Raw genomic sequence first — 120,839 nt, forward strand, 5'->3', positions numbered from 1 at the left:
CTACCGCTGCTGCTTCCCCTAGCCTTCCGCTGCGCAGCCTTTTGCCCAATCGGGCGACGACGCCGGCGGGAGTCTGATTGAGGTAGCGGGGACACTTCCTCGGCTTCCGGGAGCTCGTGCGAACCAGCACTGCTGCTGTATTCACCGGAAGCGTTGATCTTCGTCCGCTTCTGCCAGCCCGACTCGACACCCCCACAAAACTTTTGGAAATCCTTCACCACGAGATAGGCCTCCCACTGGTCGAAAGCTTTGAACTTCAAGGATCTGTCGGGGTACTGCGCCAAGGCACGGTTCTTCACATCCTCCTCGGACATACCGCTGGTTGCCTGGCGGAGATTGTTTTGGTAGAGGCCGGCAAATCGACTAAGCTTAGGCCTCAACCGCTCCCACTGTTTCCGCCATTGTTCGGGCACGCGACACTTCGCCCCAGCCGGTTTGTGTGTGAGGTAGGCTTCAGCGACGCGATGCCACGGTCTGTCAATATGCTGGTTAGCACCGACATAGGGATCCTCGACTATTGAAACCCCCCAAGCCTTCGAAAGCGCGACGTTTTCCCACACGCTCCAGACCGTCCTCTTTCCCGTATCCTCATCATCCTCCTCCTCAGCCACCGTTCGCGAGGAAGAGCCCGTGGCTTTCCCCTTGCCCTTGCCCCTGCCACGGCCCTTGCCGCTGTCCCCATATCATCGGGAGTCTCCCTGACTGCAGATAGCCCCAATTCCTCAAAAGAGAAAGTATCCACACCGGTGAACTGAGTCTCCGGAACAAAACTGGAGGGGGTATCAGTAGACAACATATCGATAACCGGCCGATAGACATCGTCCGCTAGTGGTTCAGGGCCCCTGCCACCCCCTCCCCCAGGCATGGTCTGCATCATCCCACCCATCCCCATCATATTTGGGGTCATGCACCCCATCCCCATCCCCATCATATTTGGGGTCATGCCCCCCATCCCCGCTGCTCTGGGCATCATACCACTCATACCACCCATCCAATTGTACATATTGCAGTAAGGGGACATCATACCACCCATCCCACCCATACCACCCATACCACCCATTCCACCCATCCCCGACATTGCCGGAACCGTTGTCGCATTTCCGCTAGAGTTTCCCTCCAGTTCGGCGGGAAACGTCGGAGTCTGCGACTCGCTCGTGGCGGGGGAGTTTCTGTCGTTCTCCTTTAAGTAGAAATGAAATTTGTAGTAAAAGAAGAGAGAAACTTGTTAACACAAGTGGTGCGAATGAAATGAAGTTCAACGAGCCGTATATATAGAGTTTAAAAAAAAAATACCGGACGTCCGACCCACGCCATAATGGCGGACGTCCGCCCGCCCGTCGCCCGCACGTCCGAGGACATCCGACGTCCTTACGGGACGTCCGTATCCGAGTTGAAACGCCACAATGGCGGACGTCCTGGTCGCCCGTCGCGGATGTCCGACCGGACGTCCGCCATTGGAGATGCTCTTAAAGCTTTCAGAACGTGAATTATTTTATTCAAGAAAAACACAACACAAATTTACAGATTGATTATGGCCCAAAAGTCACAACAAATAATGGTGATTAAGTTGGTAAAATCATTATATTGTGAAAATGGAATCGGGTAAGAATTTAATTTTGTACACACGACAATATATTGCATAGAAACTCCAACTTTCGATTGGATTTCATTAAGACTCCCATTGTTCTTTTAATTACATAGAAATCGAAGAAAAAAGATTGATATGGATAAAAAAAAATAAAAATAAAAATAAAAAATCGAAGAATGAAAATTGAAAATGAGACAATAATGTGAGGGAGTGATCAGGGTGTTGTTTATAACAGACAATAGTCACAATATTATAATTTTAATACTATAATTTCAATCTATCTTAGTAATAATATTACCTACACTTTTATTATAACCTTTTATCTTATCTAGATATGTCACATGAAAATGACTGACGAGAATATTAGTTTTGATGCGTTTTATCTTTCTAACTAGACCAGTTAAGTACAGCACAACACAACACAACACAACACTTTTTAACTTTTTACTAGTTTAAGATATGGACAAGAGATGACCACATCAATAATTAAGAACCAATGAACCATATATGAATGTTAATAGTATTAAATTGAAATTTTATATCACGTATATATTTTCACTTTATATTTCATATCTATGATACAATTATTCTTAATTGTATGCCACCGCCATTGTGGACCGCAGCGCAAAATTTTAATCATGAATTACATTAGGTTTTCTGGTCTCTCTCTCTGCATATGTACAAGCTTAAACAAATTTTATTTTTAATATTTTACTAAGTTTCTGCTGTCTGATTGGATTGGAAAAAGGAAGCAAAATTCTGCCTTACCACTTTATTTGGATCCCAACTCGCTCCACTTCCTCACAAGATAGAAAATCTGAAAAGTAAATAAAAGAGAGTATGATCAAGAAAAGTTAAAGGCAAATCATGTTATACAATCTAAACTATTAATTCAAAGCGAGAGTGTGATACACACCGCTTCTCCAACATCTTTAATATAGTTTTAAATTATCCAGTATATGATATTTATGTTTTATGCACAAATGATCTAACTCTTTTTTAAATTACTGATACTTGAACCTATAACCAAATAATTAAAGAGTAAACTAATATGAGTTTGAATATAACATATTTATATTGAGAACAAAATACGATATTAATATTTGAAATAATAACTGATGTGATGACGTACAAATGGGTTCACTTCATAGTAATCAAGAGCTACATATTCAACAAGTCATTTTCATAAAGGAAACTATAGAAATAATATTACTCCCTTCGTCCTGGCTAATGTAACACATTTCTTAGTCAACACGAAATTTTATGAGTTGTTAGTTAATGTGGTTAATTGAAAAAAAACAAGTGATTGTAAGTATTAAATAGAGAACGAAAAAAAGAATTGAATATTTAATTATTGGGGAAAAAAGTGGTTGGATGTATTAATTGAAGAGAGGAAGTTATCAAAAATAGAAATGTTTCATTATGATTGGCACAAACTAAAAAGAAAATATATCATCTTAGTTGGGGCGAAGAAGTAATTGAAATTTTTGGTCAAATTCTTATGTCTCACAATTTCGAAAATCGGCAGAATAACCGTGAAGTTTCGCACGGTTTCAAGTTGTCTTACATTGAAATATTTTGATTTCCTATATGAGTGAAATTATTGATGTGGTATTTATATGGAGTATGTCTTAAATTGATAATGTGTTTGACTAGTGACACGTACATGTTTCAATGATGAATGATGACATAAATGACAATAAAATGTCATTTTTGATTTTATAAATATTAAAGTTAGTGAAAAATACTAAAATTCAGCCAAAATTTATAATTCTAAGGATAAATATCCTGGAAATTTTATGAATTTAGGTACCAATGATCCTAAAATTTATGATTTTTTGGTAATTTTCCTTTTGAAAATGAGGCCAAAACCCCTCTCTTTTTACCACTGCAACTATTATTCCCTCTAAAGCTACTTTAGAAAATGAGGGGTCGTCACTACTTTCGTCTTTTAGTTAAGGAATATTAAATATTGCCATATTTGTTAGTTTTCCACAAGACTTGGGACCGTACCCATTAATTTAAATATATTAGTACACTAATGTGAAACACACATGTGCTTCGTCTACTTGTAAAGTCTCGTAAATTTTAAATAACAATTGGTCCTCTAAACAAATAAATATTTGAATAAATAATATATGTAGTTTCGTAACAATATTGAAAACAATTGTACAAGTAACACATGACATGTATAGTTCATTTCAAAACCTTGGATGATAGTATATTAGTATTAGATGCAAATTAGCTAAACTCGAGATAATGAAATGGTCAAAAATCTTGCCAAAATGGGTGCCACAAGAGGCCCATTGCTCATCCCTTTTCTGCTCAAGATATTCACCTTTATCTTCTCAATCTTCACCATCACTCATTTGTAGCAAAACCCAAACACACATTAAATAATACTCCACACACATCCCTCATTGCATTTGGAGACAGAGATGGATCAAAACCCTATTTCTTCAAGGATAGTCATAGACAGAAAAACTATAGAGAAAAACCGGAGAAATGAGATGAAGGCCCTCTACACCACGCTCAACTCTCTAATCCCTCCTCAATCTAAACCTAGGGTTAATCATGATTACTCCTTAATTCATTTATTCTTGCTCGGTTTCCAATTTAGAATCTTAACTATATTTGAGTTTTTGTGTGTTAGGATATGGTTTCGCTGCCGGATCAGCTACAAGGAGCGGCGAACTACATAAAGATGCAAGAGGCCAAATTGGAGAAGATGAAACAGAAGAAAAATTGCCTTGTTTGGAGCAAAGGAGGGCCTAACAATTTACCAAACATCGATGTTCGAGTAATGGGTTCAGACCTACAAGTGGTGCTCGTAACTGGACTCAATTCTCATTTCATGTTCACCCAGATCATACGGCTGCTGCATGAACTAGGAGCTCAAGTTGTCGATGCTAGTTTTTCTGTACACAACGACGCCGTTTTCCACACTATTCATTCCCAGGTAGTATAATAGTAGGACTATATATATAGCTTTGTTATCTATATTTCTCATTGTCTACTTTTTTGTTTTATTTGTCAAGATTGGAGATCAGTTTGAACAGAATCATGCAGCCGCGAGGATTTCGGAGAGATTGCAGAAATTTGCCTATGATTGTATTTAAATGTTTATTCAAGCATTTGAGGTGTTGAACGAGCTGTTCATTATTGTGTGATTTTGGGAAGAATTTGGTGTAAGGCTCTAGTCTCTTCTTCAATTAAGCTCATTGATTTGATTTTATTCTTGCCATCTGAATTTATTGTGGTTCCAAAAAATTAGTACTAATGTGAATGTCTAGTACCTGCATAATACATGTTTAATAACCCTATGGTGTCATGGGAATTCATTTTTTGATCACCATCCATCAACATATATATAAGGGAAAATGTTTCATGGTTGGCATGAGACCTAGAAGATGTGTTATCATATGAAATGATGTAACTAATTTTTTTCATCATCCGATTCTTGCTAGTAAAGTCATATGAGGTCCAGACCTAATTATTTATCCCACTAATTCTCCAGGTCATAGTATAACTATAGAAAATATGAAAAATATAGATATCACTTGTTGTACCACATGAATTGCATGTCAACATGTTGGAGTATGAATTGCTATATTGTACTAGCCAATTACCAACAATATAAATAGTGGATAGAAAAATTTCATGTGATGAAATCAGCATATATTTATGTGATGTAATTAACCTGTGAGGTAAAAGTTTAGAAATCCTTTTTTTGTTTACCATAATTCTGTAGAGCATGCGTGTGAGCAGAACTTCTGCGAGTAATTCAGATTGATTATACCTTTACATTGTTCCAATAGATGTTTCCACATACGTGCATATTTCAAACTAAATATATACGCCATATACAATTCAGAAAGTTTGATGCCACTCCTTACACTTTCGATATCTGACTCTGCAATTATATATAGTCCAACATCAGATCGAATAGGACGAGGATGGCTTTATTTTTTTTAAGTAGATGCATTGCCAATTATGTAATGCAACATCAATGTTTGTGTGAATTAGATAGAGTAGCTGATTAATTTTATTATAGCAGTATAGTGGGAGATATTTTTACATAGACATTGGTGACAGCACAGACATTAAAGGAAGGGAAAACGACCACTGTTGATAAAGAGCTGATCCTCTTGTCCAAAAATGAAATTGATTAATTAGTAGAAATATTGTGAAATGACAAAACCATGTATATAGGGCACTCCAATTATTAGAATCGAAAAAATAACGAAACAAATGAGGATAATTGTACATCAAATATATAGCTTTTATCAACTCTTATTCTAAAGTGCATGTGCAGAACAGCACATGCATGCCTCTTACACACACACTCTCACGGCAATGGAGTATTTACTTTTAGTGAGGAAAAAACAAAAAAGTTTAATCACTTTGATGCCCCCACTTGGGTCACAAGCCCCCGTTACAACGCACGGCGGTATTGTAGTGTAAGTTTTGCCAATATATAGGCAAGATAATATTGTATTCTAACCGATGTGGCATACATCACTTGTCTTCAATTCGTTCTGTTTACTTTTGGTAGAGCATATTGCATAACCTTAATTTTGCTGTAAAACAGTATTTAAAAGTTAACTTGAATGAGTACAATCTCGATCATTCACCTTTGAAAATTACCACTGCAAATAAAATCACAAAATAAAATAAAATAAAAATAATTAGGTTAAAAATCAGATTCTCCAAGTGTCTTTTGCATAGTTTTTTGACTTGCAAGTTGCAACACTACTCGTGTACATCCCGCCGCTTCATCTTTAGCAAGAAACTTGTACATCCGAGCACATCATGATTTCACGTTATAATTATAAATAATAATTATAATGTTCATTTATCAAAAAATTATTAAAAAAATGAAATTAGATATTTAACGTTAAACATTCCAAAACACAAGCAACTAATTTAAAAATAAAATTCCAATGTACCAAAAAATATAGTGTTAAATAAATTCAAAAATAAAAATTACTAGAAAAAATTTGACCTTGTGAAATAATGGAGGACTCTTATTTATTTGAGGCCGTATCTAGACAGGCTTTGTAGCAATTGTCATTTATCAATAAATGTGTATATATATATCCCCTTTAAGCCACCGTATTCAGGATTCTGCCGCCCTATTACGTATACTACACTACTATACATAATTCAGCACATAGAAATTATGGTTTTTATTGAAATTTCAATAATGAATCTCATATAAGTTTTCACTATTTCACAATATCATCACTTCAAGGATAACAATAAAGAAAATTCCTTGGAAACTTGTACTAACAGGTTGATAAATGCTCCTATGTATATCCTATGCATGTGAAGTGGGATGCCATCTGTCTTCTGCACAATTACACTAGCTAAAGCTCTTCTAATTAACACCAAACAACATTAATTCACCAAACTCTTTTACTACAAATAAATTGGTCCCCTGCAACTGTGCTCCTCAGCTCACTTAACATCATGCCTTCTGTTTCTTTGTTCAATTCCTTTGTCCTTTCTCTCCTCCTCACCGCCAACGCCACCCTAGCAACCCACCCTCATCCGTCTCCTTCACCACACCAGCATCACCCCCCTGCCCCGGCCCCGTCTCACCCTCCCGTGAGGAAGATGGTGGCTATTCAAGGCGTCGTCTACTGCAAGTCCTGCAAGTATAGAGGAGTCGACACTCTCACGGGAGCCACTCCTCTTGCCGGTACCTATCGCTACAACAAATTTATCTTATGACACAAAATTAGATACGTTGAAAATTTTGAAAATTAACCAAAATTGAGGGTGCATAGAAAGGTCCTTAAGTTGAGGGCATAATTGTCCACTAAATCTTAATTTTTTTTGCTTTATTTGTATCTCTTAATTTATTTATAAATACAAATTAGCGTCCTTAACTGTATATTTTCAAAACGCAAGAAAAGGCAAAACTCCACCTTGATTTAAGTTTATGGTTCAGGTGCTGTGGTGAAGCTGCAATGCAACAACTCGAAGACGGGCATGGTGGAGACGAAGACGAGCGACAAGAACGGCTACTTCTTCTTCATGCCGCAGAAGCTGACCACCTCTGGGTCCCACAAGTGCAAGGTCTTCCTCGTCTCGTCTCCCTCCGCGGCCTGTAACGTCCCCACCAACCTCCACGGTGGCGCCCTCGGCGCAATCCTTCTCCGCAAGCCGGTTGATGCCCCGCCCAAGCCGTTGCCGTTTGAGCTCTTTACGGTTGGACCCTTCGCCTTTGAAGCCGCCAAGAAACTGCCATGTCACTACTAGTCAATCAAGCTATCTTATTTTTATAGAGGATTTTCAATTGGTTTGTGTCTGTGTTTATGTTCTGTTAGTACGTCGGCGTTTCGTGCTTTAGTATGCTTGTTCTTGTAGTTGTATAATGCTAGTACTAATGAAGCGTTTGGATTTGCATGGCTACGTTAAGTCGTTAATAAAATGTAGTAGTAGTAATTAGTTTTAGAACCTTTATAGTGGGTTTAGTTATGAAATCAAAAATGGAATGGCTGTGCTTGTGTAATTGTGTTGGTTTACGAAAGCAGACATAGGTGCATGATTTAATATTGATTGGGTTCAAGGGTTTCATTCTTATGTTTTAACTAGTAGTTTTAAATATGTAAAATTCCAAGTATTACAAAAATAAAGAACTTATCTTTATAATATTATTAATAATCATCATAGTAAATCAATATAATTAATTATCAAGTTTAAAGAATTACTACAATTAAATGTAAGTGAAACGAAGAAAATGCCATAATTATAATTTATATTCTATATAATTGAAAATTTGGAATGACACTTGGTAGAAAAAAAAATGCCATAATTATAATTTATATTCTATATAATTGAAAATTTGGAATGACCCTTGGTAGAAAAAATGCCATAATTATAATTTATATTCTATATATATAAAGCACTTATTCAAAAATGAAGAGAGTATGTGTAAATTGTACTCCCTCCGTCCATTAAATATTGTCCAAGTTCGACTCGGCACGAGATTTAAGAAATATGATGAAAAGTGAGTTGAAAAAGTTAGTGGAGTGAAGGTCCCACATTTATATATTAGTTTTATAATAGAATGTGAGTATACAAAATTAGTGGAAAGTGAGGTCCATTTACCAAAAGTAGAATAAAAGCAAAGTTGACAACTTTTCACGGACGGATTAAAATGGAAAAACTGGACAACATTTCACGAACGTAGGGAATAATTATGGTACTTTCAAGTTTTTTCTTTGGAATTCACGCAGGCGACAAGGTGTAATAACAATCTATCTACTGTATTATTTTATTTTGTTTTATTATCAATTATTTTTCATTTAATGTGAAGTGAGAAATGAGACTCTTTAATTTCAATGAGACGGGTGGGTAATTAATTCTCATTTTCTATATAATGATGATAGCAGAAAGCCAGAAACAGTAATGACTCTTGTTGTTGAACATTTTGTTACACTAGTAACTATAGTAGCTATAATTAACTGTCATACGTGGATACTGAAATATATGCATTGTGTTTCAATAATACTACTAATTACAATAGATAGTCATTCCACCTAATTAATTAGTGACGAAGCTAAAATTTTGAAGCTTGGAGCCCAAATCACTCTTAAAAGTTGTTGAGTATTTTCTGGGTTAATTTCGTCAAAAATAGTTATCCTATGAGTTGTAGGAAAATGCATGAGATAGCAGAAAGAAGCGAAAGAGAAATAATAAAATAATGAGTGATGAAATTAGATATGAATATGATGATTATCATTAAAATTGCACATTTAAAAGATTTTTTCAAGGTGTGTACAAAAAGTGTGTGTGAAACAAAAATCAAAAAGTTAGTGTAAGTAAATCAGAAAATAAATTTGAGAATAAATTAGAAAATAAGAGTAAAAATCATGTATGTAAAATAAAAAAAGGAAGTAAAATTAAAATAGAAATGAAATAGTAAAAATAAGAGAAAAATAAAATCTTGTCAAAGTAAATTGATAAAAAAAACTATAAGCAAATAAATATAACAAAAATTGGATATGTAAAGAAAAAGCGTGTAAAAAAAAACGAGTGTAAGTAAAGATAAATTGAGAGTAAATTATATAATAAGAGTAAAAACTAGTAGTATATATTTGAACAGAAAAAATAAAAGTGAAAATCGTGTATTTAAATAAAATTAAAGTAGATGTAAAATAGAAAAATAAAAATTGCAAGGACGTATCACGTATGTCAAGAATTTAAGTCACACGGGATTGATAGGAATCATTATTGATCCTTTCAAATAAAAAGAAAATAAATAATAATAATCATAAAAGTAGAAATATGGAATATTAAACCAAAATATCCTTTATTATGTATTTTACCATTAACATAAAGTGTAAAATTTAAATTTATAAATAACTGAAATGAGCAATATCACAGGCAAGTCGTCACATCACATGCATTGCGGCTGCCGACTACTAAAATGAAGACTTCTAATTAGAATTGTATTCTCAAAAAATTAAATATACTTTTCTTGTCCGTGTAGAAAATGAAGACTTCTAATTTTTTTAAATCTTGTGACTAATTTCTCAATTGTATATTTGTACTTATTCTCCCTGTAAGGATCTGTGAATGGTGAAGAGCAATTGAGAAACCAAGAAAACTCTTATTGAAATTTGAGAGATACAATTTTAGCTAAGTCACAAACTCAATTAGCTAAACTAACTACTTATACAAGTATTTGAATATAACGGCTAGTTGAGATCAATGGCTCAGATTTGATCCCATCTAACTAACTCTAATCCTACGGCTACTGAACATCCTCACGATTATGAGCTTGATTAAGCTCCTGGGCCGTAGCTGAGCTTCTCATGACCTTTCCCACAGCTGATCCATCAACACCTCACAAACTCCACCTTGATGGTTCAACTGTCAAGTAATCTGTCCTCTCTGCAGATTCACCATCTTCATGCAAAAGTCTAATTTCGATCTTGGCAAAGGTTTTGTTAACATATCTGCTGGATTCTCAGCAGTAGCAACCTTGAAGACTTTCACTTCTTCATCCTCAATCTTCTCCCTTATGAAGTGTAGCCGCACATCAATGTGCTTGCTTCTTTCATGGTAGACTTGATGCTTTGCCAAACATAATGCACTGTTGTTGTCACAACCAATGCTTATAGTTTTCTGGTCTATACTGAAATCCTTGAGAATTCCCTTGAGCCAACATCCCTCCTTCACAGCTGTTGTCAATGACATGAACTCAGCTTCTGTGGTTGACAAGGCAACCACTCCTTGAAGACTGCTCTTCTAGCTTATCACAAAGCCGAATAGAGTGAACAAGTATCCTGATTGAAATCTCCTAGTATCCAAGTTCCCTGCAAAATCAGAGTCACTCCAGCCTACTAGAGCATCATTATCAGTTACCCTTTCTCCATCAAACAAAATTCCAACATTAGCAGCCCCTTTCAGATACCTGATCAGCCATTTCAGAGCAGACCAATGCTCTTTCCCATAATTTGACATGTATCTGCTGGTTAAGGAGATTGCTTGTGCTATATCTGGCCGAGTACTTATCATTGCATACATAGCACTTCCAATAATATTAGCATAAGGGATATTATGCATTTCTTTCTTCTCTTCTTCAGATTTTGCAAAACCTTTAGGTTGTGCCATGCATATGGTTTCCTTCAAATCACCATGTAGAAAAGCTGTCTTGACATCAAGTTGTTCAAGCTCCCAATCCTTCTTAGCTACAATGGCCAATAATATCCTTATTGATGTATGCTTCACCACCGGGGAAAACACTTCATCATAGTCAATGTCATGCTCTTGTGTGAAGCCTCTAGCGACAAGTCTGGCCTTGTATCTGACCTTATCACCATCAACAGCTTCTATCTTCTTCTTGAAGATCCATTTACAGCTTATTACTCTCCTTCCATCTGGTTTCTCCACCAGCACCCAAGTGCCATTTTTAAGTAGTGAATCTATTTCATCCACCATTGCTTGCATCCAATTCTCCCAATCCTTGCTCTGTACAGCCTCTTCATACGTACCAGGCTCAGAATACTCTATGTCTTCTGCCACCATCAGACAAAAGAACAAATACTCAGCATCAGAATATCTTGTTGAAGGCTTATAATTTCTCTTGACTCTATCTCTGGCTAGTCTCCAACTATCTGGTGCAACTGGACTGGAAGTTTGTGCCTGCTGTGGAGATTGTACAGCATCAGCAATCTCAGGCTCTTTACACTGTTGAGCTCCCTCATGTTCCACTTCAACCTCAGAAACCTTTTCATGCTCAATCTCTGAAACTACAGTTTTTTTCTTGAAAGGCAACTCATGCTCCCAGAAAATGACATCTCTACTCACAATAATTTTGCCATTTCTAGGCTCAACACACCATAGCCGATACCCCTTCACTCCTGGCTGATATCCAACCATAATGCACTTGAGAGCCCGAGCATCTAGCTTGCCTTGCTTTACATGTGCAAAAGCCAAGCAACCAAAAGTTTTCAGATTTTCATAGCTCCCAAATCTCCCAAACCATCTATTATCTGGAATATCTCCACCTATGCTAGATGAAGGACACTTATTGATGAGTTTCACTGCTGTAGAAGCTGCCTCAGCCCAGAATCTCTTCTCCAATCCGGCTGCAAGCAACATACACCTAACCCTTTCAAGAATGGTTCGGTTAAATCTCTCAGCCACCCCATTTTGTTGGGGGTTCATGGGGACTGTCCTATGCCTCTTGATGCCCCTAGCTTTACAGAAATCATCAAACTCTCTTGATAGGTATTCCAAGCCATTATCAGTCCTTAGACATCCAAGCTTCAGCCCTTTCTCAGCCTCTACTTCAATACACCAATCTTTGAACTTGGAGAAGGCCTCTGATTTCCCTTTCAATATGTAGACCCAGGCTTTCTTGGAGAAATCATCAATGATACTCATATAATACTTGCCGCTGTAGTTTCTCTGGATATTTCCCTCAGAACTTTATCTCCGAGACATAACACAATCGTGCTGAATGCTTTCGCTTCAATCTCCGCATCTTTCGAATCAGATTTTCCATCCGAGGCCTCTGCCTCCTTTCCATCCGTCGTCTCCTTCGCTCCTTTCGTCAGAGCCGAAGATAGACCCTGCTGCGTAAGCATAGCACGCACCTTCATCCTCCACAAGGCAAAATCGTTCTTGCCTGTGAACTTTTCGGCTTCAAATCTTGATGCCATCTCTTCGTCGCGGATTCGATTCCAACCGGAAAATGTATCGGAGAAAATTTCAGCTTACTTTCTTCCCACCGGACGGCGCCAATTGTAAGGATCTTTGTGAATGGTGAAGAGCAATTGAGAAACCAAGAAAACTCTTATTGAAATTTGAGAGATACAATTTTAGCTAAGTCACAAACTCAATCAGCTAAACTAACTACTTATACAAGTATTTGAACATAACGGCTAGTTGAGATCAATGGCTCAGATTTGATCCCATCTAACTAACTCTAATCCTACGGCTACTGAACATCCTCGCGATTATGAGCTTGATTAAGCTCCTGGGCCGTAGCTGAGCTTCTCATGACCTTTCCCACACCTGATCCATCAACACCTCACACTCCCTAATAAATTTCAGTTTATCCCATCTCCGTTCACGGCTTCACACTACTAAGAAGACCATATAGGCCTACACCAAACAAATCCCTCTATTCTTTAGCCCATTACAAATTCATAGTTTTGGGGCATATAATGGGCCTCGATTCATAATACTACCTCCGTCCCTGAAAATTTGTCTTATTTTTCCATTTTCGTTCGTCCCCCAAAATTTGTTCCATTTCAATTTTTTCTATTTTTGGTACTGCACCTCATATTCCACTAACTCATTCCTACTCACATTTTATTATAAAACTAATATATAAAAGTATGACCCACAATCCACTAACTTTTTCAACTCACTTTCCATTACATTTTTTAAAATCCGTGTCGGGTCAAAGTGGGATAAATTTTTGGGGACGGAGGTAGTAATAAGCAATTTCCCAACCACCTCATCTCCAACAACATTAAAATTGTTTTAAAAACAGATGATTGGTTTGGCCGTTGGGTTAGTAAAATTAGGGGATGCAATCCATTCCTTATAAGGATGTGTTTTTAATTATAAATCATGAAAGAGTATCTCATTCTTGAGGCAAAAACTTAGCTACAAATAAACAAGGAGTGCTAATTTATATTAAAAGAAAGAATTAATATTACATAATTGAAAAAAAAAATTACATAATTAAAAACTAACATAACTTCGGTATGGCATCATGTTGAGTTTGGTGGTATTACTCGACCACATGGAAGTCATTGAAATTTAAGTATGACAACAATTGTGTATTGGCTTTAGTGGTTTCATATCTAAATTGATCGAAAAATTTCACTCAACACAGGGAGAGTATTCCAAAAGTAGAAAAAATTAAACTCGATATCTATACATATATAAAAGTTGAGTTTTGGGACGTTTTGAATAATAATTTTGTGCAAGGAAGATAAATGCAAATAAGAAAAGCTGAGGCATTACATATGCATATAGGAAGAAGTAGAGGGGCAAGCTTCATTTGTATCACTAAGCAATTTTTTTACAGCAGGCTAATCACACAAATAATGATATTATTAGGAGAGCCAATTAATTAAGAGCATTAAGTTGTGCGTTTTATAATAATTATGCCATTGATAATTGCCATTGATTATTTAAAAACGGCCATCATATTAAACTGTGCTTATTATAATGATTATTGCCATTGATTATTTATAAGCCTAACAGACAATGAACGGACTCATAAGAATTTACATAGAAATAAGAATGATTAATTGAAATGAAGAGACTCTTATGTAAATCCCTATAAATTTTCATTGCCTATTAGCAACATCAAAGCTTTGCATTGATATATGTATTTCATCTCGAATTTTGTTTTTGCAGTGTAATTACAGAGTGAAATTTGATATGCTTTCCCTTCGACCTTCGTAGCTTTCGTGTGCATAATGATTCTCTGAATTGTAAAAATTTCTTCTCTCTCTCTTAAATTTCGGTTTGCGTTATTAGAGATCGCATGCCAAATGTGAATGGGTTCGTGCAATTTTTTCTTGTTCTTCCTAAATTTGTTGTTGAAAAAATTTATGAGATTTTACTATATTCAGGTAGAAATTTAGATAATGGATAGAAAGCCAGAAAGAGAGTGACATACCTGATTTGAATGGACGAGGAACAGAGGAGGACTCTGATGAGGACAACGAGCATCTTATATTAGATTAACTTTGTATTTAAATTGACTTTATTTCTATAATGGACATTCAAAATTTTATTTTATTAAATTCTCAAATATGTGCAATGGTATTAACTTTTGCAATCGAGAATAGTTAGTGATATAAACTTTTCTACAACTAATTGTGAATTAATTTGTGACACAAACTCCTAAAATAATTAAAAATCGGACATGCGAAAGTGGATCAGTTGTAGGATATAACTTTTTTATCTTTTTAATTAGGGATAATATCAGTTTGATATAGAATTTTTTTTATCGTTGAAAGCATATTAAAACTGGAATTCCGATAAATAAGACATAATCAAGAAAACTTTTGTTATAACTCTAAAATAGTTACGCACTTTTAGCCATTTATTCTATCTACCCTAAAGTTATAAAATCAAATAAAATTGGAGGTGAAATTAGCTTCCTAAGGTTTTAAGAATCATTAAATCTGACTTTGTATTAAAATGATATCGATTACTTATGTATTTAAATAAATTTTCCCTTTACATTATGTATTCCAGAATTTATATAAACTATTATACATGTTTATTAATACTAAATATAATTATAATTTTAAACCCATATAGTACGTACCCTAAAACTCGTCTTTTATATGAATAAGTTAGCTAAATTAGATTATTCGGCCATTTAAAAAAAAAAGCTTGGAATATTGATATCTAACCATATCATTTAATTAGGAGTATTTGAATTATCGTTAATTTATTTCGAAATAATAACTATGGCCCTTTTATGTGCAAATCATCCCAAAAGTCAAATAAAAAATTTGTGGTTGCCACATTAATTCTCGCAATTATATATTATGCGTTTAAATGAACAATACTCATCCCTATAAATCTTTTCTCTTGAATTCTCAACACTCACAATGTCTTATGTTTGTTTTTTAATAAATACACACTATAATCAAGATATGAAAAAAGAAAAGAACAAAAACAATGCACTTTTATAACTTTTGTCCATAATTGCATCGAGAGAAGACTTCTTTCCACAAGACAAATTATGTTGTTGTAGGCACCGACAAAGTTGATGGAGCTCCGAGAATCAAGCAATATAGTGGTCCTAAAATACACAAAAAAATGTCAAGAGTTTGAGAGATGAGGGAGAATGCTTTTATTGGTGTGTAATCCATACACAACTTGATACTTTTTTATAGGCACAAAATAAGAATATAAAAAGACATGAAATTAAATCTCTATAAATAATAAAATTAAGGTAATGAATGTTATAAGAAGTGAAAGCCAAAGCGCTCCCCATGATCACATTCCATTACTCACGCCATTTGATGGAGTGTGATGACAATAGGAGTAAAACTAAAATTGAGGAATATGGATTGTTAATGAGCTTACTATTTAGGGTATTAGGTACTGGTATTTTAGTTTTAAACATTTATGTAAATGAGTTATAATTATTTGACCATTCAAATAATAAAAATAATTTTAATTTATATATAAATTTTTAATTAAAATGACATTATTTTAAATTTGTTTAAAACTCTCCTTTTATATATAGAGTTATAATTATTTGACCTTTCAAATAATAAAAATAATTTCAATTGATAGATAATTTTTAATTAAAACAATATTATTTTAAATTTTTCCAAAACTACCATTTTATATATGTATATATAGATATATTTTAAATATCCAACAATAATAATTATTTTATAAAATTATTTCAAAAATAAGAACATTTTTTTGAAAATTATTAAAATATACCAAAAGACTGAAAATCCCCAACTGTGTAGCATATGAAATGTAAAATTAATTTAAGATATTGTTTATCAAAAGCTATAATTTAAGATTGCACTGGTGAGACACTTCCTATTAGAGCTTCATTTCATTGCAATAGAGTGACCCTAAAACCTAAACCCTTAACCCTAAAACCTAAACCCTCGACGTGACAGGCTGTGGTGGGGGTGTGGTTCGTGGTTCAGATAGCTCTCTCTTGAGGGCCTTTTTGCACGCCCCTTGTAGATGCGTCGGCCTTCGAGGCGGAGCTTTTGGCTCTTCTTCATGGGTTGACGATGGCTATGGAGTTCTCTTCACAGGTTTGGACCATGAATTTTACACAGGTTTTAAGTATGTTAATAAGGTCAGAAAACTGAATATTAAATTTAAAAATTGATTAGCATTCAAAGCTATAATGACAGATTTTTTTTCTTATAATGTAGGTAGGGTAATATTAATTGTGGAATTTAAATGTTGAATCACAAAAGACATTTAAATGTTTTTATGATAATAGAAAATAATAAATTATTATGTATATTTCAATAAAATTAGAAGTTGGAAATATTTTTTTTATTTTTATGATAATTAGGCGAAGAGTTAGTGAGAAAGTTTATGAAAATTAATACTAATACATATCTTCATATAATTGAGATGAAGGTAACGGTTTAGATCCAGGGTTCAACGTTTAGCTTTTAGGGTTTATGATTAATGGTTTAGGGTTCAAGTGTATCGAGCCATTCTAATTGATCTCAAATCTAGAAGCTAAGAAGGTTTAGGGTTTAGTATTTATGGTTTAGAGTTCAGAGTTTAGTGTTTATGGTTTATGATTCAAATGTATCGATTGAGCGACTCTTATTGATCCAAAACTCTCTTTTATATGTGTATAGATTTGCACAAATTAAAAAAAAACAGAATGTCATCATGTTTTTTTAATTAAAATTGCACTTTCTTGATATGTGCATATAATCGGATTTACACCCAAGATTCAGGTAAAAAAACCTCTACTATCAGTAAGGATTATCAAGTATGCCAACCTAGTGTAAGATATCGAATACAAATCTAAAACCCCCAAAATAGAATAAGTGATCAACAAAGTAAAATTGAACTGGGGCGGAGGGAGAATTTTATTGATATTTGACTCATTTGTTGGTCATGATGAGTATATCTTAAAGTTAAGGGTTTAGAATTTAGGTTTCAAGGTTTGGGTTTTTAGTGTATAGGGTCACTATATTGCAATGAAATGAAGCTCGACTAGGAAGTGTCTCACCAGTGCAATCTTAAATTATTGCAACGTAAACTTACTCCTACAATTATAATTCAACGGTTAATTCATATTTTCACAGGATTAAAATGCTTTTTAATTTTAAGTCTGATATTTAAATGTCAAGATAGTTTATTAAAATGTCAACACAAATATTTGTTAAAATTTTAATATGATCGTATTGACATTTTAAAAAAAATTAGCATTTAAACGCACTCTTGTGGCCATGTGAGGTTAACGTGATTGAAAAAGTATAATCCAAAGTAAAAGGATGTCGAATATTCTTTTGTTTATCATTTCACAAATTTTATTCCGTATAATGAAATAAATATGAAGAAATTAAAATGACCCGTGCATCCCACGGGCGTGATACTAGTTATCGCGATAAAAAGAGAGAAGTAGAATGTGAGAGTGTGCATGAATTAAGTGAGGATTAAGTGTAGTTATAGATGTAAAAAATCAAAACTAATTAAACATTTAATTTAAGTTAGATTGTTTATCACAATTGAATATGTGTGTGACAAATTATTTATCACTAAGTTTAATTGCGCAAACAAAATAGTATTTGATTAAGTTAAATTGTTTTATCAATCATGTGTTATTACTTAAACCGAACGTCCACGTAATTTACAACACATTCGTAATTAAAATAATAATGCGATCTTGATCCGTCGGACAATCCAATATATGCAACAATCGACATAATATTGATTGATTTTTTACTCTTCAATAACACTGATTGCCATTGTGATTAATTAATTTAATCACACCCTAAATTATTAGAGTAGTCCGTGCTTTAAAAAAGTTAATTTACCTAGCAGCTATTCCCAAATTACTATTAGTCCGTGCTTAAAGAAAAGTCAATGTTTACCTATTCCCAAATTAATATTAGTGCGTGCCTAAAAGAGTCAATGTTTACATTCCCAAATTAGACCCCCAAATTAAAAATCGTGTTTTAAAAAGTCAATATTTATTATTTATATATTCCCAAATTAAAAATCGTGTTTTAAAAAGTCAATATTTATTATTTATATATTCCCAAATTAAAAATCGTGTTTTAAAAAGTCAATATTTATTATTTATATATTCCCAAATTAGAATCTTATTCCAATCCTCTGTGTGCATTATTAGTAGACGAAAAATATTAAAATGCAGTGCATTCATTTGGATGCCACTCATAATATTAATCTATCCTTCGTATTGTTTTTTTTAAATAAATTACTCCCTCCCCCATATAAGTATAACATAACACATCACACGAGATTTTACAAATTATGATAGGTGTATTTAAGTAGAAATAGAAAATGTTATTAAATGAACTAAAAATAAACTTGCATAAAAAATATTTGGATGTTTTAAATGGAAACAGAAAAAAATTTAGGTTGCTCTATTATTTTCAAATATACATAGACACTATACTATTATTTAGAGCATCCCCAACGGTGCTCGTTAGGGAGGACGTTGTCCGTGCCGATGGCGCGGCACGCTGCTGTCCGCCGCTGCACTCTTGCCGACGGCGCGCCATCGAGCACGTCCGTGCCGCTGAGCAGGGCGACGTGGCGCCCTCTCATTCGTCAACGGCTTAGCCGTTGCAATTTCTATTTTTTTTAAATCGAAAATAATATTAAAAATTAAAAAAAAATTGGATTCCCAAAAATATAGCCGTTTTATTACTGTTTTTTGTGAATTTTTTTTATTTTTAAAAAAATTTTAATTCCTAACATCATCTATAAATACACACATTCATCATCTATTTTCACATCAAATTATCTCTCATTCATATTTTTTCATGCAACTCATCTACATCTTTCTCTCTCACTCATACCCTCTCTAAATTCAAAAATGAATTTCAGCGATATCATGGCGGAAACGGAGCGCGAAGAACAAGAATACTATGAACAATATCATGCCGCCTATGAAGCCTATGTCGCCGCCGCTACCCCCGCCCCTACTCCTCGATACCCTAGATCAAATCGCCGCTACATCCCCCGTGACCGGGAAGGGAGCCCACTAAAGGCTCGTTACCGACTATTTTTCTGGCGAGCCGCGGTTTCCGGAAGATTATTTACGGCACCGTTTTCGCATGTCAAAACGGTTGTTTATGCGTATTGTCAACACATTGTCCGCCCGTGTTGAATACTTTCAATCACGTAGAGACGCAACCGGTCGGCAAAGTCTCTCGGCGTTGCAGAAGTGTACTTGTGCCATCCGACAACTTGCTACTGGGCAAACGACTGACCTCTTCGATGAGTATTTGCATGTGGGTGAGTCAACTGGAATCGAATGCCTCAAAAATTTTTGCGACAACGTTCGTTCTGCTTTCGATGATGAATTCCTTCGGGCACGTACCACCGAAGATTGTCAACGGTAGCTTCATCTTCACGAAACAGTCCATGGATTTCCCAGTATGCTTGGCAGCATTGACTGCATGCATTGGTAGTGGAAGAATTGTCCGAATACTTGGAGGGGGCAACACTTAAGCGGCCACAAAGGCGGCAACCCAACGCTTATCCTTGAAGTGGTCGTCTATGGATTTGACATGCATATATCGGTGTGGCCGGATCCAACAACGACTTGAACGTGCTCTATTCTTCAGCACTCTTCAATGATATTTTGAATGGTGTAGCACCGGCGATCGACTTCACCGTCAACGGAAATCCATACCACATGGGTTACTATCTCGCCGATGGTATCTACCCAAGGTGGTCAACTTTTGTGAAGACGCTCAACAATCCGCAAGACCCGAGATGAGTTCTTTATGTGCAGCGTCAAGAGGCTGCTCGGAAAGAGGTCGAAAGAGCTTTTGGGGTCCTTCAAGGCCGATTCAACATTGTGAGGGGCCCGTCTCGGCTGTGGTACGTCAAGAATATTGCCGACATCATGTACACGTGTGTTATCTTGCACAACATGATTATAGCTAACTTTAACGACGAGGATGAAGCCGGAAGCTCAACCACAAGGTCTACCCCACGCCAAGATATGCATACGACGATGCGCGAGAGGATCCAAACAAACATACAATACGCGATACCAAGACCCACACTGAGCTACAAGATGACATAATCAAACACATTTGGGCGAAATTCGGCAACGAGTGTGGGTTTTTTTATTTTTGGGATTTAAATTATGTAATTTTTATTTTTTAGACTTTAATTATAAAATTTTTAATTTTTTAGTAATTAGTAATAGAGTATTTTGGATATTTTTAATGCATTTTAATATTGTGGAAATGTTTTTGTTTAAATTGAATAATAAAATGATGAGACCCTTGAGCATGTCCTTGCGAAAGAGCATGAATGAGGGTGTTGTGCTCTTGGGGAAGAACAAGGAGTAAAAAATTAATAAATGTGGGGTCGGGCTCACAACCATGCTCTTTGACAAGAGCATGGTTCGGGAGCCGGTTTCCGCCGGTTCCGGCCACTTTTCAGAGGCTAGGTCGTAGGGTCAGTGATTAGGCCTGCAAAACCGGTCGTAAACCGCCGGTTTTCGGTCAGAAACCGGCGGTTTTCTGACGCAACCCGTGACCAACCCGCCGGTTTAGGGTTGAACCGCCGGTTTCGGCGGTAAACCGGCGGTTTACGGCAGATTTCAAAATTTCAAATTTTTTTTTTCATCCAATTTTACTCCAATTTTACTCCTATAAATACCCCCACTTCTCCTTCATTATTCCTTGCCTCATTCCTTGAATTTTCGGAATTTCATTCTCAATCTCCATTTCTCTATTCTCTCCTCATTCTCTCTAATTGCGCAAGTTTAAATCTACACTTTCTACTCACTAGTCACTACTATATTTGTTGTGCTCATAATTTACCACTTCTTTTATACGTCTTAATACATATTTCATTCCAAGTCCATATTACTTTTCATTTATCAATATATTCAATATGTCTTCTTCTCGTGGTGGATCCGGACGTGGTGATCGGGGCAAAGGAATAGCCCAAGATCAAAGCACTACGCGTCCCTCAAAATCTCGACGACCTAGTCGTCGAGATGTTATGGAAGAGGTTTCCCGATTGGCAGCCGAACGCATGCAAGTAAGTAATGAAAAATTTGTTTTCCAATTCACATGCACAAAATTTCATTAATTTTTTTTTGCGTTCATACTTTTAACTTCTACGTACATAATATTTGTAGATGGAAGAAGATCAAAGGACCGCCATGCTACTTGCTGAAATGCAACAAGGTGGGGGTAGGGGAGGTCGTTCCCAACAAGATGAGGAGTTCGACGTTACTATATCGTCGGACTCGGACAACAACGAGGATAGATCGCATTCTCGTATACCTTCTAGCACCGGAGGAAATGAGGAGATGCATGGTGCCCCTGCACCCGCTAACCCGACAAAAGCTTTGAAATCGGACATTTTTGTCAAACACTACAAGAGGGTCCGGGTGGTGATTCCAAGTCCTCACGATCCGAACTCTCAAGAAGAGACTTCGGACTTTCATGTTTACTGCAACTATTGCGATAAAGTGTACAAATGGACCGCCGGTGGTGGATATGGCACCCTCCGTCGCCATTTAGTGGCAAAGCATCCGGTAGAATGCGGCACTGCCTCTACCCAAAGCCAACTAAACTTCCAACCCGCCGGCTCGGGTTCGTCAGGTGCGCCTCTATTTAAATATGAAAAAAAGAATTTTGATGATTCAATGACTAGATGGGCGGCTATGAAGCATATGCCCTTTAATGTTTTTGATGACAAAAGTTTTGAGGTTACTATGCAAAGTGGGTTGAATGTAGCAATCAAAAGAATAGGTAGAATGACCGTGCAACGATCTACCGTTCGGCAGTGCTTGGAGAAAAAGGTAGAATTATCACGTTATTTAGTTAACATGGGCCACAGGGTGAACATTTGCTCAGATGTTTGGACGGATTGTTTTAACCGTCATTCATACATGGGTATTACGGTTCACTTTGTGGACAACAGTTGGACTTTGAACAAGCGTTTAATTGGTTTTAGAGAATTTGAAAGTCCACACACTGCACCCGAAATTGCTTCTTTGATTATACAAGTGTTGAATGAGTTTCAGTTATGCAACAAGATATTTTCTATTGGTTTTGATAATGCAACTGCCAACACCGCAAGTATTGCCGATTTGATTGCGGCTTGTACACCGGTAATTGGAGGTAAGTATTTTCATCAAAGATGCATTTGCCATATTTTAAACTTATGTGTACAGGATGCGCTTGAATTATGGCAAAAGCATGTTTCTCCTATTAGAAATGCAGTTAGATTAATCCATCAAAAGCCAGCTATTGGCAAAGCATGGAAGAAATATTGCCATCAAAAGAATGTCAGGTACACGAATTTTACTATGGATGTGTCTCATAGATGGAATTCGACATATGATTGTCTGAATTCTACTTTGACACATAAAGATGCTTTATGTGATTTTTATAGAACTAACCCCTACCGTGATTTATATCTTTCGCATAGTTGTTGGGATAACTGTTTGGCTTTATTTAAATTGTTCAAATATTTCAAAAATGCTACTGTTGAATTGTCGGGTGTTTATTATTGCACTGCTGTTCGTGTTTTGGAGCATTGCATGTACATATCCCTTGGTTTTAAAACTGCAATGAAAAACGCTTCCTCTTCTCCCGAGTTAATATACGTTTTGTATTATATGATTGAAAAATGGCTCAAGTATTTCAGTGAGATTCCTAACGTGTTTTTGATTGCAAAGGTATTGGATCCAAAATGGAAATTAGCAGGTACCACGAGAATTTTAGATTTTTATTATAACAATTTGAGTTCAATTGATCTTGGTCCCCTTCAAGCAATCCAATCGGATACCAGTGACGAATTTGGAGTCGACCTCTCAGAAACCTTTCAAATAAACCTCCCGGACCGGTCAGTTGTGCAACAAAACCTCGAGTATAACTTGCGCACTCTCTACACCGAATATGAAACCAAGTATAACACCACTCACCAAGTCAGAAGACCCCCTCATCCACAACATAACTATGGCTTTGCATTTCAAGCCGATTATGATGACCCCGATGCGCAATCCCAACTAGCCAACCTATACAACTACAGCACCGGCGGAAGGTCCTCAGGTATGGTCAGTGAATTAGATTTATATTTTGAATCACTCTTTTCCTTTGGTGATGAAGGGCATACTCCTCCCGCCCAAATCGACGTCCTCGATTGGTGGGGAACCCACGAGAAAGATTTTCCCATCCTTGCTTCAATGGCCAAGGAGATTTTTTCTGTTCCGGCTTCCACCGTCGCCGTCGAGTCCGCTTTTAGTGTTGGCTCGCGCGTTTTGGATGAATCAAGAAGTAAGCTCTCGGCGAAAAATATGGAACCCGTGATGTTACTTGATGATTGGGCCAAGCTGACGTCCGAGAACAAGAAAATGATTGGAATGATGGTCAAGAGGGATCACAAGATGAATTCACCGGGGATGAAGATTAGGCCAACCGTCAACCGCCGCCGGCCAAGCCAAATAGGTAAGTAAGGTAAGAGAACTACGTGGACTTTGATTCCCTAATGCAAATGAGCAATTGGGATACGTATGCACCTCAACTTAAATTTTTAATTTAAGTTGAGCTCAAGTCATTTTTCTTTTATTTCTTTTTTTTCCCATTAATTCCTACTTTAAAAATATGCAAATACAATTACATAATTGTATTTGTATATACTCTAGTTGATGAAGTATATTTCTCTATACGGCTAAATGAGGGAAACTTTTGACAATTCTACTATAATTGTTGATTGTTAGACGAAACTCAACATTTAAAGTTGAATTGCTAAAGGTGTCCTTAATTTAGTTATGTAGAAAGATCTTCTTCGCCGGTTAAGAGTATATATATAATACACTTATACGTTTAAGAACTTCAACGTCGTTTCTTGTCATTTGTAATTAGTTCTTCACTAGTAGTCTCATTTGTATTTAAATTTTGTTTAACACTTCAAGACCGCCATATGTTTTCAATTTGTAATTGTTGTAACTTGTAACGTGTAATTTGTAAACATGCAATTTCAATAAAATTGCAACTTTAGCCGTATTTTTTTCAATTTTATTTACTCACATTGCATACAAAAACAAACTTGAAAAGTGTAATGTAATTTGATTAAAATTGAAAAGTTGAAAAATGCAAAAAAAAAATCGTGGAACCGGCTAACCGGCCCGGAACCGGCGGTTTTGAACCGCCGGGTAACCCGCCGGTTTTTTGAACCTGAACCGGAACCCTCCGAAGCTAGGCGGGCCGGTTCAGGTTCGTGAATATCTCGACCCTTGAACCGCCGGTTCGGGCCCGGAACCGGCGGTTTACGACCCTTGTGCATGCCTAATTGCAACCAACATAAATTGGGGATGTTTGATAGATTGATTCCAAGATTATAAATTATCAAAAATAAAAGTAATTAAAAAAGGAGCATAAGAGCATCCGCAGCGGTGCGTCTGTCCGTGCTAGCTGCGCGGCATCTCCTGCTCGCAGCTGTTCTCTTGCCGCTGGCGCGGCGCTGCTCGATGCATCGAGCACGTCCGTGCCAGCGAGCCACTGGCGTGGCGCGTTCTGATTGTCCAACGGCATTTACGTTGGAAATTCATTTTTTTTAAAAATCGAAAATAATACCAAAAAAAAAATATTTTCAGATTCCAAAAAATATGGCCGTTTTTTTTATCATTTTTCTTGAATTTTTTTGATTTTTTATATTTTTTATTCCCAAAATCATCTATAAATACACACATTTATCATCCATTTTTCACATCAAATCATCTCTCATTCATCTTTTTTCATACAATTTATCCATATCTTCATCTCTCACTCAAACCCTTCAAATGGATTTCACCAATCTCATTGCAGAAGCGGAGCGCGAAGAACAAAAATACTATGAACAATATCGTGCCGCCTATGAAGCCTATGTTACCGCGAATACCCCCGCCCCTCCTCCTCGACCAACTAGATCAACTCGCCGCTACATCCATCATGACCGAGAGGGAGCCAACGAAAGGCTCGTTTCGACTATTTTTTTGATCAGTCGCGGTTTTTGGAAGATTACTTTCGGCGTCGTTTTCGCATGTGAAAACACTTGTTTATGCGTATTGTCAACACATTATCCTCCCGTGTTGAATACTTTCAAACAAGTACAGACACAACCGGTCGGCAAAGTCTCTCGGCGTTGCAGAAGTGTACGTGTGCCATCCGACAACTTGCTACTCGGCAAAAGGCTGACCTCTTCGACGAGTATTTGCATGTCGGTGAGTCAACTGGAATCCTTTGCCTTAAAAATTTTTGCGTCGGTCAGCTTTCGGTGAGGAATTCATTCGGGCACCCACCACCGATGATTGCCAATGGTTGCTTCGTCTTCACGAAACAGTCCATGGTTTTCCGGGTATGCTTGGCAGCATTGACTGCATGCATTGGAGGTGGAAGAATTGCTCGATTGCTTGGAGGGGGCAACACTTAAGCTGCCACAAAGGCGGCGGCCCAACACTTATCCTTGAAGTGGTCGCCGACTACCGCCTATGGATTTGGCATGCATATTTTGGTATTGTCGGATGCAACAACAACTTGAACGTGCTCTATTCTTCACCACTCTTCAATGATGTTTTGAATGGTGTAGCACCGGCGATCGACTTCACCATCAATGGAAATGCATACCACATGAGTTACTATCTCGCCGATGGTATCTACCCAAGGTGGTCGACTTTCGTGAAGACGCTCAGCAACCCGCAAGACCCGAGACAGGTTCTTTTTGCGCAGCGTCAAGAGTCCGCTCGGAAAGACGTCGAAAGAGCTTTTGGGGTCCTTCAAGCCCGATTCAACATTGTGAAGGCCCCGTCTCGGCTGTGGTACGTGAAAAATATCACCGACATCTTGTACACGTGTATTATCTTACACAACATGATTATAGCTGACGAAGGACCGATGGCGGCTAGCTTTTATGACGAGGATGAAGCCGGAAGCTCAACTGCGAGGTCTCCCCCACGCCGATGTGTGCATACGACGATGGGCGAGAGGATCGAAACAAGGAACACAATGCGCGATACCCGAGCCCACATTGAGCTACAAGAAGACCTAATCAAACACATTTGGGCGAAATTCGGCCACGAGTGGTGGGTTTTTTTAATTTTATGAATTTAATTATGTAATTTTTAATTTTTAGGATTTTAATTATGTACTTTTTAATTTTTAGGATTTTAATTATGTAATTTTTAATTTTTTTTGTAATTTGTAATAGTATTTCGGATATTTTTAATGCATTTTAATTTTGTGGAAATGTTTTTATTTAAATTGAATAATGAATGGTGGGACCCTTGAGCTTGTCCTTGCGGAAGGAACAGATGTGGGTGTTGTGCTCTTGCCTAAGAGCAGAGAGTAAAAGTGGGTCCGAGCCCACATCTGTGCTCGTTGGCAAGAGCACGGATGGGGATGCTCTATGAGATGTGATCCATATAGATAGAAGAGATAAACTGGATATGCGACAGAGTTGTGGGTGGATTAGTAGGAAAAATGGGAAAAACAATGCAAGTCGGCTAAGTTACAACTAATTTAGAGCATCCTTAATGCTAAGGGGCCGGGCCGCACCTGGGTCTCAGCCCACGTCACCAGCGATGGAGGAGAGGAAGTTCCGGCCCAGGCCAGTCCCGGGGCCGCAGTTGCAGCCTGAGGACGCGCCCGGGTCCGGCCTGGCCAGCATTGGAGGTGCTCTTTTTCTGATCCCGGGCCCCAATTTCAGGTTTCTTTTGCATTTGGAAGAGGAAGGAGGGAGAGGGGGAGAGGAAGAAGAGGGAGGAAGAGGAAGAAGAGGGCGACGATTTCTAGTTTCTTTTGCATTTGCACCCCTAATTTTCTCTTTTTTTTTTGCATTTTGAAGATGGATGAAGAGGGGCGAGAGTAGAGATGCCCACCGGTTCCAGTTCCGGCAGTTAACCGGCGAACCGAAATCGTGGCAATTTCCTTGAATCGGAACCGTCGCAATTCGAAACGCGGTTAATCGGCGGAACCGTCAGTTCAGGCATGGAAACCAAGGCGTCAGGGAGGGGGCAGCTTTTCATGCGTTAAAACCGGCCGATTCCGGCAGTTTTTGGATCGAAAACCGGCGGTTAACAGAGAAAACCGGCGATTAACCGCCGGTTCGATGGCTTTCGGTGATGGCGCGGGACACGAGGCGACATGGCGCAGCTTTTGGCAGACAGTTTGTTGACCGAACCGGCGGTTTTGTTGTTGAAACCGGCGGTTCCGACGGTTTTCCGCCAAAACTGCCGGTTTTCCGACAAATTCAATTTTCTTCCATTCCCCCCCCCCTTTTATCTATAAATACCCCCCTCTATCCTCATTTAAATTCACCTCTCTCTTGTGTTAATAAGAGTTTCTCTCTTCAATTTCTCAATTCTCTCTGTTTGTCTCCAATTTCTCATTTGTGCTATTGTGCTTCCATTTAATTACTCAAGTGCTATTTGTATATGTATTGTATCGTTGTCCGTTACAACTCAAATTCAATAAAATTGATATAATTTTCACCTTATTTGTCTTATTTCAATTTAAAATATCTATTGTCTTGTTCCAGTTTATTGTATAAGTCCAAATTTCAAATTAAAAAAAATCGCACCGCGAAACCGCCGGTTTTTGAACCGGAACCGTGTAAACCGCCGGAAAACCGGCGGTTCCGAACCGGAACCGGAACCGGAACAGTGAAATAGACTCACGGTCCGGTTCCGGTTCCGACTTCGACCAAACCGGAACCGCCGGTTTTCGAACCGTGGGCAACACTAGGCGAGAGGAAGGGGAAGAAGAGTAATTTTTTTTGTATTTTTTTATGTTCTAATTTAACATTTTAGTTTATAATTTATTATTTTTGAATTAAAAATAAATTTCTCGTGTTATAATTGTTCAACGTTTTTTTACGCGTAAAATAGATGGTAAATTGTTAATAGTGCATTTTAATAGTTGTGGCCCGAGATGAGACCTGCAGAGTTAGAACAGTTGTGGCTTGAGGCTCAAATTTAAAAAAATGATGACATGAAAGGAAGTTGGGGCTTGAATTGAGGACGAGGCTATCTTAGGAACACCTATAGGAAAATTGGTGACCCGTGACCGGTCCATGGAAGTTTACACTCGAAGTAGATATTTGTAAAGACATTTTTTTCACTTTAGAAAAACTAAATTTTAAATTTGAAAATTTTCACAAAAGTTTCTGATTTTTGAAATAAAGTACTACCACTTTAGAAAAACTAAATTTTAAATATGAAAATTTTCACAAAAGTTTCTGATTTTCGAAATAAAGTACTACTCCTTTATAAGTTGTTTTCGACAAGATGAAAGGGATTCTTTTTTCTTGCTTTTCTTCTTTGTTATCTGGAACAATGCTTCTTTTTTTTTCTTCTGGAAAAGATATTTTTAATATTGATATACATGCATTTCATTATATACACCTGTATATCATGTGTAATGACAGTATATTTATGCACATCACAAGTGGAGTATAAAATTGACTAAAGATTATTCAGAGATACAATTGTACTGAAACTACTCGAGATAAATTTTTATCACAAGGAGAATGTCAAATCTCAAAAAAGTCTTATGCGACATTATTCCAATATTAAATACGAGGTCATCCAAATACAATTCATGAAAGTCAATTATAAATCTTATTCCCGAAACAGTAAACTCATGTAGTAATATATGCTATACTGTATTACTGGAAGATAATTTAATTTTATAATTATTAATATCCCTGAAAAGAATTGGACCCAGTATCATAGATAACCACATATAACCAGTAGACACATAGTTGAGAGTTGGATTATTTAAAATTATTAGTATATGTGAGTGACTGAGTGGTAAAGTAGGTCTTACTATTAAAATTATGACTGAGTAATAGAGAAGATAAATTGTTGAAGAGGTAGAAGTGAAAGGGACAGCAATTAATTAGTGCAGCATTGTATACAAAGTCTTAAACAGTAGTAATCTCGACGGTCTGCATTGAAAGCGCCATTTAGAGTCAATGACAAATTTTTGAAACTTGTTTTGACATTTTCCTCCGCTTCCTCTTTTTTAATTATTGTTTTTAATGTCCTACTATTATTTCCCCACTACCATCAATCTGAAATTCCATTTACCGCAAATAATACTCTGGTTCCAGTTGGATTTCTATCTTTTTTTATTTATCAATTTAATCATATGCTTAAAGTTTTAAACATTTTATCAATAAATCTAAGAAAGTTCAATTTTCGATATTAAAACATCTACGCTTTTGAAAATAGTACTATGTCAAAATTAACAATATCCAACTATCCTAAACGTTGTAACTTATTTCCCTTCTCCAATTTGTTCGTGAAGTAACATTTCCCCCTTCAATTACTTTTATAAAAATATTGTTTGTGAATTGTGCCCGTATGATTTTGTGCCCACCATTTAGTAGTCCTAACTGAATTTAGGATAGATTACTGTAAAGGATCGATCATTGTCAAATTGTAGTTAATTCCGCAACCGTAAAAATTATTATAAAAACCACGAAATTTTAATTTATTCTCAAATATTTCAACACGAAAAAAGTTGTTCGCTTACATATAATTAATTATTGATATTTTTCAATCAAATAACATCGTTTTCTTTATGAATAGACGACATCGTTTAACTCAGCAGCAAAGATTTTCACAGATAATTTATGGACTTTCATATAATATACAATTCCACCAAACATTTTCGCAGTGAAATAATTGAAAATCAATCCAAAATATATATTTCTCCTAAACTAATTTTTAAAATTATGGAACATACCGAATTTAACCATGAATTTTTTATCCACTTTTCAAAAATAGAAAAATACAAATCTTAAAGTTGACGCTGTAAGTACGGTTAGGGTTTGTTTGAAACGAGCGCAAAAAGGTTTCTTACCAACCAGAAAAAGTTACAGTCCAGTGATGCAATAACACACAACCTAATCTTCAATGAAATCCTTCTCTCTCCCACTCTCTCTGTTAAATATCTTCTCACCCATAACAGAGTAACAGCAACCTCTCTCTCCGTAACCTAGGAAAATACAAATACAAACCCACTAGCTTAGCTAAAATGGACAAGTCTTCTTCCCTAATTCAAGAATCCCAAATCCCCTCCCCCAAAATCCACAGCCCCACCGCCAATCCCCTCCGCCACCGCCCCTCGCCGCCCTCCTCCTCCATCCCCATCACAAGATCCGACCCCAACAACCCCTACCCGACCACCTTCGTCCAGGCCGACACCTCCTCCTTCAAGCAGGTCGTCCAAATGCTCACGGGGTCCACCGAGCCAACCCGCGAGCCCGTCCGCAGCCCGATTCCCCCGATGAAGACCGGCCCGAGAAAGGACAAATCCTCCTCCAAGCTCTACGAGCGCAGGAACAGCCTCAAGAACTTCAAGATCAGCCCGCTCGCCCCGGGCTTCCTAGCGGGCTACTCGGGCTCGCCCCGACCCGGCACGCCCGAGTCCCTCTCCCCGAGCATCCTCGATTTCCCCTCGCTCGCGCTCAGCCCCGTCACGCCTCTCATACCCGACCCGTTCAACCGCGGGGCGAGCAACTTGAACACCGTGGCCGAGGACAAGGCGATTAAAGAAAAAGGGTTTTATCTCCACCCCTCGCCCGCCAACACCCCCAGGGATTCAGAGCCCCGCCTTTTGCCATTGTTTCCGGTCACTTCACCTAGACTTGCCGATTCTTCTTGAGTGAGTTCTTGTTTTTTTTCAATCAATTTTCATTAAATTGGTAGTTGTGTTTTGATATGTCGCGTACCATTCATTCTCATGTTGTATAATCAGTCACAAAGATTTGATTTTGGGATGAATCCATGGAAAAATTTGGAGGAAGAGTAAATTAAATTAAGCAACTCCATTGAGTCTCATGTATGATGTGTAATTAATTAATTAATGGATTTTTCTCTCTTTCTATCTTTCTATTTTTTTTCCTAATTAATTGCTTACCCGCCTTTTTCAAACTTCTTTTATTCTCTCGAGATATTAATTACGCTTATTTTTCTACGCATGTTCAAGAAAGTCGTCGAGGCGACTGACATTGTTGCTGATACGAAACTTTATTAGGGAATAGAAAATTAAAAAAAAAATAGGGCACATGATTAGAGGAAAAAGAAAGGGTATTTGTTGAGTGGGGTTTAACCAAAATGGATTAGCTGTCAGCGAAAGAGTGAAAGGAGGGGGAAAGGAATCTTGACTCATTTGTTGCATCTCCTATGTGGGGTGGGACGAAGATGCCCATTTTGACATCGAGGTTTTACTATGAGCTTATCATCAAAATGTTACTACTCCTTTGTCCTCTATCTCTCTATAATTAATGAGACAATGATGCCAAGCTTCTTGACTTATACTCATTTTTGGCCTACATTTTAAAGTAGAAAATAAATTGGACAAATTAAAGTAAGTTGACGATGATATCAACATAAAACGGTCTTTTGTTGAGGCATTCAATTTGAATTAATTACTTCCGGCTTGGCCATCCAATTGAATTCTTTCAGGGTTTCTTGGCCGTTGATGGAGAAATGCATGACTTTGGTTAAGGCTTTTACATGTTGGAATTAATGGTGGTTTTTTTAGTAAAACATGCAAATTAAAGGGGTGATGGATGGTCCCAAAAATGTAGTTGATCGTTTAAATTGGGTAGGATACTTCAATACAACTTTTGAAAAAAAATGGAGTGGGGGAGAAGATGATGATGTTTCTTTATTTTTGTGTGCCCGAAACGCACTCAAGGATCTTTTTTGACTCTAAGGTGATTGAATAGTGGGAGGGAGAAAAGTGTGACTTGTTGTGATGATTCAAGCCAAGAAAGAGATCATCAAATAATTAAAAGGGACAGCCAGTTTGAAAGTAGGAAGAAAAGCAAGAAAACAAGGCGGTCTTTCTGTGTTTTTTATTTCCTTGGTTTGTTGTGCTTGTGGGTCCACTTTTCTTTCTTGCTTCTTCAACGATATTACTGATTCAATGTGAGTGGATCTAAGAGCATTCGCAACGCGTCTCCTTACCATGACTATCTCGTCTCAGCGAGATGAGACGGCATCGAGACCGCGTTGCAGCACCGCGTCTCGTCCCGGTCTTGGCGAGCGTCTCGTCCCAGCGAGACGGATGGCGCGCGCTGGCGCTAGGCGTGACGCCCACTCGACGGCCCGCGAGTGGGCGTCGTCACTACTGATGCAATAAATCATTTTTAAACTGCCGACGCAATAAATTATTTTTTAAAAAAAATTGATTTAATAAAAAATAATAAATAATAAATAACAGTCATTTTTAAATTTTTTATTTTTTAATTTTTTTACTCTATAAATACTCAGTTTTCATCCTCATTATACACACAAACACACGTCTATTTTTCTCAAATCATCTTCATTTCCTCTCAAATTTTCATCTTACCTCTCCATATTTCATCTAAAAAATGTCCGGCGACGGAAACGAGGGAGGCTTCCGGCGGATATGACTTGAACGAGTTTTGCGATTGGGGGGGCATGTACAATGTCTTGGGTGGTTCCGGTTCGTCGACGTCGGGCACCCAAGGCTCGTCGACGCCGACGGCGTACTAACCACCCTATTTTGATGTAGATGCATACTCTCGTCCCTCCGCCCCAAGGTATTCGCAGAGTTTATCCCAAATTAGGGAGGATTATCCGGATGAACCCAATCTGGAAGGAGGACGAGGCTGTGGAAGCTCCAGGGGTCGCGCATTCGACGCCGTGGAGGAAGAGGAGGAGGCGGCCGAGGAGGAGGATATAGGCCGTCATCCATACAGCCGGGCGGACACGATGACTCTGTTCAAAGCTTGAGTCAGCGTCTCGTACGATCCCATCGTCGGGAATCAACAAACCCGCAAGTGTTTTTGGGAAAAGGTCACCGCCGCCTACAACGAGAACAAGCCGGCTCGGTCCCACCGCCGCACCCTGAAGATGCTCTGCAGTCATTTTGACCGCGTCGACAGAGATGTCAAAAATTTTGCGGCATCTACAAGAATGAAGCAGCTCAATACCAAAGCGGAGCTAGTGGAGCCGACATTATGAGAGCGGCTTTGCGAGTCTTTTCTAACGACAACGATAAAGAATTCAAACATGTCGATGTTAGGGAGGCCGTCAAAGACGTTGAAAGGTGGGCCGGCGGTGTCCAGTCCAGCCAGGGCTCGAGCTCGAAGCGCACAAACACATGGCGGGTGACCAATACTCGTCTAATGAGGGCGGGTCAGGCAGCACCTCACAAGAGGTTGCCTCACAAGAGGTTGAGGGCACGACCACCGATGCAGGGGCTCCTCCCGTGGGCGCCGTCGGCCGCAAGGGACCAAGGCGGCGAAGGCGGCTAGAGGGAGGAGGGGCCGAGGTGAATCAAGCCAGGCGGGCTCGGGCTCGGTCTCGGGCTCGAACACCCTATTGTCCATGTACTTGACCGTCATGATGGCGGACACTTCCTGCATGACGCCTCCACAATATCAAGCCCATCTTGTCGGAATTGAGTATATGGCAAGACAAATTGGTATTCCGCCTCCAGGTAGCTTGAGTGCACCGCCACCGCCTTCGGGGGATGATTCGCCGGCGGAGTAATTTTTTTAATTTCTATAAAATTGTATTTTAAATTATGTCTTTTTTTATTTATGTTGCCACGAATTTAATTATATATTTTTTTAGGATTTTAAGTTGTAATTTTATTTTATTTAATGAAGTGTGTTTTTATTAATTGAATTTGTTGGAAATTAAAAAAAATGAAATTGAATAAATAGTTAAGGGATGAGATGATTAAGAGACGGATAAAAGATGGAGGGTTGTAGGTGATGTTTCTTAGTTAAAAGATGAAGTGAAAAGTACAGTGGGGCCCATGAATAGTTAAGAGATGAGACGAATAAGAGACAGAGTTGCGGATGACCTAATTCTCCTAACGATATTACTAATCCAAATAGTAGTAGTAGTAATAATTTTCTACTATTGATCGAGTTTGGAAAGTCATTTCCTATGAGATTGGTTGAAAATTTCTAACATGAATAGTTAACTTTCTAGTCTATATGTATAATATGTACTCCCTCCGTCTCACCTTAAGTGGATTGATTTCTTTTCGGCCGTTATTTTGCAAATATGATAATAAATAGTTAAAGTAGAGAGAAAGTAAAGTAAGAGAGAGAATAATATAGAAGAGAGTCGTATCTACATTATTCTATTACTTATTTTACTTTCTCTCCACTTTAACTATTTATTATCATTTTCCCCAAACACATGCTGAAATACAGTCAATCACTTGAGATGGAACGAAGGGATTATATATATACGCATTAATTTTTATTAATATAACGAAATAATAAATAAACAAATTGGAAAGTTTAAGTTCAATATAAGAGTTATTCTTAATTCCAAATATGTTTTGAAATTTATCAAAATATTTTTATATTTTTCATTTTAGTTTTACAAATTTTAAATAATAATCACATATCTTTTAAAAATAATAATTTTTGAAACGATATGAATTTTAATGTACGATTGTTAAGTAAGAGAGAGATTGAAAATAAATGATTGAAGTAGTTAGTGGAGAAATGGTGTCTTACCTTATTAGGAAAAAAACAGTTTTCTTAAATAGAAAATGCATAATTTTAATGGATAATAACAATTTTTAAAGAACGGAAAGAGTATTTTTAACATGTCAATATTCATTATAATTCATATATATTAAATCATTTGATTACTCAATATATCTAACATTTTTTTGATCTAATGTCCTATTTTTAATTTTTATAATAGTAATACTTAAATGTGTTTAAGTTTATGTTTGTTATATGATTAGTGTATTTAATTTTTGTTATATATTATATTCCACGTCTCATTAAATATGCAACATTTAGGAATTGACACGATATTTTATGTAGTATTGTTTTGTGTGTTAATGAAGAGAGAGTAAAGTAAGAGAGATAAAAAAATAGAGATAGAGTTGTTTCTATTTTAGGAAATATTTCATTTTTAATGGGACAATCTAAATGAAAATGTTTCATATTTAATAGGACAGAGAGAGTACTATATTCATATTGGACTAGCCTAAAATTCATAAGTTGAAAGTTAGGATTGTAAATATAATAAAATTTCAACCTAATTGGTCTACACCTAATTAATTTACTAATTGGTTTAAACTTAATTAATTTACAATCTGAATAGCACTGACCCAAAATCTGATAAGATGTCTTGATTGATATGCCTAGATGGAGTAAAGTTTTATTAATACGACGGGATAAAAACCAATTTACTTGATAAATTCTTCCTTACTAATTACTACTGCTAATTTGGAATTTTGAATCACTCATTGAAGTTAAAACGCAATATCAATAGCCATATTCTTTTAAAAAAAATTAATACTCCTATTACTAAATATCAAAAGAAAAATATTCCTATGCGATAGTTCGCGGACAACATTTGAGAAGCAAACTACTAAAGTGAAAGTAACAATATATACATTATCTGAATTAGAAGTTTTTAGGGTCCGTTGCAATATGACTAAGATTATTGATTGGCAAGAGGCATGTCATTTATTTTAGGGCATCCACAATGAGACCGGGTCCCAAGTCCCTTCTGTGTCATCATTTTTCTTATTTTTTTTTACGTTGGGCCACAACTCCATAACTCTTTCAGGTCCCAATTCAGGACACAAACATTAAATTACACTATTCACAGCTGCTAACTATTTAGTGTAAAATTAAATACGTATAGCAATTATAACACAGAAAAATAGTTGTGCAAATATATATATCAATTTTTGAAAAATTGAATTTGTAATGTGAGCGTTTTTGCATCCAATTGAAAGGAAATTTTGTGAATATAGGTCGAACATGACACGACCCCAAAACTCATCTCAATATTTCTTATAACCTCGCTTGCACTGCTGGGTTGGGGATGGGGCAGAAGCACGGACACTGAGGGGTCGACGGCTGATAGAAGATATTTTCCGGTGAATCTGGGAGGTCGACGATGGGGTTATACGGATTTAGAGCATCCACAACGGTGGTGGCCCAACCCGCGTCCGTCCGCGCCGCTGGCACGGACGTGTCTCACCGCCGCTGCGCTCGCGCCGTGCCAGCGAGCAGGACACGTGGCGCGCTATGCCATTGCCTTTAATTTTTTTAATTAAAAATCGATTTTTAATTAAACAAATCAATTAAAAATAAAATAAAAAATTTCACTTTCCAAAAAAAATATATCCGTTTATTACCGTTTTTTACCACTTTTAATTTTTTTTTTATTTTTTTCCCCCAAAAATATACACTTTCATCTATAAATACCCCCACTTTCACACCCAAAAATTCACATCAAACTACACAATTCTCATCTTTATTCTCCCATATCCATTCTCATATTCATTCTCCCATATCCATTTTCATCTTCATTCTCTCATATCCTACAACATAACAATGTCCGGCCAAGGCGATGACCACCCGCCCTCTCACAGTTGGAACCCCGAATGGTTCGGTTCACAACCGTTTCCTAGTCCGGAAACGGAATATTCGGCCCCTCCTCAAAACCAAGATTCGGGCGTTCCGGGTGGCTACCGGCCATATCCAATCGACGACCAAGGTGCCTCCGAAGGGCGATAAGGGTGGACACCGAAGCCTAGGCCGACCGCCCCTCCCAAACTCCTCCTCCTCCTACTTGCGGTGTCCGCACACCGTACACTCCGGCGGAGATGGATAAATTGTTCAAGGCGTACTTGGAAATCTCCGAAGATGCGGTGGTTGGCACGAACCAATCCGGCGATCCCTTTTGGTGGCGCGTCTCTCGCCGGTACAATGAAAACCGGCCGCCGGGAACGATCGAGCTCAACGAGAGTATGGTGCGCAACTCCATCGGCCGAGCCAACGAAGAAATTGGCAAGTTCAATGGCTATTTCCTCCAGGAGACGAGGAATGCCGGGAGCGGCCGGAGCGAGGTCGACATCATCACTGCCGCGCTGAGCACCCACCAATCCATGAACGACAAGTCGTTCAAGTACCTCAACGTTTGGCAGGGCACGCAGACGCACCCGAAGTATATGGGAGGCGTAACATCCTCCTCTAGCGGCTCCTCCAAACGGTCAAGGTAAATCCCTATCCGACGCCGGCTCCGAAGAAGTTGCTAGCCAATTCGCCGGAGCTAACTTGGGTAGCCCCGACGCCGGACCAAGTGATTCCCGACGCCGACCGCAAGGAAGGAAGAAGGTGGCGGCCGACCGCCGTCGCGCCGCGACTCCATCTGCCCCCGCTCCCGAACCCGCTCCTTATGCGCCACCTCCACCCCCGAACAACTCGCTGTGGATGCTCTTAGGCCAACTCAGTATGGCTGATAGGTCAACTATGACCCCCACACAACTTCAAACGCACGAGACCATGATATTGAGTCTCCAAAAACAATTGGGGTTAGTGCCGCCGGATGAGTAGTCTTCCCTGGGTAATATTAGCCAATAATTATGTAATTTTTATTTTATTTGTAATTTGTAATATTTATTGTGGTTTTTTAGTGAATTTTAATATTATGGAAATGTTTTTGTTTAATTGAATTTTAAATTAAATTGTGCTTGTCCTTGCGGAAGAGCACAGCTGTAGGTGTTGTGCTCTTGTCAGAGAGCAAGCATGAATAGTGGCGCCGGGCCTACAACCGTACTCGCTGGCAAGAGCACGGTCGTGGATGCTCTTAAAATCTTTAATGATTGGGATAAGCTTTTAAGTCTGTACAAAGATTAGTTTTCGAGGTCACCTACTAAATGCAAGTGTACATCATTGAAGTAGAGAAATTCAAATTGAAGAAGACAAATCAAATCAAAATTGACTTTGCTTTTAAAGTTTGAGTTCATTACTTAAATTTCTGAAATAAAAATATTTGACAGCAGTGGGACTTGAATCCGAAAGCCTAAATCTGGCGCCTTAGACCACTCGGCCAAACTGTCCTTGTTTATTTCAGAGCATAATCTTGCATTTAATTTACTTTTATTTTGTCAAATACTACGTGTTAAAATTGATGTAAACACACTACCCGTTGCGGTACAAACGTTGTAACATTTGTTAATTATAATTGTCAATCGTTTGAGGACGTCCACACTCCTTACAACTCTTGTCATAACAAACATAGTATACATCGTTCGATAATACAACATCACATTGTTGAAATATGATGATTGGGGTTAGCTGAGCTCGATATTATTTCAAACAAGACAGTTGGGGGGAATTGATCCAATCAATCTAAGCGGCCAAGGCGCCCTTTCCCTCTAGTCGAATGGTTCAATGCGAGGGTCATGCTCACTAGCCATTATCATCCCGGTGCAAAGGCAGGTGGGGCACATTACCTATAATCAAACCAAAAACTAATTAGTAGAAAAAAACTCAGCAAACTCACATCAATGATCAAAGTAGCTAGGAAACTACATAAGTTCAATCTATCCAAGAATTCTTATTCTTTCACAAAGGTATACAACAATACAAAAGTGAATAAAAACGCAAACCACGCAATTTCCACATGTGTTTCAATGTTAAAAAGGCTACATCATATTAAAACCATCAAGTTTCTTCCTGAGATTTGTTTGCATCGAGGAGGTAACATTAGATATGGCATAGAAGGTCATTTCCATAGCATCAAAAGCTCAATCATTAAATACAAGCGAATTAGTACTAGCCGTGGATAAGGAAATAATGTAAATCTTTTCCAGCTTATGGCAAAAAGAAAGCGAAAGAGTCGCATATATCCATCTAAAAAGAGTTCTTTTGCTTGATTTTATTCTTTGTTCTTTTTTCCGAACTGTATGGATCATAAACCAGCCGGAGAGGTGAAGCATATGATAGAATCACATAATTAAATACCTTTCCAGAACCAGAGCAATTCTGACACCTTCTAGTAGTTGGTGCATTCAACGGACGATCAGTAGCGCTTGTCACAATTGGTTCAATGGACACACACAGACCGCTTGCTGAACAGCGGGCACATGACAAGTATCCTATCCAAAAATATAAGAAAGGATTAACCATTATCTATGAAATAAGTCAAGAAAAGGCTTGGACCACAACACTTCAAGTATGCAAAAGATTACGAAGTAATGATGCAGTTTGAGTCTACAGATTTCTCAAAGTAGAAAATATTCGTTAGACTGTAAATAGTTATCTTTGAATTTGGCCAACTGGAGAGAAAAGATCGAAGGCCCAACTAGCATAGAGATAAACTGTTTCAACATTTCTTTACTCATTTCAAATGCAGCAAGAGAAAGTCTTAAGATACCAAGTATTAGTGCACAAAGTTACATGATTTTGCTATGTTGGAACGTTTAGCATTAAGTATGGCACTAACAAGAAAGTCGTGATTTAAGCGTTCCTAGTTTTGGGGTTGATAATTTAATGTAAATAATTACCAGTTCCATGACAATATTTGCATCTTTTCTTCTCTTGCTGCTCAACATTGTTAATCTCTAGTAGCATCAATGCTGAAATAACCCCCACCGCCCCACCTGAGAACGAGGCTACAATAGGATCTACCTGACTGGAACAATAAGAGCAATTGTTACACAATTCCATTCAAAATCAGATTTAGCTCAAGAGTAACAATACTGTGATAACAAGAACAGTTTTGGTTTAAAATTTAAGCATTCGTGTACCTTAGTTGCATAGGCAAATGCATTTTGCTTATAAAGTCTTCATACGAAGTTCCTCCTATACCCAATTTTAGCTCAAGCTACAACGTAAAAAGATCTCATATTTTCAATTCATCCCTCTGAACAATACATAGAATCCCCATCATTTCTTGCATCAATCACAAGAAACAGAACAGGCAGAAACATTTACGGAACGCTGCTAACTTAGAAACTTACAGTTGGTGCAATGAGACCCCCAAATACAATAATTCCAGATATGAACGAAAAGCTTGTCAAATACAGCTGCTTCAGTGTCTTTGGGGTCTATTTCAAGAGAACGGATAACTGTGTTAGGTACTACTGCACAAGAATTCAAAAATACGACGTCACGCAACTGGATTGGTAAGATGTTTTCCTTTCGACCAATAGGTTGGGGATTCAAGTCACCTCAATAAAAGTATAGGATATTTAGAAAATATGGTAACATCAAGAAAAAGATAACGTAGAACGAAAATAACAATTGAACCGGGAAAAATATGAGTATGTTATAAATGGCTTGTGCCATCGCGAAAGGAAATCTCACAGGAAACAAGTAAATAAATAATGAAGATGAGCTGAAGTTCAATAGTAATGCAATCATCAGGAAAGTTACTAGATGAGGAAGAAAGGGAATTGATGATGGTATATCCGGCATCTCATTTTCATCATCAGGCTCCCATTCCATGCTTTTAATGCGTTGTTGGACTCTCAGCCTCCTCAACTGGAGTGAAAGAAACATATAAATATTAGAAAAGGGGAGAAAAGCAACAAGAAATAGATTGATTAGGGGGAGCTTACATACTTCTTCCATAAGAAGAAAAATTTTATTGCGTCGGCTTTTAATGTTATCTTGGATCTCCTGCAGCTGCATCTGAACAAAATCCTGGACAGTCTCTGGCCCTTCTATAATGCAGAAACTGCTGCAGCTAAAAAAAAATAATCTTAGTCATACGACACAACAGCCGATTACAAAGAGGATTTTGACAAGAATTATCCACTACTACAGAAACTATTAATATCCTCAAAGCAATTCAGAAATGAAATTCCGCAGAACCAATTCTCAACCCAATTAACCGTTCCTAGTGATGATAATATATAAAATTAAAAGAAGAATTGAGGAGAATTAACCTTGCGGCGCTGTCTCCAGGAGCACTGGAGGCATCATTTGGAGAAGATGAAGATGCAATGAGCTTGGTTCTAGAGCAGGAGGAGAAGAGGCGTTTTGGATATGCGGAGAAGATGAGAGGTTTGCCGGAAAAATTAAGGTTGTAGTTGTAAGCATGGGGCAGGGGAGCATAGAAAGAAGCCATAATGCTTTAGCAGCTCATCCAATTCTTAGATAGAGAAAGAGAGGTCGGCGTGGACAGGGGATGGGCGGGTTTGATGAATTTGTCTGAAACCACTGAAGACGTTCATGGAATTCTTTAAGGAATCTTTTAACTGGAAAAACCACTCGTCACCCCCTACCTTTCCTAAATATTTAAATCTCCACATTTTAAATATTAATAAGTATTTAAATGTCCATACTTTACATATTAACAATTATTTAGTTCCAAGTCTTTGGACTCCAAATAAACAAATCAACAAATTAATAATTCAGATATCGATAAGGTAATTATTCTAAATAGATCTGTTTCTATCCTCTTGTGATTTGATTATATCTTCCATTAGGATGAACAGTTTCAGTTTATATCTCTGTATATAAACATTAGGATTCAACTATTTTTTTATTTGATTTTTGGAAATTTTGCTTCCATAAGTTGTTACTGTTGTTGGAAAACTTTGAGACCTTGATTGTTCTTTTATTTAACATTTAAAGCAACTGTATGCTAACCAGTATATTCCTTACAGCTATCATATGTCAAGAAAATCCAAAATGCTTCAGTAAATTTGGCTCCAACTGACCACATATCCTTGAATAGTTAAGGCAAGACAACGAAATTTACTCATCTTATACAATACACTTACAAATTGGAGAGAAGTATGCATGCATCAGTCACAAATTACTACTACTAGAATATACAGTGAAAAGAGACAATGAGATATGCTACAAGAGGAAGAGTCTAAGCAAAGCATGGTATGTTCTTGCCGGTGGTAGAAATGCTGTTCACGTAGCTGAGAGACAGCAACACTTTGTTAGACACGAACATCCCGCCTACTAGAGATATTCTGCTTATGTTGTTGAATTATGTTTCCTCCAGCAACAACAACTGACAGCCATTTTCTTGTCAATAATAGCAGACTTGTGATGAATTATTGAATTTGAAACAAAGAGTTGCATATTAATTCTTAGCCCCAGAGCCAAGAGCACTAGCTCTTGCAGCTGAGTCTGAAAATTGCTTCCTCAAGTCTGCTCTTTTCTTTCTTCTTGCTGTGCCAGGGGGAGCCTGAAAATTACGAGAAAAAGGACCACACATCACAAGAAATTAGAGAAATTTCGGAAATCAAAATTGATATGGCAAAATGGTCACAAGTAAAGCAAACAAAATATGATCACCTTTTGTTCTGCCCTCATGGCCTGCTCAAGGTTGCTCATTGAAGGAAGCGACCCACCTTCCATAATATTCATCAAGTTCTTCATTCGTACACGCATTTGGAAAATTTGAGCAACAAGTTGACTCACCTATAAATGAATACAGACAGTCACAACAAAGATAGGCATGGGAGAGAGAGTAATATCATTTCTAGCTATCAACTTATCATCCCTCCATATACACCTGCTGCTCTGTTTTTCCAGATTCTTGAGCAACTCGTTTCCTCCTTTCAGGCGATTCTGCCAATAGTTCTGGTTTTTCCCTCTCCTCTGCATTGAGATGAGTAAAATCAGATACAGTCCTCCACCAGCAGAGGCAGCATGCACCAGGAACTCAACAATTCAATCAACACCATTTATTTGTAAAAAAAGGTTGTTCAATGAAATCTAGCTTGATTAATGGGAGCAATAAGAGAATTAGAAAGATGCTTAAGTTCCAATAATCTGGCCACTTAACATTCTTAGAAGACACATAAATCAGCCAAGATGCTCTATTCTTCCTCGTGATTGTGTAAAAGGAGGATGTTGGAAGAAAGAATGTAAACAAAATTAAGTTTTGGTAAAAGGAAGAGAGGTAAATTACCTGGGGTCATTGCTTCTATCATGGACTCCATTAATTGCAAATTCTTTTCTGCATCTCGAATTTGTGCGGGAGTAACCTGTTTGAATACCATTATTTGGAGATTGATTATGATCCTAAAATGCCTCATAGAAACTTATAATATCTCTAAACATCTCTTTGCATTTGATGAACATGGATAAATATTTACTGGACTTTGTCTCACTTGCTTTCTAGTACCTTTCCCATGCCTGGAATCATTCCAATTACACGAGACATTGAGCCCATCCGTGCAACTGTACGAGTTTGCTTCAGGAAGTCATTGAAATCAAATTTTGCACTCATTATCTTCTTCTGCAAGTCTTCTGCCTCTTCTTGTCGCATCTACCCAATTCATCAGAAGCCGAGTAATGGTTTTGCAGTATAAATAAGACATATATATATACATTTCAGATGATGGAGAATATGGTACTTACAACTTCTTGGGCTTTCTCCACAAAAGATAATACATCACCCATTCCTAAGATACGTCCGGCCATGCGATCTGGATAGAAAGGTTCAAGGTCGTCCATACGCTCCCCCCTTCCCACAAGCTTAATTGGCTTCCCTGATACCTGTATCAGGTCCAATTGCCCATTGGTAATTAAACTTTCAAACCAATAAAAAATCTCCAAGTATTCTTGCACCAATGTATACAAAGTACTCAAAATTGAAATCAAGAGCAACATCTCTAGACAACAAGTAGCAGAAATGAGGTTGGTAAAGTTGCATGGATTCAGCAATGGCTGAAAATCTATACATACAAGAACAACTTGCTCATATATGTAATCATAAACAAAAATACTCAAAATCCTCTACTTCTTTAAAACTTCAATTCAAGAGGTTTTAATCCAAGACATGAAAATGCAAAATGGGAAAGGAAGCTACAAGAGATAGAGATGTCTGACCTCTTTTACACTCAAGGCTGCTCCGCCTCTAGAATCCCCATCTAGCTTTGACAAAATGGCACCAGTAATTCCAATTTCAACGTTGAATGTTGTGACCAATGCTAAATAACAGAAAAGGAAACTATAAGTAAAATATATTTATCTTTCTTATAGCAGGAAACGCTGCATTTGATCGCTTAAGTAACTGTCAAACCATGATTCTTAAAAATTATTAGCATGATAAGGAGAACGCACATTCTATGATGGGAGTTCAAGAGGAAAATTCAGATAGATAAGTACACAAAAGGTAGTAGTGATCAAGAAAGATTTATAGCTAAAGAATTTTCTGCAATATTTCTGTCAAGAAGCAAGAATCTCTAACCCTGAAACAGCTCGATTAATATAAATAAGGAGGATTATATACGTTGAAGCACGCTTCCAATGGAAGGGCTGCTTCACTTTTTAACCAAACAATATATCCTGTTAAAGACTATGTGAAACATATATACCAGCAGCTTCTTGCCCAGTCATTGCATCCACAACAAGCAAAACCTCGGTGGGATCTAATACTTTTTTAACATCTTTCAGTTCATCCATCATAGCTTTATCTATCTGACAAGAAAAAGAGTTTTCTTATTGATTTAACAAAGAATAATTTTTCATATGTTTAATTTATCATAGCTAATGAGCGGGAGCCTTACCTGAAGTCTTCCAGCAGTATCCATTATAACTACATCTACATTCTTCTTCCTGGCCTCTGCCAATCCTTGTCTTGCTATTTCGGCAGGTTTAATATCTGTTCCAGCCGCATAAACTGGAACTCCGACCTTTTTAAAGCTTACACGTCAGTATTGAATCAAGTCAGGAGCACAACTATAAAGATAAGAGACACTCATACAAACCAGAAAGACTCTCTCAGATTCATTATTGAATATAGCTAGCCAATATGCTACAGAGTATATGCTACAGAGTATATGTTTCCAGTGATGTTATGACATATTTTTGCATACTTACACGTTCACCCAAGACACTCATACAAACCAGAAAGACTCTCTCAGATTCCAGTGGTAGGCTTGCAATAGAGGCTTTGCGGGAAAAAAGCTACAAATAGTTCATACTATTCTTTGTGGGGAAAAACTTGTCAAAATAAAATACAACAAATATCTTCATGAATCATGCATGCCTAACTTTACTTCGGATAAGCTTGAAGTCCCATATCAAGCAACCATATATAAGGGCAATAATAGTTGCTTTGCAGGTGAACTATATGGGACCACCATTTATTTTTAAGTTTTCAGGTAGGATTGATGTGGTTAATCAGAGTCGCAACTAATGAGATAATTGAATAATACTATAAGTTAACAAGAACCCGGACAGGATAAAAACACCGACATCAATCTTCAATGTTAATTCACTTAATTATTTATCTCATTCATCTAACCGCATTGAGCATATAAATGCCAACTTATGATGTGTAAACTATCATTGATATCTCATTTGGCAGTTTTAGTAAGTTATATATTGTCAAACATCCACATACCAGCTAGCTGCGTATTATTAGGCTATCTGATGCTCAATGATTTGAAAGGCCTTCTCAAGATGCACAAATGCATCCACATTATCACCTTAGCTTAATTTGACCTCATTCTCATTTCAGGATGTACTAATTTTATGTGAAAGGAGATGATGAAATATATTATTGACAAAGAATTTAACACTAACAATGGAATCTTAAACTTGGAAAGAAAGCTACTTCCAGAAAGCTACCTGTTCTCCCAGAATAACCAGCTGGTCGATAGCAGCAGGTCTATATACATCCCCGGCAATTAGCATGCAACTCTTCCCCTGTTGATCATATCATTATAGCTCAAGCAAGGTCAGTTCAAAGCCAAACATAATTTAGACTGTAAAAATTTGGAGGGAGGAGAAGTCTGCAAAAAAAATATGGATTCAAGATGATCACCAGCTTTTTCAGATATAAAGCTAGTTTTGCACTGACAGTTGTCTTTCCAACTCCTTGCAACCCAGCCAACAATATGACAGTTGGCTTGGTTTTTGAAAAGACCAGCTCAGAAACTTCTCCTCCCATTAGTTTTACTAGCTCATCACTAACTATCTGCATCGGTTACACAAATATAATGATCATTTAAGGGTATTGTTCAACATTATGAAATTTTCTCTATAATTTTCTTCAAATAACACATAAATGTCAACATACAAATTCAACCAAAGCAAGGCCTATATGCGTATGAAAGTTCATAAAAGACCTATCATACCTATTTTGACTATAAAACTATGACTTTCCAATAAAAATATAATGTAAATGCACTTGAAAATAAAGAAATTAGAAATGACTAACTCAATGCTATTCAAGACCAACTATGGCAGTAATTAACGCATATACCTTCACTAATTGTTGATCTGGTTTTACTCCTCGAATTAATCCAGTACCAACAGCTCGATCGCTAACTGCCTGCACAAATCTTCTAACAACGGGAAGGCTGACCTGCCAACAATGAATAAAATGTATGTGGCACACAGATTGGAAATCACAATGTAATTATCAAACAAAAAATAAGTTTACGTCTGCTTCCAGAAGAGCTCTTCTAATGTCTCTCATAGGTTCCACAATGTTTTCCTTGGTCAAGACCTCTGTATATCAGAAAAGTCAAAAACAAAATTAGTTAAGTATGGCATCCCTGCATATAGCTTCGTATTTAGAGTTGACAAAACACAAGATCGTCATTAACATAACATTAACAAAAGTGGAGCTTATTTCGGCTTGTGACCTTATGCACTAGTTATAGCAGTTGCCTAGGTGATTAGCAGGATCTAAGAGCAACTCTAGTTGTTGTCACAGACTTGGTACTCGTGACCTAAGGTTTAATACGCGAGATGTGTGTCGATAAAACACACAAATCGTGGCTTGTATACTAATGCATCTCATCAAAACTAGTTAAATAAGACTAAGGAATAGCCTTAGGAAAGGAGTTGAGGCCAATTGCAAAGCTTAGGCGACAAACAAGATATGGATTCCGCCATGTCAATACATGATTAGCAGATGAATACTCCAATTGAATGTGTAAAAATAGCATCATCAAATCAGGAAAGCCAGAAATAAGCGAGAAACCTTCTCCCTTGAGCTTGTTCCAAGCGGATTCTAGGCCGCTGGTGAGCTGCCCAAACATCTCCGCTCTCACGACGCCTCGCATTTCCCTTCTCTGAACGGCGCTGCTCCTAGAGTTTATAACACCCCACACCTCTCTCTACATCATCAAATATAAATAAATTAAGAGTCGACAAACAATAAGTAGAGTCGAGGAAGCAGCAAAACCCACCGCGAAGGAGTTGCCAGCGGAGAATGAGAGCGATTGCGGCGAACAGTAGCTCCTGCGGAGTGGCAATTGCGGGATTTGGAGAGAGGATGTACCCGGGAAATGGCGGGAAGCAACGCCAGAGATCACCTCCATGATTGCAGCAGCTTCCAAGCGAGATTCTGTTATCCGCTATTTTATCTCATCTCATTTTATTTTATAATCTGGTTATACTAATAAAAAAACAATACCTCTAACAAATTAACCTATACTATTGCATTAAAGTTTTTTTTAAAATTTATATACCTCATTTTATTGCTTATTTGCTTGTGTATAATCTAAACTTATAGTCCAACTGTCCAAAATCGAATGAATTAGATCATAGCAAAAATATTTTATCCCCAAATAAAAAAGAGCCTGAAAGTAACACGAAAATATATTGGTTTGAAATTATATTTTATTTATATTTTGCATAAAATGAAATTGATAATATCAGTGCGGACCGTTGATATATAGGAGTAGTTGCCGCCTATTTTTTAAATTTCTTTAGATTAATTATAGTTTATAATTTAAACCGATATTTTATTTTACAATCACAATTTTGATTTACTCAGTATTTCACAATCTGAAGATTGCCAAAGTTGTTCCTTCAGCTTTTTGGATAGTTGCATATAGTAATAAGTTTGGATTATCAAATTGGCATTTAAATGTTTTTCAGTCATGATCGAAATAAATTGTTGATTGGATTAAAAAAGTTCAGCACCGTTGATCATTTTTCAAAAGCATATGATATGATAGTACAAATAAATCGACTTTCACAAGTAAACTTGAGAGGAACCTAAGTACTAATACTATCATTGTAGTTTAGTGACCAAATAATTTGAAGCCTTTTTCTCAACATAGTACTACAACAATGCTTTATAATCAATCCTTCAATTTTTTCTTACTTTATTCTGTCTTAAACAACAGTAGTCCATCTGTCTACAACTTGAGGAGCATCATTCATCCTATAGTTTCATCAGCCACAATATCTTTTCGATCGTGATTCGATTGGGGTTGTGGTTGTGTTGCATCAACTTCCATCGAAAACTGAAGGGTGTTGGCAAGTATATAAATCTCATGTATATAAATCTCATGGGCCATTCCTCTGGATTTCTATCAGATACATCACTAACCGAGTCATTAAGGAGTTTTAGATATTTTATTTGTTGACGACATCTTTTCCCTAAATCCCCTTGAAGATCGAGATCAAAACACCATCGGATATCAAATGATTCGAGGTGTGGACAACCGTCAAGGATGAGTTTAAGTCCTTTATTTCCCATCCAATGAGCAAAAACTTGAAGATGGCCTAGATTAGGCATGCTTTTGCTGATTGCGAGAGCATACACATGCCAGAGCCGATCATTATGAGCATTATCTTCATATGTGGGAAGCTTGCTCTTAAATCCATTGCACGAGAATGATTTCAACAATGGGCAAGAATTACCAATGGCGGCAATGCGGGGGGCAGAAATCCCTGGTCTAATAGTAAGGTAGAAATCCATGGTCTAATAGTAAGGTGCAATTCTTCCCGCGTTCTTCCCGCTGTCTAAGTTTTGCAACCATTCTAGTTGCACAATCTCCTGATATGAAAAAGCAAGTTTCAAGTTTAAGTGTCATTTGAGATTTGATGATCTGTAGAACAACAAATGATTAGATAATTTTAACAAATAAAAGGAAGCTACTTTACAATGCTTATGTGATATAAAATCAAGAGAAAATGTTCAAAAGTGGGTCTTTACCCACATTTTATTATAAAACCACTATAAAAATTGGGTCTCATATTTCACTAAAAAGCCACTATTCTTTATATTTCTTAGATACCGTGCCCACAATAAGAGTGAGTCCTATTGTGGAACGGAGGGAGTATAATTTTACCGATCGGAGATGTAGTCCATGAGTGCATCGTCACCGAAGTCCTGGATGGTGAGGTCGACCAATTGTCCCTGGCTACGATCCACTATGCAGCGGCACATAGCATTGTACTCGTCGTTGAAAATCCCTTGCCTAGGGTTGGAGAAATCGATAACTCGCCACAGGGCGGGATCCTTAGAAACCTTCCACAATGTATCCTTATAAACCTTCCACCATGCAGTACACACTGCCTGTGCACTTCTGAGCATCTGCTCAGCCCTCAATCCACGGAGGTGATAAAACTAGGAATTGTATTGTATTGTGTTTTTTGTAATACACTTGATCATCCTATTTATAATGCTAGAGAAATAAATACTCCTAGGAACTATACACTTGGAATTATAACAGAATTAATGTTATATTCCTTGAACTTGTAAGATGTCTCTTTCCAATAGTCTTGATACTCCAACTTTATTATTTCCAACACTCCTTGAGACCCCAACTCATTATTTCCAACACTCCCCCTCAAGTTAAGTAACGGGATTTCCGATACTTAACTTGCTAAGAGCTTCTGAAAAATCCTTTGCTCCAACTGCTTTTGTCAGAATATCTGCAAGTTGTTCTTTTGACCTAACAAATGGGAACTCAACAATTCCATCTTCAATATTCTTTTTAATGAAGTGTCTATCTACCTCAACGTGTTTTGTTCGGTCATGTTGAACTGGATTCTCTGCGATACTGATTGCAGCTTTATTGTCACAAAAAATCTGACAGGTCTTCTGTGACAAAAGACCAAGCTCATCCATCAATCTTCTGAGCCATAAGATTTCAGTTAATCCATTCCTGATTCCTCTAAATTCAGCTTCTGCACTTGACAATGCCACGACCTTTTGCTTCTTACTTTTCCAGGTGACTAGATTCCCCCCAACAAATGTGAAGTACCCTGAAGTTGATTTTCTGTCAATCGGATTTCCTGCCCAGTCAGCGTCGGTATAGCCGTGGATTTCAAGATGGTTGCCACGTCTAAACATTATCCCATGATCAAAAGTCCCTTTGAGATATCTGACAACCCTCAACGCTGCTTCAAGGTGATCATCTTGAGGTCGGTGCATGAATTGGCTTATCACGCTAACAGCATAAGCTATATCAGGTCTGGTATGTGAAAGATAAATCAATTTTCCAACTAGTCTTTGATACCTTTCCTTATCTGCCAAATTAGCTCCTTCCGTGATTTTAAGTCCATGGTTGACAGCGATTGGTGTGTCTGCCGACTTGCATTCCATCATACCAGTTTCTGCTAGGAGATCTAATGTATACTTCTTTTGATTTATGAAGATCCCCTCATTTGATCTTAGGACTTCGACTCCCAGAAAATACTTGAGTGCTCCCAAATCCTTCATTTCAAACTCTCTTGCCAAATTCTTCTTAAGTTGCTCTATTTCTTCACAATCGTCTCCTGTGATGATCATATCATCAACGTAGATTATCAGGCACGTGATTTTATCTCCTCTCTTCTTCGTGAATAGAGTGTGATCTGCATTACTCTGTAGGTAATCGTACTTCTTCATGGCTTCTGTAAATCTCCCGAACCAAGCTCTTGGAGATTGTTTCAACCCATATAAGGTTTTCTTCAATTGGCAAACCTCTCCATCTTCAAAATCATCTTCGAAACCTGGCGGAGCTTCCATGTAAACTTCTTTTTTTAATTCACCATGCAAGAATGCATTAGTAACATCGAACTGGTACAAGGGCAAATCCTTGTTTGCTGCTATAGAAAGCAGAACTCGAACAGTATTCATCTTTGCCACTGGCGAGAAAGTTTCGGAGTAATCAACTCCATAGGTTTGAGTGTAGCCTTTAGCCACGAGCCGAGCCTTGTACCTCTCGATGGTTCCATCGGGTCTTCGTTTGATGGTGAAGACCCACCTGCACCCCACAATTCGCTTCCCTTTTGGTAGCCGACACTTTTTCCATGTCTTATTTCTTTCTAGAGCTCTCAACTCTACCATCATTGCTTCTCTCCAGTGTTTGATCTTCAGGGCTTCTTTCACAGTTTGTGGGATTTCTTCTTCTCCATATAGGGCTGCCTCAAAAGCTCTTGCCAGTCTTGTCATATTTGCCTTTGCCACACTCCCTACTGGATATTTTGCTTGTTTACTTGGTCTCTCCGGTGAGTATCGTTTGGGAGGAACACCACGGTTACTTCGGGGTGGTAAGATATACTGCCCCGTATCTTCGTCTATGACTTCCTCCATTCTTTCTTCTGTAATTACAGGGTCAGCAGTAGTAACAAAGTTTTCAACATGATTGTTTACCTCAGATATCGGAGGGGGCGGTATTGGAGCGCCACCATGAACCACAGGTTGAGATGTGTTTAAGACAGGTTCGTCGGCAGTATTATTTGGCTCTGGTGGACCTTCAGTGGGATTATGGTTATTCGGCATAAGTAGCCAACTTATCGAGTCAACACTAGTAATTTCCCTCTCCCCCTGACTGGTAAGTTGGGTGTTATAGAAAAACTCAGATTCTAAGAAGGTGCAGTTCATTGTGGTAATCACTTGACGAGTTTTTGGATCATAACACCTGTACCCCTTCTGATTGACACCATACCCAATAAAAACACATTTGGTTGCACACGGGGATAGTTTTGTTCGCTCATGTTTTGGAATATGAACAAACACTGAACACCCAAAAATATGAGGTTTGAGGGATAAGGCAGGAGGAATTGTAGTCATGCTGGATAACATCTGGATAGGATTTTTAAGGCCAAGGGCTTTGGTGGGGAGACGATTGAGGGTGTAAATTGATGTAGCCACGGCTTCAGGCCAGAAAAAATTTGGTACTTTGGAATCTAGGATGATGGCTCGGGTCATTTCAAGGATTATACGGTTTCTCCTTTCGGCAACTCCATTCTGTTCGGGGGTGTAGGCACAAGAGGTTTGATGGATGAGGCCATTATTGGTGCAGAATTCTTTCATCTGAGTATTAACATATTCCCCCCATTGTCAGACCTAAGGATTCTAATTTTTGTTTGAAATTGGGTAAGAATCATGGTGTAAAAGTCTGAAAATTTGGAAAAAAACATCTGATTTATTTTTGAGAAAATACACCCATGTCATGCGAGTGCAATCATCAATAAATAAAACAAAATATCGAAAACCATTTCCCCCCACAACTGGAGATGGGCCCCACACATCAGAATGAATTAAGGAAAAAACATTATCAACTCTAGTGTTTTTGGGTCTGAAAGTTTTTCGATGGCTTTTAGCCAAAACACAAGTTTGACAGTGCAAAACAGAACTCAAATCTAGATGCGGAAAAATAATACTTAAATAACTAGTAGACGGATGCCCTAACCGCCTATGCCATAACCAAGCTTCCCGTTCTGAATTTCCATGAGCCAACATTCCTTTGCCAGTTTGAACCGTCTCATCCACATAGTATAACCCATGATACTCAGTGCCACGCCCAATAGTCTTCCCCGTCCGGATATCCTGTAGACAACAAAATTTTGGATTTATTAGAAGGGAACAATTGAGTTCTCGTGTAACATGACTGACAGATAACAATTTCTGAGACAAAGCTGGCACAAAGAGACAATTAGGGATTCTCAATGATGGTGATATTTGAATGGTTCCCGACCCCTCAACAGATATAAATTCCCCGCTGGCTGTTTCAATATAAGTCCTTTTCGATTTAGTCAACTCTCCAAAATCAGACCTATCATATGACATTGTGTCTGTTGCCCCACAATCAAAAATCCACCCTTTTTCATTTTTTCCATCCACTTTTGCGACTTGACATGCAATGGAAATTTCTGGGGTATCTCTTAATACGGAAAAACGATTTTGGATTGAGATTGGGTTACTATGGTATTTAAGGCTAGTGTGGGGGTCAACATGAGATTTTTTATAAGTATGTGGGTTGTCATGTAAGAGGGTGGGGGCAGATTTATAAAAAAGAAAGGTGGAAGGGTTTGAGGGCAAAGTCAAATCCTCAAACCCTTTACCTTCAATTGCTCTCGTAAATGAGGCAGAGCCTCCCGCCGCCTCAGCTTCTCGGTCGATTCCTCCTCCGTTCACGCCCCACCATCCACCGCCGGTCGAGATTTCCATCGGTTCGCCGCCTTTGTTTCCGGCGTGAGTAGCCCCTTGGCCAAGGCCGGCGACTTCTTCTCTCCCCACCGCCATTCTTCCCTTGCCGGTTGAATTTCGGTTCAGTTTGTGTCCATCCTCCCACCATTCTGGAAATCCCACCAATTTGAAGCATGTTTCTTTGGTATGCTTTGTCATCCCACAATGGGTACAATACAATTTTGATTTGTCGATTCCTCTCGATTTGAGGAATTGTTGCGTGATTGTGGTGGTGGAGGTGGTCCTCGATGGGGCGGCGGTGGCTGTGGTGCTCTGTTCTGACCGCCAAACTGAGGCGGTGGGGCTCCCTGACGAGCACCGAAGCCGGTGCCTATGTCGGCGTTGACGTTGGTGGTACTATCTGAGGGTTTCCAGACTCTGGCCCGAGCTTCTTCTTGTTTGATGAGGCCGAAGGCAGTTTCAGCGTTTGGTTCATCCTTCAATATTTCTCTTCTGAGGTTGTCATATTTGTCATCCAATCCGGCAAGAAATTGGTAAAGCCGTTTAATTTCTTGTTCCTTTCTATAAATGTTGATACCTTTGTCGCAACAATCATACGGGCAAGGTTTTCGAGCATCCGTGTTCACCCACAGATTTTGTAAATTGCTCCAGTAGCTTTCGAGGGATTCATTTCCTTGAACTAATTTGTTTGTCTTGATCTCGAGGTCGTACACCTGCACAGGGTCAGCCCTGACTCCAAATGTAGTGTTGAGGCTTTTCCACATCTCCTTCGCTGTCTGGTGTTGAGCGAATTGAATCACCAATTTTTGATCCATATTCTGGATCAACCATGAGAACACTGTGAAATCTGCCTCCTGCCATGTTTTGAACTTTGGGTCGTCGGTTTTTGGAGGATCTTCATCTCCTTCAAGATGATGGAGTTTTCCTCGACTGCCAATGTTGACTCGCATTATTCTTGCCCAAACAGGGAAGTTTCTCCCATCGAACTTGAATCCAGTTGAATCCAAGCCCCTTGGCCTAGCGGTAAAGGGTGCTGGATACCGCGTCCATCTTGGAGGTCTCGAGTTCGAACCCTGGGTGGCGTAATTTATCTTTCCTCCTTGTTATAGGAGTTGATTTGTAATTTCCTCCTTCATATATATGATATAAATATATGAAGTTAATTTTTTAAAAAAAAAAAAAAAAAAAAAAAAAAAAACTTGAATCCAGTTGAGACGTTTTCAAAGGTGTTTGTCATGTTGATTGATACTCACTTGATTTTGGCTGTTTTTGGGTGTAGGTTTGAGAGATTTCTGCCGGATCTGTAGTCGAAAGGTTTGGGAAGGGTTTGAACAATGATGAATTTAATTCTGAGTTCGATTGAACCACAGAACTGTTTCTGCTCTGATACCATGATAAAACTAGGAATTGTATTGTATTGTGTTTTTTGTAATACACTTGATCATCCTATTTATAATGCTAGAGAAATAAATACTCCTAGGAACTATACACTTGGAATTATAACAGAATTAATGTTATATTCCTTGAACTTGTAAGATGTCTCTTTCCAATAGTCTTGATACTCCAACTTTATTATTTCCAACACTCCTTGAGACCCCAACTCATTATTTCCAACAGGAGGCACTTCTGAGCATCTGCTCAGCCCTCAATCCACGGAGGCAGAGGAGAGACTGAGGATGATTCAAGCAGAGGAATTTTGTTAGGCAAAAGGACGTTGGTCTGCATCCAACCGGAACCACTTTGAAGCTTGGCCTTCCAAGTATCCACTAAGCGCCTTCGCTTCATGGGAGGAGTGTCGTAGTAGTCGAAGTATTCGCCGATGCTGTAGAGGCCAGCGGGGTCGTTGCCATCGGATTTACGAGTATGAAGGCGGATCTGAGATGAAGCAGCATGGTTGATGGAGATGTGATAGGGAAGAGGAGGTGGATTGCGATCGGGATGGATATGAGGGTTATTCTCCAAGGGAAAGGAGTGATATAGAGAGAATAGCTGATCAAATCGTTCCATGGCTGAATGGAATAATATAAGAAGGAAGTATTTTTATAGAATGCAAAACATAAGTTTCAAATCCATGGGAAATCCTAACATACATTAGACGCTCCAAAGATATTATCTTTTAGATTTAATATCATATTTAGTGTAGATTTATAATTATCTTTAGTTTAGATTTATTTTTATCTAGTTGGATATGTTTTTTTAGTTCTGATAGCATCGTTGTTAACTTTGAAGCTTAAACATCTCCTACTATAACTATGCAATTTTGGGGTTCAATGAAATCTCAGGTGCAATTTTGGTCATGTTCCACCCAACACCTGAAAGGATTTGAGTGCTTCTAAATGAAATATGATTTATATTTGAAATTTATTCCTTGTACTTGTCAAACAGGTCTCATAAATTTGGAGAGCTTAAATCATGAATTAAAGATGAAGGGAGTCTTCATCTTTCAGGAATAAGGATTTGTACCTACTTCTTACTGAGAAAATATTGTTTATTCCTGAAGAATTTGCATGATTGGATGCAGATAGAATGTTTTTGGTTACAAGTTCTCTTTACTTAAATTCGAGTTCTTTTAGTGTTTTCGGTTTATATTTTGAGTTGAGAGAGTCCAGGCAGGTTGTGCTTGATAGTTGGTGATTAAATTCCATGAAGTTGATATGGATTGAGAATTATGCAATCGTGAATCGTATATAATGCGAGTTGAATTTAGGAGGAAATATACCTGCTGTTGTGTTGGAATTTAGATGGAAAATCAAAGAATGAGACTCCTTTTGATTACAAATTCTGCTCTCTTGAAATTGTATGAATTTGGTGGTGAATATTTGTTTTGTTTAGTGTTTAGGAGTTTGTGGAGATTTTTTTTTATTATATTTTATTTTATGAATAAATAAATAGAATATTATCAGAATTTATCGTTTACATTATACTCTTGAGCATACCCAGGGAAAAACATCAATAACTAGCCAACAAGGAGACTAAGCATACCAAAATAACATGGAAGATACAAAAGATCAACAAATCGAAGCATACAAAGATAACACCATCTTGAGACAACCATTGTAACCCAGTGTGGACGGGCCTCGTTAAAACCCCTTAGGAATAAAATTTCATGGGAAACTTCCCAGGGGGAGAGAGAGTTCATGGAGATTCTGATACATGCATACACCGTTGGATTTTGTTGGGAGTTAAATGAATGGTGGTTTAATTTGATAATGGCATTGATTTGGTTGGAAAGTTAATAATTGGGAGTTGGGACAGTAAGTCAGTAAGTGTGTCATTGAATTACAAATAGGGGAAGAGAGATTGCCGATCGCGTGAGGCAGAGGAGGAATCTGCGCCGACACTTTGTGGCTAGAAGAAGCTGATTGGGCCCAAAAGATGTTGTCTCCATTTAATTGGACTCTTTTATTTTGATGTGGCTCAAAGCCATAATTATTCTGGACTTTGATTTTTGTATATTTGGGGTTGGCCCAAATATGATTAATTATGTTTCTTGTCTTACGAAGTCTCACGCAAGACTTGAATTAAATTCCATCGTCTTTCATAGTAGTAAAATTCCAACTAGATACATTGAAACACTCATGGATGCGATGAACGGCACTCAATTAATGCGACTCATAGAATCAAAGCATGAATACATAGATTAGAGAGCGTGATTCAAATATAAACTGAAAACTGATAATAAAATAAGTCGACCTAAATGTAGGAAGAGAAGAAAACGAAGTTGAGGTGGTTAAGTATCGCAAAAGAAGATAGTTTGAAATAAAACAATTACTATTAAGGATTTTTATACCCCATTTGTTCTCTTGAAAGAGAACGTACGAGCAACACATCCGATCAATTTTTATGTTTTTGTTTCGCCATTAAATATATATATTTTTTTATAAGTGAATTTTATATTTCACTACTCATATTACTTATATTTTTGTTAAAATCAAGATATAAAAAGAAGGATCCATTTTTCATTAATCTTTTTATCTAATGTTTTTATAAAATTAAATTACATCATAAAATTCGCATTAGTTAAATATAAAATATTTAATTATGGACGGGAAGAGATAGAGATAGAGATAGTTAAAGATTAATCGGAAATCCAACCCTCAATTACATGCACCGTAAATATGCTTAAAGTAGGGTTATATAAAAAGAGGATGAGGATAAGTGTTTCAAAGATAGGAAAGTTAAATGCACGTGGCAGCTCACAATACAGATGTCCAACTGTTGCTCCGCCACCTTCCTCCGCCATTGCACTTGCACCTTATAACTATTCCCCTCTACACCATTCTCCAACCCCAAATCAAGTTCTGAAGTAAAAACCAAATCAATCCACCAAAGATGGCAGCATTGAAGAACGCTCTTCTCAGCCTCTCCAAGTCGTCGGAGCTCTCCCAATCCCTCCCCCTCCGCCCCACCGTCTCCCGAGTCTGCTTCGCCACCGCCGCCGCCTCCAGACACCAACAGGTACTACTACACTCTCAGTCTCCATTCATCAATCCCTTCCCTCCCTCTCCAACTCACACGAAACCCCGTCTCAAGGGCCGAAACATGGCCGGCCGCAAAGAGTACAGCCCCTACAACGACGAGGAGCCGCGGGACGAGGTGAGGGAGACCATGGACAAGGCCAAGGAAAAGACCCGAGAGATGAAGGACAGAGCTAAGGAGACCGCCGACTCAGTGAACGACAAAACCAAGGAAAACCTGGGATCCATGGCGGATAAGGCTTACGAGATGAGGGAAAAGACTGCCGACGCTGCAGGAAACGACGAGGCGACGGACAAGGTGAAGGGCGCCGCGGAGACGGTGGCGGACAAGACAAAAGAGTACGCGCAGGGGGCCAAGGAGAAAGTGGCGGATGCGGGCAAGGGCGCGTGGGGGGCGGCCAAGGACACCACGAAGAAGATCAAGGAGACGGTGGTGGGGAAGTCGGAGGACGATGATTATATAGAGGATCACGTGAAGAAGCCGGCCCGGGAGCACCGGGGTGAGAAGGTCATGGACGAGGATGTGGTGGACGCGAGGCGGCGTCGCGCGGACGAACACGACCGTGGAAAGCTTTGAATTTTCTGCTTAGAGCGACTATAAGCATCGAATAATTTTCTGTAAACGATCCATGTATGTTTCTTTGATGGATGCGGTCGAAGCGTCATAACTTAATATACTTTTTGTGTTAATAGTTTGAATATCCTTAAGAATTGGTTTCTTTTGATCGATATGTGGCCACTATTTTTTTTTAATATAGGTGAATGAATTTAAATTTGGATGTCGCGTTACGGACAACTGGAACCCAAAATTTGAAAAGTGATTTAGGTATTCTTTGTTCAAAAATCTAAAATATGATAGGTTTTGTAGTACTATTACAACTACTATATATCTATTCTATTTTAGGTTTCAGAGTACCATTAAAAAATTGTCTATAGTTGTCAGGCGTATTTTTTGTATTAGTGACACCGGAATAAGCTAAGCTACAACATGTTTCCACTTAATCACAACTGATATTAGTAACAATATTCTTTTAATAATAAATCTTGTCATCTTTAATTAGAGAACTCCACGATGAAATTTTATATTGACAATAGATTATTTTTAACATAAAGGCAGAGTTTTCAAATTAAATTACTGATATATTGTATACGATACCAATTCAATCAATTATGCAAAATTTTTTTTTGAAATAAATCAAAATATAAATATTTATAATTAACATAACCAAAATTGCAAATTGATCTGACATGAACGATAAAAGACGAGTTTTGCCATTTTGGGACGTCTACCAATAAGTGACACATTTTCTTTATTATTTTTAGTAAGTAGCCCCAACACTCCACAAACTTATTACACTCACATTTACTATAACATTAATATATGAAAACGAGACCACATTCCACTATTTTTTTTACTCGTTTAAAAATAATCATAAAACAAAGTCAAAATGTGTCTTTTATTCACGGGTGGAGACAATATAATTTTATTAATAATAGAAATAAGGTTATTAATGTTATGCGAAAAAGTATATGGCTCTAAAGAAAAAGTAGAAATGAGTCAATTTGAGTGTGCGCGAAAATAAGAAATTGTAATAAATAACGGACAAAAGTGGAAATAACGTGAGATAAGACCGAATAAATCTCTCCAACTCATCCAAACAGCGACTAAGGCGGTAAACAACTGCACCTCTATATTACTCCTTTTATTTGCAAAATAATTTTTTTGATTTGTCATTTTAGCGCGCCCCTGGTTTAGAGTTTTATTTATCTTTTTTCATTTTAAGTAAATGGATTTCACACTCTCGATCCACTGAATATTATACTTAAAAAGTAAAATTTATATTATATTAACTTTTTTCACTCATTTTTTTCACAGTTTTTAAAACATACATAAAATCAAAGCATGTCTTCAAATTGTGGACTACTTCCTTAATTATAATATGCATGTATAACACCACAAAAAATTTAAATTATTGAATAACATGGAGCCCATGTTCCATAGTGTATATGAGATTTTATTGTTGAAAATAATTATTAGTACTTTCATCCGAAAATAGTTGAGACATTTTTTTTTAGTATGAGATTTTAAGAAATTAATTTGTTAAAGGTTAAAGTGGAAGGAATAAAATATGAGAGTGAACGAAAGAGTAAAGTATGAGTGAGAATAAAATATTTACAGAAAGAAATGACTCAGTTACCTTGAAACAATTAGAAAAGAAATATGACCCAACTACCTTGAGAGGGACGGAGTATGATATCCCAATTTTAATGAGACAAAAACATAAATACTATTTTCTGTCGTCCTAAATATAAGTTACTCACTTCGTCCCCTATTATGTGTCTCAATATTCCATTTTAGTTGGTCCCATATTAATTAATTTTTCCATATCATTTTTACCACTTTTGGTAGTGGGACTCACATTACTCTAACTCATTTTCACTTACATTTTATTATAAAACTAATTTATAAGTAGAACTCACATTCCACTAACTTTTTCATCCAACTTTCTATTACATTTCTTAATAACCGTGTCGAGTCAAAGTAAGACATATATTGGGGGACGAATCATTCAAATAATATATAGAAACTTTAATTCAAATTATTATGAAAATAACATTTGTGTTCTATACAGAATATTTCTCAAAATTCATGCAAAAATAAATAAAATTCATATTATAGACGATGGTAAAAGTATTTATTGGAGTACTATTAAACATATACAAAAAGCAGTCACCGGAAAAGTAATGTATACACGTTCATACCTCGCCATTTCATGTTCTAATTCATAAGGAAAATTTAGAGATCAAATGATAATAGTAATAATTTTGCTATAATGAGATCTGCAATATTCATATTCATATTCAACACATAACATTTGATAACCGGATATATTCGATACACATATTTCGTCCAAGGGCCCGTCCACAAAATAAATAAATTAATCAATTAATTAAATTAGTCAGTTAATTTAGTTGAGAAGAAATAATCGGAATTCCGACGAGGCCAGGTGATGTCAGTACAATTGAATTTCAACACAAAAAGCTTAAAGTAAAGGATGAGGGAGAGCCATAGGTGATTAATTATCTTTATGGTTAGCGGAAGACAATAAAGCTGACACGTGGCTCTCCGCCACCACGAGGCAGCGGAGCCGCCGGCCGGCCGCAATCCCTCTGCAGGGTGGGTGGTCCCCCCTCCAACAGACATTCTGATCTGAGGTTAGTTAATTTCATGGATCGATCCATCCAATTATGCAATTTCATTTTATGATTCTTGAATTATCAGAGAGAGATGTCCGTACAAAGGCGCCGCTCTTTTTTATTCTCGCCTTTTTCGTAAGTGTTAAGCTTAAGAGTAAAAATAAAAAAGAAGTGGTAAGTTTTTACTTTTTTTTACCTTTGTCTCTCTCCCGGAGGAGACTGGGGATATAATGGAGAGAGAGAGAAATATTCATAAATTTGGTTTGCCCTTTCTATAGAAGAGGAGAAAATTAAACCTCATGCACGATTCTCCTAATCCCAACAAACAACTCGAGATTGAATTCATATCTCTTCCGTTGAATAATCTCCTCATGCACTCAATCCCCTCTCTATATAATTCCCCTCACACACACTCACTGTTCTTCACCCACACTCAGATATTTTTATGGAGGAGCACCGGAGAAACGATCTCCAGAAACAGCCGGATCAGCCCCGCCTTAAGCCGCCGGAGATGCTGCCTCCCCCGCCGCAGAAGTGCCCCCGCTGCGACTCCACCAACACCAAATTCTGCTACTACAACAACTACAGCCTCTCCCAGCCGCGCTACTTCTGCAAGTCCTGCCGCCGCTACTGGACCCACGGCGGAACCCTAAGAAACGTCCCCGTCGGCGGCGGCTTCCGCAAGAGCAAGCGCCCCCGCCCATCCCCCTTCGAGAACGAGGATCAGCCGGTCCTCGCCGCGATCCCGCCTCACACTCTGGCGGCCTTGAGCGCGGCCCACATGAGGCAGCCTTTCCCTCCCGCCATGGGGGCCGGGCCCACCTACTACCGAGGCGCCACCTTCCTCTCCACCCTCGCCGCCATGCAATCCGTTCCCCCCGGAATCAACCAGGCCGCCGCCCGCGGCCAATACAATGCTGTCTCTCTGAGACCCCCGGCGCCGCTGCCTCCGCCTCCTGCACCACCGCCGCAGCAGCACCAGTTCCCCCTTCAGAATGATCAGTACAACTTCCATCGGCAAGACAGCTTGACTAATCCGGCCCGCCCGCCTAGGCCTCAAACTTTCATCAACACCAATAGGGGTACTCCTGCCGCACCAGCAACCACAACCACCTCACCCGGCACGAGCTTGAGTTTTTGGAATGGCGATGGCGATGGCGACAGCGATGACCTGGCCGGGCTTTCCTTCGCCGCGGGGTTTGATCCGTCTTCTCCATGAATTTTGGATATGTTCTTCATTTCTATTGCATGTCTTTCGTTATATTTAGGTTTCGAATTATTTTCGATCCCCTTTTCTTCAAATTGAGTTTTTGGGTTTTATTTTCTTGAAAAAAGAAGAAGAAGAAGATGGGTGATTTAGGTTGCAAACATTTATGCACAATGTTGTAATTTACCATCTTATAGAGATTCAGAATAGGTTGGGTTGGGTTGGGTTGGGTTGGGTTGGGTGAGGTTGCTTGTTCAACTTTTTGATCAAAAGTTTATTGAGTTTAATGTTAATGCCTTTTGCTTTTCCGTTGCTTTAATTCAGTTTTGACAATTTAGAATCCTACTTTATCACTTGTGAGAGCATGAAGGAAGTGAGATTATTGGTTTTGTACGAGTTGTTTATATTTTAAGTAGGTGTTGTTTCGTAGACTGTAAAGTCGGTAAAGGAAGTCATTTAAACCAAGATAAGAGAATAATGCATGAATGGATGAGCTCTATGTCAGTCTAAAGCTAAAGCTAAAGCTAACACCTAAAGCTGATTGATTAGATCGATTATTATGTAATGTCGCATGCATGCGCCTGCCCCTTAATTCCACCCACAAATAAACCTCATACCCCCTAATTACTTGCTAATTTACATTAGACCGCATGTAACGACCCACTTTTTGAATCCTAATTTTCGAACTCTAAAGTACTTGCATTTAATGTTTTTAATGTTGCGAAATCCGTGGATTAATTGTTGTTGGATACTTTTCGTGACCTAATTTTGAGTTGGAATTTTGACTGGGTCAACTTTGTTGAATGTGATGTGAATTTAATTGTTTTTGAATAATTGATAATTTGTTATGAGAGCTAGAAATTTGTGAAATAAATTCCTTTCCGTGAAGAATATTTATTGGACTCAATTTCGTGTGAGATCCGATAAATTGAATAAATAATACAAAAATCCAGTCTTGTGGAAAATAAATTGAGGGCTGCACAATTTAAATAAAATACAAAGGACCGTGAATCAAACTAATTTAATTAAATCTTTTCCTCCTTGACTTGGTAACCAAGACTTTCCTTAGTTCAAATTTTAAATAAATATTCTGCAGAGATTTTTCCTCTCCTCCTCCGTGATCTGCAAATAAAATTCCAAAGAAATAAAATTAGTCAATCCTAATTAATTTTTGAGAAATTAATTACCCATATTCCATCCCCCTTCCCACGTTTAAAAAAACGTATCCCACTCCGTAAATCTCTTCCAAATCTAAACCACAACTAACTCCCAATTATACTCCCATGTTATGAAGTATAAATCTTCATACCCTATCTCTCCGCCTAACACCAATTCTGCAGTCACCCTCAATTTACTTTTGAATCACAAAAATTTCTCAAGGCGGCAGAGAAGAGATAGTTCATCATTCTCCCTCTCTCAATCCTAATTCCACCGAGGTAACCATCCATCTTTGTTCTATCTCACTAATGCCACCCTATTCAAATCAGACTCATGGAATATCTTTTAACAGAGAGGAAGCAGAGAGTTAGACAAGCTATTGTTCAAGCCACGCACGATTCAATCCTTTCGCTTGGTAATTTCAGAAATCTACCATCTCCTTCCTCACAAATATTTTTCACACAATGACGTACAAATCCCCTTCTCTGGCAGGAACCGAGAACTAAAATCAGGGAAAGTGTCATCATCTATTCTTTCACAATCTGTCAGCAAATTGAAGGTATACATTTTCCCCATCCAAATCCAATTCCATACTTGTGCATCTCATGAAACCAGTAACCGAAGCAAATCAATAATTCGAACAAATATAAAACAAAGAACCGAACTTTAATTTGTGAAACCAAATTAAGAACTTATCTTCGGGGCCGCCGGAGTGGCGACGCAGCGGCTACTGCAGCGCCGAGCGACGGCTGTGGGTGAGGGCGTCGAAGCTCTAGTTTGCTGTTCAATTTTTTGTTGTGAATTTGAGAGAAAGCCGACGGTATGGAATGGGGAGTTTTGTTCTTCATTGTTTATTTGTACTGATTTCTTTATAAGTATTTTTAGTTCTTAGTTTCTTTAAAAGAAAACGGGATGTGAGGGTACGTGTAAACAAATGGGAGTTTTTGAATTCTTATTAAATTGTTTTTACTTGAATTGTGTTACTAGTTCAAAGAGGAGGTGGAAAGTGACAATATTACTTTGGGAAGGGAGTATGTGTACGTGTGTTTTTTTAAAAAAAATAAAAAAATAAAAATGGGAGTGTACTCTTTTTCTTGTCTTTCATTGAAGTCGGGAGCTTCACTTTTTATTGAGGCCTATATTCTTTATTTCTTGTAGGTTGCATTGGAATTGATTAAATCATGGTGAGTCTAGTACTTTTTGAGAAAATTTGAAATCTTGATAGAGAAAAATAATTTGAGACATAGGATGCATGCATCTTATTTATTTATTTGGAAAGTGTGTTGATTTATATGTTATGTGAATTCTAAAGGTGATATTTCGCAAGAGAATCGTGATCGCAAAGGAAAGAAAATAATTTCGGAATAAGCACTCGAGGTGGGCTTTCCTTTAAATAAGGACAATGTCCAAAAAATTTTATCGATGGGAATGAAACTATGTTTATCATGCCGTGATTTGATTTTAACGTGCCTATCTGATGTGGCTTTTGCCTTTATTATTTAAATCGAATTCGGGTCATCGTAGGGCCGCAAACCCTACTTGGATTAGTGTACACCTATGGTAGACCCGGTCTAGTGACTTGGTTTGTGGCCACATTCCATGTCACGTATGTGCAGATATGGTTAACGTCTATGGGAAAATGACTGATCAGTCGACTTTTTACAATGGAAATGATTTTGAGTGCCTCGGGCATTTCTAAAGCTAAACCCCGATGGTTACTTATGGATGGCATGATAAATACTATTTTGATAATATGTTTTCGGCATAAGTCCACTGAAGATTTTTATGGTACTCAGCCCTGCTTGTGTTTTCCTTATGTGCAGGTTGAGCGGCGACGAGCAATTGGTGGTGTTGAACAATTAAAATTGAAGTATTATTTGGTTATCTTTGAACTACGAGTGTCGTTGTATCTCCACACATGACGTCACTCTTTCTCTTGAACGCTTCCGCTGAGACATTGTTTTTTTCCATCATTTATTTAGCTTTGAACCTAATTATTTGGATATTTGAAAACTTGATATCTTTTGGATAATGTCGAACCCTTGGTCATTTTTTTAAAAAATATTAATTATTGGTCAAACTCTTTATTGAAACTCTAGTTTCCTACGCCTGTTTATTGAAACTCTAGTTTCCTACGGTCGTGACACCGTAAGTATAATTGAGTTACTAACCTCATACTAAATAGCATTCTCCTATTTGAGTTGCTCATTGGGTTAGAGATTGGTTTAAGACTTTAAGTCCTTGTCTATAATTCTTTCAGAGTCATGTTTAAGTTTGGTGAATATCCATATATACACAATCGAAATACGAGAATAGAGTTATTTGTTGGATTGTTGAGTCTCGTATTATACGTTCTTATCTATGGTTGTTCGAGAGACTAAACAAGGAGGACGATTTTTATTTAGTCTCTTCTTTTTTTTTCCTTTCCTCCTATTTAGTCTCTTCTTTATCTCCCACAACATTTCTTAACAGATTTATCGCCGGTTTATAAATTAATCGGCGAGGATCCTATCACATCCCCTACTTAACAAATTTGTAGCCTTGTTTAATTTGTATAGAATCAACCACGAGTTGAGTTGTGTTGTGTTGTGTGTGTGCATGTGTAAGCTTTCACCTCTATCAGAGAGGTTTTTTTGAAGTCACTTTGATGACAAATTTAGGTGGAGTTAAAGGGGTGACCAACTTTACTATCGACCAATAAGGACCGGTAAAACTCCAGTCAATTCGGTCATTAGAATTGTCGTTAATCTCACGCTATGGAACCTTTGCCCCAACCCTTTAGCATTTGACTTCACTTATGTCCATTCGCCATCCTTCACCTGTGACTCGTCGCACCACCTCTACCTTCCGACATCGACAACAACCTTTTTCACTATGTCTAAATCCATAAGCTCTATTTTCTGCCTCCATTAATAATTGGTCAAAAAGATACATGTTTTATACTATTGAAGCTCTATATATTTAAGCATCCGTCTACATCTGAACTGTACCATGAACTATATGTATAGTTATTAATTAATAAGTTGGCAATATTTGTATAATTTACAGAGGACTCATTCGTAATGTTGTTCACATATATGCCTTCTCATTATTCCCACCTAATACACTAGAATTCAATGACGACAATGCTGGGACGGGTAGACACCTAAAAAATTACAAACTTAATTTATTAATCAAGTCCATCATCAAAACGTCGAAGGTTTCATTCTCATTTTTCAATTATGGTAAATAAGAGCATCCACAGTGGGGCGCCCTAAAGCCCGCCCTATGCACCGCCACGTCAGTATTTTATCCTCCTCCCCTTCCACCTGCAATGGGCGCCCTAAGCATTTTACTATTGTTTTGTTAATTAATTTAAATGTTTTCAAATATATAAATGCAAACTTAGAAAAAACACAACAATTAAATAAGAATGGCAAAAAAATCATTGATTATAAAAAAAAAGTTACACGGGTTAGAAATAAAAAAATTGACTATCCTACAAAAGCCCCAACTTCCGGCTCAACTCATCGATCAACCTCTGGAGGAATTCGGCTCTGGCCGGATCCGTACACTTCATAAGGGCGTTGTGCGTATCCAACAACGTCTGTGCCATCGAGGCCGTTGCCAAATCCGCATAGGCAAGTGTCGCCGGGGTCGGGGTCGGGATCGGCGATGGGGGGCGGCGGCCGAGGAGGATGTCGCCTTCGCTTTCCCCTTGTTCTTCGCAGCCTTGACGCCTATGGGACGCCGCCGAGAGGACATCGGTGTGCCGAAAGTCTCTTCCTCCGTGCACGTCTGGTTGAGGTCCACCGGACGAGTTTCGCTTTCGCTGGTCGTGTTACCACCAGTGTCGGTGGTCTTCGTCCACTTCGCCGCACCGGTGTGCAGAATCCCGCCTTGGAACTTCTGCTTGTCCCTCATGAGCGCCTAGATGTTGAAATGCTTGAAGTCGTCGTACATGGACTGGTACGACAACAGCGCTCTATCGCGCACGTCGCTAAAGCTCTCGCCGCTTCCCTGATCCCTCGAGCACTTCTCGTACTCCGCCGCGAACAGGTTGACTTACTTCTTCACCTGATCCCAGTGCTTGCCGAGCTGCTCCCGTTGGCGCTTGTACGCGCTCGACGGCTTCGCCTCTTTGTAGCGCTCGGCGATGCGCTCCCAGTACGCGAGCTGCCTTTGGTTGTTCGCGAATATCGGGTCCTCCGATATATCCACCCAACACCTCGCCAAGACGAGGGTTTCATCCGGCTGGTAGTTCGTACGGCCGAGGGCGTACTCTTCACAAGTTGTCGGAGGTGGCAACTTGTGCGCCCGGTGCTTGGTCCGCTTCTTCCTGGCGGGGGCGGGGGCAGCGGAGGGGGCTACGTCGGCGGCGACAGGGCGAGTTGGAGACGGCTCCATGTCGGAGAGACCGTACGAATCTGTACTAAACTCCGGATCGTACTGCGTGTTGGCGTCGAACGACCGATATTCGCTAGGTTGTGTACCCGGCCACCGTGCGCCATCTCCAAACATTGGGCTACTAGGACTTGAGTATCCACCGGAATCCATTTTATAGAGTAATTTGAGAGTTTAAAAGTTAATCGAAAAGTTACAATTGAATGGTGAAGCTGGGGTATATACATAACAAATTTTTTGAATTTAAAAAAAAAAACTAAAACGCATTGCATCGTCCGCGTCGCCCACAGTGGGCGGACGATGGCGCGGACGATGCCCTATCGTCCGCGGACAAAGCGTCGGGCGCGGACGGAGTAGGATTTAATGTTAGGCTCTAATGACGGAGTAGGATTTATTTATATCGGTGTAGCTGGGGTGGACGCAGAAATTTATTTTGTTAGATGCTAAAATTCAATTCGAAATTTGGAAAAATAATTACCCTATGTTTCATTGTGATGATGGGAAGTTTAGCACAATCGATTGATAAAAATAAATATTCAACAATTTAATATAAATAAAAATAATAAACAAAATAAATTGAGTAGGGGGATATGATCAATGAGATAAATAATTAGAAGATGAGTGGTAGAAATTAGAGATATAATTTGGTTGTCACTTAAAGCAGCATGAATGTCGAAAAATGGCAATGTAAAAAAAAGTGGCGGGGTGATACCAAATCTCATGGTCGTTGCGACAACTACGCTAGGGTTTTGTAAAGAAATTTCACTTTTTTCCCTCTCCTTTCTATCACGACGGTTACAGAGCCATTTTTAATCTTCTTTAATGTTTCTTTGTATTTTTTGCTTCTCCATTTTTCACACTTGGGCCCCACAGTATCTTCGTCCCTCCTCGTAATACAACTTTTTACAAAATGGAGTTAATAAAAATATTTAAAATAGGGTATAATGTGCGCTTAATCACGATGATGCTGAAGGAATGGATTAAGGAGACTTATGTTTGGAGCAACTATTTTTCTGTATTTCAATACATTAAATGATTCAATATATAGTATAATTGATTCTTGTGTGAGTCCGCACAAAAAATGTACTAAGATTTTTGCAGATTTAAGAAAAATTCGATCAATTATATACTGTTGCATCAGTCCATTAACGAACGCGTCATATTAATAGAGTAAATTGTAAAAGAGTCGAGTAGATTTCTATATGATGAGTGGAATGAGAGAGAGATAGTTGTAGAAGTCTAAGTTCCATTAAAATCCCTATATATAGAGAGAGGTGAAAATTATTGGTGGTGGAGAGAGCAATGTCAAGATGATATAGCCCATAGGAGCCAACAAGCTAAAATAATTAAAAAGGCGAATTAAAAGCATGACATAGATATGATTGTGTGGGAAAATCTCTCTTTTTTCATTAATTGCAACTTTAATTTTCTATACTTTCCAAGGGATTGGTGACAAGTGCTCCAATGGAACAATCCAGTGTCGACCTTTACCACTAACACTCCATCTACATTACTTCGCATTGAATTCTGGGCAATATTTTTTACTAGTCATTTCGTCCACATATAAAGGGGAATTTTGATCCATCAAATATTTTAAGAAATATACTAGAAAGTTGGTTTAAAAGGTTACCAAAGATGAATTTTTTTATATATATTTGTTTTTTAATAAAATATGACTGAGATATAATTGGTGAAATATGAGTTCATTACCAAAAATAGCACTTTAAAAAATAAATGAAAAATTTATTAATAGATGAATAAAAATAACAAAATGAAAAGTTTATTGGTGGATGGGGGGAGTATTTCTTTCCAAGTTCTTTGTTATATAAATATATAATATTTCTTCATTTATTTATGTGGAACGCATGATTTAAGGGCATCCGCAACGCGAATGTCTCGTTCCATCCGGAGGGATGCATGAGACGGAGGCGGGAGCGGGATGCGTTGAAAGCGTCCCGTCCCCCCGAGTGTCAGTTGGCCGAGGGATGGGGGGAGGGGTGTGAATTTGTGAAAAATTATATTTTGTGGTATATAATCTTTCACAGTAGAGAAGTAAATTTTGTATTGCTTGAAAGAGTTGTGGATGGCCTATGAGCCCAACCGTCTCGATGACTTCAAGTGGTACTGCAAAACTCAAAATACCGTAGAAAATAGCTCCTATGGTACTGCAAAATTCATTCTATTTTAAGTTTTCAACAAGGTATAGTTGTTTTGGGGTTTGCACTATAATAAACCTAAATCACTTTTTCAACAAGATACACACAAAATTAGAGACGCTGCGTCGAATTCTTTTAAAAAATAACCAAAATTGAGGCGCAAAGAAAAGCGAAGTTGAGGGCTTAACTGAAATCTAAAGCGTCAACTAAACTGAAATCTTTTGCTTTTCAGGGACACTTTCGTTTCCGTTCCTTAATTTTAGTAGACACAAAGATTGAAAACATTTTTAAAGTTTATATAGTGTATTTAGAAACACAAATCAGCATACTTAATTGACTAAAAATGTCCTTAAACAAACACACACCACGTAACATAAATATAAGCATATTTGAAGAACCAGATTTGAGAACAAATCATTTCAAAAGGAAAAAGAGAATGATGTGTACCCGAGTATCTGATATCAATGCAAAGTCATGTCCAAAGATCCGAACAATGTTTGAAAGGCAAAAGGATGATGATAGTGACAAGGAAATGAAAAAATGAGCATAATCGAAATGGGAACATGTTGAACGAGGTCGGAAAAGGGCTCCAGACAATCGAGGGAAGTGGAATCAATTGGGTGGGAGCCAAGAGACTCGTTATACTAAGGAGTCACATTAAGAGTTCTCCAACTGTCCAACACCACAACATTAGCAAGCACATGTTGTGCTTGCTAACTTTGGCGCCATTTTATGCTAGCAATTTTGTGGCACTAGTGTTGTGCTCACTATAATGTGCTTAATATTGCATGCTTGCAAATGTAGTGACCACATGTGCTATATGAACTAGTGTTACTAGCACAGTTTCATGCATATCAGTGTTCGGTGATATTATTTTTTTTAAGTATATCTCATTATTAATTAGATATTTCATTCGGAAAACATGAGAAAAGAATATATTAGAGACATGAATGGAGTGCATTTCCATCTACATTTGTCCTATTTAAGTTCGCTGTAAAACTTTAATTCAAAAGCAAACTTTCACCTGAAAATGACAAATCAATATGATGAAGAGCACCCGGCATTATTTGGTCGTCGGTCTTTGGTCAATTTGATTCTGTTATATGATTATATACTTTTTATTTAGCCAATCACATATAACCATTTTACACCAATTTTAAAAGTCTTTTTGAAGCCACACTGTTTTGTACTTTTTGGTCATGTGTAGTGCCGATCGATATGATTTTAATCCACTTGATATATCCACACACACTTATTTACATATAGTTTTGTGTAAATAATTATCTGAATCATGCACTATATATCACCCCCTACGTGTCACGGCTTTCGAATTCTCTTCAACTTTAAGTCTTCAACTTCATCATTAATATCATTAATCAAGCTCATAATGTACTCAACTATCCTATGTATATAAATTAATTATGACAAGTTATTTTTCATTTCTTTTTTATTTGTTGTGCTGAGCAATTTAGTTTCTTAAAATGCGCTCCTAATCTAAATATAAGCGAGAATTCTGAGATTCATTTGGTGCAATCCAGACTTGGAATTGAATCACGAATTAATATTCAAATCGAACATATTGTACATTATAATTTTCCCATTTACTTACGGCCTTTTTTTACTTGAATTGATCTAACATTTTACTTCCTTTTCAAAAGTGATGGAGTGATTGAGGATTTGTGCTAGGAAGGTCATTAAATTAGTTACTATAACTGGAAAGTCAGTGGGCCGGAGTTCTCATAATTAACTAATTGCATTGTATTTTGTAGAAATATTAGAAAGATTTAGTGATTAGTACATGTGGTAGTGGGGATGTTACGAGGATTAGCAAATCCAACGAACCACATCATCTTTAAAAGTGCTGAATCATGCATTGTCAAATTCAAGGGAAAAGTGTCACGCATCTAGCAAGGTGTCTTTCTTTTGTGCTAATATTTTTCGATAATTAACAGATTACTTGATCTATGGTATAGTTCAACGTTCTTAATTAGAATTAAATAGCATATTTGTTTGATTCTTTATGCGTCTCAACTTCTACATTTATTTATTAACAGTATTCTATCTTAACTCCTTGAACACATTTACATTCATCCAGAGACCAGAAACAGAGATGTATCCACCAAAAATCTTCAGTATTTAATGAAAGAAAATAAGAAAATACTTTTGTTTGATCATCTCCAGATATATATAATCAGAATAAAATAAAATTAAATTAACTTTTGAAATATAAATCACGAACCAATAATTCATTGTTGAGCATGTATAAATTTTCTTGTAAACTGTACAAATTCAAAATTTTAAAATTATCCATTTGGAGATTCGAATTCAAGATCATGAATTCATTCGATAAGGTGATGAATCAATCATAGATATTCAAAATTTAATGAATTAGAAAATCTATGATGAATTTATCACATTATTGAATGAACTCATGGTTTTAGTTTAAATCTTAAAGATTACTAAATTTTCAATTCTCGGATTAATATAATTTTCTAGAAAATTTATACATGTTCAATTGGACTCCCTTATGGACTAGTACTATTACTTTATTTTAAGCCCACCCAAAACTAACAAAGTATGAGGCTAAATTTGGAGCGCCCCAGCCCAATAAACGATTTCGATTTCGATTTCGATTTCAAACTATGATTTTGTCATTAATTATCTGCTCCCATATGCATATTGTTGGCAAATAAAAATAAAGTGCCATTTAAACATAATAGCATAGGTGTAAAAACTACAAATCTAGTCACTCTAGTCTTGCATGCGTATTTCCTTTTCTAAACATAGACCAAAAACATTCATATATAGGCAAGACTATTGTTATGTTTTTCTTTTTACATCACTTTCCTTTTACGTATTTGCCCATAAATTACCAAAAATATTCATACATATATGATTTTGGTTTCATTTGACAACTAATGTGGATGTGAATGGAATAGCATTGATGGCCAAAAATGATGAAAAGGGAAATTCCACTTGAATTCAGAATTTCAACATGAAATGGAACAAAAAGACAAACAAAACTAGAGACTTTGTACTTTGATAATAATGATGGTATTGAAACTTTTATCTAATGCGCATTGATAGTGCAATTCCTACGCAGTTAATTAATCTATATATAAAAATAAAAATAAAAACTTGAATAATTGATAAAAATGTAAATGAGGGGGTGTTTGGTTCAAGTTGGGGAATAAGAACCAATTCGAGAAAATTAAAAGGTGGATTTTTCTGATTCAATTTATTCAGATTATCACAGCCTAAATTGAGTTCCCACACTCGTATATATATTACGACTTCATGATTCCTTATTATTAATGCGTTTCACATATAGTAGTAAATAATGGTGTTTAATTTGGTTTGATGGAAAATATAATAGTGAGTATAAGTTAAAATAGATTTGTTTAAGATTAAATTAGTTCTAAACGTGGATATTATGAGATGGTTAATGGGGATATATTTATCATGAAAGGTTAAGTATTTGACAAAAAGAGAATCAAAACAAGAGAACATGTTATTCACTAGTAAGCATACCAACAAACGACCCCTAGATGAATACATTATGCGTATTAACGAAGTAGAGCAAAAGTAACATACAAATGAAACATTAGTAAATCTCTTTGTCACTTTACTTGATCATCCTAGCTATATATATGGATGCTACTACATGAGGTTTTTTTTTAATTTAGATACAGTATTAGGTAAAAAGCTACATGGGATTATTTAACTTTTTTCCCTCGAATTCAAAATCATTCAATAAATGGTTGTAATTTTTTTAATTAAAAATATAAATATCTTTACCACTGCCGTTTTTACTGCAGCCACCCACATGACGACCACTGACTACATCAACTATATCTTATGACTGATATTCATGGAATTAAACCAAATAGTAGTATTAAATAGCTGCGTGGTTCCATTAGTTATTTAAACAAGTAAAATTACATAAAAAGTTTAGCTACGTGAACTACTAGGAAAGTTTGTGAATTAAAAGAATCCAAATATATGCGTTAAAATTGAAAACGAAATAACCACAATATCTCTCTTTCTTGTATACCAAAATCCAAATAGTCCCCGAAAACCGAAAATAAACAAATTCTTGAGACACTTTACAAATTTTGCTTCATCTAGATGTAGATGTATAAATCCAAAGTAAACCCCAATTCTAAAAACATGTTACATAAACTAAACACATACACCAAAATGAAAAAAAAATGTCATGATAACATATATACTTATAATACAAGGTTCACCTATCCATATGTTCGAATATGAGAAGAAGAGGATCCGAGGTTCCTCTCAGCGCAAAATAGCCTTCCATGTCAAAAATATATCAGGCTGAATTTTGTTTTGCTGCTGACATGATCCCTCCTATCCTAATATTCTCCACCCAACCAGTTAATGAATGAGATTAAAGGAAGAACAATGGAAGCTTCTAGATCAGACCAATGGTTGAGGGGTCAAACCAAGCGCCGGCGCTGCTTGTGCTTGTGTTCCACACGTGATCAAACGAATTAATCTGATCGATAGGGTTTGTGTTTAGGCTCGGAGTTTGGTTCGGGTCCCAAGACAGTCTATCATCGTAATGGAGCAAAGATGCCATTGTTGAAGATCCGAAGAAGACAGAATTGTTTGCAGCTGATGCGAAAGGCGACGAAGGAGCCACCTGGATCGGCTTGGATGAAAACCCTAACCCGAGACCGTTGATTCGATTTTGACCGAATCCGGAATCATCTGAAGAAACCCTAAAACTGGAAAGGGGAAAGTAGAGCTCGGAGGAACTAGCATTGAGGCTGTGAAACAAAGGGGGTAGAGGCAGATCTATCTGCGGCAGGGAGGTGGCAGAGTGGCGCTTGTTTCTGCGGCAGCCGCCGCCGACGGGGACGTTGCGGAGGGTGCCGCCTCTGGTCCAGTAGCGCTTGCAGGATTTGCAGAAGTGGCGAGGCTGGGACAAGCTGTAGTTGTTGAAGTAGCAGAATTTGGTGTTGGAGGAATCGCAGCGAGGGCAGTGGAGAAGGTGAGGAATATTTGGCTTATTACCGGCCATTGCTTTATTTGGTGTGGAGCTTTTCTGATCATTCAGTCTGACCAAATAAAGAGAAAGAAAGAGTTGGAGATGGGGAGGTTTTAGGGTAAATGTTAACTACACAATACGGATATTCTAGGACAAAAGCTATAAAACAAAAGATGGGAGAGAGAAGAAGGGAACCAACCTGTGGCCATTGATTAGTGGTGGGAGAAGAGCTGATCTTCTTGTCACGCTTTCCTACCATTGCTCGTTCGTCTTTCACACAAAGAGGAATCTTGTTTTAAACCAAAGAGTAGCAATATCAAGACAAGGAGCAGCTGACGATGTTTTAATTTCAAGCCGTGAATGCAAATTAGAGTTTAATTTGCTTCTTCAACTAGTACGTAGTTAATTAGTTTCGCGTGAGGGCGCATCACTTCAATTACTATTGAGTTTTGACACATTTTCCAGAAAATATTATTTCTTATTTTGATATTTCAGAGTGTCCACGTTTAAAGTCTCATTTACATTTTTTTAATTCTAATTAAATAGACCTCGTCGTTCACCTCACTCATTATACCCACAATCTATTATAAAATCAATATATAAAAGAGGGGTCAACACATTCCACTAACTTATTTTTCTATTTTTCTTTACAAAATCAAATAATTTCTTTAAATCGGTACAGAGTCAAAATGGGACTATAAATAGCGGACGGAGGGAATATTCCTTTTCAAAGACCCTAAGATGATCGTCCACAACAGTTGGCTTAACCAGCCCAAATTCGTCCCACTGGGACGGGATGGTCTAGGGTCGTCGTTGCGGATGAACCATCCTGAAGGGCTTCTTAGTGTGGAGGGAGGAGCCCTTATTGGCCTTACACGTGCCCTCGTCACGTGTCGCACGGTGACGCTCGTTCTCCATCCACGAGTTGTCGTCGTTTTGGCCGTGTTAAAATTGATTTTTTTTTTTTGGTATTTTAAAGAATTTGGGAAAAAATAAAATTAACACTGTAAAATTTTTCCACTTTCTCAAATATTATCATTTTTTATGTTTTATTTTTTTTATCCTTCATTTCATCACACAACTTTTTTTACACTTAAAAACTATTCTCTTTTATTTTTTCTGCTTTATTCAGTCCGCAAATAAGAGTCCCCATTCATTTTTACTATAAATGGTAAAAGGGTTTTATATTCCACTAACTCATTCAACTCATATTCCATTTAAAAGTAATATATACACTTGGAACTCATATTCTACTTACTTTTTTCCACTCATTTTTCTTAACATTTCTTAAAATCGTGCGGCCAAGAAATGAGATTTTTAATGGCGGACGGAGGGAGTAATATTGTGTTATATAATGTAAAAGTATGTAATATGCAATAGTAATTACAAAATAAATAGTATAACGAAATATTTATGTGTGAATTAATAGAAATATAAATTCATAATGGATTCTAATGATTTGATTTGGTAATAAGAAAGTAATATGAATTGAAGTCGTTTAGTACACTGTTATGATATATACGTATAAGTACGTTTGAATTCGTATTTCCTAATTCGTTACTTACTAAAAAAAATAAAAAAAATAAATAAATAAAATAAAATAAAATAAAATAAAATAAATAAATAAATAAATAAAAACTTACTAAAGAGAAGAGAAATCTAGGTGGGCTGGTGGGTTCTCTCTAGGCCTAGTAGATAGATGCTATCACTATAAAGATGGGCTAAATCGCATTTGGCCCAAAGCTTTCCATCTAACTAATTTGTGCAAGATGAAAAGAAAAGGCCAACACCAGTACAAAGGAAGATAGGATACCTCTTTCAATTTTGTGCAAGAATCAATTCAATATCGATTGACAGACCGGTTCGGTTCAGTTATAACCTAACTGGCCGAATAAGCAGCTCACTCGGCAGACAGACCTAATTTTAAATATTCTGTGCTGAATGCACTACGGATTAAGCATCATTTATTTGGCAATTACTAACCATATCCAACTCTATTCTGTATTTAATTCTAGATGGAAATAACTCAAGACCCTAATCACTTTTTATGGTGCAATTATTTTGTTTTTCTATGGGAGGATATAACATATTCATGTCATTCTTCTGACATACACTTTGTTATGTATGTGTTGGCTGAATCCAAACTCATATTTCAGTGGCATGTTTCTAACTTTGTTATCTATAATTGCAATTGTATCATTGCATATGGATTTGGATACGTAGTGGATCTTATGGTGAGATGTCTGTCTTACACAAGACTCTTCTCAAATATATAGTCATATCAATGATTTCAAAGTAATATGATAAAATTTGTTACAGATTTTCATTGTTACATATTTTCATTTTTGTCTGTTTCACAAAATTTGTCACGTTTCACTTTCCATTTTCTATTATAGTAGTACTATTTCTTAAACTATGTCGGGCCAAAATGTGACAAACTTTATTGGATAGAGGAAGTAATAAAGAGAAGACTATCATACTACAAAACTAAGCTAGACTCCTAAGATGTTGCCCACTTGAACAACTGACTCTAATATGGCTAAGGCACGTCATACCCCAGAACTGTGGCCGTGTCGCCCAGTTGCGCAGCGGGCACGAACACCAGTACACCACACTCTCACGGTGTACACGCGACATCCCAGATACCGCTCGTCGCCTCTCTTTTCCTGATGGGCCCACTGCCTATTGAAAAACCTGGCACCCAACCAAGAACCCGTAACCAAAATCCCCACTTTTTATCCTCCACCACAGTAAAAACCCAATTTTGGGGAGGCCCTAAATCTTTGTTCGACAAAACAATGCAACTATTGCACCGTCCATCACAAGAAAAATCAAAGATTTGGACGTAGCATAAGCTAAACAGCTGTCCTCGTACAAATGGGGACCAAAACAAATAACACAGTACCCACAACTTTATGACCTAACAAAACCTAATAATATTTGTACCGAGACATTGAATTGAAACTCACTACTTCCACAATAAAAATGGCCAAGTCCCCACTTTGCTTCAAATTCACTGGCTCCTAGCATCCAAAACATCATGTGGGAAAATATATAATATACTGTGACAATATAATAAATTTGGAAAACACGTGTCTGGATATGAGTGGGGAGTAAAATATACAATTATTGAACTTCCCACTTTCCAGCCAAGAACCTAACAATACAATGTGGGGAACCCTCTTGGACAACGACCACCAAAACAAAGATGAAAATCATTACTAGGCGGAGTAATTTCTAAAGTGGCAAATAATAATAATTTAACGCTTACCATCTTCATTTTCTATTTATACTAATCTAGGGTAATAACGAGGAAGAAACCAAGAGCTTAAAAGTGATCCACAGAGTGACATGGTATTAACTATTAACCGTGTGAGGTACACAAAATTTAACCGTCTCAGATCAGAAAAGGCTCTGGTATGAAAATACCTTAGAAAAATCTCTGAAGTTGAACCGATTCCTGATTGGCTGAGAAGCTTTTCAAGAACAGAATAACATGATAAATGCATGTGTAGGAAGATGAGTTGTATAGTCCAAGCTTTATATCAAGAAACTGATGTAGGGTCACATAAAAGAGTTTTATCGAAAGATTAAGAGTGGTCTCAAATATATCTTTTACGTCAATCGGGTTGCAAATTGTTACACTTTAGCATGCTTTAACACCAAAATTGTTACACTTTAGCATGCTTTAACACCAAAATTGTTTTGTACAAAATTAGACTACGCATTCAAGAAAAAAGGAAAAGGGAAAAGATGGCATCAGTACCTGTGGTCCTGGCCTATTTCTGCTCTCTCTTCAACCAGTCAAGCTTGACTTATTCACCTTGTTTCACTTTTGTCATCTGGTTACTATTCTCCGGGCATTCACTCTCCAAGGTTCTACGCCAAAAGAATGGAAACCGACAGGGAAGTAGGGAAAATGATCATCCAGGAAACTGAATTCGACGAGGAAGGTGAAGATGACGAAGACATCGGAGAAGATAACAAGAAAGAAGGAGCATTGACTCCCTCCAAAAGAAGAGCATCTAGTGCAGGAGGATCGACACAGCGTTCTTGTCAGGCAGAAGACTGCACTGCTGATATGGCTGATGCCAAGCCTTATCATCGTCGACATAAAGTTTGTGAATTTCATGCCAAGGCGGCAGTGGTTCTTCTTTCTGGCATAAGACAGCGTTTCTGCCAACAGTGTAGCAGGTTTGTTCCTAAAATTTGCAATTGAGTTGAGTTCTATGCATACATGTACATATCATAAGGATAGAAAAACATGAGCTTTTGTTTCAGTTGTCCGGGTATGGATAGTGGCAAATCATGTACTGCTCAATTCGTACACTAGAGGAATATATGAAAAGAATCTAGGTAGTAAGACCACAGTTCTGCAGAGAAGAGCTATAATCATTTGAAGCGATAGATTCAGCAAGACTTATCCTGTGCAGTAGAACTCAAAATCTAGCGCATCTAGCTGCGAAAGCTAACAGGGTGTACTAAAGAAAAATTACAAAGCAGAAAAACCTGTAGATCATGCTACTTATAACATATATGTTCATCTAGGGCCATGCCGCCATGGTACCCTATAATCCCCAGCTGGAAAACAAACACCTCGTAAATTGTCAAGGACAGTCTGATGCCTAACTTAGCCGGGATAGAACAACATATGTATGAAGAAAATAAGATATAATATGTGCATCCTATTCAGTATTCACTCTCTCACCATCATGTGCAGGTTTCACGAACTATCAGAGTTTGATGAAGCTAAAAGAAGTTGCCGCAGGCGTTTGGCAGGGCACAATGAGCGACGGCGCAAGAGTTCATATGATTCTCACTGAAAAGAGATGTAATCAAATAATTTAGTCTCTAAGAGGACTGAAATTCACACAATCCAGATTGATGAGGATGGCCTTATAATGGGCCCTACTCCTGAGGATTCAGTGTGCTCTCTATCTTCTGTCAATTGCTGGATTTCTTTCCACGAAGAACCAGCTCATTCTGTATGAGTCAAATATTTTGAAACCATTTCTTGCCCTTGTGGTTTGATTGGTATTGACAACATATGTGTCATGCCACACAAGGAAGCTTTATTTATCTTTACTTTGATCTTTTAGACCTATCAATTACCTAACTTCTACATCCAATAAGTGATGTATGAGATCTAGAACTTATCATGAACATTCCTAAGCTTGGTTTCAGAAAATGAGTTGAGACATAGATCCTTGACATCAAACCAAGGACTTAATGTTATTAAGATTACCCTGAGTGCTGGTATGCTTCTTCCAGATGTCTGAAAAAAGATATCATAACAAATCATACCTCAATGTCTTGGCTATAATCCAGGACACAAATACTAGCAATCACATGTACCTGCCTGCAATCACAAGTAAATTACCTTCAAGCTGATACACCTTTTTCTCTAACTTATACCAGGCTTCCAATAGGATATGTAAAATTATAATAGACACGTCAAAATCAAGAAATTTAACAGGCAACTATTTTCTAGAACAGTGATAAGATTATATGAGCACAACCTGAATAAGAGATACAACCAATATTCAAAATCACACCATCATAAGGATTAAGGACTCATAAATACTTCCACACCTGCAAATCTTTTAAAGAATGTATACTAGCAATTAATCTTCAACAGATGTAAAGAGTATGTAAAAGAATCAAGTAAAAGTGAAAATTTTGAAATCACATGCTTATAAAATCATATGGGCTGTGCTGCAATCTTCCCTTGTTCTTAACCAATGTGACAATATTTTAAGACTTTTAAACATTGAGCTATGCAGCTAAAAATAACTCCAATCAATGTGACAATATTTTAAGATTTTTAAACATTGAGCTGTGGTTAGTAATTCTTGATTGTTGGCCCTTCTTGACATAATTCTAGTAAGCACAGTTTAGCCCCAGCCATATAAGCATGAGTCAAGGACTGCATTCCTGCCAAAAAGGCCTCCATAGGCCAACCTCAGTTGCAATTATCCATGAAAATGGCTGAAACACATTATACCTTTTCAATAGTCCGTGCCTTTAAGCCTTATAGAAAATCTCATATATAACACAAGAAAAAGTTTAGCTTGCACAAAATTAGTCCATGAATTTGACAAAGGAGGACCTGTGTGCTTTGACTATTGAATCCATATGTTATCAACTGAAGAACATGTTTTATACAAATGTTTAGAATGTCTGGTTCATGTATGTCATAACATGGACAAGCGTAGAGTTCGTACTTCCAAGACAACCAAAAACATTAACATTTAGAGAAGATAATTGAAACACGGAGATTTGTTTCGAAAATCCCTATCTTGAAATGGCAAAGTATAAATGAGAGCAACTCCATAGTCCAACCAACAAGTTTTCGGTTAAAACGGATTTCAAAAGACCATCTGATCTATCAAAATTTAGAGACTGCAATATTAAAGAATAAAAAGAAAATAATACGTTGAACTGAACACATCCAGAACAGAATTTCATATGCACTTGTCCATGATATATGCTTAGTCCTTACTAGTACAAACTGATCCAATCATTTATAAGCCGAGTATGATTGGACCATAATAGATTTTTTATGTAAATTTTATAAGATCACTTTGAGACTATTGTGCAATATTGGGAGTAATCTTGGTGGAATCAAACTTAGTACTGATAAAAAGTAGCACCATCTCTTTTAGAGTAACCAGAAATATAATCAGCAATTATGTCCTCAGACGGCACACCAGGCTTAATCATGCTTGATCCCCAGAATTTTCATAGCCAGTTCCCATGTGACAATAGCAGCAGCGTTAGCGGGAAAGGCTCTAACTATTGTAGGACCAAGTCCTGTATAGCATCCTCTGATTCCAGATCTCCGATATATCTATCAGTGAGAAAGAATTACACATTTATTGCTAATGTACGGCAGACCTGAAACAGAACCTTGTTGCATAACTATAATAACTTGCATACCAATTCAAGAACCTGGACTGGATTTCTTGTATGGTTTTTGTCCGGTGAAGTTTGGATTATTGTCTTTGCAACATCTAATGGTAGAACAGCAGACCAACACTAACATTTGCAGAAATGATTAAAGAAATTAGAAGCAAAAAAGGATGGCGCAGATTAACATAGAAAACCATCAAAGTAAAGCCACAAAGTCAGAAAGAGCAATTAATTGGAACACTTACAGCTATCCCACCAAGACCGCCACTAAAAATTCCAACTCCGACATCAATCACATGGGTTAGATCAGAGGAGGCATCCCTGAGTGGTTTATGCATGTAATAGCTCACGTACTCATAGGTGCTAAAGAAGACAGCATTTCCAATAAATTCTCTAAGAAACGTGGCACCTCCTCCACGGAAAATGCCTGTAAGCTGAGGTGAAATTATCTCAGCTAGAAAGTAATTCACTGTATTATATCAACTGAGTATCATGTTTCTCACCCCTTCGCTTTTTACAGTTTTAAGGGCACAATCGATCGGACTGCTGTACCGACTTGTACTTTGAAGGAAAGAGTCAGCGCCTTGAACTTGCATTCTACACTGAAAATCCCACAATCACACCAATGATGTGACCATCTCATAAAAAATGTCAAGCTTCTGACTTTCACTTACCTTTACCAGCTCGGATGGGCAGAGTATAAAGCTAACAACACCTCCAGCAAAAGCTCCTGAAGGAATTATGGCAAGAAGCTGTGGCTTTCCACTTTGTGTTGTTCCCTTCAAAGGTACCCCAAAAATCAAAATGAAACATGAGAGAGAGTATTCATAAGCAACCTGTAAAGTTGTAACTTAACTACTTTTCAGTATCATCAGCAATTAAGCATCAGAGCACTCTAAAGCATGAAGGGTGGTAAGATTCAAAATATATTAGCATAACAAACCTGAAGAAAGTGTTTTGTCTGGGAATAGATTCCAAAGGCTAGTGAACTTTCAAAGGCCATTCCCACAAAAGAAGACGTTGCGCCACGATAGAGCCCTTTCACCTGTCATAATAGAAAGAGTTGGCCACACAAAAAAGAAGCAAATACTAACATAGACAACTTGCATCAAACCCATGAATCACCTAGAACATGATACGAGACCACGACATACCAAGCACTGAAGTTGAAGCAATGAAATGAAATTGTGGTATTATGATAACAACAGGGTGCACTAAGAATTTTTATTGGGTGGACAAACTTTACTGCTTGAGATAACTCCGGTGACCATCATATACAAAGTAAAATAGGGGAATCAATATTAGAAAAATAAAGAGAATCTTCAGCCACATAGCATGCTAACTCAAAAATAAGTAAATAACTTTGAAATGTGTGAATCAAAAATAAAGGTCTCACAGGGATTCAAGAGGCATACTCCTTCCGTCTTCAATATTCTTGTAGTACAGTGCAAACCATTCTTGTACTTGATCCCCTTAGCTTCAGTATTATGTTTTTGCAGCTTCACCTGCTAATACAGATCAACAAGGTCAAAAAAGATAGATACCAAATGATGGACTGACCTCAACCTCAAGTTCTCCTAAATAACAGTGGTGCAAGAATGTGTATTTCAGTCCATTGAAAATAATCGAACTCCTAAATTTCGAACTCTGATTGTCATTAGTATTTATGCAGGTTGAATACAAAGATCAACTGTGTATATTTTAAATGCTAACTCGTTCAAAGAGATCAATTCTCAGCAAACTAAGTTTATTTCAGCGTAGATATTATCTAAACCCTCTACTAAACGAAATTACTAAAGGATCAGTTCTCAACCAGCAAGTCAACAGAGATTGGGTCGCAAACACCAGGGTGTTAATCCAGAAAGCAATCTCAATAGATTAAGGAATGTGCGTGTGGGTGAGGGAGAGAGGGACCTTGACGGTATCGAATGGATGACCAACAATGACAGTGGCAACTCCGGCCAGCATACCTGCAACATACTCCTTGTAACCCGACACAAAACCCGCATTCTCCCCCATTTCTGTATTCTCTTATATGAACACTCTCTCACTCCAGAAACTCAAAATCCCGTGACTAATCTATGAGAAACCGCATTGGGCAGTATCATCTTCTCGATTGTACTAACTATGCGATCAGATTCTCACGGTTGATAAAACTCTGGCGGCGGCGGAGCGGCAGTGGAGATAGGTCGGCAGCTGAGAAAGACGGTTAGCGCGCTTTGGTGGAATTTTGTCTGGTGCCCTGATTATAAACGGTTAGCACGCTTTTGCTTGAAGCCTAGAACCAATATCAATAGACAATAAGATAGATACTTGTGTGCGTGACTTAAAAGGTTTCGAGTTCGAGTCCCCCGTACATAAACGGGATTTATTTTAAATTTATTTGCAAAAATAGGTGTTCTTTCTACCAGATATGGAATTACACCAATATCATGCGATTGTATATATGACTCGTTTTGAGTGTCCGGTGTAACTTTAGTTGACTGTAATATCCTCGTTCATTCTCATTCCCCCGTGCTTTTCCTTCCTTCGCCTCTTTGACTGGAGAAAGACGATGAGTACGGCGTCTCTTCTCCCTGGTATGGTGCAATGGTGGCATTAATTTTGGATCAGATCTAGTACAATTTCTCTTTGGGTTCTAGTTAGTTTGAGGCTATTCTCTTTGGTACAGTGACTTCAGTCCAACGTCTCTTCTCGTGTTATTAAGGTTGTGACCATTTCCTGGGATCTCAACCATTGGTCTCATCCAAGTAATGATGTGCCGTTGATTTATTAACCATTGGAGAAGGCAATCTTCTCTCTTTAGAGACCTCAAAATTTGGATTAAAGTGAAGCATGTTTAGCTATATAAAGAGACCACCTTTGGACCAAGCACAACAAATGGTAATTCTGAAGCCTCACAAAATGAAAGTAGCTTAAAGAAATGAATTTTTCACACAATAACTGTTACATCAATCATCTAAATGGATCAACATTGCCACATACGAGTGATAACCCGGTAAGTATGATCACCATAACCGATGACAAACTTAACCATATTTTATCAATTACAACAAATAAAGTTTCCAAATATTTGGTACTAATATTTATTGTTTCGATGGGAGTGTATAACATCTTTCATTCGCTGAAGAAGAGTCATTGGACGATTACAGCTTACTTGGTATAAGGTCTGTAGGTACCCTGTGCTGTGCTGTCGTCTTCAGCAACTCGTTTCTGTCAGCTATAAATTTGGCAAAACGAGAACCCTTTATACCTTTACCCTTGTCTTCAGCAGGAAATTTCAGTATATCTGGCTTGGGGTATACAGGTGGCATCAACGCCCATATAGACGAAAGGTGCTCGTTAGGCTTGTCAAGTTCTTCTAAAACCGCAAAATTCTGCATATCTGGAAAAGAGGAAGAACGGATTTTCATCAAAATCAATTCGAACCTCATTGTTAACAAGAAGCACAAAAGATGGTCCAGGAAATAATAGCCTTTGACATAGATAATGTACAGCAAGTAGGATTGCCCTAGCAATTTTTCTTCAATATCTACTGATTTGTTTGGGTTGTTCATCACATTTTACCATTACTGATTTCTTAAACTGAATGAAGAATGCAAATTGATACCAAATTATGATTTAAAAATATAACCTTCAGAGAACTTCAAGATGGGCTTAAGCGCTGCACATGGGATGCTGAAGTTCAAATGTGGTATAACCGTTCCTCCACCATGCTTGGCATTGCTAGCAAAGAATTCAGTAATAAAATTTAAGGTCAATGATCCAGAATACAAACAACTACGTAAGAAAAGATAAAAAAGGATCAGAGAAGGGGGGAGGAATAAAAGTATGGTGAGGGCAATACAGACTTCAAACCAACTTCTACTCAACAACTATTGACAGTAGTCACATGCAGTAGCAATTGTAAAATGATTTAATTTTAAACTACATATCTCAAGAGAAAACGAAAAGAAGAAAGAGGCCTATTCCGGATCCTCTGGCAGGTCATAAACATAGCTAGTTAGCTGGAGAAAAAGTGTCCCATTGACATGTTAGTTGTCCATGAAGAACACATACCTTGTGACAAGCCCAATCATGCAACCATTTGAGTTGACAACTGCACCACCACTACTGCCAGGATGGACTGCTGCAGTTGTTTCAAGCATGGCCGGGAATCGCTCACATGAGTTCAGTTTATTGGATCTGGTCTCTGGAGATCTAGCAGCTTCAATTACTTTAGCTATCACACCAAGGCAAGCAGATGGAAGGAAATCTGAATTTTTTCAAAAATACCAAACCTTAACTGAGGGTAATGGGATGTAGAAGTGACACTGAGAATTAAAAAAATACAGCACCAAATACTATAATGACTATTTACTTGCTACATAATGTGCTTCTAAATGTACCGCTGGGCAATAACTCAACACAGAAGATTGGCAGTACAGTTAATGAATAGGAAAAACAAAACATGCAAAAGGCATTATAGATTGTCTTAATCCAGAAAATGGAATAGGAAATTCTCGTTATAGCCTGTTGGGCTTTGGAATTATTAGCAGGTGAGCCCACAGCCGACGATGCACTGGCCAGACTGGTGGTGATGAACACGTTGTGCTGTAAGTCAAGCTGTTCACCTTGTATATAAGTTAGTAGCCCTTTCTTAACCAAAGCATAAAAGTTACCAGGTGCCAGGTGGCGCCCCGCACAATTAGTTTTTTCTCCTCATTGAGGACTGAGGAGGGCTAACAGAACTAACATAGCTGATAGCCCACAACAAATTTACATAAATAGATTAATGATCTAGCACATAAAACTAGCCAGAAGAGCCTTTAACATGCCAACGTACAATTCACTTTCTCCACATAAACATCAAATTTATATACTTGGAAAAACAAGGCCAAAGATATCAAAACAAATATGAGGAACAGTTTTGTATAAGCATCGATCAGATAGTTAATAGGAAAGCACAGGTGGGAAACAAATATTACCACAACGAGGCCCAAACAATCCATGCCCAATGACAAATGCCTCTGATCCCGATGAGGGGCAATCAACATCCAAGGAAATGGGACAAAGCTGATCAGGAGCTATCTCAAGCTGCAGTAGTGCAACATCTAAGGGGCCTTTGGAGACATAGACTATCGTAGCATCAGTCCAAATCCAGGGATCCATATAGTCTAAGCGCACGCGTATATTTCTGTGATTTATTTTGGCCAAGCTGAACCGAGAAAGTCCATCATCATTTTTCAAAGAAATGTCAGCTGCTTTTAGATTTGTAGCAAGCAGATTCTGACTTGATTTTTCAATACTAATTGTCTCAAGCCTCGTATGAACATTTGGAATAATAGAACCCTCTGATCTCCTCTCCTTTCTGTCACTAGTCGAAGCTGCTTTTCCAAATCTCCATGGCTCAAGTAGATGAGCGTTTGTAAGTACGAGACCTTGTTTATTGAGCAAAACACCAGATGCCCATGATCCATCATCAGTGGTGATAAGACAAATTGAAGACATAGCCTTTTCAACTGGAGACAAAATCCGAGAACCAAATGGACTCAGCTCTTCATGAGAATGATTAGGAAGTTCATAGTCTTTGGGTAATAAAGTTTCAACAGCATTGACTCTGTCTAAGGCACTATGAGGCTTCTGTAGCAGCAACTCACTGCATGCAGAGGCAATGGCTTCCCATGGAATCACCATCTGTCAAGTGTCAACCAGAGACATATATGGAAATAGTTACAGTATTCAAACGATAGACATGGTTCATTCTAATTAAGAGGATGGTTGGTTGTGCCAATAAGCTCCTTAAACAACTTATAAGTTGTTTGGAGCTTGTAAGCTCTTGGAAAGTGTTTGGCAAACTAAGCTCCTAAACCACTTATAAGCTGTATAAGTAAGATCAAATAACTTATAATCTCTCCAAAAGATAGTTCCTCAACCCCAACTTATTTTTGCACGGATCTTATAAGCAACATTTATGTTACAAAACACCCCCTAAATATAAGTTCTTTGACCCAGCTCACATTGTTTTGTTATTACAAACATATACCTTTCCAATTTCATATATCTTCGGTTTTCTCTCTATAATTAGGACTTTTTCTCTCTAGCTTGTGAGTTTAACTATCCACACACTTTGACAACTTATAAGCTCTTGAGATCTTACAACTTATAAGATCTTGAAAAATCTTATAAGTTGTTTCCAAACATCCCCTAAATCTTAACCTGTACAAGGCACATCCTAAAAATGGTATCTTCCCCCAAGACTGACCAATACAAGTCCTGCATAAACAAGGGAAGAGGGATGATCCTGCACACCTGAACTTCAGTGCCGCTAATCTTTTGCCGCAGTGGTCTCGTCAGAAGACCAATCAATTGCGCTTGTTCACTGAAAACTGGGCTACCTTCCATTCCTGAGATATTCAAGGTTAATGCTATCAGAATCAGAAAAATAAAAGAATCAAACAACTTTGACGAGCTTGTTGCTCACACCAGGAAGACATCTAATATCAGCCATCAATAAAGAACTTGTTGAAGAACTAGGTGGGTAGCTGTTGCCAATTGACCCAACTGAAATACTGCACTCAGACAAAGATAGAGATTACAATTATAAGTTATAGCAATCCAGAACTCAATCACTACTTGAGAGTTGAGATTCAAAGTGTACTCTATCAATTACTAACCCTAAAGCTAAAGGTCGTCTACATATTGTACTATTATACATCCAACAAACAGAACCGTTTCATAGACATAAGGCAACAATTGTGCGGAAAAATTGTTCCTTAAGTTGCCACTCCAGGCAGGTATGAATTAATAGAATGGCATGGAAAGACAAAGCACAATCATGGAGCAAGTATAAAGAAGAAGCAATAATTACTTGTTAAAGAAATGTAGAGGGGATAATATGCCAAAAGGAGATCCCATCGCCAGAAGAAGATTGCCCCTCTTTGGAATAGATCTCTGCACCTTCAGGGAATTCTGGAAAAAACATACCAACACCTTTACAATCAGAACTAGGAAATGGTTTTCAATGATACGATGGTGCAAAATGACCACTTAGCATTTGTACTGGGCATGAAATATTTATATGAAAGTAATAGAATAAAAATCATACAGGTGCAGAAAATTTGGAGGGAACTTCTAGCAGGGCAATTCTTGTAGCTGATTGCCCCAAGAGATTAGGACTGTTTGATCCCATACTCCCAATGGGCAAATGGTTCTGGAAGGGTGATTGCTCAACCTGAAATCAGCAGTTGATAGTTCCTGTTACATAATACACCATCTATATTGTCAAATATCAATATGCCTTTCCCAGACAAGGACGCCAATCTTTCATTTTTTAAGGTCCAGAAATTCAAAGAACAAAGTGTCATTGTCAAAAAGCTTTCAGAATTGTCGATCTATGCATGACAGAATAGGATGGACTGGAAGCCCACAGGCATAAAGATCTCGCGAGGCAAGATGCTCATCTTGTGGAAGCTTGCAGTGTTAATCAAGCATTATAACTAGCTTCATAAAACTAAACCCTCAAATGCATTGATTAAGCCAGTGTCAGTTGCTACACCAGTGGAAAACATGGCAAATAATTGGAATAACTAGCATACAGAAAGGTTTCAACTGCAGATTTTGTACTAGCTTAGGTTAAAGTCCTACCTGCCCATGGCAATGGAGTGAATATGAAGTTTATGGGAGCTTCATTATTGTTGCAGCAGAAGTCAAGATATAGAATCTATTATGCCTTTCATAAGCTACATGGGTTGCAGCAAAAAGCTAGAGCTCAACTTGAAATGAGAATTTTAAACAATATGAAGTGAAGTTATGATCCATCAATTTCTTGTCTCAAAAACAATTTCAGGAGATCACTGTCCATATTGGTTTTTATCAAAAACTTAATATATGTTAACAGAAAGGTGAAGAAATTACCTGTTCGTGGGAGCTGTCAACATGTTGAGGACGGCTATGAGAGGCTAGAGACCAACCAACTTCCCAACTATGTTCCGGTGAACCGCAAGAAGCTTCAATTAGAGATTGGACAGCAGCAGATGTATGTGGAATGTCAAGCTTCAGAGGAATATGTACCACTATTGTGAGGAATCTTGTTGATGATATTTAGATTAAACTAAGCACTTGTTACTGAGCATGAAAAGTCTGAAAAAAGCAGCATCCTTGAAGAATGACTTATGCACTCAACTTGTTGTACTACTAAAAGATTATATATTGAATACCTTGGTAGCTTATTGTTCCTAAACCTTCAGAATATCTAACAACAAGTGTCCTAGATAATTGTGTACCATCTTTAGTAGTTGAGCTGGACGCCAGGGTAAAGACTCGACGTTGCCATCTACCATAGACTTTGCCTAATCATCAAAAAACCCATACAGCTATGTCAGCCAGAATTACACTATCATCCAATGATTTGCTAGAAAATTATATCTCTAGTACAAAGTTGTGCACCTCCATTAGTATATCAATCTGAACACCTGGTATCAAACGAGGCTTCTTCTACAAAATTGAAGAATAACTGTCAGATAACAGAATGACAATTTGATACACCATAATTTCTGCACATATATATGTGAATATATCAAACCTCTGAACTGCTTTCCTGGTATGACTGAGATACAAATGGTTCGACCACAGATGCAGCTGTCACGACCAAGACTCTCTCTGACAATTCCAAGTTACTGGATGCTGGAAAAACCATTCCTGAAGCTGACAACATAGTTTTGCCAGAACTACAGAAACAGAAAACTTAGCTTCAAATTTCAATTAACAAGTAAACAAAAACACAACAGATATTACTTGAAATAGTTAATATATATCTAACTATACATCAAGCACTCATGCATCGATACAAGTCAATCGAAACAATTCCACACCATAACAAGTTATGCGGCATTAATATTATGAGACTTGGAACTTACTTATACTGGTGGAAAGCATGATTTCGCATCTTCAGACCCTTCGGGTCCTGAGAAGAACCAAGGAACAAAAAAATATTATGACAACAAAAATCAAACAGTTTTGAGCAAAAATAAGAAATTCACGGAATTTGGAATCAACAAAAGGGCTGAATCTCAATATCAAAGCCAACATAACCATAAAAAAAGCGTTGACTTCAATGAAAGATTGAATGAATAATGGATACTATAATACACAGAGATATGTGTGTGAAGAATGACTGGGAAACTCACGGGGCCTTGAACTCTGACCATCACAGCGAAGTTGCGAGCAAATTCAGCAACTTCAGGGAGACCCATGCCGACAAGCTCAGAACCAAGGGTCTATCCGTGAAGTTGCATAAGAGCACCGCGCCGCCTTCTTATCTAGGGATTTCAGTGATATTTAAAAAAACAATCAATCGATAGTTTAGTTTAGTTTGAGTGAGTGAATCGGTAGTTCGCATGCACGCATATCACACGAGTTGACTGAATTGAATTGGGGGAAATTCCAATTCTCGAGGCATACCCGGAGTAGACGACGACGTTTGCCGGCCCGCCGCAATTCGCCGTTGCTGGGAAACTTTTCCTTCGCTTCTGGCCCCTTTTTCCCATAATCTGATATGAGACTGGAAATTCTTGAAGTGAAGTACGGTAACATCACCTGTGAAAAAAACTAACCACCATAAAAAGTTACATAAAAAGTGGAGTAATTAATGTAGTAATTGATTACGAGAAATAATGTGCACGAATAATATAATGTTTAACTATTACTCCGTCCTTTAAATTTTATCACATTTTTTCATTTCTGTCCATCCCATAAAATTTATCACATTTCACTTTTTACTATTTTTATAGTGTCTCCAATAACTTTTTCAACTGACATTCCATTACATTTCTTAAGACTCGTGCTCGGTCAAAATATGACAAAATTTAAGAGACGGAGGGAGTACATATTTTTTAAAGATGGACTAATAAAAAATAGTTTATATTAGGATCATAATAACTAAATATACTTTTATGTGTAACTTCCTTCCTTTCGATTAAATATCCCACTTCAATTTGATATGAATGATAAGAAATATAAAAATAAATAAATGAAAAATACTAATAAATATAGATCTTATTTTTATAAATTTTTCTTTATAAAATAAGATAATAGAGTCATAGTTTTATTTATAAAAATTATAAAAATATAATAAACATCCTAATATGATAATATAAAATATTTAATTTAATAGTGTTTTCATCTCAATGTGAATATTTGGTAGCCAATCTGTGAAACTATTCCCTAACGTTGATAATCTGTACTGATTTTTAATTATACTAAATATACATTATATGTTTGCTGGTGCTAATAAAAAAAGCATCAATTACTTCATATGTATTTTGACTTCAGATGTATTTTGACTTAACTTTGATAATCTGTACTGATTTTTAATTATACTAAATATACATTATATATGTGCTGGTGCCTGGTGCTAATAAAAAAAGCATCAATTACTTCAGATGTATTTTGACTTCGAAGAGTAGTTGTGCCTGAAGGATTCCATCTATTGAGATCTCTTTGAATTTCTTTGAACTTATCATTTTCAAAACTGATTTTTCTCCATTGAATCAATTGCCAAATTGTTGTATTTTATAAATTCTCATTGCAACTCTTGAAATGGTTTGTACTCCTCAGACATGTGTAGATATGGACCTGTAAAAGAAATGCTAAAATAGTAAAATGTGACATGTACACATTCTTCCGCCATCACTATAAATTTTATCTTCGTTTGACATGATTAATTTTTTTTAATACCAAAACTTTCAATATATGACAACATAAAATATCTTACTAACGGATCGTAGTGCAGTTGGCAGCGCGGAGCTGTAGTGACTTTTTAGGTCAAGGGTTCAAACCCCACCACCCACTAGGAGACTTTCAGTCTTAATCCACAAATCCGATCGAGAAGGATTAGTTAGGTTCTGCCAAAGGCGTATTTGGTACACACACCTATTGTCAATAAAAAAACAAAAAAAAAACTTTGCTCTCTAATTTTTTGCAATTGCACTCAAACAGCCCCCCAGTAAATTGATGTTCAACAATGAGGGGTGTGCATTTGGGTTTTGGTTCGGTTTTTTGCCAAAACCGAACCAAAACCTAACCGAACCCAAAAAATCAAAAAATCTGAAGAAAAAAAAAATATAATATTAATATATATATATATATATATATAAAATTTATTTTATATATACTAATAGAATATGTATATATGATATAAAATTAATAATACATATAATATATATTATATAGTAGAATATATTAAAAGAATATATATATATAATTCTGTTTTTCGATTTTTTTTTTCGCCCGAACCGAACTGAAAAACCGAACCGAATTTCAAAATTTCGGTTTGGATATTCAGTTTCCGATTTTTTTGCTCACCTCTATCAACAATGAAAAGTAGCTCGTTTGAGAGAGGATTACTTGCTCGATGTACTTGTCTCAGTAATATTATATCTATCCATTACACTACTATCAGACTCCAACAAAATGAGATTGCAATTCCAAATCTTTTTCATTTATTTTTGAAGTATCTCCATAATATTATCAGTGTATATCTTAGCAAATTGTGATTCCAAACTCCAGCGCACAAGTAATGAGCCTGCAATTTGTTGAATATTCAACTTGATACTCTTTCTAAATTTTATCGACGATACAAATTTCATATTGCTCAACAAAGCTTTTCAAAGTACTCAAATTAATGTAATTATCGAAAAACATGTGCATTGCCTCACTTCTTTGAGTCGAAATCATGTCAACCCAAAATATATGCTTTGAGTATGTTGACACCCAACTTTGCCTAATATAATAGTACTACAAGTTTTTGATCCAGCTGTTTTTCAGTAAGGTTATATTTAACTTGGAAATGAAGTTAACTCTTTTCAAATTTTGGATTACTAAAGCTACCGTATATTACACTATTGTAATCCAAACAAGTAATTTCAAAATAAACTACAACTTTAAATTTCTTTGAGCTCTTCGAAACAATATGCCATAAACAAAAGCAATGAATACTATTAGGCAATACTCCCTCAATGCAATTGTAATGCTTTCATCTTAATCATTCAAAATTGTCATCAGCTGGACATCTCCCATTGCATCCAGTAAATTCCAAAAAATATTTAAATAATTTTGCACGCTCATAGCTCAATAGACATCATCTTAATAGAATAGAGTGGTGTTGATGATTAACCACGACTACGGTTTAAAAAGACATTGTATTGATTCACGAGACAAGTTGTGTCAAAGCTCACGACATCACGGAAATCTTGGAATGCAGCTCGACTCACATATGAATCCACATGACGTGGCGGAGTCTAAAGTCATCGTCAATATCGAACAGATAAAAAAAATCTATCATTTTGTTGCAACCTCTTAAATATATGTTGAATAGCATTAGCATCTCAATCTCCAAGTCTTAACATCCGCAGCTTTTCAACATAATCTTTGATATCTTTCACCGAAGCTCTTAAATGGGTGGTCTGCCAGCAAGAACTTTTAACATTCTAACCCTCTCACATAAAGTTAATCCTGCATGGTAATGTGTCTAAATGGACCTTAAATTAATTGACAAGTGCCTATGTGCGACATAAATTCAGACCTTTGTGGATGTGACTATTGCCATTATTATATCTCAAATATCAAAAAGAAATCTACAATTTTTTTTATAAGAAGTTTGTCTCTGGACAGTGAGTTGAGGAATAGCATCTCCAACAACTTCGACTCAAGATTATCATGCGAACCCGGTGACTCCACTTTCAACTACTTGTTTGAATGCGATAAAACGGGACAATGACAATTGGTAAACTTCCAAATTTTGCAATGAACATAACCATTATTTAAATCTACAAATGTCTAAATTTAAGAAGGCACATAGACATTTGTTAAATAATTTGAAGGTCCATTTGGAATGTTAGAATGTTGGAAGTTTTTGCTAGAGGACCACCTAATAAAGGAGCTTCAGTAAGAGATTATAGAAATCATGTTGATAAGATGCAGAGGTTAAAACTTGGAGATAAAGATGCTAATGTCATTCAGCATATATTTAAGAAGTTGCAACAAAATGATCGAGCCTTTTTTTTATTTGTTCGATATTGGCGTGACTCTAGACTCCGGCATATCATGTGGTTTCATATGTGGAATCGAGTTGCATACCAAGATTTTCATGACGTGATTGGATTTCAATAGAGTGATACATGGTAGCTTTAGTATTCCAGAATTCGAAAAGAGTAGGCTTCATTTAAAGTTAAGTATAAACTTGCTAGAAAACAGCTGGATCAAAAACTTATACTGAAATAAGGCAAAGTTGGGCGCCAACATACTCAAAGCATATCCTTTGGGTTGACATGATGTCGACTCAAGGAAGTGAGTCAATGCATGCATTCTTCGATAATAACATTAATTCAAGTACTTTGAAAAGCTTTGTTGAGCAATATGAAATTTGTATCGTCGATAAAATTTAGAAAGAGCATCAAGTTGAATATTTGACGAAGTGCAGGCATATCACTAGTGTGTTAAGAGTTTGGAATCACAATTTGCTAAAGTGTAAGCTGATAATATTATGGAGCTCCTTTAAAAACAAATAAAGAAAATTTGGAATTGCAATTTCATTTTGTTGGAGTCTGATAGTAGTGTAATGGATAGATATAATATTGCTGAGATAGGTAAATCGAGCAAGTATGCCTCTCCCAACAAGCAACATTTCATTGTTGAACATCGATTGGTAAAGTAAGACAAAGGAGAAGGGTAGTTAAAGTACTATTAGTGGATAGTGGGACTCACTTTATTATTAATGTTCAATGAGTTGTAATGATGGACTATAGTGGTATAAGTTAAAAATAATCTGATGTATATGAATAATGAGTTGGTAAAAACTTTGCATAAATGGAAATGCCATATTTTATGGGACAAACGGACAATATAAAAGAAACTATTATGAGCATTTGAAATTCAAGGTATGTACATAGCCACTGATATTTGAAAACATGCTTCACACAAGACAATCCCAACAAAAAAACATTATCAACTAACCAGCTTATATTTGTTGAAGGGAAGCGATGTTGTGCCTCTTTGTCATGCGCAAGATCCAACTAAAGAGTTCATATTCATGGTAAAAGGAAATAAATAAATAAATAAATAAATAAAAGAGTGTCAATCCATTCAAAGAGATGTGCTAGAATACCTTTATTACTCTGTAATTAGCAAAAAAAACATAGCAATGAGCGAATCATATCCTTTATTACTCTGTAATTAGCACAAAACTATTCCTGCAAAATAACAATATTTAGAAATACTTATATCCTAGAATTATTTATCAACAATGCTCAAAAGTTTGAGGTAGCTCAATAGCATGCATATGTACAATATGCATAGTTGGACACTAGAAATCATGGACTCAGAACTGAAAAATACAGAGCTATAAGCCTCCATAACATCATTAATCCTCAAAATGTGAAAGGGGAAATTGAGATCACATCAACCACAAGGCCAAAATTAGCAAACAACAATAAAAACTGCAATAATTTTATCCTATAATAATCAAGTAATTCTACTTACATAGGAACGCCAATAATATTTTGAATCACTCTGGACCGAATGTGCTGCTCCAAATACCTGAGCGTAGCACCAAGCTCGACCTAATCCAGCTCTATTTCCATACCAATCTCCACAAACGAATCAACTAGTTCAACACACAGAAACCAAAATTTCATATATCCAATCATACAATTGCAAATCTATTTCATCATTCCTGGATAATGCTAACAAGATGAATTTTAAATCCAACACTAGGGCAAAATTAAACGCATTATTTATAGAATCATAGAAAACCGATATAAAAAAGTGTAGTTGGCTGCTTGGATGAGAAGTGAGATTCATTGGATTAGTTCGAGCGAACCACCATTGATAGCACATAACGGCTGCTAAGGATGTTATTCAAATTATTTTTTGCTTTGTGATTAGAGAACGAGAAAGTCGAAGAAGAATATTTACCTTGCGATTAAAATTTGGGGTTCCTCCCGTAAAAGAAGACATGGAGTGACAATGTCTTCTTCCTGCACCACCCAATCCACCGAAGGTCCAAAGAATTAATCCTTGTTTAAATGGAAGAACATTGAATTTCCTCCGTAACTTGGGTACCATGCGCACTTGTGCAGTCAATTGTTGGGACTTGGGAGGGTATAAATTGAAAGAGCGGCGACTGCGGTTTCGAGATATCATCATGAAACGTTTTCTTTTCTAATTAAAAAATGAAACATTTTCTTTTATTACCCTATTAAAAATGAAATATTTTTTAAAATAAAAATATTACTATTTATATATTTTTAAAATATTTCTTAAAATAGAAATATCATCATTTATATATTTTTTTCTCTCACATTTTATTTTCTTCGTTAACTCACAAAATATTAGTACTACACAAAACTCATATTGAAAAGCTAACATTTCATATTTAATGAGATTGAAAATGAGATTGAGAGTAGTAATTATTTTTTGGAAAACTATTTTAATATTCATCCGCATAAGTACAACTAAAATGTTGTCGAAATTGTTTGTGCTACTAAAATATAAAAATACTACGAAATTACTTTTATCTATTAATCTTTCTAATATTAATGGTTTCTGATGATTTACTTAACTAATTATATTTAACTACTAATTTAAATATCTTTTTCAAGTTTATGTTTAAATATTTTTACAAAAATTATAATTATGTGAACTATCACTAATATGGAAATCAGTAAATGATGTTAGCGATTCTATTCTTTATATATACATCAATTTACGTTTTCAATCTTTTGTGTTACTTTGAATTTGTAATGCTAGAATTATTTTTATTACTGTCAATATCCACAAAAAATAGTCTCGTTTCTTAAAAAGTAAATCCTCCCTCTCATACTAATTTTTCTTCCTATTTATCTATGTATTCTCCCTTTCTCTCTTACATTACCAATTTCTCATTAAAGTCTATGTCGTCCACAAATGGGACTATTCTTTTGGGTAGGGAGAGTATATAATTGTATGATACTTAATATAACTGTCACTAAATGACTCTCATTATGACATTTATTTCGAAACGTAGCAATAATGCTTAACATTAATGTAATAACAGGCTGGTATATAGGTTGACTATCTGTAATGTCATCTGTATAAAGTGACATATATAAGATGTAGTATTAGGCTATTTTTCTAGTAGTGATACTGATACCATGAAGATTAAGACCACTGTGACTTCCAATTTTGCCTTCTGACCATTTGTGTACTGGAAAGGTCCAATCTGCAGTTAATGTGCCAATACAAAGGAAAATAGGTAAGTGGCGGGGCTACAATCAACAGGCTGTCGATTGTTGGTTTAAAACAAATTTGCAAACCACACTTACATCAGCATATTCACTGTTGTACATCTAATATGAAGGGACATATAGAACGTTAAAGCTTTCATGCTAGGTATTGGTCTTCCCTTCGGGGATACAAACGGTGGTCTGCAGATTATCACCACCCGCTGTTTTGTGGGAGTTTTCCATGTCAGAGCAATGGGAAACGGAAAGCTCTCGTTAACCTGCACACGTAAAGAAAGGGTATATTTAAGCATTTATGTCACAGAGTTTGAACAACGGATTACATGAACGTAGAAGATAAAACAAGAAGGTATAACTATAACTGCGAATACATTAGAAGACAGAGCCAAGATAGGAATGAAAATGCACCTGGAATTCCCTAACTTCAAATGTAGGACTAAGAAAGCATAGCCTATGGCAACACATGTACTTGCCTTCATTCTACGCCTAGGCTCCATCCCGAAGAACTCAGTCAAGGTCTCAATCATGGCAGGGACTTGGGACCCTGAGCCTACTATTTCAACTGAGTGTATATTCTGAATTGTCAGTCCAGCAGCATCTGCTAGAGCCTGTTCCAGAGGCTTCTTCATAGGCTCCAGAATTGAGGTTTCAAACTCCTCTCTCTTGATATATAGCCTCTTTCAACTTCAAGATTAGCACTAAGCATTTTCTTCAGCGTTGACAAGGCGCCGCCGCACTCTGATAAACATCAATCTTATATTCATCCTTGAATTTTGCAGCAAAATGTGGTACAGAGCTTGATCAAATCTCTTCCACTTCCAGAAACCATAGGCCAAAGCAGTAGCATCAGTCTCGTGAATAAGACGAGAGGGTGTAAACCAGCAATTGCACATTCCTCCTCTGGATATCAGTGAAATAAACAGGTATTCCAATGCAACAATCTACAACAGCTGGAGTTAAGTTCCCTTCAGTAATCGAGAAAGGCAATTGACTCTAGATCACGCTGCAGCTCTGGATCAGAAAAATGGCATATTCAATCAGCCTCTTTATTTGAGATATTATATTTTTTGAATTCATCAATGATGATGCGGTTGCTGCTGTCCCTATGAATCGCAGCCGCTGTTTGTCTCCAAAGGACACAAGTGAAAGAGTTTCCAGCTTTGATTCATCATTAGGCCCTGTGATGGGGTACGAACTAAACAACTAAACCCTAATGGCGAGCCCAATAGCAGTGACGGCCCATTAGCCCAAAACCCAAGAAAGAGTATCAGTTCGGCACGACCAAAGAGTTCAGTTCGGTTCGGCACAACCAAAGAGTTCGGTCGCAGCCTACAGCTCGGTAAAAGCCAACCAATCAAGCTCTACTCTCAGATCGGCAAAAGAACCAATCAAGCTCTACTCTCAGATCGGCAAAAGCTGATCGGCAAAGTTCAGCAGTTCGGTCTCAGTATTCGACCGAACAAGGAGATAGTGGACCCATGCAGGACCTCCACGACCTCCACTACACCCACGATCTATCTAGTGGTATGAAGCAGTTGTCAACCTGCAAGCCACGATCTTGGTTCAAATGTATAAATAGAACTTATAGATCAGATAGACAAGGGTTAAGCTCTCTAGATATCGAATCTCATATAGCAAGTCAGTATTGTAAGTTGTAATCCAGATCAAGCAATACAAATTTGCCCTCCTTTCTTCCCGTGGACGTAGATTTACCTCAGTAAATCGAACCACGTAACTTTCTGTGTCGTGATCTATATTTATTACCTGCATTTATTACCATCAAAAATTCGCCAATCATCACTGGCGCCGTCTGTGGGAACCAGAGAACCAAATCTGTGATAAAAGCGATTTTTTGATCCTCTTCCACCAAAAAAATGCATACCAGATCACATAATACCCGTGCTTCCGTCCGTGATAACCATGAGGAAGCTAGTCCAGCCCGTCGGTCTGGAAAACAGCCTCGTGAGAAATCTGTCTCCAGTCCTCACGGTGAAGGAACAAGCCACTCCAGAAGTCGTCGCACCGAGTCTTCCCAGCAGCCCGATTTGAACGAGGCTGTCAAGTTGTTTTTGGCCGAGAAGCAGGATGAATTCTTAACATTCCTGTAAACAGGCCAAAAGCCGGAGACGAAAACGGCGGATTCTCCCTCTCCATCTAGACATGAAAGTCACTACCGCAGTAGTGTCGCATCTCCCCGGAGAAAGAATCCTCACCACCGACATGTTCCTCTTCCTCCTCGTTACCGGAATCACAGGAGAACTCCATCTCCACCATACCGAAGAGATGTCGGGTTCGCCATGTATGGAGCGCTGAAGACTCCATTCTCGGATGATATCACCCGAACTCCGTTGCCGCAGAATTACCGAACTCCGTCAATGACTTATGACGGGTTAGTGGATCCTCATGATTTCTTGGGACGCTATCAGTATAATATGGTGAACTAAGGTCTCAATGAGGTTCACATGTGTAAGCTGTTTCCCGAGCTGCTCATCGGGAACGCAAGGAGGTGGTTTGATAGCCTCCCTCAAGGCAGCATTAGATCTTACAGAGATCTAATGGATGCTTTTCATAGGAGATTCTTCCAGAAAGCGGAAGCCCGAATCACTTCGGCTCAGCTGCTTTCTATTCGTCAAGGTCGCGATGAAAAAATTAGCGACTTCATGACGAGGTTCCACAAGGAATGCCTACAAGTAGATGATCTCAATGATCTACTTGTCATTTCGGCATTCCAAAATGGAATACTGCCAGGAGCTCTCTACAGGAAGCTCGTTGAATGCAGTCCGCAAACAGCTCAAGAGATGTGGGACATTGCGGACCAGTTTTCTCGTGCCGATGAGGCAGACCGTCGAAAACGGTCTTTAGACAGCTCATCTAGAGGAGACAAAAAGAAGCCCGATCATAGCGATCAGAGGCTTCCTCGCCGAACTCCTTTTGAAAGAATTCAAAGGGCACCGGTACAAGGCAGATTGGGACCACGTCTCGATCTTGAGAAACCGCCCGCTCAGTTCGTACCATTGAACAAGTCGAGAGCGGAAATTTTCGAACTGCATTCCGATATGTTCGAAAAGCCAAAGCGGATGACGAAATCGGCCGCGCGCCGAAGTCAGGATAATTATTGCTCCTTCCATCAAGACCACGGTCACGATACCGAGGAGTGCCGACATTTGGCTGCAGGTATTGATGTTCTTGTGAAAGCAGGGACGTTAAAAAAATACCAAAGCAAGCAGCCGAAAAAGAACAAGAAGCAGAGAGGTGCGAACTGCGCTCCTCAGGATCCGAAAAGGCAACAGGATCCCGAAGACGATGACGAGCCGCAATATGATGGAGTAATCCAGACTATTGACGCTCTCCCAGCCGGGAAGACTAAATCGTCCCTGAAGTCAGAGCGCAGAGGCTTCAATCGAGAGGAGCCAACGCATAAAAGGCTGAAGCAGGACGAAGTGATTACATTTTCAGATGCCGATCCCGTCCCGGTCATCTCTCCTCATCAAGACGCCATTGTCATTCAAGCCGGAGTGGCAAACAAACTGATCCACAGAGTGTTCGTGGATACAGGAGCGTCAGTTAGCATTCTTTTTAAAGAATGTTTCGATAAACTGGAAGTGGATCCAGCTCGGCTCAGTCCGGCTCCGCTTCCTCTGAAAAGTTTCGCCCAGGAGGACACCCGCCCTGAAGGTATTATCAGCCTTCCGATTACGGTGGGAAGAGCGCCTACAAGCTCCAGTACGATGATCGAGTTCTTTGTGGTAAAAGCTCGGTCCCCGTACAACATTATACTGGGAAGAGACTGGCTCAACACAGTTCGGGCCATTTGCTCTACTTATCACCTCACCATCAAGATCCCCACTAAAGGAGGGATAGCGGTCATCCGAGGTGATCAAAAGAGAGCAAAAGAGTGTTTGCAGATTGCGCTTAAAAGTGCCGAGCAATCAGATCGGCACCATCAAGCATAGCAATCACAGCAGCCGGAGTCAGAGGCAGGCGAAATGACCGAAGTCACACCGGAGCCGAACTCGATGGAAGTTCGGTTATATGAAGATGATCCATCCAGAACGGTGAAGATCGGTTTCGCGGGAACACCTCTACTCCGGGAAAAGACCATCCAGCTCCTCAAAGAGTACAAAGACGTCTTTGCGTGGTCGCCGTTGGACATGACCGGAGTGCCCCCCGAGGTAATTACACATCGGTTAAATATTGATCCTTCAGTCCGGCCTATAAAACAGAAGCAAAGACTCTTTGCGGCAGAAAGAAGTCAAGTCATCCATGACGAAGTCCGCCAATTACTGAAAGCGGATGTGTTATTTGAAGTGAAATATCCTTCTTGGGTGGCCAACCCTGTGATGATCAAGAAAAAAGAGGGAGGATGGCGGATGTGCATAGATTTTACCGATCTAAACAAGCACTGTCCTAAAGATTGCTATCCCCTTCCGAACATAGATAAAAAAGTAGAAGCTTTGATAGGCTTCGAAATTTTTTATTTTCTTGATTTATACAAAGGATATCACCAAGTTTTAATGGATGAGAGTGATGCTTCAAAAACGGCTTTCATTACTGACTTCGGCATTTTTGCTTACAAAAAGATGTCATTCGGTTTAAAGAATGCCGGAGCCACATATCAAAGGATGGTTGACAAGCTATTTCGGCACCTAATCGGAAAAGAGGTTGAAGTGTATGTTGACGACATAGTCGTTAAAAGCAGAAGCACTTCGGAGTACGAAGACAATCTCAAGTCCACTCTCGACGTGCTCCGAAAAGCCAACCTCAAACTCAATCCCCAAAAATGTACCTTTTTGGTAGATTCGGGAAAGTTTCTAGGTTGTTGGGTTTCAAAGGAAGGACTCAAGGCAAATCCGCTAAAAGTTCAAGTTGTTCAGAACATGGCAACGCCGAAGTCCATACATGATGTGCAAAGGCTAACTGGATGTCTAGCCGCACTGAATAGATTCCTTTCCCAAGCAGCCGAAAAGCAAATGCCGTTCTTCAATGTGTTGAAGAAGGCACCAAAGTTTGAGTGGGGAGTCGAGCAGAAAAAGGCTTTTGACGAGCTCAAAAGTTATTTAGCCGAGCTTCCTATTCTCTCTGCTCCAACAGATGCCGAAGTGATATTCTTATACTTAGCGGCATCAGATCAAACCATTAGCGCGGTGCTTGTACGAGAAGAAGGCCTAAAGCAGCTTCCCATCTACTTTACAAGCCGAGCATTAAGAGGTCCAGAAACAAGGTATCAACCTCTGGAAAAAATTGCTCTGGCATTAGTAAATGCAGCAAGGAGACTGCGGCCATATTTCTATGCTCACAAGGTATGCGTCTTAACCGATCTTCCACTTCGGCAAGTTTTGACTAAGCCTGAAGCATCAGGCAGAATTGCCAAGTGGGCCATAGAGCTGGGAGAACACTCAATAGAATATCTACCTCGGAAAGCCATCAAGGGACAAGCCTTGGCAGATTTTCTTGCAGAGGCAAAGTTCGATCAAGCAATCCCTGTTATTGCCGAACAGAAAAATCCTGCCAATGACGAACTAACACAGCCCCAGGAATCCGAAGTAGAGCCGCCGGACTGCTGGAGTGGATTCGTAGATGGAGCTTCGAATAAGACGGGAAGTGGAGCTGGTATTCTACTTATCGCTCCCGACGGACACGAGGTAACTTATTCACTTCGGTTCTTATTCCCAACTACTAATAACGAAGCCGAATACGAAGCCCTCCTTGCCGGACTTCAATTAGCGCAAAGTCTATTTGTCAAATCTCTCAAAATCCATTGTGATTCACAAGTCATAGTGAATCACATGCTGGGTACAAGTGAAGCCCGAGATGAGAGGATGAAAAAATACTTGGACAAAGCGCAAAGCATTAGCCGAAGTTTCTCTTATTTTCGGATAATCCGCATTCCCAGAGCGGAAAACAGCCGAGCAGATACTTTAAGTAAGTTGGCCTCATATCCGAGCTCAAAGGTGGAGGAATTACTACACCGAAGCATTGATGAAGCTGAGGTACATTCAGTAACCAGCTCGCCGAACTGGATGGCGCCGATCTTACAGTATCTAGATCAAGGACAACTGCCCGAGGATAAGAGAGAAGCTCGGAAAATCACATGCCGAGCACTTCGGTATGAACTTCATGAAGGAGTCCTATACAGAAAGTCCTACCTTCAACCGTTATTGCGATGTGTAGGACCAGAAGAGACGGACTACATCCTTAGAGAAGTTCATGAAGGATCTTGCGGTAGCCACATCGGAGCTAGAGCTTTAGCTAAAAAAGTTCTGAGATGGGGATATTATTGGCCAACTTTGGTACAAGAAGCAGTGCAGCTCGTCAAGACATGTACGAAGTGCCAAATCCATGCAAATATCCCAAGGATGCCGCAGACCGATCTATGTGCTATGCAAAGCCCTTGGCCTTTTATGCAATGGGGCATAGACATAGTAGGACCACTACCACAAGCTCCTCGGCAAATGAAATTCCTTATCGTTGCCGTGGATTACTTCACGAAGTGGGTGGAGGCTGAACCATTAGCTACGATAACGAGCTCGAAGGCATTGGATTTTGTCTGGAAGAACATAGTTTGCCGATTTGGCATACCCCATATCCTCATTTCGGATAATGGGACTCAGTTTACCGACAAGACATTCAAGAATTGGTGCCAAGAGCTGAATATTCAACAGCGGTTCACTTCGGTCTCTCACCCACAAGCAAACGGACAAACGGAAGTAACAAACCGTATTCTGGTGAAAGGTTTAAAAGCTCGGTTAGAACAAGCCAAAGGACAATGGGTAGAAAATCTTCCTCAAGTCCTATGGTCTTACCGAACTACACCAAAAACCTCAAACGGTGAAACTCCGTACAGTCTGGTGTACGGCACTGAAGCCGTGATTCCGGTTGAGATCGGCATACCCAGTCCCCGAACTCTTAATTTCTCAGCAGAACTGAATGAGGACGGACTGAGAGCCGAACTAGATCTTGCCGAAGAAAGAAGAGAATTGGCCTGCATAAAAGCAGCCAAGTACAAGGAGCAAGTAGCCCGGTATTATAACCAAAGGGTGAAAAAGCTGCAATTTCAAGTGGGAGATCTCGTCTTGAGAAACAATGAAGTAAGCCGAGCAGAAAAGCTAGGCAAACTCGAACCCACATGGGAAGGTCCATATCGGGTGTCAGAAGTCCTCGGCAAAGGGTCTTATAAATTGACTCACATGTCAGGAGAACAAGTACCCCGAACATGACACATTTCCAACCTCAAGAAGTTCCATTTGTAAGAGACAGTCCGGTCAGTCAGTCTTGTGTCTAGTTCGGTCCTAGGGGTATGTGCTTTCTTTGTTTTTTACTTGTTTTTCATGCTTGTCGTTTTATAAAAGTTTAAAACCTTTTTCGTCTTTTTTATTTGTCTTTATGTGCGTTGTCTCTCTATGTGCGTGTCGTCTCTTACAAATGTTACTGAGGTATCTTGTTCTTTAAAGGCTGATCCCCTTTTTAGAACATGTATTAAAGACAATTGTGAGTCCAAGCTTCTCAGGAAGATACAAGACTCCACAATTCAGCTTAAGAAACAAGCAGTTCGTCTGAAACGAACTGCAAAAAGGGAAAGTCCGATCCGAGCGATAAAACTCGCCAAATTAGGACAAAGGGAAAGTCCGATCCGAGCGATAAAACTCGCCAAATTAGGACACAAACCAAGTCCGGTCAAAGAAGATTTTACTTCATAAGACCACTTCGGTTAACAAAGGGAAAGTCCGATCCAAGCGATAAAACTCGCCAAATTAGGACACAAACCAAGTCCGGTCAAAGAAGTTTATTTCATAAGACCGAGGACTAAGTCCGGTCAAAGAAGTTTACTTCATAAGACCGAGGACGAGTCCGGTCAAAGAAGTTTACTTCATAAGACCGAGGACGAGTACAATAAATGAAATAAAAAATCGCTGAACTGTAAGTACGCAGTGATAGAAGCGAAATAAAATCGCTGAACTGTAAGTACGCAGTGATAGAAGCGAAATGAAAAAAATTTCATTTATTAAGTCTTGTTCGGCATACAACTCCGCTGCCCTACGAGAAGGCGTTACGCTATTACAAAGGACTATTCTACTGTCCACGGTTGCTAAAGTTGAGCCACCTATTCAAAAAATCCTCGTGAAGCCGAGTTCGGGCGTTCCGGGCAGCTGAAGAATAAGCAGGTCGACGAGATGCTCTGATCGACCTACCGCCTCTTCCCTGAGTCCGGGAAGTTCTGGCACCTCGGCGGCGAAGAGTCTCTTCACGAAGCATTTGTTGATCTTGCTCACTCATAATCACAGCTCCTCTACGAACTTCAGTCCGTCCTTGTCTTGACGTTTCCGGTTGCTCCTGAGTCCGTTCTCGTCTTGACGTTTCCGGTTGCTCCTGAGTTCGTTGCTGATTTGGAGTAGGATTTTGAGCAAGTGGATCAGAGGTTTGAGCTGGAGTGTGAGCATCTGTTGGCGGGAAATGCCTAAGGAATCTCTCGATTGAAGGACGCCGGGAAAGAATGATGTCGTACCGAGAAGCCCAGCGCCGCAATGATTTCACAACTTGTTGGCAAGCCGAGCTCTCCAGCGCATTGTTCCTCCGGAGTACATGAAGCTCCTCCCACAGTTCATCAACTTGATTCTGAACTTCAGATATGCTCATTCCCCCGCGTCCGCAGATGAAATCCTCATATGCAGTCCTCTCAGCGACGACAATATCCAGCTCGGCCTCCAGATCCTTCCTTATGGACTCTAAGTCCTTATTGTCGGACTCCAGCTCCACTGAACGAGCCAAGAGTTCGTCATACTTCATCTGGTCCTCTATGGCTTTTTTCTCAGCTTCGTTTAAAGCCGAAGAGTATAGCCGCTTCCAGTGAGGTACCTCCAGCTCCTTAGAGTTAAAGAATACAAAGCAGCTAGGTCAGTTCGGCATTTCAGCTTACCGAGCAGGCAGTAAACCACAACAGGAGTAAAAGAGATCAAGAAAAGCCATACGAAGACACGAGTGTAGAAAGAAAATTTTTTCATTCATAAGAAAAAAAATTTTTTACACAAGGAGGACTTCAAGGCCATTTTACAAGAAGGAAGAAAGAAACTAAACTAAGAGAAGGGAGATGAAATCATACTCCGCCAGTTTCATCTCCGGCTCCCCTCCGGGTTTCAGCTTCTCCCTCCTTGTCCACCTCGGCTTCAGCCTCAGCCTCCCTACTCCCCCCAGCCTGCTCGGCGCCCCCATAGCCGATCTGCTGCACCTCCTGCTCGGCCTGCCCGTCGCCGGTCTGCCGATCCGGCTGCTCGGTCTCCTTGCCGGCCTCGTTTTCCTGCTCACCCTCTCCTTGGAAAATTGGAGCGGGTGAAACAGGTCCCAAGGAGGCAAAGATGGCCTCCATGTTCTCGTCCCGGTCAGCTCGGCAATTACGGACTCGGTCAGCAGAAAGCAGGACCGAGGAAGACGCGAGCTCGTCAAGGAGCGGCAGACTCTGGAGACGAGCTGCAATTTCTCAGCCATACAGCGGCAGGACGACTTCGGGTCCCTGCTCAGCATTATCGGTCATCAGTTTCAGCAGATCACCGACAAAGGCCGAAAATTGATTGCTCAAAAAGAGTTTCTCCGCGAAAGCACGGAGAGCCTCCCCTTGGGCAACCACGGCAGCAGCCTCCCTCTGTTTCGACTGCTCTCTCTGGATAATGAGCTCGTTTTTTGCCCGCTGTGCCTCATCCTGAGCCGAGATCCTAGCAGCCCTTGTCTTCTCAAAGTCTGCCCTAGCCTGTTCGGCCTGGTGACGAGCAGCAGTCAACTTCCTCTGCATCTCAGCATAGTCGCTGGACGCTTTAGAGAGTTCAACTGCGACGAGCTTGCTGAGCATATCGTTCCTCTGAAAATGGAAAAAGGAAAAAGTCAACCGAGGGGCCACAAAAAATACAGGAAAAAAGCAAGGCCAGAAAATCAACACTATCCACACCCTATCACATCCCCTTGTACAGCCTCTCTTAATATAATGACCAATTAAATGAGAAGCTAGATAAGAACAAGAAGTGAGGGTCAGGATTTGCGACGTCAAAAGCACAGACTATAGCTACAACCTCTTCATTTTCCTTTGAAGATTGGAGATGATCAACTAGCTTTGAAAGCCGGTTATTCCTGGAAAGTTTGATGTTGTCCCAACAATGACCACCATGCCGGCCATTACTGCGCACGCCACCTCGTCCCCAGGCAAAAACTTCTGTACCTCCAATAATTCCAGCTGAAGCACTTAATAATTCTCTGTTGGTTTCAGAATTATTATCATCAGAACCTCCATCTGCATTTGCTCCTGATGTTTGTGAAGTCCGAGTTCCACGCCGTCTTTTATATCTCTTAGATTTGATGTCTGGAGAGCGTTCATCAGCTGATGACGAGTCTTTGCTACCATCATTTCCATTAGTTCCATCCTCTTCATCAGATCCTTGGTGATCAGCTGTCCGATTTCGCCGGCCTCTCAAATTTCGATAGTTGCCCTGTCGCCTGACAAACGCTGCTGCTGTAACTCTGGCTGATGTTCGCTTCTTTCCTAGTGCTTCAGCTTGCCGACGAAATGTTTGGGAAATAGAAGCTTGTATCTGTCAGCACACAGAATCACTAAGCCAATTGTATTTGGTTTGTAGGCAATTCTTAACTACAAATGCTGAGGAGCAACAGTTTACTAGTCATTCGTGGAGAATAAGTATAAGCACATAATTAGGATTTGTAGCCAAAAAGGGGGGGGGGTTGAGGGGATCCAGGCATCTTTAAGGAATACAGGCTACATATATTTAAGCTATCTAGAAGAAAGCATAGTGTGTACATATGATTGCACTGCATAATCCACAACCAGAAGACACCTCAGTCGAAAACTGAGAGAAACTCTACCTGCTTATTGCGAGCATTCTCCTCCTCATGGAAAGCCAATTCCTGAAAGAAACAAGAAGGATGTCTTGATGAAGAAAATAAAATTTTATATTGGAAAATAAGAGGCAAAGCATTTCTCAACTAGTACCTCCTCCTCATATTTATCAATATCAGGATACAGAGTGGCAATTAGGGCATCATAATTCGGATCATCTCTCAAGGATCTGCGGCTAGCACAATGTGTGCGGCAAGCTGGACATTCGTTGTTGCTGCATCAGTAAACAGCTAATTAGAAGGCGAGAAAAATCCAATCTTCATACCATATATAGAACATGGAAGCAAGTACCCTAAGCGCATGGATTTGTCAATGCATTCTCTGCAGAAACGATGTAAGCATTCCATGACTGTCCTTGTCTTCCTAATTATACCTGTGCAATGAATAATGAACGGCTATGAATTACTTATGTAGGGAAAGAGAGATGGGTGGCACCAAATATATTACCATTGTCCATTCCTGGCCACATTATTAGCAAGACAGCATTTTCAAAGTAATCAAATAGCCAATATTAACATGTGACATCTGACACTTTGTTTGCATAAAAGAGTTTTTATATGCAGATGTCACAAACTGAGATTCAAGTACTGTACCTAAACATATAGGGCACTGCACTTCCTTGCGTATTTCTCCCAACTTCACCGTAATAAATCTGGTATAGAACAAAATACGTTTCAATAGTAGTTTACACACATTGCAACGTGCAAACATGGCCTAACATAGATTAGTGCAAACAAAAATATTATCTGCCACATTGCGGCAACTGTGGAAGTCATTAACTCCTCTAATTAATATCTCCATACTGTAGTTGGGTATTTTATCTCCATCCCAAACATAAAATGAAAGTGAATGCCTTTCTGATTCTGAATTCCTAGTTTCTGCAGCAATGGACACTATACTATAACGCGTATTTAATCTTAAGAACACAATATCATGTCACATGATGGGACAATGATAGGTCCAAATCTATCACAATTACAAACAGCTTCACAATTTTCCCAAGCAAAACAACCAAGTTTCCTGTCCTCGCATAATCACATTTATTTTCTACTGCATTTGGCTTTTCAATATAGAACATGCTCATTAACATTTCATAACAACTAGACGCCACCACCAATTAATTTGGCCACACCAAGGAAAAGCATGGTTTACTACTTAATTATGTGCATGACAATCACAATGCAACTGCTACACTTCCGACTAGGACGACATAAAAGACTTCTAATATGCTTAGAAAACATAAACGGGCCCGATGCTTCTCATGGACATCTATTACAGCCGATGTCTTCTAAGTGAGCTCCTTCTCCACTTCTAGAAAAATATCAGAGTGGTGAAAAAATTATATGCTGGATGACCATGCCAGATTGTGGAGCAGCAAGAGCAACTAACTTTTGTTGCCATGAAATTACTATTGAGAAAGACAAATACTATTGTACGGTGACAAATAATTTCAATAGTTAAGCTAGCAAGTACTTTTGGTCCACATGAGCAGGAAACTACACGACCTAATCAAATACAGAATCTTGATTTCTGGACGAAATTATCAGTAGAAAACCCAAAGCCATTAACAAAATTGATTTCAATTTTATCTTGTAAGAGTTCAGAGATGAATTGCGGATTTCATCACAGGAGATTAGAATGTCAAATTGCTTCATGTATTTGCCAGACCTCTTCCTCCTCCGCGAACCAAATCGTAATGAATAACAAAAACATGCAGATCTCAAGCTATACCAGCTAATTCACACATCAAACCAGGCCAAAATTCGCAGCACTGGCAAACCGGACAGAAATTATACATAAATAATACGAACATCTATCTATACGCCTGCATCAGTGTTCGTGCGTGTCTGTTTATGCGAGTTCGCATATGGAAAAGTAGAGAAAAGGAGAGGGAGAGAGAGAAAACTGAGTTACTCGTCTTTTTCTGCATCACTAGAGTCAGAGCTCTCGTCGGAATCTGAGAATCAAACACACGTAAAAATAAATAAGTAAAAGAAAAATACATATAGGAGATTCTGATTGCTGGCCGAAGGTCGAATTCACTGGAAACTAAAATAGAACTTGTGCGAATACGTATACATTAATAAACATCCGAGGACGTACCGCTAGAGTTCACGGTCTGCTCTTGGTTGTGATTCTCGCTTTCCTGGAGCGAATCTTCGGGTTTTTCTTCCTCGAGCGGTAGCGGAGGAGAAGGAGGCGGAGTGATGGTCTCGGTCGGACGCTTTTGGGCCGGCATTGAGTTGAGTTGGTGGAGGAGTAGCTTCGCGGCGGTGGCGCGGTGGAGAGACGGAGTCAGCGAAGAAACGAGGAAAATCGGAAATTGAGTGTGGTGTGGCTGCTTGTAGAAATGGGTGCGTTTATATATATTTCTAATTTGAGGCGATATATATCAACCGGTCAATCAAGAGCATCAGCAATGGTGCCCGTCCCGGTGAAATTTCGATCGGCGTGCCGGAATTCCACAGCGGACGTCCGCCATTGTGCATGGTATGGACGGATACGGAATTCCACCGAGGATACCGTAGTTCCGCGGCGTTATGCAGAATTCCGTCGCGACGGGCGTGCGGACGTCCGCGCGGAATTCCCGTTTATTGCATTAAAATTTTTTTTGGGAAGTCCTTATAATGTGACAATGCAGTGGAAAGTCCGTATAACGTGGCAGAAGGTGTTTTTGGGAATTCCGCATAGAATTCCGCCGGGAATTCCGCGTTACTGCTGATGCTTTAAACAAATTATATTTCAAACAAAATTGTCTATGTGGTTACTTTCTATTTTGACTAACATTTATACCATTCTCTAGTTATATAGGTACCTCACTTAAACTCGTTTGTGTTATAGTGAAACATGAATTTATTTATTTCTCAAATTGGTTGTGTTATGGTATGAGATATGAATTAATCAAATTTATATCAGCTTTATCAAATTTTCGCGTGAGCGTTCTCGGTACTACTGTGTTGTAAGTTAGGTAAATTTGGACTAACTCGCGTGCAAACTCTGATAGATATGGTAAAGTCTAAAGCGACTAAAAAAATTATTATTCTAATTTTGTTGAGCGTTTTGTTATTATTAATTTCACAAATAAATATTAAAAAATATGTTATATGTTAGTATTTTATTAATTTTTAAGATGAATGAAAAATTTAAATATTCAGGATGCGAGAACCCACTCGGGTTGGCACTTGTCATGCTATTTATAAACGAGTCATTCGAGTTATAAAATTCTCAACACTAACTTGGGTTTTACGGTTTCGGGCTAACTCGTCGGGCCAATCGGGATCAATTTTTTTGATAATAGTAATATTTTTTTTATTAATAATTTTATATCTATATTTAATAATTACACATACAAATTAATGAGTGTTATTTCAAACTCAAAAAACTAATATGTACCTCATATATACTATATGAAAATATATTTATGATGAGTGCAAAAATAAAATAATACTAATATAAAAATGAGTATAACTTCCAAATAACGAATAAAAAATAATTTCAAGTGTGTTTGAATAATAATTATTGGACTAATTTTTAATAATTTAACAAATATAATGAAAATTGAAAATTAAATAATGATGATAATCTTATTTGGGTCAACCCTATGGGCTCGGGTTAATTTTAGGACAACCCTATTAGGAGGTGGGCTATTGATTTATGGTTATTCAAATTATGCTTTTTTTAGTTATATAGTATTTTGCAATTCTAACCCTATAAAATTGTCGGTCTACTTGAGCCAACCACGAGTTTCGAGTGACATTAGTACTCAAAGCCGCTGATATATTAGGTTAATTTTAGTTAACTTGATCATTCTTATTAATTTAAGTTACACTAGTTTCTTTTAAGTGTATCATCTGTAATATAAAATTGAAGAAATCAATGTAATACATATTAGCTTCGTTCATTCAAAACAGAAACTATTTTCATTTTGGGATTTCTCTTAATAATTGAAACTTTTGAATCTTTCTATTTTAAGACATGACAAAAACTATTTTCATTTTGGGATTTCTCTTAATAATTGAAACTTTTGAATCTTTCTATTTTAAGACATGGACCAACAATCTATTAACACTATTTTCATTACTTTTTCTCTTTCTCTTTTTTACTTTATCTATTTTCTTTTAATCTCTATTACTTTATCGATTCTTCTTTCTTACTTTATCAACTTTGCATTAAAATTTGTGCAGTTTCAAAAGTTCCTTTTTTTCAAAGACGAAGGTAGTACAAGTTTTATATAAGAGGTCATGCTTTATAATGGCTTATATCGTATATTTATAATAGAAAACTGTAATATATCATATAAATAAACATATTAGTACCAATATAGTAGCCATCTTTTATGTTAGGGATATTTGTTCTTAAAATCATAAACTTTACATCAATGTTTGGTATTTTTCCATGAATTATAAAAATAGTGTTAAATATCACAAATTTCAAGATCACTGTTTTTAATTCTAATCCGCCCCAAATTAAAAAATTTTGCATAATTTTGTCCAACGTGGGATAAACTGTCTTAGCACAATTCAGCTTGCGATGGAGGGAGTACTAGCATTAAAATTTAAAAGTGTTCCAATTGAAAGTTCACCAAGAGTCCACGATTGGGCCAAAGCCCAAAAATCACGACCCACTAAAGAGCCTAAACGGCCCGAACATTAAGCCTAGATATGGGGCAGTTACTTTTCGGTGCTGAGGGCCCGACAATTTGCATGGCAACCCAGCCTCGCAATCACGTAGCCATATTTCGCACACCAATTGCAGAAAACTCCATAGATTTTGTGAGCGCTTTGCTAATTTTCCGAAGACTGGTTTGATAACTCCACTCGCGAGGTGAGGTTCTTCAGCAGAATTCAGGGTTCTGCGTGTTTAATTTTTTTAAACACTTTCCGAAATCTGAATACAGAATACCAAAGCCTTTCGATCGAGGGCTTTGAAAATTGCGTTTTCCCGTGATTCTGGAAAACATTTTTGAAGCTATAGTAGTCGGCTTGACATGTATATGAATATGATGCTAATCCACAAAGCAAAATTCTTAAAATCACAACCCAGTGAGGCTAAAGTATTCAATTCTTGTGCAGACTAATAGAGTATCAATTTATTCCATCTCTTTGTTCTGACTGAATTTGTTTGGATTTTGTGCCCTAGGTTGTGAGCTCATTGTTTTTTGTTGGAGTGACTGTGCTGCAAATTGTAACCACCAAGCAAACATGAGTGTTGTTGCTGTTGCAAGGCAAGGAGTATTGTTGCAGGGTGATGATTGGCGAATTTTTGATGGTAATAAATGCAGGTAATAAATATAGATCACGACACAGAAAGTTACGTGGTTCGATTTACTGAGGTAAATCTACTTCCACGGGAAGAAAGGAGGGCAAATTTGTATTGCTTGATCTGGATTACAGCTTACAATACTGACTTGCTATATGAGATTCGATATCTAGAGAGCTTAACCCTTGTCTATCTGATCTAAGTTCTATTTATACATTTGAACCAAGATCGTGGCTTGCAGGTTGACAACTGCTTCATACCACTAGATAGATCGTGGGTGTAGTGGAGGTCGTGGAGGTCCTGCATGGGTCCACTATCTCCTTGTTCGGTCGAATACTGAGACCGAACTGCTGAACTTTGCCGATCAGCTTTTGCCGATCTGAGAGTAGAGCTTGATTGGTTCTTTTGCCGATCTGAGAGTAGAGCTTGATTGGTTGGCTTTTACCGAGCTGTAGGCTGCGACCGAACTCTTTGGTTGTGCCGAACCGAACTGAACTCTTTGGTCGTGCCGAACTGATACTCTTTCTTGGGTTTTGGGCTAATGGGCCGTCACTGCTATTGGGCTCGCCATTAGGGTTTAGTTGTTTAGTTCGTACCCCATCACTACCCCCCCGAAAAGCGAAGTGAATCACTTCGGCATTTTGGATGAGTGTAAGGGGGAGGCTGACGTCAGGGAACGTGCCATGCGCGTGTCTGCATTAAATGCGATAGCAAATCCGGCCGTTGAATCCAGAGTTCGTCATACTTCATCTGGTCCTCTATGGCTTTTTTCTCAGCTTCGTTTAAAGCCGAAGAGTATAGCCGCTTCCAGTGAGGTACCTCCAGCTCCTTAGAGTTAAAGAATACAAAGCAGCTAGGTCAGTTCGGCATTTCAGCTTACCGAGCAGGCAGTAAACCACAACAGGAGTAAAAGAGATCAAGAAAAGCCATACGAAGACACGAGTGTAGAAAGAAAATTTTTTCATTCATAAGAAAAAAAATTTTTTACACAAGGAGGGCTTCAAGGCCATTTTACAAGAAGGAAGAAAGAAACTAAACTAAGAGAAGGGAGATGAAATCATACTCCGCCAGTTTCATCTCCGGCTCCCCTCCGGGTTTCAGCTTCTCCCTCCTTGTCCACCTCGGCTTCAGCCTCAGCCTCCCTACTCCCCCCAGCCTGCTCGGCGCCCCCATAGCCGATCTGCTGCACCTCCTGCTCGGCCTGCCCGTCGCCGGTCTGCCGATCCGGCTGCTCGGTCTCCTTGCCGGCCTCGTTTTCCTGCTCAACCTCTCCTTGGAAAATTGGAGCGGGTGAAACAGGTCCCAAGGAGGCAAAGATGGCCTCCATGTTCTCGTCCCGGTCAGCTCGGCAATTACGGACTCGGTCAGCAGAAAGCAGGACCGAGGAAGACGCGAGCTCGTCAAGGAGCGGCAGACTCTGGAGACGAGCTGCAATTTCTCGGCCATACAGCGGCAGAACGACTTCGGGTCCCTGCTCAGCATTATCGGTCATCAGTTTCAGCAGATCACCGACAAAGGCCGAAAATTGATTTCTCAAAAAGAGTTTCTCCGCGAAAGCACGGAGAGCCTCCCCTTGGGCAACCACGGCAGCAGCCTCCCTCTGTTTCGACTGCTCTCTCTGGATAATGAGCTCGTTTTTTGCCCGCTGTGCCTCATCCTGAGCCGAGATCCTAGCAGCCCTTGCCTTCTCAAAGTCTGCCCTAGCCTGTTCGGCCTGGTGACGAGCAGCAGTCAACTTCCTCTGCATCTCAGCATAGTCGCTGGACGCTTTAGAGAGTTCAACTGCGACGAGCTTGCTGAGCATATCGTTCCTCTGAAAATGGAAAAAGGAAAAAGTCAACCGAGGGGCCACAAAAAATACAGGAAAAAAGCAAGGCCAGAAAATCAAGAAGAGAATTCACCTCGGCGAAGTCCGTGGGCCATAAAAAGGGCTCACAGATATGTTCCGAAGGAGGCGCCAAGACCACGTCTTTCTCTGGCGCTCTTGGGGGCTTCTGAAGCTTCGCCTTCCCCTTTGCCGAAGTCGACTCCGGCTTCTTTGGATCCGAAGAGGTCTTTTGCCTCTTCGGATTCTTCTCGGCATCAGACGCCGAGCTGGTGGTTTTCGGCCTCTCCGGTTCCTTAGATTCGGAGGATTTGCGACCGAGCTTGTTTAGCAAGTTCACTGCCAAAAAGCAAGAAAACAAGGTTAGTTTTCGTCGTCAAGGCAGTAATGCATAAAAAAGAAATCCTCACCCTCAGTCTCGTCGTCCGAAGACGAGGAGTCGAACACGAAGTCGCCCTTGACTAGCTCAGACTCCAAGTACTGCTTCCTAATCATGGGAATCTTATTGAGCTCGGCCTCGAGCTCGTCCAACGGTTCTACCCGAGGATGAGGAATAACGGACTTCGGCCCTCTCCAGGAAAAGTCCGAAGCCGAAGTCCTATTATAAAAAAAGAAACGATTTTGCCATTTCGGCCATTTGGTTTTACAAAAGGCTCTAAAGGGCTGTAAAGGGATCAAGTAAAACCAAGATCCCTTCCTCTTAAACTGGAAGAAATTAAGGATTGCCCTCAGAGACAGATCCTTATCTAGCCTACGCAGTTCGGCAGCAAAGGCCGATAAGTGCCTCCAAGAATTCGGAGTCACCTGACCTAAAGGGAGTTGGAAAAAATCAAGAAGCTCTACAAAAGGTGGGGGAAGAGGGAAACGAAGCCCGCATTCTAAGCAGGCTTCGTAAACGGTGGCATAACCCTCCGGCGGCGAGTTAGCCCTATGATCGTCGTCGGGAATCACCACCTTCCCCCCGGGAAGAAGATATTTTCCGTGTAGGGATATCACAGTGTCCTTACTCAAGATGCTGTGAAAGTATTCTACGGTCTTCTCCCCGGACTCTTTCCGGCTAGAAGATCCCTTACCCCCTTTCCTACCGCTACCTGACTCAGAAGAAGAAGAAGACATGATTCTTACTCTTTGAAAGTCTGAAGAAGTTCTGAAGAAATTCTTGAAGGAGCGGAAGGAAATTTTGCGCAAAAGAGAGAGAATGCAGAAGAAACAATAGCAAAAGTGTTCCAATGATGGAAAATGGTAATATTTATCAGATTCACAGAGGCATTTCAAATCCGTAGCGCCGTTTCAAATCCCCCTTTTTCTGGATTCAACGGCCGGATTTGCTATCGCATTTAATGCAGACACGCGCATGGCACGTCCCCTGACGTCAGCCTCCCCCTTACACTCATCCAAAATGCCGAAGTGATTCACTTCGCTTTTCGGGGGGGTAGTGATGGGGTACGAACTAAACAACTAAACCCTAATGGCGAGCCCAATAGCAGTGACGGCCCATTAGCCCAAAACCCAAGAAAGAGTATCAGTTCGGCACGACCAAAGAGTTCAGTTCGGTTCGGCACAACCAAAGAGTTCGGTCGCAGCCTACAGCTCGGTAAAAGCCAACCAATCAAGCTCTACTCTCAGATCGGCAAAAGAACCAATCAAGCTCTACTCTCAGATCGGCAAAAGCTGATCGGCAAAGTTCAGTAGTTCGGTCTCAGTATTCGACCGAACAAGGAGATAGTGGACCCATGCAGGACCTCCACGACCTCCACTACACCCACGATCTATCTAGTGGTATGAAGCAGTTGTCAACCTGCAAGCCACGATCTTGGTTCAAATGTATAAATAGAACTTAGATCAGATAGACAAGGGTTAAGCTCTCTAGATATCGAATCTCATATAGCAAGTCAGTATTGTAAGCTGTAATCCAGATCAAGCAATACAAATTTGCCCTCCTTTCTTCCCGTGGACGTAGATTTACCTCAGTAAATCGAACCACGTAACTTTCTGTGTCGTGATCTATATTTATTACCTGCATTTATTACCATCAAAAATTCGCCAATCATCACCATGCAACAATACTCCTTGCCTTGCAACAGCAACAACACTCATGTTTGCTTGGTGGTTACAATTTGCAGCACAGTCACTCCAACAAAAAACAATGAGCTCACAACCTAGGGCACAAAATCCAAACAAATTCAGTCAGAACAAAGAGATGGAATAAATTGATACTCTATTAGTCTGCACAAGAATTGAATACTTTAGCCTCACTGGGTTGTGATTTTAAGAATTTTGCTTTGTGGATTAGCATCATATTCATATACATGTCAAGCCGACTACTATAGCTTCAAAAATGTTTTCCAGAATCACGGGAAAACGCAATTTTCAAAGCCCTCGATCGAAAGGCTTTGGTATTCTGTATTCAGATTTCGGAAAGTGTTTAAAAAATTAAACACGCAGAACCCTGAATTCTGCTGAAGAACCTCACCTCGCGAGTGGAGTTATCAAACCAGTCTTCGGAAAATTAGCAAAGCGCTCACAAAATCTATGGAGTTTTCTGCAATTGGTGTGCGAAATATGGCTACGTGATTGCGAGGCTGGGTTGCCATGCAAATTGTCGGGCCCTCAGCACCGAAAAGTAACTGCCCCATATCTAGGCTTAATGTTCGGGCCGTTTAGGCTCTTTAGTGGGTCGTGATTTTTGGGCTTTGGCCCAATCGTGGACTCTTGGTGAACTTTCAATTGGAACACTTTTAAATTTTAATGCTAGTACTCCCTCCATCGCAAGCTGAATTGTGCTAAGACAGTTTATCCCACGTTGGACAAAATTATGCAAAATTTTTTAATTTGGGGCGGATTAGAATTAAAAACAGTGATCTTGAAATTTGTGATATTTAACACTATTTTTATAATTCATGGAAAAATACCAAACATTGATGTAAAGTTTATGATTTTAAGAACAAATATCCCTAACATAAAAGATGGCTACTATATTGGTACTAATATGTTTATTTATATGATATATTACAGTTTTCTATTATAAATATACGATATAAGCCATTATAAAGCATGACCTCTTATATAAAACTTGTACTACCTTCGTCTTTGAAAAAAAGGAACTTTTGAAACTGCACAAATTTTAATGCAAAGTTGATAAAGTAAGAAAGAAGAATCGATAAAGTAATAGAGATTAAAAGAAAATAGATAAAGTAAAAAAGAGAAAGAGAAAAAGTAATGAAAATAGTGTTAATAGATTGTTGGTCCATGTCTTAAAATAGAAAGATTCAAAAGTTTCAATTATTAAGAGAAATCCCAAAATGAAAATAGTTTTTGTCATGTCTTAAAATAGAAAGATTCAAAAGTTTCAATTATTAAGAGAAATCCCAAAATGAAAATAGTTTCTGTTTTGAATGAACGAAGCTAATATGTATTACATTGATTTCTTCAATTTTATATTACAGATGATACACTTAAAAGAAACTAGTGTAACTTAAATTAATAAGAATGATCAAGTTAACTAAAATTAACCTAATATATCAGCGGCTTTGAGTACTAATGTCACTCGAAACTCGTGGTTGGCTCAAGTAGACCGACAATTTTATAGGGTTAGAATTGCAAAATACTATATAACTAAAAAAAGCATAATTTGAATAACCATAAATCAATAGCCCACCTCCTAATAGGGTTGTCCTAAAATTAACCCGAGCCCATAGGGTTGACCCAAATAAGATTATCATCATTATTTAATTTTCAATTTTCATTATATTTGTTAAATTATTAAAAATTAGTCCAATAATTATTATTCAAACACACTTGAAATTATTTTTTATTCGTTATTTGGAAGTTATACTCATTTTTATATTAGTATTATTTTATTTTTGCACTCATCATAAATATATTTTCATATAGTATATATGAGGTACATATTAGTTTTTTGAGTTTGAAATAACACTCATTAATTTGTATGTGTAATTATTAAATATAGATATAAAATTATTAATAAAAAAAATATTACTATTATCAAAAAAATTGATCCCGATTGGCCCGACGAGTTAGCCCGAAACCGTAAAACCCAAGTTAGTGTTGAGAATTTTATAACTCGAATGACTCGTTTATAAATAGCATGACAAGTGCCAACCCGAGTGGGTTCTCGCATCCTGAATATTTAAATTTTTCATTCATCTTAAAAATTAATAAAATACTAACATATAACATATTTTTTAATATTTATTTGTGAAATTAATAATAACAAAACGCTCAACAAAATTAGAATAATAATTTTTTTAGTCGCTTTAGACTTTACCATATCTATCAGAGTTTGCACGCGAGTTAGTCCAAATTTACCTAACTTACAACACAGTAGTACCGAGAACGCTCACGCGAAAATTTGATAAAGCTGA

The 120,839-nt window shown here is 38.2% G+C and overlaps 12 protein-coding genes and 1 long non-coding RNA gene across 18 annotated transcripts; 6 read left to right on the top strand and 7 right to left on the bottom strand.

Annotated features, from left to right (window-relative positions):
• Positions 1–3,980: 3,980 nt before the first annotated feature.
• On the top strand, positions 3,981–4,816 carry LOC121744114 (transcription factor bHLH162-like). Its single transcript, XM_042137554.1, has 3 exons — positions 3,981–4,155; positions 4,242–4,547; positions 4,627–4,816. Exons 1-3 carry the CDS (start codon positions 4,027–4,029, stop codon positions 4,705–4,707), a joined length of 516 nt encoding a protein of 171 aa, XP_041993488.1. The 5' UTR covers positions 3,981–4,026; the 3' UTR covers positions 4,708–4,816.
• Positions 4,817–7,060: 2,244 nt separating this feature from the next.
• LOC121744137 (pistil-specific extensin-like protein) lies at positions 7,061–8,134 on the top strand. The gene is made up of 2 exons (XM_042137578.1): positions 7,061–7,292; positions 7,545–8,134. The coding sequence occupies exons 1-2, from the start codon at positions 7,061–7,063 to the stop codon at positions 7,853–7,855; spliced, it is 543 nt and encodes a 180-aa protein (XP_041993512.1). The 3' UTR covers positions 7,856–8,134.
• A 22,579-nt stretch (positions 8,135–30,713) lies between these two features.
• On the top strand, positions 30,714–31,700 carry LOC121743033 (VQ motif-containing protein 4-like). Its single transcript, XM_042136212.1, has one exon. The coding sequence runs from the start codon at positions 30,847–30,849 to the stop codon at positions 31,474–31,476; it is 630 nt and encodes a 209-aa protein (XP_041992146.1). The 5' UTR covers positions 30,714–30,846; the 3' UTR covers positions 31,477–31,700.
• A 7,074-nt stretch (positions 31,701–38,774) lies between these two features.
• Positions 38,775–41,848, bottom strand: LOC121745386 (protein ORANGE-LIKE, chloroplastic-like). 3 transcript variants are annotated; one of them, XM_042139265.1, is made up of 8 exons: positions 41,521–41,848; positions 41,195–41,309; positions 41,006–41,113; positions 40,591–40,677; positions 40,378–40,454; positions 40,135–40,262; positions 39,593–39,726; positions 38,775–39,081 (listed from the first exon to the last, which is right to left on the bottom strand). In XM_042139265.1, exons 1-8 carry the CDS (start codon positions 41,700–41,702, stop codon positions 39,004–39,006), a joined length of 909 nt encoding a protein of 302 aa, XP_041995199.1. In that variant the 5' UTR covers positions 41,703–41,848; the 3' UTR covers positions 38,775–39,003. The 3 variants fall into 3 exon arrangements, with proteins under 3 accessions (XP_041995199.1, XP_041995198.1, XP_041995197.1); XM_042139264.1 differs by having other exon boundaries at positions 41,195–41,312; XM_042139263.1 differs by having other exon boundaries at positions 41,195–41,318.
• Positions 41,849–42,272: 424 nt separating this feature from the next.
• LOC121745218 (signal recognition particle 54 kDa protein, chloroplastic-like) lies at positions 42,273–47,920 on the bottom strand. Its single transcript, XM_042139028.1, has 15 exons — positions 47,749–47,920; positions 47,541–47,676; positions 46,995–47,062; positions 46,815–46,916; positions 46,374–46,526; positions 46,178–46,255; positions 45,112–45,237; positions 44,920–45,022; positions 44,432–44,532; positions 43,961–44,098; positions 43,725–43,868; positions 43,509–43,584; positions 43,110–43,195; positions 42,890–43,015; positions 42,273–42,779 (listed from the first exon to the last, which is right to left on the bottom strand). The coding sequence occupies exons 1-15, from the start codon at positions 47,878–47,880 to the stop codon at positions 42,675–42,677; spliced, it is 1,674 nt and encodes a 557-aa protein (XP_041994962.1). The 5' UTR covers positions 47,881–47,920; the 3' UTR covers positions 42,273–42,674.
• A 10,071-nt stretch (positions 47,921–57,991) lies between these two features.
• LOC121746058 (uncharacterized protein ECU03_1610-like) lies at positions 57,992–58,769 on the top strand. Its single transcript, XM_042139989.1, has 2 exons — positions 57,992–58,172; positions 58,248–58,769. Exons 1-2 carry the CDS (start codon positions 58,047–58,049, stop codon positions 58,767–58,769), a joined length of 648 nt encoding a protein of 215 aa, XP_041995923.1. The 5' UTR covers positions 57,992–58,046.
• Positions 58,770–61,089: 2,320 nt separating this feature from the next.
• Positions 61,090–62,807, top strand: LOC121743724 (dof zinc finger protein 4-like). The gene is made up of 2 exons (XM_042137070.1): positions 61,090–61,408; positions 61,828–62,807. Exon 2 carries the CDS (start codon positions 61,836–61,838, stop codon positions 62,607–62,609), a length of 774 nt encoding a protein of 257 aa, XP_041993004.1. The 5' UTR covers positions 61,090–61,408; positions 61,828–61,835; the 3' UTR covers positions 62,610–62,807.
• Positions 62,808–74,319: 11,512 nt separating this feature from the next.
• Positions 74,320–76,775, bottom strand: LOC121744512 (dof zinc finger protein DOF5.1-like). The gene is made up of 2 exons (XM_042138075.1): positions 75,505–76,775; positions 74,320–75,375 (listed from the first exon to the last, which is right to left on the bottom strand). The coding sequence occupies exon 2, from the start codon at positions 75,336–75,338 to the stop codon at positions 74,727–74,729; it is 612 nt and encodes a 203-aa protein (XP_041994009.1). The 5' UTR covers positions 75,339–75,375; positions 75,505–76,775; the 3' UTR covers positions 74,320–74,726.
• A 949-nt stretch (positions 76,776–77,724) lies between these two features.
• LOC121744513 (squamosa promoter-binding protein 1-like) lies at positions 77,725–80,413 on the top strand. Its single transcript, XM_042138076.1, has 2 exons — positions 77,725–79,499; positions 80,026–80,413. The coding sequence occupies exons 1-2, from the start codon at positions 79,198–79,200 to the stop codon at positions 80,126–80,128; spliced, it is 405 nt and encodes a 134-aa protein (XP_041994010.1). The 5' UTR covers positions 77,725–79,197; the 3' UTR covers positions 80,129–80,413.
• Positions 80,414–81,723: 1,310 nt separating this feature from the next.
• On the bottom strand, positions 81,724–84,506 carry LOC121744511 (mitochondrial arginine transporter BAC1-like). Of its 2 annotated transcripts, none has more exons than XM_042138074.1 (8): positions 84,188–84,506; positions 83,633–83,722; positions 83,161–83,262; positions 82,892–82,996; positions 82,721–82,819; positions 82,463–82,651; positions 82,245–82,343; positions 81,724–82,155 (listed from the first exon to the last, which is right to left on the bottom strand). In XM_042138074.1, exons 1-8 carry the CDS (start codon positions 84,224–84,226, stop codon positions 82,021–82,023), a joined length of 858 nt encoding a protein of 285 aa, XP_041994008.1. In that variant the 5' UTR covers positions 84,227–84,506; the 3' UTR covers positions 81,724–82,020. The 2 variants fall into 2 exon arrangements, with proteins under 2 accessions (XP_041994008.1, XP_041994007.1); XM_042138073.1 differs by having other exon boundaries at positions 84,132–84,506.
• A 622-nt stretch (positions 84,507–85,128) lies between these two features.
• Positions 85,129–91,805, bottom strand: LOC121744273 (glyoxysomal processing protease, glyoxysomal-like). Its single transcript, XM_042137752.1, has 15 exons — positions 91,659–91,805; positions 91,385–91,516; positions 91,115–91,161; positions 90,781–90,925; positions 90,645–90,692; positions 90,482–90,547; positions 90,114–90,251; positions 89,305–89,430; positions 89,068–89,168; positions 88,683–88,768; positions 88,509–88,603; positions 87,185–87,893; positions 86,277–86,472; positions 85,852–85,943; positions 85,129–85,602 (listed from the first exon to the last, which is right to left on the bottom strand). Exons 2-15 carry the CDS (start codon positions 91,448–91,450, stop codon positions 85,364–85,366), a joined length of 2,154 nt encoding a protein of 717 aa, XP_041993686.1. The 5' UTR covers positions 91,451–91,516; positions 91,659–91,805; the 3' UTR covers positions 85,129–85,363.
• A 1,179-nt stretch (positions 91,806–92,984) lies between these two features.
• Positions 92,985–97,384, bottom strand: LOC121744274. 3 transcript variants are annotated; one of them, XR_006038537.1, is made up of 5 exons: positions 97,170–97,384; positions 96,735–96,858; positions 96,361–96,445; positions 96,210–96,268; positions 92,985–93,100 (listed from the first exon to the last, which is right to left on the bottom strand). It is a non-coding gene; the product is annotated as an uncharacterized LOC121744274 (long non-coding RNA). The 3 variants fall into 3 exon arrangements; XR_006038538.1 differs by having other exon boundaries at positions 93,043–93,061; XR_006038536.1 differs by lacking the exon at positions 92,985–93,100 and having other exon boundaries at positions 96,084–96,268.
• An 827-nt stretch (positions 97,385–98,211) lies between these two features.
• Positions 98,212–111,716, bottom strand: LOC121745279 (putative E3 ubiquitin-protein ligase RING1a). The gene is made up of 9 exons (XM_042139121.1): positions 111,474–111,716; positions 111,285–111,327; positions 109,964–110,022; positions 109,662–109,743; positions 109,464–109,584; positions 109,337–109,378; positions 108,532–109,047; positions 98,558–98,736; positions 98,212–98,454 (listed from the first exon to the last, which is right to left on the bottom strand). The coding sequence occupies exons 1-9, from the start codon at positions 111,607–111,609 to the stop codon at positions 98,394–98,396; spliced, it is 1,239 nt and encodes a 412-aa protein (XP_041995055.1). The 5' UTR covers positions 111,610–111,716; the 3' UTR covers positions 98,212–98,393.
• Between the last annotated feature and the right edge of the window lie 9,123 nt (positions 111,717–120,839).

The sequence above is a fragment of the Salvia splendens genome, chromosome 8 (assembly GCF_004379255.2).
Source record: "Salvia splendens isolate huo1 chromosome 8, SspV2, whole genome shotgun sequence".
In the NCBI taxonomy this organism is placed as follows: domain Eukaryota; kingdom Viridiplantae; phylum Streptophyta; class Magnoliopsida; order Lamiales; family Lamiaceae; genus Salvia; species Salvia splendens.

Bases quoted from the DNA above. Each gene is read 5' to 3' on its own strand.
- LOC121745279 (XM_042139121.1), bottom strand. From the start codon at position 111,609: ATGCCGGCCCAAAAGCGTCCGACCGAGACCATCACTCCGCCTCCTTCT. The intron at 109,744-109,963 runs GTACAGTACTTG...TTCATTGCACAG, and splicing joins GCAGTGCCCTATATGTTTAG to GTATAATTAGGAAGACAAGG. The intron at 109,585-109,661 runs GTACTTGCTTCC...TTACTGATGCAG, and splicing joins GACAAATCCATGCGCTTAGG to CAACAACGAATGTCCAGCTT.
- LOC121744137 (XM_042137578.1), top strand. From the start codon at position 7,061: ATGCCTTCTGTTTCTTTGTTCAATTCCTTTGTCCTTTCTCTCCTCCTC. The intron at 7,293-7,544 runs GTACCTATCGCT...TTTATGGTTCAG, and splicing joins GGGAGCCACTCCTCTTGCCG to GTGCTGTGGTGAAGCTGCAA.
- LOC121743724 (XM_042137070.1), top strand. From the start codon at position 61,836: ATGGAGGAGCACCGGAGAAACGATCTCCAGAAACAGCCGGATCAGCCC.
- LOC121745218 (XM_042139028.1), bottom strand. From the start codon at position 47,880: ATGGAGGTGATCTCTGGCGTTGCTTCCCGCCATTTCCCGGGTACATCC. The intron at 46,917-46,994 runs GTAAACTTATTT...CATTGTTGGCAG, and splicing joins GAGCTCTTCTGGAAGCAGAC to GTCAGCCTTCCCGTTGTTAG. The intron at 45,238-46,177 runs GTAGCTTTCTGG...AGCTTTAAAAAG, and splicing joins TGGTTATTCTGGGAGAACAG to GTCGGAGTTCCAGTTTATGC.
- LOC121743033 (XM_042136212.1), top strand. From the start codon at position 30,847: ATGGACAAGTCTTCTTCCCTAATTCAAGAATCCCAAATCCCCTCCCCC.
- LOC121745386 (XM_042139263.1), bottom strand. From the start codon at position 41,702: ATGGCTTCTTTCTATGCTCCCCTGCCCCATGCTTACAACTACAACCTT. The intron at 40,455-40,590 runs GTAAGTTTCTAA...TTTACGTTGTAG, and splicing joins GGGGTCTCATTGCACCAACT to CTTGAGCTAAAATTGGGTAT. The intron at 39,727-40,134 runs GTAATTATTTAC...ATTTTTGGATAG, and splicing joins CAAATATTGTCATGGAACTG to GATACTTGTCATGTGCCCGC.
- LOC121744273 (XM_042137752.1), bottom strand. From the start codon at position 91,450: ATGGGTCTCCCTGAAGTTGCTGAATTTGCTCGCAACTTCGCTGTGATG. The intron at 90,693-90,780 runs GTTTGATATATT...TCAATTTTGTAG, and splicing joins ACCAGGAAAGCAGTTCAGAG to AAGAAGCCTCGTTTGATACC. The intron at 87,894-88,508 runs GTGTGCAGGATC...GACACTTGACAG, and splicing joins TTAGCGGCACTGAAGTTCAG to ATGGTGATTCCATGGGAAGC.
- LOC121744114 (XM_042137554.1), top strand. From the start codon at position 4,027: ATGGATCAAAACCCTATTTCTTCAAGGATAGTCATAGACAGAAAAACT. The intron at 4,156-4,241 runs GTTAATCATGAT...TTTGTGTGTTAG, and splicing joins CTCCTCAATCTAAACCTAGG to GATATGGTTTCGCTGCCGGA. The intron at 4,548-4,626 runs GTAGTATAATAG...TTATTTGTCAAG, and splicing joins TCCACACTATTCATTCCCAG to ATTGGAGATCAGTTTGAACA.
- LOC121744513 (XM_042138076.1), top strand. From the start codon at position 79,198: ATGGAAACCGACAGGGAAGTAGGGAAAATGATCATCCAGGAAACTGAA. The intron at 79,500-80,025 runs GTTTGTTCCTAA...CATCATGTGCAG, and splicing joins TTCTGCCAACAGTGTAGCAG to GTTTCACGAACTATCAGAGT.
- LOC121744511 (XM_042138073.1), bottom strand. From the start codon at position 84,236: ATGGGGGAGAATGCGGGTTTTGTGTCGGGTTACAAGGAGTATGTTGCA. The intron at 83,263-83,632 runs GTATGCCTCTTG...CTATTATGACAG, and splicing joins GAATATTGAAGACGGAAGGA to GTGAAAGGGCTCTATCGTGG. The intron at 82,156-82,244 runs GTATGCAAGTTA...TCTCACTGATAG, and splicing joins CAGTCCAGGTTCTTGAATTG to ATATATCGGAGATCTGGAAT.
- LOC121746058 (XM_042139989.1), top strand. From the start codon at position 58,047: ATGGCAGCATTGAAGAACGCTCTTCTCAGCCTCTCCAAGTCGTCGGAG. The intron at 58,173-58,247 runs GTACTACTACAC...CCCCGTCTCAAG, and splicing joins CCGCCTCCAGACACCAACAG to GGCCGAAACATGGCCGGCCG.
- LOC121744512 (XM_042138075.1), bottom strand. From the start codon at position 75,338: ATGGCCGGTAATAAGCCAAATATTCCTCACCTTCTCCACTGCCCTCGC.